The following is a 144179-nucleotide window of genomic DNA, read 5'->3' on the forward strand; positions in this document are numbered from 1 at the left end:
GCTCAAGCAATTCTCCTGCCTCAGCCTCCCCAGTAGCTGGGATTACAGGCACGACACCACATCGGCTAATTTTGTATTTTTAGTAGAGACGGGGTTTCTCCATGTTGGTCAGGCTGGTCTCGAACTCCCAACCTCAGGTGATCCTCCCGCCTTGGCCTCCCAAAGTGCTGGGATTATGGGTGTGAGCCACTGCGCCCAGCCAGATGTGACTTTTTTTTCCTTAAAAGGTTGAGAACTTTCACTTTTCCCTTAAAGGAAGCAGTTTATGGCCTCTCTTAGGCATACCTGACTTGCCACATCACTACTCTTGCGCTTTGGGGCCATTATTAAATAAGGGTTTCTTCAACACAAGCACTGCAATACCCCGACAGTTGGTCTGATAACTGAGATGACTACTAAGTGGTTAACTGGTGGGCAGCATATATAGCGTGGATTTGCTGGGCAAAGGATGATTCACAGCCCAGGTGGGATGGCGAATGATCTCATCATGCTTCTCAGAACGGCATCGAACTTAAAATGGTTTATTTCTGGAATTTTGTATTTAATATTTTCAGACCTGGGTTGACTGTGGGCAACTGAAACCTAGATGGCATAGCCTACTACACACCTATGTTACATGCATGGTACAGCCCATGGCTCCTACGCTGCAAACTTGTACAGCATGTGACTGTACTGAATACTGTAGGCAACTGTAACACAAGGATAAGTATATGTGTATCTAAACACAGAAAAGGTCGGGTAAAAATAGGGTTGTAATTCTATGGGGCCACTGTCATAAACGTGGTCCGTTGTTGACTGAAATATCACATGGTACATAACTCTATCTTCTCTCAGGTCTGTTTCTCTGGAGAACCCTGACTATACAGGCTGGAAACAGGTAGATAACAGTTTTCTTTTTTCTCTGTGTCAGACAGGTAATATGCCGACATTGTAGCAATGTTTCAGGATGGCCCATCTCACACCTGTGTGTGAACACCTAATCCTTATGCTTAAGAAGTACAAAAGGATCTGATAACAGTTTTGTCGGTTCTGTTTTTTTGCCTCATCCCGTTTCACCAGTATGGCACTCTGCAAAAGTGCAACTCATTCAAAAGTCCCTATTTCTACAAATTAAATAAAAACACAATTAAATTTTAGTAGGTGCTAAAACTTGGTTTTGAAATTTTATTAAAAAAATATATTTGCAAACATATAAAATTTAGGATGAAAAACGCTCATTTTAAAACATGTAATAACTTAATATTTGCAAACATACACAGATGCTATAAAATCCATACCATTAAAAATGTTAATGATACAGTATTGCGCTCATGGAACAAAAATCTTGCTGTAATTCCAGAGCTTCTCATCCCCACGTTTCAGGGAGCTGAGAATCTGGTACAATGAAAGTCATGAGAGCCACATGGCCAAAGCAGTAATACAGAATAAAAAACCATTTAGAACACATATTTTAAAAACATGTTTCCTAAGGAATCACACAGATAAAAAGGAAACACAATTCTGCATTTTCCCCACTTTGAAGTGAATGATATTGCATCTTAGCATTTTAAATGAAGGTGTCAAATACAAAACGGAGGGAATCACTGCACATATCTGTTGAATTTGCTGAAAAACAGGCTCCTCAAGGCCCTGGTCCACTCGGAAATGTTCTCAAGCACAGCTGTAAAAAAGCCTAGTGTAAGCTGCTTGACTTTGCTCAGATCTTAGCATTTTAGAGACTTGAGAACACAGGGCACTATTGGTTCCAGAAGATACACTGAACGCAACTGAAGAAAACTGAAGGGAGGCAAGAAAGAAACACATGCTCTGCAGCAAACGTGCAGCCAGGATGCAGGATGCGCACCCTAGGATTCCTCAGTTCTCCTCACTCACACGGGCTGAGCCCACTCGTGCCTGTGCCACCTCTCATTCCTCTCAGAGTTACAGTATGATGGCTGATTTTGTTTTTTGAGCAGTTAGGCACCTTCAATTTCATGTTGCATTATTAGTAATACAATGGCAGTTAGGGCCTCTACTACGGAAATGAGAAAATTTCAAACTACATTCTTTGGGGGAGGAGAGTAATAAAGCTGCATGGTTTAAAAATTTACCTAGTAGTGGATTTGATAGGGTTTATATAATTTCTACAAGAAAACATAAGCCAGGAAAAGGACAAATGCTTGACATGCAAAATCTGGTTAGACATATACTAAACTAAGCCTGTGTGTCCCCCTGTAAAGAGGGGCCCAGCGTGACTTTTTTTTTTTTTTTTTGAGGTGGAGCCTCACTCTGTCACCCAGGCTAGAGTGCAGTGGTGTGATCTTGGCTCACTGCAACCTCTGCCTCCCGGGTTCAAGTGATTCTCCTGCCTCAGCCTCCTAAGTAGCTGGGAGTATAGGCGTGTGCCACCACGCCCGGCTAATTTTTGTATTTTTAGTAGAGATGGGGTTTCACCATGTTGGTCAGGCTGGGACTTGGGTTCTTAATAAAATACCACTCTCTGTGATGGCTACATCTAAGCCTTTGAAGGTGAGCTGTGGATATACCACATGTGGACAGCATGAAATGCTTCTTCTGACACTGAGAGTCACTTGAAAAACTTGAATTCAAAGTCAAGCAGGCCAAATCTCACACCTCACGAATCCCAGGAGGTACACAATGAAGAAGAGCTTCTGCCTTAAAGGAACAAGGCTGTCTGGGAGGCCTGAGAGTCCATTAAAAGACAACGCATTAACTACAACAAAAAGAAGAGCAGCACCACCCACCAGTGGTGCCCCAGACACACCTCTCCTCCAAGCTCTGGGCTGCTCCTCTTGGAGTCTACACTTAGACCCTGGGGGTGGGGGTGGGCACACAAATGGACAGAGTGGTCTAAATGCAGGTCTCCTGGGGTTCTGCGAAATCTAGCCAGAAGCATCTCCATCTCGGTGTCCATTTCGATCCAACTAAGCTTCCAGTAAAGACACTGCAGCAATGTAAACATGCAACCTAAGCTAGCATGAGGTTCTAGATAGTAAGCCTGAACTAGGAATAAGGCAACTGAACTGTGACTTTCGGGCCAGGGTCATCCAGCTGCAATTATCCAGGCTTGGCCTGGCTTCTCTAGGGATTCATTCTGGCCTGAACTTCCTGGTAATCATGACATGAACTTCTGGCTTCTGAATTTTAAGTAAATACTTTGAATATATAAATTTGGGAGGTGAAACAGGTTTACCCTTTTCAAGTCTCCATGACTTGGGCACTTAAGTTTACTTTCACACTAAGGAAGCCTTATCATAGATTCTCTTTACTGTCTATCATATCCATTCCTAGCATTAAAGGTGAAAATTAGTATGATCACAGACTCTCTTTAGGATATTCTCTCTTAACTCTCTCATAATATTACATACTCAAAAGCATAATTTCGATTCAAGAATCCCTTGATTCGTCTGTTCACCAAAGCCCACTGAGACCACACTTGAGGTGCAATCACACCTACTGGTGCGTCCACTTTATGGAAGTCACGTGGCTCCCTGGACACCATCTCCCGGTGTCAGCAACACTCTGTATACCACTATAGCTTTCTCGTTCCCAGATGATGCATAAGGAATTCATTTTTGGTTGCTTAATTTACATACTATCTGTGAAAACAAACTATTCACAATTGAGCATGAAAACTTATAAGCTTCCCTGAATTCTGCACAATTCACACATAATTAGGTAGACAGCAATAGAAGACACTAAAATGAGAAGCAGAAACCCTGTCCAGGAAGCATGTTTAGATCAACAAAAGCCAATCATTCTTTATGCTAAAAACCAAGACCAAACTAAAACAAGTATGTAATTCACAAGTAATTTTCTAAAATTTTAGCTAGAAAAAAATAATCTATGGACTTATGATTGAGTTACCATTAAAGCTTAAATGATTGTTCCTAAGGAACCATCATATCTGTCAGCATTATTCACAGCTAATCCTTATGCTAGCTGGTTGAGCCAATTGGGTTTTTACCCCATCATTAAATAGTGCTCAGAAAAGTAAGCAGTGCATCTTAATTGGTTAAATACTACAAAATGACCTGTATCATAGAAACGAAGACACTTTCATTCAAAGAATATCTTAAAATTACTATTGCTGAAATAAATCAAAATCTACATTAAAATATTACTAAACACCATTACATGCCATAAAAGAATAAATAGAAATCATGGCAGATCAATAGCAGCAAAACAAAGCTTCTTTACATATTTTCACACTTTGGGCCGGGAAAGTACTCACAGCCTAGGAATACATTGGTAGAGTTCAGAATCACATTTTCTTTTAACTCCATAATTCTACAACAAAATAAGGGCAGTGTGAATAACAGCTCCCTTTTCTGCATAGCTTTAAAACTATTCTCAGTACACTCAAGGAAAGGAACCAGAATGGCTTTGTCAGATTGGTCCACTGGTCCTTTTGTCAAAGTGTTAAGGAAAACAATCAACAATGACAGAAAAGGAAAATAAGGCTGTGCTTCACACACAAACTTAGCATTTTCAGAACCAATGGAGAGTTTAACCTAAAATGAAGATTTGATAGGATGTGGGCATTCCCAGCCCCAGCCTTTCCTTCAAAGGTATGACATGCCTGTGTCCATACCACCAGAGCCTGACAGTGCCCTATTCAAATGGTAATGCTGCACTGGGGGCCTGCTGCGGGGCAGGACTGGGGCACTTAAAAACAAAACGCTATTAAGAAATTTCACAACTTTTAAGGCCCAAATGGGGCATTCATATAAAATATACTTCACTTGAGGAAATAATTCCTAATTTGCCGGCTTAAATTCTGGTCCTAAAAACTCGAAGCTACTTTGCAAAGCTGCCTTCTACTCTGTTCAGAACTTGACTGTCAGCCCAAAGCCCGTTTCTATGGGGTAGGCTGGGGGAAGCGGTGGGGGCCGGGCTGAACTTCTGCTGTGAGGCTGGTGACTACTCCTCTGTAAGTCCTTGAAAGTGAAAGCAAGCTGAGAATCTGACTCCTTATTCCACAGCCTTGCTCCTAGCTGATGAAAACACCCACATAACTTAACACAATGATCGCTCTCTTTTTTTTTTTTTTTTTTTTTTTGTCAAAACAAGGGTCTGCTGGTGATGCTTCACAGTGAAACCTCCATTATCACTGAGAATGTCACTTGGAAAACATTCTTAAGAAATGAGTCTCTTTCTCATAGGCTCAATTTCAGGATTCTCAAACTCAATGTTCTGCTCAGAAGTTTCCATGATGAAGCCTATTTGTCTCTGAGGCTGGGGCTCTGCCTTTAGACTTATTCTGCTCCAGTCATAGGTTGTGGTTGTCTTTGTTCTTGGTCAGCACCTGCAAGTAGACTTCATGAAGTGTACTGAGGAAGCTGGAATCATTCTAGAAGAGATGGTAAAGGTTAAGGATACGAATGCCACATTTACCTCATCAGATTTTACTTCCTTGGTAACAGCTTAGGAAAAAAATTGTATAAATGATTTGTATAACTGATAATCCCACCACCCAGAGACAATCATGATTAATATTTTGAGTTCATGCAGATATTTCTCCACCAGGACTGTATGCTTAAAAAAAGAGAAACAGTACTCCCAGCTAGTCTGTTTTTGTTTTTTTTTTTTTGCCTGCCTCGGCCTCCCATAGTGCTGGGATTACAGGTGTGAGCCACTTTGCCTGGCCTCCAGCTAGTCTTTTGAATTTACTTTATGAACTGATTCTGTAAGAGGAATTTATAAAATTTCCTTCATTAAATAATGAAAAACCAAAGATAAAATTGGTATCCTACATACCTTTATTAGATGTATTAATGTATCCTGGAGCTGAGACTTGCTGAGAATAATGGAAGGCTTTCTCTGACTTTCTGGCGTTCCAATAGTTAGAGGAGAAGGGGAGCTGGCTTTCCTCTCAAGGTCCGAAGATCTTGTAACTGTCTGCTGGAAAACACTTGGGGCCAGCAGGACTGAAGACACTGCAGTGGTCGTTGCAGTAACCAGTGGGGCGCCTGCAACCTGGAGAGTGACAATGGTCATTTTGTACCAAAGTGCAGAAGCCAGTAGCCAGGCCCAGAATAGGGACCATGTGGAAACAGGCATAAGCAGCAGAAGAGTGGAGCACAGAGACAGACTATTTTGAGTTCAGGTAAACATTCAGTAGGAACATGTGAACATCTGACATCTGGTTATAAACTTCCATTAGCTAAAGGATGATGAGCCCATTTATATAAGAATGTCCTAGAATCATTACGGGAAGCCAAGTCCAACCACCACAGTAGGTAAGAGAAGTAACAGTATAGAATGCACAGTAAGAAAAATCCTATGATAAATTTAAAATGTAAAGGCTTTTTGGGAGGAGAGTTGGGGAAATGACTGAAGAGGACATGAGGGAACTTTCTGGAGTGACAAAATGTTACATATTGATTGGGTTGCCCAAGGGATATTACATACATGTGTCAAAAACTCATTTAAAAATCTGCATGTTCATCCTGGCTAACACGGTGAAACCCCGTCTCTACTAAAAATACAAAAAATTAGCCGGGCGTGGTAGCGGGCGCCTGTAGTCCCAGCTACTCGGGAGGCTGAGGCAGGAGAATGGCGTGAACCCGGGAGGCGGAGCTTGCAGTGAGCCGAGATCGCGCCACTGCACTCCAGCCTGGGCGACAGAGCGAGACTCCGTCTCAAAAAAAAAAAAAAAAAAAAAAAAAAAAATCTGCATGTTTTGGCTGGGCGCAGTGGTTCATGCCTATAATCCCAGCACTCTGGGAGGCCAAGGTGGGGTTCAAGACCAGCCTGGCCAACATGGTGAAACCCCGTCTGTACTAAAAATACAAAAATTAGCTGGGCATGGTGGCGTGTGCCTATAATCCCAGACTCAGGAGGCTAAGGCATGAGAATCGCTTGAACCCAGGAGGTGGAGGTTGCAGTGAGCCGAGACTGCACCATTGCACTCCAGCCTGGGTGACAGAGCAAGACCCCATCTCGTCTTTTTTTTTTTAAGGCAGGGTCTCATTCTGTCACCCAGGTGGGAGTGCAGTGGTGCAGTCACCACTCACTGCAGCTTTAACTTCCTGGGCTCAAGCAATCCTCCCCCCATTTTTGATTTTTTTGTAAAGACGAGGTCTCACTAATGTTGCCCAGGCTGGTCTTGAACTCCTGGGCTTAAGTGATCCTCCCACCTAGGCCTCCCAAAGTGCTGGGGTTACAGGCATGAGCCACCACACCTGGCCTCTAAAAATCTGCATTTCAGTTTACGTAAATCACATTGCAATAAAGAAGAATTTAAAAATCCAATTATGGCTGGGAGTGGTGGCTCATGCCTGTAATCCTAGCACTTTGGGAGGCCTAGGTGGGAGGATCACTTGAGGTCAGGAGTTCAAGACCAGCCTGATCAACATGGTGAAACCCCATCTCTACTAAAAATACAAAAACGTAGTGGAGTGTGGTGATGGGTGCCTGTAATCCCAGCTACTTGGGACGCTGAAGCAGGAGAATCATTTGAACCCAGAAGGTGGGGGTTGCAGCGAGCTGAGATAGTGCCACTGCACTCCAGCCTGGGCAACAAAGCAAGACTCTGCTTCCAAAAAAAAAAAAAAAAAAATCCAGTTATGTTCAATCTATTTTTTTATACTATTATAGACAGCAATGAGAAAATTTCTTAAAATAAAGCTAACATCTACCTCTCTCCTCCATTTAGATGTGCTTCTAGGCTAATTCCAGCTAATTATCTGAATACATTAAACCAGTAATAATCAGTATTTTCAGTATTTCTCAGATTTGATACAATCAACAGAGATCTGCATTTCTTTCTCTTATATGTCACCTCCTCATTTACAAAGAGCACAGAGCGGGCCACAGTTTCAACAGTATGGTTTTTGGCATCTGAGCTATTTACCTTTTATTTATTTATTTTTGGTGCAAAAGCAGGCTGAGATAGATCACCATGCAGAAGGACAAGACACATAGAAAAGAGGCTCGTTTCCAAGACCAGTCAGGAGCTGGCTCCCATTTAAACTCCAAGATGTAAGACCAGTCAGAAGCTGGTTCCCATTTAAACTCCAAGACTCAAGGAGGGTACAAAGGCTCAAAGGAAAACAGAAATGACTTTAGGGAGCTAAAAAAAACCTGTGTGCATTGCAAGGTTAGTGGGTGATGGAGAGTAGGGACAACAAAAAATGAAGCAAGGGAGGACAAATGGGACAGAAGACACAGGCCTGGGAGGCTTTGTTCTCAGAGCAATGGGAAATGAGAGGACTATAGCAGGATAGTGGCTCTGCCACCTGGGACATCACAGCTCTTCCAGGGCAATATTTCCTACTTATAGAAGCCAGGCTACCACACTCTTAGCAGTCACCCATTCACAAATACTGAGTAAGGGCCCACCGTGCCCTCTACACACACAGTCAGGGAAGATATCCATGCAGACGCCTCGAGATCCACAGAAGCCACAGCAATGGACTCTGCCAGGACGGGGTGGGAGAGGACCTGGCCTAGGAAAGGCATCTAAGATGTGCTGGGCTCCATAGCTAACTCTTTTCACTAAGCTGACAACCTTTTACTTCACATCCAGCAGAACTTAAAAATAATGTGTTCTTCAGAAAGAGGGAGTCCTGGCTCATCCAAAGGGAGTGAATTATCTCACCTGACTGTTCACAGCCAGTTACAGATCAAATTCCTTGTTCTACTCTTTCTACTTTCTCACTATGGCACCCGACTAGTCTTAAAAAAAAAAAAAAAAGCGAGTCCTTACCGGGATGGCACTGGATAACACCTTAGGCTGCACAAATACTTCAGGATCCTGGTTCTGCTGCATAGACTGAAATGTTTATGAAGAAAAGACAGACGGATATAAGAAGTTTCAATTAAGAAGACTTCCTAGTCTTAATTGAAAAAGACTTTCCCAGTGGAAAATCTAGGTTAGTAACAGAAAATGGTTCAGATATTAACTAGTTCCTAGATTCCCAAGGGAAGAGTCTGATAGGAACTTGTAACCATGCAGCCAACAATTCAACTGCACTAGAGCTCTGCGACAGCCTCTCCTCTTTAGCTCCCGAGGGAAGGGGTGTGTGCAGAGCCTTTCAGGTATCTTTAAAGAAAAACCTGAAACCTGTATCTCTTATAAAAGCCAGAGACAGCCCAGGAATATATATAATTTTTAATTTTTGTGGGTATATAGGTGTATGTATTTATGAGGTATATGAAATGTTTTGATACAGGCATGCGATGCATAATAATCACATCATGGAAAACGGGGCATCCATCCCCTCACGAATTTTTCCTTTGTGTTACAATCTAATTATACCCTTTTCATTATTTTAAAATATATACTTAAATTATTATGGACTATAATCACCCTGTTGTGTTATTAAATACAGGTCTTATTCATTCTATTTTTTTTTTTTTTGTATGCATTCACCATCCCTACCTCCCCCCACCTTCCCACTACCCTTCCCAGCCTCTGGTAACCATCCTTCTATTCTCTATCTCCATGAGTTCAAATAAAGTAAGAACATGTGATATCTGTCCTTCAGCCTGGGCATATTTTTGCTGCTGAGTCTGTAGAGATAAGAGATCTAGGCAGCATGGCACCTCTTTATAAGGTGATGTAAATATGGGCAGTTGAAAAAATCAGCTTTATTTGACCTCATACCTTCGAGTCTAGGATGCTCTTACGGCACCTCTAGGGTACTTGGCACAAGGTAGGCACTCTAGGAGACTGCCGTGGGAGATAGGGAGTTAAGCTTTGGAATAATTTGGTCCTGAGTCAAATGAGGACTCCTGGAACTGCTGGGCAAAAGCAAAACAAACATACAACCCCCACTAAAGTGAATATCCAGATAGGAAAATATAAATCACTTGGTTGTTCATGATAGGGCTTCTTACCTCACCTGTCTCCGAGCCTCTGACATACTTTAAAGGGACAACTCTAAAAATTGTCATGTCATGACAGTTAAAACCAAGGTCTCTGTAGTTTCATCCCATCCAGTTACAGTTACCCACTCTGCCCACCCCCACCCTCCTGCCATTACCTGAAGGGGAGCAAGCACCATGTTGCTCAGGGAGGCTGAGGCCGCCACTCTTGCTGCTGCTGTCTTAGAGGGAGGCTCTATGAAGCTCTCAGGTGTGGCTAGCTGACCAGCTGCCGGAGAAAAGCTGGCTACCATTGCACCTTTCCCAAGTGGTTGTGTCTGTATTTGGTCATGCTGTGGGGTCAACCTGAGTTTCTGGAGAAGATCAACGCTTGGGAGGGATGTGCCAGCTGTGTTCGTCACGTTCAATGGGGCCCTGAAGGGGCTCTGGTTGGCAATCAGACTGGCATGGCTTAGCTCAGGGACTGGCTGGTTCAGGAGTGGAGACCTCTGTCTAGGCGTGGTCTTCACTGCCTGCATCATGGTGCTGTTTCGAGGTAAGCTGGGGGGAACCTGTGCAGTAGGAGCTTCAGCTGGCAGAGTGGGACTGAGAACAGGGCTCAACGGGATTGTGTAGGTTGGAGCATGCTTTTCATTGGACTGTGTGATGGAGGCTGGAGTGATTAGCACCGGGGTGGTGATTTCAGGCTGGACTGAGTGGTGGGCAGCAGAAGGGACACCCAGGGTTTCTGATTGAGGGGCTCCTCCTGACTGCTCAAAGGGAAATGGTAGGAATGAATTGGGCTCTTTCTGGGAGGCATCTCCTGGCAATCTCTCCATTTCTTCTGAATCCAGACCCACAATTGCTGGTTGTTCCTTTGGCAAAGAGGTTCCAAATAACTCTTCTACCGTCAGATGCTTGTGTCCAGATGGAGCAGACTGAAAAACAAATGAAACCACCCAGTCAAAGAGGTCTCTTATAAATCAGCATAACCAAACTTCTTTTCCAGAAGCCAAAGATTTTGCAGAATCAAGGATGGATGGAGTATCAAAATAAGGAACGGAAAAAACTGAAGATATACTAAGGATTAAGGCCCAGGTTCATCTAGTGTCCCCAGGTTGGTGGATGGAAATTTGCATTGGTAATATAATTCAAATTTTTAGGGTCTCTGGGTAGCAGGATCAGAATTCACCATTCTTTTTCTTGGCAAAGCTGACTGTGCCCAATTGCCTCATGTCAACAACACATAGGGAAATGACACTAGAGGAGACACAGGGACCAAATGCTAATCAGGTGATTCTACCTTTACTTTCACTGTTCTCAATGAAACGCTAGGCACTGGACCTCAGAGACTGGGTCTCAAATATCAGAAAATAAATCTAGCCATTTAATAGTGGGCCATCCCCAACTCCCACTGCCTTAGTCCCTAGTCACAGAATTCTTCAGAAAAAGCATGTAAGCCTGACAATTTAAAATTTATATATATTTTAGTAAGTTGGCTTATTGATACCATAATCATTCAAAGGAAAAACATTCGTGTTTTCCTGTACTTTTAAGCAGTATTTTCCATAGTCAATAACCTTTATTTCCTGAGTACTCACAGGGTGCCAGGTCTTGCTCTAACCTGGGCCCACGGGATGCAGCAAGGGAGTAACAACAGTTCTCACAGAGCTTACATTTTAGTGGGAGACACACCTAAGCACTTTGAAAACACAGACAGCCTCAACTTTTTATTCCTAAAATGAGTGAATTAGTTGTTTAGATCTGTTTATACTGAAAAAATTAGTTCACTGAAACACATGATTCTCAAGGCTTCAGAAAGTCTGTAAGGCCCCAAAGTACACTGCAAATTAGTATAATATCAATATTATAAGACTATGGTATGATCACATTTCTACAGGAAAACAAACCCAGTTTTGTCCAGGCAAATGTTTCATCCATTTGATAAAAATTCTTGAATTTATCAGGTGCCAGGCATTGTGCTGTGACTGTGATGTGAAAAAAGAGGCCAGGACAACTGGTAAGGGCCCCCCCACCGGACCCCCGCACACACACACACAAGGCAGAGTTGCAGAGCTCAGTGGGAAGGAAGGCACTAGGAAGAGGAGTGAAACTGGGGAGGGATGAGGCGAGCTGGCTGGGGAGCACAGCCACTGAGAGCCACACGTGCTTCAGCACAGCTGGGTCAGAGGCTGGGTAGGAGGGTGACAGGGAAAGAGAGAAGAAGCGGGCAGACTGCAGAGTATCTGAGACACGTTAGAGGATCTGGACTTTATCCACAGGGCAATGGCAACATGTCCAGGGGATGAGCCATCAGGCTTTATATTTTAGAATGTGCACTTGGTCGGCCACATAAAGGACAAATTGTAGGGGTGAGATTGAGGAGAGTCTGGACTAAGATACTGGCAGAGAAGAGGATGAGAACTGGAGTTGGAATGGAAGGAGTTGGTGGCTGGTCAGGTAGGAGCAGGGAGCCTAGAGGACACCCTGGTATCTGGGTATTGGGTGGTGGTATCACTGCCTGGGCAGGCCAGCCCAGCCCAGGAAGAGCACCTAGGGTTAGGGAGAGGGGGAAGCTGAAGTTAGTTGTGAACATGTCTGGAGGTCTCTGTGGGACATCTAGAACCTGGAGGTACTGACTTAGAACACAAAACGGTAATTTCATTTTGTGTTATTAAAACACAAAGATGGTAATACAAGTCAAGGGAGCAAAGGCATCCCCTCAGGAGGCTGCAGCGACACAGCTGTGATGTCCTATCAACCACCCACAGGCAGGGCCTGGAGCTGACCGCCGCTGCCTGGCTCTGCTCCTTTCCAGCTGTGTGGCCTGAGGAGTGCTGTCCACTTCTCTGAGTCTCAGGCCTCTATAAAGTAGGGAGGTCTGGTGGGAGGCTGAAATGTATGGAACCCAGCGCACAGGAAGTGTGTGTTTAATGTCAGCACTCCTAACAACATGGAAAGCAAGTTTGCCAAGGCAGGGGCTCTCTTTCTCATGTATTCCTCAATCCTTGCCTTTCTTGCTCTTGGACTTGCCTACCCAAGTAATGGCACCACCACCCAGGACCACAGATCCCATCAGTACATGGCAGACACTCAACAGTGCTCTCTTCCAAAGTTCTTTCAGGGAGTAGGGGGAAGTCAGTACGAGGAGAGGGAGTTTAAGGCAAGAGATCCCATGTCAGGAGGGGCTCCTGTCAGACAACAGAGAAAGAGGGCCAGCAGCGATGAGCATGCAGGCAAGTCTGCATGTGAAGGACAGAAAGTTAAGGGAGTGCCATTCTGTCTTCTCTCCCTGGTATGAGGACAGCATCATCTGCTAGGTGAGAGGGACAGGGCAGGTCTGAAAAAATGTAGTCAGTAAAAAGTAACTGTTGTGGAGGAAGAGGCAAGAACCTCCCACAGTTGTAAAAAAGTTGTAGCTTCATACCAAACCATTTCACCTTTAAAAATATTCAATAAAGAGATTCTACTAATGTTAGACTCTCACTTCAAATATAAGGCAGCATCAGTATCTAATTTTAGACCATGGATACAAAAAAATACTAAAGATCTTATATGGTTCAATTTCTTCATATTTTTACTTCTGAAAAAAACTGTAGAGTTTAGGGTCTGAAATAAAAGATACCTCAGCTGTTAACTGGGAAAATTACATAATCTTTCTTTTTCTTTCTCTTTTTTTTGAGACAGGGTCTCATTCAGTCAGACTGGAGTGCAGTGGTGTGATCACAGCTCATGCAGCCTTGACCTTCCAGACTCAAACAATCCTTTCATGTAGCTGGGACCACAGGTGCATGCCACCATGCTGAGTTTATTTTTAAATTTTTTGTAGTGAGCCATTGAGCCCAGCATAATCTTTCTAATTTAGTTCCTTATCTGAAGAGCGAGGACATTGTGACAATGATCTCAGAACACTGTTGTGAAAATTAAATTCTCAATATAATGTCTGGTGCCCAAAAAGCATTAAATTGAAGTTGGCTTAAACTATAATCACATAAACACCATGTGGTCTTTTTTTTTTTTTTTTTGAGACACAGTCTAGCCCTATCGCCCAGGCTCGAGTGCGGTGGCGTGACCTCGGCTCACTGTAACCTCCTCCTCCCAGGTTCAAGCGATTCTTATGCCTCAGCCTCCTGAGTAGCTGGGATTATAGGCGTGCGCCACCACATCCAGCTAATTTTTGTATTTTTAGTAGAGACAGGATTCACCATGTTGCCCGGGCTGGTCTCAAACTTCTTCTGACCTCAGGTGATCTGCGTGCCGCGGCCTCCCAAAGTGCTGGGATTACAGGCATGAGCCACCGTGCCCGGCCCACCATGTGGTCTTAATAGCAAGCACGGAGTACCAAACAAAAATTCATTAAATGCTCCTGGAATATCATATCCCACAATGCAAGACAACAACAAAACACCTGGTAAGATAACCAAGGCTAGGCTATTATAAACCTCCTGGTCACTCCCGATGCAAAGAATCATCAAGGACACAGCTGTCTGGTAATATTTCAAACCCATTCCATCTAGGTCAAAATAGACAACAAATTCTCCCTTGGGACAGACTTCTCTGTCCAGGCCGCATAGCTGCAGACATGTGCACAGGTTCCATTTACTACACTGAACACTGTGACTTAGTCATTTGTGAATTCATGGCATCATAAATGTCTACTGACAGCACAATAGACATTTATCTCCCTATTTTAAAAAACTGTAGTAAAATATACATAAAGCTTACCATTTTAACCATATTTAAGTGTAAAATTCAGTGGCCTTTAGTATATTCATGTTGTTGTTTTTAAGGTTCATCCGTGTTCTAACATGTATCAGAATTTCACTTATTTTTATGGCTGAATAATGTTCCAATGCATGTATATATGACATTTATTTATCCATTCATCCATTAATGGACACTGGAGTTCTTGAGATGTTTCCACCTTCTAGCTAGTGCAAATACTGCTGCTATAAACACTGGTGTGGAAGTATCTGTTTGAATGTCTATTTTCAATTCTTTTGGGTATATACCCAGGAGCAGAATTGCTGGGTCATATAGTAATTCCAAGTTTAACTTTTTGAGGAATCACCAAACTGTTTTTTTCCATAGTGCCTGAACCATTTTACATTATCACCAGCAATCCAACACGGTTGCCAGTATACAGCAGCATATGAGGTAACAGAGTATATGGAGTATTTTCCATATACTCTCCAACACTTGTGATGTTCCATTTTAATGATATTAGCCATCCTAATGAGTATGAAGTGATACCTCAGTGTGGTTTGAATTTGCATGTCCCTAATGACTAATGATGTGGAGCATCTTTTCATGTGCTTATTGGCCATTTGTATACCTTATATGGAGATTCCTATTAAAATCTTTTACCCAGTTTTGAATTGGGTTAATTCCTTTTTATACACATTATATGTTTAGAAAACAAATGGGTCAGGTTTCTTAGCAAAAAAAAGTATTGGAAAACAACACTAATTTTTTTTTTCTTTTAATTTTTGAGATGGAGTCTTGCTGTCACCCAGGCTGGAGTGCAGTGGTGTGATCATGGCTCACTGCAACCTCCACCTCCTGGGTTCAAGTGATAGTCCTGCCTCAACGTCCCAAGTAGCTGGGAATGCAGACACGCACCACCACGCTCGGTTAATTTTTGTATTTTTAGTAGAGATGGCATTTCACCATGTTGGCCAGGCTGTTCTTGAACTTCTGACCTCAGGTGATCTGTCTGCCTCGGCTCCCAAAGTGCTGGGATTACAGCCACCGTGCCTGGCCAACAAGACTAATTCTTATTAATGCAAATTAAACGGCTCATAACCACCCCATTCTATTACAGACATATGTATACAAACACACAAACCAATATTTAGATATAAACTACTTTGAAAAACAGAGATCAGATTGGGTCTATGTTGCAGAAATTTAAGAAAAGGAACAATCAAATGGCAGGACATGGAGAAACCTCATCACAAAATACACCTGAGGCATAATCCAGACAGCAATTTTTCCTTGTCCAGTGAAACATAAATTAACTTTGAACAGCCAAAAATCTACTTTAAGTCAGGCAGAGTGCCTCATGCTTATAATCTCAGCACTTTGGCAGGCCTAGGCGGAAGCATTGCTTGAAGCCAGGAGTTTAAGATCAGCCTGGTCAACATATTGAGACCCTGCCTCTACAAAAAATTTAAAAATTAGCTGCACAAGGTGGTGTGCACCTGTGGTCCTGGCTGCTTGGAGGCTGAGGCAGGAGGATTGTTTAAGCCCAAGAGTTTGAGGTTACAGTGAGCTATGATCAGGCCACTGCATTCTAGCCTGGGCAACAGAGTGAGACGTTGTCTCTACAAACACACATACCTACTTTAAATTAAAATATGAAACCACCATATGGTAGAACCCTGACCCCTGACTTTAAAAGCAGTAGAAAGTTTCTAGATTCTCTATGCTGCCTCCCTATAACTACTGCGAGGCCAGACAGATTCTCTAACTTTCTCTAGAATGGGGAGTATGGTAAAGCATTACAGTTTTGGAGGTTTTCTCATATAAGAGGGAATAAACGAATTTGTGATGGCAATAATGAATCATCATACACAGAATGCTTACTATGTGGGAGGCCCTATGCTAAGCACTTTACATATATTACTCTATTCATCTGCTAGAGTAGGTAAATTATTATTGCTACTTTATAGATGATGCCCAAATACAACAAAAGAACCAGACTCCAACTCAGTTCTAACAATACAGTCTACATTCTTAAGCAGTGTGCCACCATATGGAGATGTCAATTCAGCAAAGTATAGGTTACCTAATCACCTGGATGGTGATACTTACCTCCGGAAAACAGGCACAGCTAAGGTTTGAATAACTGAGGTGGCTACAGATCAAAATGCATCAACGTTTGGAAATACTATCATTTGGCACAAACCATGTTTTGGTCAATGATGGACTGCATATACAACAGTGGTCCCATAAGAATATAATACTGTGTTTTTACTAAACCTTTTCTATGGTTAAATATACAAAACCAGTGTGTTACAAGTGCCTATAATACACGGTGCAGTAATGTGCTGCACAGGTCTGTAGCCTAGAAGCCATAGGCTATCCCATCGAGCCTAGGTGTTAGTAGGCAATGCCATCTTGGTTTCTTGGTTTGTGAAAGTATTAATACACTCTATGATGTTCGGAGAATGAAATCGCCTAATGACACATTTCTCAGAAAGTATTCCCATTGTTAAATGACACATGATTGTACCTAACTGGTTGAATTTGTCATAGGAGCCTGGGTGAGCAGAATATTTCTCTTCACACAAATTCCCAAAAGTTTCACAGTCTCTGCATTCTTTTCTGTTTCTGATAAGAAAAACTGGTTGCCCTCCTCTAGTAGCTGGGCTTATTTATTCATGAATTAACCTTCCATCATCCACAGAAAAGGTAAAATGTTATTCTTTCCTCATGCTTGAACATGCTTCAAGTTAGGATTCTGAGTTTTTTAATACTTCATGTGGATCAAGTGTTAGTCTGACCGTTTAGCTCAGGAAATGGCATTCAGCGAGCAACAGCATGTACAGCACAGGACAAAATTATCATATTCAGCATCAGGTTTAATATGGTTCACTCCTCATCCCACGGAGAACTGATGTTTAGAGAATTTTACATGTCTGTTTGGAGCTACTGGTCACTGCAGTGGGCACACTATAAGATAGGCACTATTCTTGAACATAGGAAACAAACAATAACAAAATACACTACAGAAACAATCCCAAGAAAAGTTTAAACAAGTGAATTATGCAACTGAAATGGAATGTAATACTATTAAGGCTTGACAGCAGTACTTGCTCCTCAGCACTAGATGGCAGTGTTACTAAACAAATGTAGTATCTGCCTGTGGCGGCTGATAATAAATTTAAACTAACTTTAGTCAATCACATGACTTCTGACAATATCGAGATCTCAGTATTTCATAAAATTTTGTCACTATAACCTAAATAATGGAGTCTTCCCCCCACCCCGAGATGGAGTCTTGCTCTGTCGCCCAGGCTGGAGTGTGGTGGCACGATCTTGGCTCACTGCAACCTCCCCCTCCTGGGTTCAAGCAATTCTCCTGCCTCTGCCTCCTGAGTAGCTGGGATTACAGGCGCATGCCACCACGCCCAGCTAATTTTTGTGTTTTTAGTAGAGACAGGGTTTCACCATGTTGGTCAGGCTGGTCTCAAACTCCTGACCTCATGATCTGCCTGTCTCGGCCTCCCAAAGTGCAAAGTGCTGGGATTACAGGTGTGAGCCTCCATGCCAGACCAAACGTGAAGTTTTAAAAGTATATGAAAAATGACGGAATAACACATCAGCACTGTCTGTACCACTTGAGTTCTGTATGTCTACAGACGCAGTGCTATTGTTGAAAGGCTTAGCATCTATGGCTTGTCACACTCATTTTTCATCTTTCAATGGACAGTGCTTTATGACTTTTTTTTTTTTTTTTGAGATGGAGTTTCACTCTTGTTGGCCAGGCTGGAGTGCAATGGCACAATCTCAGCTTACTGCAACCTCCGCCTCCCGGGTTCAAGCGATTCTCCTGCCTCAGCCTCTCAAGTAGCTGGGATTACAGGCATGTGCCACCACCCCTGGCTAATTTCTTTTCTATTTAGTAGAGATGGGGTTTCACCATGTTGGTCAGGCTGGTCTTGAACTCCTGACCTCAGGTGATCCACTTGCCTTGGCCTCCCAAAGTGCTAGGATTACAGGCGTGAGCCACTGTGCCTGGCTGATTCTTTTTTTTGTTGTTGGATTTTTGAAACAGGGTCTCCCTTGGTCGCCCAGGCTGGAGTGCAGTGGTGGGATCTTGGCTCACTATAACCTCCACCTCCTGGTTTCAAGTGATCCTCCCACTTTAGCCTCCTGAGTAGCTGTGATTACAGGCGTGCACCACCACACCCGGCTAATTTTTGTATTTTTATTAGAGACAGGGTTTCACCATGTTGGCCAGGCTGTTCTCAAACTCCTGGACTCAAGGGATCCGCCTGCCTCCACTTCCCAAAGTCCCAGGATTACAGGTGTGAGTCACCATGCCTGACCTTATAATTCTTAAGTCATTTTTTTCTGGTCCATTTCTTCCTTAGGGTCTCACAACAAATCTGCATTAGGTGGTACAATAATCCTTAACCTCATGATTCACAAAAGGAAGATGAAGTGATTCATGATTTAGAAAGGGGAAGTAGTAAGCCCACTGCACACTCCTGGATGATGATCCTAAATCCAGATACAGTAAAAATGGGGTATGGGAAGGTAGAATACAAAATTTGGTTTAAATTAATTATCTAAATATCTAAAAACATTTTGGATACATTGTTGATGTGAATGTAAGACTGTACAGACTTCCTAGAAAACAGTTTGGTGGTTTCTTTCTTTTTTTTTTTTGAGACAGGGTTTTGCTCTTGTTGCCCAGGCTGGAGTGCAATGGCATGACCTCAGCTCACTGCAACCTTTGCCTCCCAGGTTCAAGTGATTCTCGTGCCTCAGCCTCCCGAGTAGCTGGGATTCAGGTACCACCACCACCATGCCCGTCCAATTTTTGTATTTTTAGTAGAGACGGGGTTTCACCATGTTGGTCAGGCTGGTCTTGAACTCCAGACCTCAAGTGATCCACCCGCCTTGGCTTCCCAAGGCAGTTTCTTATTAAACTAAAACATGCAATACCAAATGACCTGACATTTGCACTCCTGGGCATTTATCTCAGAGAAATGAAGATTTATGTTCACATAAAAACCTGTACATAAATGTTCATGGGAGCTTTATTTGTAATAACCCAAAACTGAAAACAATCTAGATGTTCTTCAGTAAGTGAGTTGCCAAAAACAGTTAAACAAATTTTAGTACTTGCATATCATGTAATACTCTCAGTAATAAAAGGAAACAAACTTGATACATGTAACAACTTCAGTGAAATGTTCAGGAATTATGCTGAGTGAAGAAAGACAATCTCAAGAGGTTATATATATGATTCCATTTATATAATATTCTTGAAATGACATTATAGAACTGGAAAATGGATTAATAGTTGCCAGGGCTAAACGATGGCGGGATCGGGGAGGCAGAGGTAGACGCAGAGGCAGAATAGGGTATGACAGGGAAGTCAGTGTGTTTATGAAAGGGCAAAACATCCTGGGGGTGATGAAAATATTTAGCATCTTGACTGTGGTAGTGGATATACAAAAAGCTATACATGAGATAAAATTACATAGAACTGAATATACACACAACAAAGGAAATCTGAACAACATGTGTGGATTGTGTTAATATCCTGGTTGTCATATCATACTATATTTTGCAAAATGTTATCAATGGGCAAATGGGTAATGGGTACATAGGATCTTTCTGCATTATTTCTTACAACTGCATATAAATCTGTAATTATCTCAAAACAAAAAGTCTACTTAAAAAACTACGGATTTTATTTGATATCTGTTCTTTTATCAGACTATCAGTTATAAAGAGAACTAATTCAACAAATATTTACAGTGCTACATGCTAAGGATACAGCAATGAACAAGGCTCATAAAACTGCCCTTCTTTCCTGTAAGAGACAGCTTAAAAACAAAAAAACAAAACTGTTTTACATGGTGCTTATATTTTGGTGGGCAGGAGACAGACAAAAAACAAAAACAGAAACCATCTTAGCTGGTTAGAAACCTTAGTGAGAAAATAAAGTACAGTAAGAGGATGGAGGTGAGGAAGGGTTGTTTTATTTTATTTATTTACTTATTTATTTTGAGCCAGAGCCTTGCTCTGTCGCCTAGGCTGGAGTGCAGTGGCGCAATCACGGCTCACTGCAACCTCCACCTCCCGGGTTCAAGCAATTTCTCCTACCTCAGCTTCCCGAATAGCTGGGATTACTGGTGTCTATTACCACACCCGGCTAATTTTGTATTTTTAGTAGAAACGGGGTTTTGCCATGTTGGCCAGGCTGGTCTCGAACTCCTGACCTCAGGTGATCTGCCTGCCTTGGCCTCCTGAAGTGCTGGGATTACAGGCATGAGCCACTGCACCTGGGAGTTTTATTTTATTTTTAAATTAAATTAAATTAAATTAAATTTTTGAGACAGGGCCTTGCTCTGCTACCCAGGCTGGAGTGCAGTGGTGTGATCATGGCTCACTGCAATCTCAAACCTCCTGAGCTCAAGCGAGGCTCCTACCTCAGCCTCCCAATTAGCTGGGACCACAGGTGCATGACATCACGTCTGGCTAATTTTAAAATTTGTTTCTAGAGAAGGGGTCTCACTATGCTGCCCAGGCTGGTCTCTAACTCCTGGGCTCAAGTGATCCTCCTGCCTTGGCCTCCCAAAGAGCTGAGATTACAGACGAGAGCCACTGTGCCTGTCCAAGGGGTGTTACTGTTATTATTTTTTTCTTCCTTGAGACAGAGTCTTACTCTGTTGCTCAGACTGGAGTGCACTGGTGCAATCTCGGCTCACTGCAACCTCTGCCTCCAGGGTTCAAGCCATTCTGGTGCTGCAGCCTCCTGAGTAGCTGGGATTACAGGCACGTGCCACCACACCCAGCTAATTTTTGTATTTTTAGTAGAGACAGGGTTTCGTCAATTGGCCAGGCTGGTTTCAAACTCCTGGGCTCAAGCGATCTGCCTGCCTCAACCTTCCAAAGTGCTGGCGTTATAGGTGTGAGCCACTGTGCCTAGCCAAGGGTTATTTTAAATAGGGTAGTCAGAGAAGGCCTGACTTATGGAGGACATATGAGGCTTGAGGGAGTAAAGGGAGCAAGCCCTATCTGGGAGGAAAGTATTACAGGCCAAGGGAACAAGTGCAAAGGCCTGTCCCGAGGCAGGAACATATCTGGCACATTTGGGGAAAGACAAGAGAGCCAATGGGACTGGAGCCAGGTGAGCAATGCAGAGTGACAGATGAGGCCTGGGGTAGAGGGGCCAGATAAGGTAGGGCCTCGTGGGCCACTGTCACGATCCTGGCTATGATTTGAGTGAGCTGGGACACTGCTGGAGGGTTTTAAGCAGAGGAGTGCCATGATCTGACTTATGTTTTGCAAGGATTACTCTGGCTGTTGGGTTAAGAATAGGTAAGAAGCAACCAGGGGGCAAAAGATGGGAAACCAGGTAGCAGGCTACTGCAAAATCCAGATTAAACAGTTACTCGGATCATGACCTAGGAGGATGTCATTATGTTGCTGCACATTTGAACCTTGACACAACTGACAAATCAAACTTGCACTCATTAGAATCCTTACTGAATGTTACTCTTTGTTACTTAGGACAAAGCTAGAGCTTTAGCTGTACAAACCTTATCTTGTGACCCGGAGGGCATTTCTTCTAGAGTCTCGGTGCTTCCCAGATTGGAGAGCTGAGTGCTTGGCTGTAACCCAGGGCTGGAGATATTTGAGTCACCCATCTGATTCTTTAAAAAGTTAAAAGAAAAAAATATATCTTGTGAAAAAAATTTGCTATTATTTGGCTCACAAAACAGCATCTGAGGTTATCAAAAATGTTATTTTTTAAAAAGAAGAAGAAAAACCAACCTCAAAATGTTTGCTCTGTACTCCAATGTAAATAACATGCAATAAAATTTCTAGAACATTGAGCACCTAATTTTAGACAACAGTGTTGGCCACAACTGTTATTTTTATCACCTTTTTAAGAAAAAGATAATGGTATTACTTTATCACATATTCTTTTAATCTTATTTATTTGTTTTTCCAAGATGGAGTCTTGCTCTGTTGCCCAGGCTGGACTGCAGTGGCGCAATCTTGGCTCACTACAACCTCTGCCTCCTGGGTTCAAGCAATTTTCCTGCCTCAGCCTCCCGAGTAGCTGGGATTACAGGTGCAAGCCACCATGCCCAGCTGGTTTTTCTTTTTCTTTTTGTATTTTTAGTAGAGACAGGGTTTCAGCATGTTGGCCAGGCTGGTCTCAAACTCCTGACCTTGTGATCCATCCACCTCGGCCTCCCAAAGTGCTGGGATTATGGGTGTGAGCCACTGTGCCCAGCCTGATTTTATTTTTAAATAAAAGCTAACATATGGTGAAATTAATTTTTAAGGAGGTGTACAGTTCTATTTATGTCCCTATCAGCATAATCAGGATACAAAACAGTTCCATCATCCAAAAAAAAAATTCCCTTGTGCTGTCCTGTTGCAGTCATGCCCTCCCTCCACTCCCAGCAACTAGGTCTATTCTCTCTCACTCTAGTTTTGTCTTTTCAAAGATGTCATATAAATGAAATATAAGTAGAATGCCAGCTTCTTGCACTTAGCATAATGCCTTTAAGGTACATCCAAGCTGTTGTATGGTATTAATAGTTCACTCCTTTTTATTGCTGAGTAGTATTACATTATATAAATACGTGAGTGTTTAACCATTCACTCACAGAAGCACATCTGTGTTGTTTCCGTTTTTTGGTGATTATGAATACAACATCTATAAACACTGATATAGGTTTTTAAGTGGACAAAAATTTCTTTTTTTCTTTTTTTTTTTGAGACGGAGTCTCACTCTGTTGCCCAGCCTGGATTTTAGTGGCTTGATCTCGGCTTACTGTGCTCTCTGCCTCCCAGATTCAAGCAATTCTCTTGCCTCAGCCTCCTGAGTAGCTGGGATTACAGGCGCGCGCCACCACACCCAGCTAATTTTTATATTTTTAGTAGAGACGGGGTTTCACCATGTTGGCCAGGCTGGTCTCGAACTCCTGACTTCAGGTGACTCACCCTCCTTGGCCTCCCAAAGTGCTGGGGTTACAAGCGTGAGCCACACCGTGCCTGGCAAAATTTGTTTCTCTAGGGTAAATACCTAGGAGTGGTACTTCTTGGGTCATATGATAAATACATTTTTCTTCTAAAAGTTTTATAGTTTTATATTTTACATTTACATCTATGACACATTTTGAGTTGATTATTCTCTAAGATGTTATTAGGTTAGGTTTTTTTTTGTCGCATATGGACATCCAATTGTACTAATATTATTAAGTTACCATTAATGTGCTCATGACATTAAAAATGAAAATAATCTTGTTCTTAAAAAGAATCCTCAAAAAATGATCAGACCAATAGATGGACATGGAATTATGGGTTATGAATTCTTGAATATTTGTGCTATCTGATCCGGCATCTGATGAACATCATCCATGCCAAAACCGACACCAAAAACAGTTCAGAAAATGCAAGATATGAGATTTTTTTAAAAAGCAGCCCTAAACTCAGTTCAGAGACAGATTTTCTTGATACCATGCTACAGACAATTCATGCTTATCACAGGAGTAGGTACTCAAATATTAAATGGATGGCATGTGTTTTTTCCCACCCAAATGACTTAATCCTTATATTATTTCAGAACATCATTTACTCAGTGTTATCAATTTGAATAGCGGCGGAACATTTTGTGAAAGCCTATGAAATATCTCAATCTTTTAACATGCCTCTGTTTGCAACATCACTATCAACCATATCAACCCCATTATGTGGAATGCTTGGAACTGAATTATATTACAGAAAATATAAAGTTAAAATATTGTTCATAACAAGTTCTTAAAACAGAAGGTATAAATGTTCAGAAACACTAAAAAGTTGGGGCTGGGAGCAGTGGCTCCCAGCACTTCAGGAAGCTGAGGCAGGAAGATCACTTGAGACCAAGAGTTCAAGACCAGCCTGGGCAACATAGTGAGACCCCATCTCTACAAAAAATAAAAATAGAGACCATCCTGGCTAACACCGTGAAACCCTGTCTATACTAAAAGTACAAAAAATTAGCCAGGCGTGGTGGTGGGCGCCTGTAGTCCCAGCTACTCGGGAGGCTGAGGCAGGAGAATGGTGTGAACCCAAGAGGCAGAGCTTGCAGTGAGCTGAGATTGGGCACTGTACTCCAGCCTGGGCAACAGTGCAAGACTCCATCTCAAAAAAAAAAAAAAAAAAGCCAGCCTGACCAACATGGTGGAGGCTGAGACAGGTGGATCACTTGAGCCCAAGAGTTTAAGGCTGCAGCAAGCTATGATTTTCTTTTGCTATTTTTTTGTAGAGATGGGACTTCACCAACCATGTTGCCCAGGCTGTTCTTTTTTTTTTTTTTTTTTTTTTTGTGGACTGAGTCCTGCTCTGTCACCCAGGCTGGAGTGCAGTGGCGCAATCTTGGCTCACTGTAACCTCCGCCTCTTGGGTTCAAGTGATTCTCATGAACCTCAGCCTCCCTCAACCTCCCAAGTAGCTGGGACTATAGGCACATACCACCACACCCAGCTAATTTTTCTATTTTTAGTAGAGATGGGATTTCACCATGTTGGCCAGGCTGGTCTTGAACTCCTGACCTCAAGCAATCCGCCTGCCTCAGCCTTCCAAAGTGTTGGGATTACAGGCGTGAGCCACCACACCCGGCCCCAGGCTGGTCTTAAACTCCTGGACTCAAGCAATCTATCTGCTTCAGCCTTCCAAAGTGCTGGAAGCCATATGCCACTGCCCCAAGCCCCAGATTTGTAATTTTTAGAGACAGGCTGGATAAGGTTGCAAAACTAGGTCACTTGGCAATAACTGAGAGCTGGGCTGTAAATGACCCTTTACATACGAACTAGCTCTCAACCTGCTTCAGTTCCACCCGGCCTGCTTTACTCACTACCATGGCTTCCCTGGCTCTTGGGGCATTTGATTTGCAATTCTTAAGTATAAGCAATAAAACTGGCTTATATTGTTAGGTTGTACTTTAATGAAAGTTCTCAAGAATTTAATGTATTTCTGATACTTGTGCAGGGCCTTTCTTGGAGATTTTGTGTTTGTTAATAACAGCATCCAGTGTTTGTAAAAATGAGGGAAAATGGGCAATCAGACAAACCTGCTGGAGGGTGATTTTATAATATTTGGTAAAAATCTTAAAAACACAAAAATGCTTTGATCTACCAATTCCATTTAAAGTAATTTATCCTAATAAAAAGTTAATGCTGTACATGAGGATTTTACAAGGATTTAGCTATAAGGATATATCGCCAAGTTCTTAATAGAATTAGAGAAGCCTAGGGCATCATTTATATAATGCACATAAGGAAAAATGCACAGCTATAAATATCAGTTCTTTTTTCAAAAACTTCATTCTACCAAAGGAAATCTCATAGGGATTCTCTGTGAGATGAATAGTTACTGTCAATAAAAAAGATTTGGAACAAAACAGGTTACCAAAGAACATTAATAAATCTAATGTACACAAACATACCACTTACACTTGGACATATTTTTGCAAGGATACGTAACAAAGTATTAGCAGTGATTATTTCTAGGTGGTAGAACTATGATATTTTCTTCTTTTTGTTTACTGTAATTTTTGAATATAAAACGTTCTCCGTAAGCTGTTTTAAAAAAAGAAAAAACTTTTCTATAGTTTATACTGCTTACATAATAAGAAAAATAATGGTGTTCATGTTTATTTAGGTATTTATTTATTTTTATTGTTTTTTGAGACAGGGTCATGCTCTGTTGCCCAGGCTGGAGTGCAGTGGCAGAATAATAGCTCACTGCAACTTGGAGCTGTTGGGCTCGTGATCTTCCCACCTCAGCCTCCAAACAGCCAGGACCACAGGTGCACACCACCACACCTGGCTGATTTTTAAATTTTTTATAGAGATGGGATCTCATTATATGTTGACCAGGCCTGTCCTCAATCAATTCTCCTGCTCCAGCCTTCCAAAGCGCTGGGATTATAGACATAGCCACAGCGCCTGGCCTATCCTATTTTTTTCTTTTCTTTTTTCTTTTTAAGAAACAGAGTCTTGCTGTCACCTGAGCTGGAATGCAGCAGTTCAATCATGGCTCACTGCAGCCTCGAACTGCTGGGCTCAAGTGCTCCTCCCGCCTCAGCCTCTGGAGTAGCTGGGACTACAGGTGTGTGCCACCATGCCTAACTAATTAAAAAAAAATTTTTTTTTGGTAGAGACAAGGTCTTGCTATGTTGCCCAGGGTGGTCCGAAACTCGTGGATTCAAGCAATCCTCCCACCTCGGCATCCCAAGGTGCTGGAATTATGGGCGTGAGTCACTGTGTCTGGCCTCTATTTTTTAAGAACAAAAATACCCTGGACTTTAAAAAATTGTTTTGCAATTAAACTAAAACCAAACAAACAACCATCCGCACCCCCCTGACCAAAATCCAGGATTACATCCTATGGCTAGAAGCAACTCATAATGGGCCAAGTGTGGTTTCAACTATCTTTCTTTACATAAAAAATAGGAAAGTTGAGGCCAGGTACAGTGGCTCACGCCTGTAATCCCAGGACTTTGGGAGGCTGAGGCGGGCCAATCACGAGGTCAAGAGATTGAGACTATCCTGGCCAACATGGTGAAACCCTGTCTCTACTAAAAATACAAAAAATTAGCCGGTCGTAGTGGTGCACGCCTGTAGTCCCAGCTACCCAGGAGGCTGAGGCAGGAGGATCACTTGAATCTGGGAGGTGGAGGTTGCAGTGAGTCGAGATCGCACCACTGCACTGTAGCCTGGCAACAGAGCGAGACTCCATCTCAAAAAAAAAAAAAAAAGGAAAGTTAATTAAAAGATATTATAGAAGTGCAATATCTTTCTTTTGAAGAAAATGCTTATTATACAGATTTTTACTTTTCAAAAAGTCTCTAGGCTGGCCACAGTGTCTCACACCTATAATTCCAGCACTTTGGGAGGCCAAGGCGGGAGGACAGCTTGAGCCCAGGAGCTTGTCAAGATCAGCCAGGGCAACATAGTGAGACTCTATCTCTACAAAAAATAAACAAAATTATCCAAGCATGGTGATGCATGGCCTATAGTCATGGCTAATTGGGAGGCTAAGATGGGAGAATGTCTTGAGCCTGGGAGGTAGAGGCTGCAGTGGGCCAAGACTGTGCCCCTGCACTCCAGCCTGGGCAACAGAGAGACCCTGTCTGAAAAAAGAAAAGAGTCTCATTATTACAAGTGCTCATTCAAAAGTCTGAAATTTCGTTCATTATATCATACTCAGCAGATAGCGGAGACTCAGAATCAGGATTAAATCCCAACACTGAGGCCTAGCTTGCACCCCTGCCCTTGACTGCCAATCTTCTGAGTCTTCACCTAAAGATAAACAAAGGGGCCATCTGAAAAAATGTGGCAGCTGAAGGGAGCCCATCCAAACACCAAGACCCATGAATTCATGGGTCACTGCTTATACCAGCTCCATCTGATGAGATGATAGACAAATGCAGATAAGAGAACAAAACTCTAATTCAAAGAAGCTCCACCTATTGCAGACAGTTTTCAAAATCAGAAAGAACACATGATAAAGTAAATATCAAAGATTTAACCAAATCCCAAAAGGTTTCATTTTAATCTACCCATAGACAATATTTTATTCCATAGTGTGAAAGAAGTTTATTTAAAACAGAAACTATCATGCTATCTATATTCCTTTTGTAATACTGATATAATTCGAAATAATGTCAGATGTTTAGATTGCCCAACTGACCCTAGAGTTCCTTTAAAGTTTTGTGTTCAAAGCTAATGCCTTATTTCCTACTTTCTCGTTGTGGCTACTTACCTCTCAGCCTGAGTAAGCCAGGCCATTTACTGGAGTATCTGCTTTAGTGCGCAGCACCTACAGTTTCTGTCCCGTGTGGTACCTTGATACAGTTATTACTCAGGATGAGTGACAGAGCCCTGGACTTACTAGGTACCTATGAGAACACTGAAAGGGCTCTACAAACAGAACAAAGTATGTACGTAGAAAATCCGCTTGTCATCAAGGGTAGAAGAGGGGAATGTAAGGTAACTTCTAAATCAGAAAGCCATTCTTGAAGTTAGTTCTCATTTGGTTTCCTAAGAATCGATTAATTTATTAGAGAGGTGACTGCTCCTCCAAATTTAACTTCCATAGATCCATTCATTCCTCTTAATTCTCTGTGAGACATTGAAGAATTTGGTACAAACTTGAAACTTCTCATGGGCTCTCATGTACATTTCTCCACCCTGGAGGTGGGACTTCCTTTGTTATCAGAATGTAGAAGGTCTATGTAGTTTATGGTGAACATGCCTATTTTTAGTCAGAAGAAACTATCTTTCAGAACACTTTTTTCAAACTTTTTCCTGAACTCCAAATTCTTGAGTTGTTAAAGGGCAGTATGCAAAAAATGGTCCTGCAGTCAAGTCAATCTGGGAATTGGTGTTATTGTTTTACTTATTGCAGGACCTCTCAGTTTTGAGCTCTGTAAAGTCCCAAGAGGATGGGAGGAGGAAGAGTCATGCTAACAACAGTACCTTAACTCGTTTTGCCAATTTGAAGCTTTTTTCAGGATCACTGATTAATAACTTAGTAGCTGGTATTATAGCAGAACTGTATGGGAAACAGGGTCTTTTGGACAGTGCTTTTTCACATTTTGTTCCTTGAAGTTCTGGTGAGGTGAAATAGGCATGAAAGGAAAGCACTTAATTCAATATTTAATGAAGAGTAAGGTGACAGTATAATTCTGCTAAAACAAAGTTCAGCAGTAGAGAGCTTGTCTCACTCCAGTGAAGTGTGGGGGCTTTGAGGTGCCAAGTAAAATTCCAGGAGAGTTTCATAACCATGAAATGCCCACTGCTTGCTTGCACATAGTAGATGGTTCATAAGCAGGTATTGAATAAATTAACGAAAGTACCACAATTGCCATTTTATTCAACTTTTGGGAGAAAATTTTATCAGCTAATTTATAAACTAAAATGCACAACAGAAGAGAAAGAAAACAGTGAATTTCAGAAAAGCCTCTCATTTGGGTAAAATTCCAAATGAAGCTTAATGAAGGTTGTGCATCTACCACCAATTACAGACCATGAGTGTATTTTTTAGTATTATGTGGTACAAACTATCAGAATACTTTTCAAAGCCTAAACAAATTCCTAGGACCACTGAGGATCCTAACAGAAACTGCAGTGGTGAAGAGGAGGCACGAAGCTTTACCAGAACTAGCTGCTGCGAGCTAACTTCTGCACTCCAAGACCATCTTCTCCTATAGTAATCTTATAGGAATAGAAAAAAGCATTGTAAATTTTCCTGCCAAAAACAAGTAATCTGGGGTAAGCAAGTTCTTTCCTTATGTTTTAGGTTTAAAATTGTAAGACACATCTGTTTTTTTAAAAAAAAAAAGAGACACAGGGTCTCACTGTTGCCCAGACTAGAGTGGAGTGGTACAATCATAGCCCACTGCAGCCTCCAACTCCTGGGGTCAAGTGATCTTCCTTCCTCAGCCTGCCAAGTAGCTGGGACTGATTACAGGAGTGTGCTAACACGCTTTCTTTTTGAACTTATATTTCTGCTGGCCCTGGAGGCCAGCTTCCCTAGTAAAATAGTCTCCTGCAGACCTCCTCCTCCCGTTTTGGTCTTCCCTGGTCAGCACCCAAGTACCCAGAGAGCCTCACCCTCTCATACTCATCCTTGGCTCTGCTCAGCATCTCCAGGATGTCGATGGGCCTGTGGTCGCTGCAGCCATTGGCCTGGCTGGGACTCTGTTTGTCCCGAGCAGCTTGCTGGGATCGCCGTGTCTCCTCTTCTACCACACTAGAGGAGAAGAACAAGGTTTTAGAAAGGCCCCTTGAAACAAAATCTGACCCAAGATTTCTTTTGGTGTTCATCTTCCAAGGATACACTAAGAGTGTCACATGATGACATTCTTCTTTTTTTTTTTTTTTTGAGACGGAGTCTCGCACTGTCGCCCAAGCTGGAGTGCAGTGGTGTGATCTCGGCTCACTGCAAACTCCACCTCCTGGGTTCACACCATCCTCCTGCCTCAGCCTCCGGAGTAGCTGGGACTACAGCACCCACCACCACACCCGGCTAATGTTTTGTATTTTTAGTAGAGATGGGGTTTCACCGTGTTAGCCAGGATGGTCTCAATCTCCTGACCTCGTGATCTGCCCTAGGCCTCCCCAAGTGCTGGGATTACAGGCCTGAGCCACCGTGCCCAGCCGATTACATTATTCTTGCAATATATAACACAGAACTTCAGTTACCTCATTTCAGAAATAAATGACTTACCATTTCACCGTCTCATTAACAGTGCCAATATTTACCCTTCAGAAGGATAAAAATACAGAATTCCTTCCTAGAGTTGGCAGAGATGCATTACAAACTCCACTAAGGTTTCTCCCTTTTTCCCTTGAAGTATTTCAAAATCAGTCAAACTAATTGCTAAAGTAAATATGAAAACTGACAGTTCCACCAAGACACAGGAAGGCTGCATAGTTGAACAAATCCTCTGTGGAAAGTTTGGATTGACACTGGGCTAGCAAGGACAAAGTCAGTTCTTGAAAATAGAGGTCTTGGTGAATCCTTAAAAGTTAGTAACACTATAAGCAAATAAAAGGTTTCCCTTATCCTCCCTTTTAAAAACCACCAACTTAGCCTGGGCAACTTGGCAAAACCCCGTCTCTACAAAAAATACAAAAATTAGCTGGGCGTAGTGGTACACGCCTGTAGTCCCAGCTATTTGGAAGGCTGAGGTGGGAGGACTGCTTGAGTCTGGGAGGTAGAGGCTGCAGTGAACTGAGATCACACTACTGCACTCCAGCCTGGGTAAGAGTGAGACCTTGACTCCAAAAAAAAAAAAAAAAATCACTAAGTGGGCTTTCAGTTTTTAAGAACACCCCCTTCTCCCTTGTAAAGAAAGATCTGAAACAATTACAGCAAAATATTAGGAACTGAAAGCTGGGTGGTAAGCACATACATATTTTATTATTTCCTATATTTTTCTTCAAGCTTTCAAGCTTGAATAATAAATTTTAATAAAGCAACTTTTTTTGTTTTTTTTTAAGATTCATTCAGGCCAGGCACAGTGCTCATGCCTATAATCCTAGCACTTTGTGAGGCTGAGGCAGGACGATCACTTGAGCCCAGGAGTTTGAGACCAGCCCAGGCAACATAGTGAAACCCTGTTTTAAAAAACAAAAAACCCAGCCTGCACAGGAGCTCTCATTAGAGTGTGGGGAAGAGGTGAACAGAGATGGCTTTTTTATTTAAAAATACTGGGTTAAACAATATTAAACCGACTTAAAAAAAAAGAAAAAACAGAATCCTTGAGTTTTATTATTATTTTTGTAGAGATGGAGTTTGATATGTTGCCCTGGCTGGTCCCAAAACTCCTAGTTTCAAGTGATCCTCCTGCCTCAGCCTCCCAAAATACTGGGATTAAAGGCATGAATTACCACAACCCACCCATTGAATTTTTGTTTGTTTGTTTTATTTATTTATTTTTTTATTGTACAGACAAGGTCTCACCATGTTGCCCAGGCTGGTCTCAAACTCCTGGCCTCAAGCAATCCTCCCACCTCAGCCTCCCAAAGTGCCGGGATTATAGACATGAGCCACCACACCTGGCCAGTTGATTTTTAAGCATGCTAAAATTTATTGTGATTCTCCAAGAAGGGCAGGCCTATAGATTTTCTCAAATTTTATTTGACTATAGAATTTTACTCTGAGGTAGAATTCCTGTTTGGAAAATGTGGCTTTAAGGTAACATGTAGTTTTTCTATCTAGATTCTTATAGCTCTTAATAAGACTATTACTTCTAAAACAAATGTAGCATCATGAGCTTCATGGTAGACTGAAAGACTGGTATGGGATATGAGAATAAGACCAAACATGAATTGTTTATTTAATGCTCAAATATAGGCCACATCAGCCTGAATCCATCTTCATAAAGGATCTGTCACACGGCCTGTTTTCCACCTACCTCCTGACATGTTGCCTGACTTGGCCATGCTAGTATTTAACTCTTCCCTGACCCAGACTAGGATCTGTGATTCTGTGATTATTTTGGTTTAAGAGAAGAATATTTCTTTTCTTTTTCTTTTTTTTTTTTTTTTTTTTTGAGACAGAGCCTTACTCTGTCACCCGGGCTAGAGTGCAGTGGTGCGATCTCGGCTTACTGCAACCTTCGACTCCCGGGTTCAAGCGATTCTCGTGCCTCAGCCTCCCTAGTAGCTGGGATTACAGGTATGCACTACCATGCCCGGCTAATTTTTGTATTTTTAATAAAGACAGGGTTTCACCATGTTGACTAGGCTGGTCTTGAACTCCTGACCTCAAGTGATCTGACCACCTCAGCCTCCCAAAGTGCTGGGATTACAGGCATGAGCCACTGCGCCCAGCCAGAACAGGTAATTTTATAAAGCTCACCACTGCTGAAAGCAGAAGCTGTCGGGGGTGGTATGGAAGGGACTCTCACATAAACGAGGCTTGGACTCTAAGGCCTCTTCTAATCCAAACTTTATGGATAGCACTCATGCCATTCTCCTTTCCTTTCAAACACCAAAACCTACCCCTAAGATGTCTGTAAGATCAGGAATAAAGCTTACTTCCATGAGTTCTCCAAAGTTTACATAGTCTATGTGGCCAAACCGTCAAACAACTTTTTATTGTTAAAAAGAGTTTCTGAGGCCGGGTGTGGTGGCTCACGCCTGTAATCCCAGCACTTTGGGAGGCCAAGGTGGGTAGATCATGAGGTCAGGAGTTCAAGGTCAGCCAGGTCAAGATGGTGAAACCCTGTCTCTACTAAAAATACAAAAATTAGCTGGGCGCAGTGGCAGGCACTTGTAATCCCAGCTACTCGGGAGGCTGAGGCAGGAGAACTGCTTGAACCCAGGGGGGCGGAGGTTGCAGTGAACCCAGATCACGCCACCACATTCCTGGGTGACAGAGCGAGACTCTGTCTCAAAAAAAAAAAAAAAGAGTTTCTGGCAGACTGGATTTCCTCCTTAGGAGAGTCAACAGCTTCTAAGTTTAGTGGGTTTTCAACTCTGCCACCACTGACCAGAGAATATACAAATTTAGATGACATAGGGTCTAGAAGCTCACTCATTTTCCTACATAGTTTCTCGTTTTTATAAACATTGTTTGGAGTAAATCAGTTTTTTTTTTTTTTTTTGAGACGGAGTCTCGCTCTGTCGCCCAGGCTGGAGTGCAGTGGCACGATCTTGGCTCACTGAAAGCTCCGCTTCCCGGGTTCACGCCATTCTTCTGCCTCAGCCTCCCGAGTAGCTGGGACTACAGGTGCCCGCCATCATGCCCCACTAATTTTTTTGTATTTTTACTAGAGACGAGGTTTCACCATATTGGCCAGGATGGTCTCGATCTCCTGACCTCGTGATACGCCCGTTTTGGCCTCCCAAAGCGCTGGGATTACAGGCGTGAGCCACCGCGCCCAGCCTGGAGTAAATCAGTTTTTTTACTTGGAGGATCTTTATTATATTGTGGCTGTCAAATAGTGATAGGAAGAACTGTATTTAAAAGAATGGGCACTGATGGACACATTTATTTATATGTATAATATACTAACAAGAACTGTGCTAGTATTTTTGGATAGTAGAAGTGATATTCTCAAATATGTAGCAAACAACAACAACAAAAAGTAACAAACAGGCTTATGCAGGCAGATTTAGAACAAAGACAGATAGTCTTCTTTAGTTTTGGTGACCAGAGAGGCATTTATCACAAAGTTAATGGTAACATACAATATTCTCTTCAGCTATAAATAGGCCAGACACTTAAAACTCATTATCAACAGTTTCACCAGGGTATTCTCTAATCACTTTTTTTTTTTTTGAGATGGGATCTCACTATGTTGCCCAGATTGATCTTGAACTCCTGGGGCCCAACTGATCTGCCCACCTGGGCCTCACAAGTATTATAGCTGAAATGACAGGTACACACCACTGTGCCTGGCTTCTCTAATCACTTTCTTTTCTTCTTCCCTTTTTTTTTTTTTTTTTTTAAATTAAACAGAGATGAGTCTTGCTATATCAGGCCAGGATGGTCTTGAACTCCTGGCCTTAAGCAATCCTCCCCGCCTTGACCTCCCAAAGTGCTGGGACTACAGGCATGAGCCACTGTGCCCAGGCTCAAATCACTTTTAATAACACATCTGTTTCTAGTCAAACAAGCTGAAAATTTAAGCAATTGTCCCTTTTCGGGCATTTCTGGTGAAAGAAGCCCCAATGCTCTTCTTTTCCCTTCCAGCTTTCCATTTCTACTCCTAATCCTATTTCTGGGTTCAATAAAATATTTTTAGATAGGCCTTCAGTCTTCAGCTTCATTTATCATTTGAAATCTTGCATTAGGGGTAACACTTGCCCTGATAGATAAATGGTTTTCTTTCAATAGTTGTTAGAGCTAAAAGAGCCAGATCATTTCACTCAAAGCCCACGTCCTCATTCTGCAGGAGAAAGTGTTTATATATTAATACATTCCAAAGTTTAGAAAAAATCTGGATTTCTGGATAACCATGAATCAACAACCCTGTGCCTTTTTGTTGTTGTTGTTGTTGTTGTTTTTGTTTTTTTGAGACAAAGTTTCACTCTTGTTGCCCAGGCTGGAATGCAATGGCGCGATCTTGGCTCACCGCAACCTCCAGCTTCCGGGTTCAAGTGATTCTCTCGCCTCAGCCTCCCGAGTAGCTGGGATTACAGGCATGCACCACCATACCTGGCTAATTTTGTGTTTTAGTACAGACAGGGTTTCTCCATGTTGGTCAGGCTGGTCTCGCACTTCCAATCTCAGGTGATCTGCCCGCCTTGGCCCACCAAAGTGCTAGGATTACAGGCGTGAGCCACCGCGCCCAGCCAACCCTGTGTCTTCTAGGTAACCACAAGTAAGCTGCCTTTGCTGTCACTTTCAAAGCTAAAACAAGTGATCATCTAATAAATGGCTATGTTGAAAAATGGTTTTAGCTGGGTATGGTGGCTTGTGCCTATAGTCCCAATTACTTGGGAGGCTGAGGCAGGAGGATCCCTTAAGCCCAGGAGTTTGAGACTAGCCTGGGCAATACGGCAACATCCTATCTCAAAAGAAAAAAAATTAAATTAAAAAATGAAAGATAGTTTTATCTTTTTTAAGAGAAAAAGTGTTCTAAAAACAAAGCATGGTTCTTTTTTCAAGCCAACATTTTTTCAAGTATAAGTGACTACAAGTTCATACAGAACGATGCCCTTGGGGTGTACACAAGTAATAAACATGGCCCTGCCCTGCAAGCTCACAGCCAGAACAGGCAACAAAGCAGGGGGCCGATAACTTCCGATCAGGACATGTTAGTAGTCTTAGATCACAACCTGGCCTTAGCCATGAACTGAGATTCTGGGTTAATTACTTATATATACTTTCATGAGTTTAAAATTAGGCTGTTGGCCTGGCATGGTGGCTCATGCCTATAATCCCAGCACTTTGGGAGGCCAAGATGGGAGGAACGCTTGAGCCTAGGACTTCAAGACCAGTTTGGGAAACATAGTGAGACCCTATCTCTACCCACCCCCCAAAAAATTAGCTGATAGTGGTGGTGCATGCCTGTAGTCCCAGCTACTTGAGAGGCTGAGATGGGAGGATCACTTAAGCCCAGAAGTTTGAGGCTGGACTGAGCTGTGACTGCGCCACTGTACTCCAGACTGCGTGACAGAGCGAGACTCTGTCTAAAAAAAACCAAACAAAGTAAAATAAAATAAAAATAAAATAAGATTAGACTGTTAAAAAATTTAAGATTATTTTCTTTTAAACATGTGATTGAAAACTGCAAGAGAGCAAAAGGAATTTTGATTTGACAGATGGGGATGGTGGAGGAGGGAGAGAGGTCCACATTTCTGAGAAGATTCAGGCAAAAACTGAAAAAAAGCAGAGGTGCACCAGAATATACCGTCTACCTATTATAGCATTTTGCCCAGAGCTCTGTAGTCCCTCAGGCCCCCTGAAGCCCCGTGTAGTGGGCTTCCAGAATCCAGAATGGCAGTCCAGCAATACGGATAGGTCACACAAGGGCTGGCTTCTACAGGCTAGCTTGAGAGAGGACAATGAGCTGCCCTTTAGAACATTAATTCAAGGAAAATAATTTTCTAAATTTCAAGGTTCTGAGTCACAAAAAATCTTCTGGAACACAACCCATGAGTGGATTGGGGCCTGTTAAGCCTAGAGTCTGTGTCAAAAACAAGTTCACTTAAAAGAACTAAATACAGATGTGTGTATGAGTTCTCTATCAGGCTATCACATATGGTATCACTTGTTACAATGGAAATCTGCACAGAACCTAAATCAGAGTCGCTGTATATGGTCAGGCTGTACACCTGATGCAGATATCCTCTGGAGCCGGGCAGTTTGGCAGCCTTAACCTACAGGTCCAACAGTAAAGTTCTGGTTAAATCATGATCTGTCTATAGAGCTGGATACAATGCAGCTGTCATAAATACTACAGAGAAAGATTTAATGCCCTGGAAAAATGCTGTTGATATGAAAAGCAGTATACATACAGTAGGATCCTATTTTTGTAAAAAAACAATCACACACATCTACTTAATATATACACAAAGAAGGAAGACTGGAAGGAAACTGAAATGCACACTGGGAGGAGTTAAGATAATAATTATATATATTTTAAAGCTTTTCAGCTTTTTCCAAGTTTTTGGCAGTAAAAAGAAATTGGGGAAATACATGAGTTGGTAGACTTTAGTAACAAAGAGAAGTGGGAGGGGATTATTTTTCATTTCTCACATATCATCAGTTAAATTTATGGAGTAATATACTTACTCAGCCATGAGTTTTGCTATGCGGTGACAGTCATTCTTGTCATAAAACCAGATACTATATATCGACACTTGAAAAACAAAGGGAAAAAAAGATAAGAAGAAATGAGGTTTCAACATTTGGGTGTATGTAAATAATATATTATCATCATGGAATTCACTAAATGTACCATCAGACCCTCAAATTGTTAATACTCTATCTAAAGAAAACAAGTATCTCCTCCCCAAATTCTGTTTAATAAAATCAGGACAGGTAAAACATTCAGATAAAGATTACACAAAATAGTTTTAGACATTATCACCAGATCTCAGTGAACCTAAGATGTTACTAAGTGTAACATGCAACCATTATTTATGTACTATCAAGCTTTTAAGCAAAAGGCTCCCAATTAAACTAAGAATCATATTGATTCTAAGATGCATTCTAAATTGATATTAAAATTGTTGCCGGGCATGGTGGCTCACACCTGTAATCCCAGCACGTTGGGAGGCTGAGGTGGGCGGATCACTTGAGGTCAGGAGTTTAAGACCAGCCTGGCCAACATAGATGAAACCCATCTCTACTAAAAATACAAAAATTAGCCAGCTGTGGTGGCGTAACTGTAATCCCAGCTACTTGGGAGGCTGAGGCAGGAGAATCGCTTGGGCCCGGGAGGCAGAGGTTGCAGTGAGCCGAGATCACGCCACTGCACTCCAGCCTAGGCAACAGAGTGAGACTCCATCTAAAAAAAAAAAAAAGATATTAAAATTGTTACAATACAAAGCTTTCAAAACAAACCCCAGCTCTATATCCATCCTATGACTGACTGTTTACATGTGAAATGGACTGAGCTCAGTCTATGGCATTTCTTATCCCATTCTTTTTATTCCCAATATGGTGCTCAGTTCAAAGAAAGCCCTAAACAAACTTGCTGCAAGATAAATGAACTTTATTAAAGATTATAATATATAAAAGCTACTATAACTGCTTTTTGGATAAGGTAGAGTAGAAATACTGAACATACAAGCTGGAACAGACACACGGATGGATAAGACCCATTGCTACCATGTGGGCCCATATGATGACACAGCTCAGCATACCTTGTACCTCCTTAAATACTTACAATGATTCCCTAGCACAGAAATGGCAGGTATCATTATGCTTTTTTAAAGAAAACATTAAAACTTTTTATTTTGAAATAATTGTACCTTCAAATGCAACTGTAAAGAACAGACAGATCTTGGTGCCCTATAAATTGTTTCCTCCAATGGTAACATTTTACAAAATTATGGTATACTATCACAGCCAGGACACTGACATCAGTCGAGATACAGAAATTTCCATGGCCACCAGGATACCTGGTGCCCTTTTATAGCCCAAATCCACCTTGCTCTGGCCCCTCCCCTGTCCCTGACTCTTGGCAAATAGGAACCTGTTCTCTATTTCTACAATGTTGTAATTTCGAGAGTATTATATTACATAAATGAAACCACAGAAGTCATAGAAGACTGCTGTCCATTCCAAGCTGGTTGTAATGAGATCCTCTTTGCTATTCCTGCTCCACTGACTTCATGGAAGGGAGACGCAGAAGTCCCCTGGCGGCCAATTATTATTAGTGGGGCTTCCAATCCTTGCCAGTTTTGCTGGGCTGGCCTAGTATTGCCGGCAGGACTCTCGTTCAGTCTAGGAGAGGAATGAGCCTACCCGGGCCACCTTCTGTTGCTAGGTTGAAGGTCAAGAAACATCAGGCCCAGGCCCCCTTCTTATGTTGGGTGGGGGTTTGTAAGACACTTTGCTGCTGCTGTTCTGCCAGTTCTGGGTTCCTGACCAGATCATCCTCTTTCTATCTTTCAGAGTTCTCCAGATTGTCTGTTGTGTCATTTCCAGGATTTATAGTTGCAAGTGGCAGGGAGAGACAAGTCTATGCTACTCGGTTTAATTGGAACTTTCATTTTGCATTTTTATGGATGGGAATAGGGGTTAACGGAGAGACTAAGTAACTTATTAACAAATTAGAGAAAAAAATCAGTCTCAGAGCTATAAGTAAAACTTGGGTCAGGCTGGGCATGGTGGCTCACGCCTGTAATCCCAACACTTTGGGAGGCCAAGATGGGCGGAGCACCTGAGGTCAGGAGTTTGAGACCAGCCTGGCCAACATGGTGAAACTCCGTCTCTACTAAAAATATAAAATTAGCCGGGCATGGTAGCGCATGCCCGTAATCCCAGCTACTCAGGAAGCGGAGACAGGAGAATTGCTTGAATCCAGGAGGTGGAGGTTGCAGTGAGTCGAGATTGCACCACTGCACTCCAGCCTGGGCAACAAGAGCGAAACTCCGTCTCAAAACAAACAAAAAAACCCAAAAAACAAACTTGGGTCTTCTCACTCCTAGACCAGTTATCTTGTCACTACATTTTCATTGCTTACATCTCATTACATTGAAATAACATTACAATTTTTTATAGAAACAAAAAGTTAGTGAGCTTCAGTTATGCTCGATGATTAAAGTGACACATAAAAGAAGAAAGCCTATACATAATTAAGTTAAAAGGCACATTAAGAGGGTGCCATACAATATAGGAAATAGAAGTGCTAGCACAAGAGATTTTAAGTAAATCAAAAAATCATTTTTATAACTATTATTTGAATTCTATAATTATCAATATATACCAATTTAGAAAACCACCACTTTAAAAGTTATTTTAATGCTCAATTATTTGTTTCACCCTGAATTAAGGCCATTATTCCACAAAAGACTTCATGGCAAATCATAACTTTAAAAGTTTCCTTCTCGGCTGGGCACGGTGGCTCATGCCTGTAATCCTAGCACCCTGGAAGGCCAAGGCGGGTGGATCACCTGAGGTCAGGAGTTTGAGACCACCCTGGCCAACACGATGAAACCCGTCTCTACTAAAAATACAAAAAGTAGCCAGGCGTGGTGGTGGATGCCTGTAATTCCAGCTACTCGGGAGGCTGAGGCAGGAGACTCTCTTGAACTGGGAGGTGGAGGTTGCAGTGAGCCGAGATCACGCCACTGCACTCCAGCCTGGGCAACAAGAGTGAAACTCTGTCTCAGAAAAAAAAAAAATTATATATATATATATGTATGTTCCCTTCTCAACAGAAATATAATTTTGAGTCTTTCTATTGTTATTGCAGAGTTAATGAAAATATTATTGATACACACAGCAAGTGAACGGCTTCATTTTAATGAATGAAGATCATGAACAAGAATTTTTTTTCCTACCCTGTTTACAAAGGGCTTCTCAGGCAGGGAAAAACCTCTAATTACACTAAAACTGCTCTAAATCTATGGAGCCCGTGTATGGCCATGTGTCCCACAAGTGGTGCACTACCTGAAGGAAGTCCAGGCTCACTAGTCTCTGAGCCTTCAACCAGCTGGGAAGAGTTTCCCATGTTTGTTTGTTTGTTTGCTTTTTTTTTTTTTTTTTTTGAGAGATGGAGTCTCACTGTCACCCAGGCTGGAGTGCAGTGGCACGATCTTGGCTCATTGCAAGCTCTGCCTCCCGTGTTCACGCCATTCTCCTCAGCCGCCCGAGTAGCTGGGATTACAGGCGCCCGTCACCACACCCGGCTAATTTTTTGTATTTTTAGTAGAGATGGGGTTTAACCATGTTAGCCAGTATGGTCTCGATCTCCTGACCTCGTGATCCGCCCACCTCGGCCTCCCAAAGTGCTGGGATTACAGGCATGAGCCACCGCGCCCGGCCGAGTTTCCCATGTTTGGAATCCATTTTCACAGTGCCTCTTTTCTTCACAGAATTTCAAAGCACTATGAGTGCTCCAAACAGAATCAAACTCCAATGAATAACAAGTAATTTTGGAATGTTTTACATCATGGTAAGTCAACAAATTCACTCAGCTTTAACATCTCAATGGAAGGAGCACAGAAGCAGCCTTGTTACAGAGATAATTATTAAGCATTATCTACTGCAGGTTCTTAGTTAACGCTCTTAGCAGCTAAGGCTTGCTTTAACTACAGTAAATCAGATCAGGGCTTTAAAAAGACTCCATATATGGCAATTACATATGACTACCTTTCTTGAAATATGCTTCTTCCAAGCTTGGCTAATGAACACCCCAAACACTGAAGTCCAAATACAAAAATTTGTTTTCCTTCAATAAGCTATATTAATCTGGACATACCAAAACAATACACAGTGATAAGAAAAGTTTATGATATGCGGCCGGGTGCAGTGGCTCATGCCTGTAATCCCAGAATTTTGGGAGGCTGAGGTGGGTGGATCACCTGAGGTGAGGAGTTTGAGACCAGCCTGGCCAACATGGCGAAATCCCGTCTCTATTAAAAATACAAAAATTAGCTGGGCGTGGTGATGCATGTTTATAATCCCAGCTACTCGGGGGGCTAAGGAAGGGGAATTGCTTAAACCCGGGAGGCAGAGGTTGCAGTGAGCCGAGATGGCGCCACTGCACTCCAGTCTGGGTGACAGAACAAGACTCTGTCTCAAAAAAAAAAAAAAAAAAAAGAAAGAAAGAAAAAAAAGTTTATGATATGCAACACATCAGGCTTAGAGAGGAACACACAATTTTTTCTGTGCTAAACAGAAGCAATTAAGTGTATTTTCACAGGGACTTCTAAACCGAACTCTTAGGAAAGAACTACTTATCAATAATCAAAGTAAGTCCATCAAAGCTGTCAACTTATTTTGAAAAACCTTCATTTAAGATGTCCTCTTTTCCTTTGAAAAAATACAATATAATTTAGAAATAAGACACATGCCTTCTGCTTTTGTATATTATCAAACTGCCTAAAAAGAGCCAAACACTTTCAAAGGCATGTTTGCAGAAGAAATAAAGATAAGAAAGCCATAATGATAGCTTAATGGGTAAGGGATAAGAGTCACACTCGATTCTGCCAAAAGCAGACCTGTAGAGGTTCAGACACGCATCCAAGAATCAGCTCTGTCTGCCAACATATCAAACGGTCAGTGCGTGCAACTGGCAAGAAAGCCCAGGGAGCTGCCACGGAGCCTGTCACTGTCACTCATGAGGAAAGACAGACAAGTTCACCAGATAGCTAAAACTGCAGAGGACCTCCCCTTTAAACCAAAGCTAAGCATTCTTCCCTCTAGAGAACTTACACTCTAAGGCCCAACACATTCTGCCAACAATTCACTTGCTGAAATAAATTTCTCTGATTAACTATCCCACAGAGAATTCAGGCTTTTGGCAATACAGTATTGCCTTGCTATGGCAAATGATGGCACACTGTTTTACAAATGGCCTTTCTCAAGATGAAAGAAACTACTTACTTAATGGATACCTACCACACATTGTGACTGCTAACAGCTATCCTAAGTCAGTCATGTTGCATAGGATAGACAAGTCATTGAAAAGTTGGCTGGGTGTGGTGGCTCATGCCTCTAATCCCAACACTTTGGGAGGCTGAGGCAGGAGGTTCACTTGAGCCCAGGAGTTCAAGACCAGCCTGGGCAACACAGTGGGACCTTGTTTATTTTTTAAAAATTTGTTAACTAAAAAAAAAAAGAAAAAAGTTAGGAGGTGTGATAGGACATTTCATTGCCTTCCACAAAAAATATCCAGATCCATCTAAGAATATCAAACATTAAATGTTTCCTTTGCTTTTCAAATGAAGGCCCCTTTCTTTTGAAAATGTAAAAAAAAAATACTAATTACAAAAATTAAAGGTATTTGAACTATTTTGTATTGAGAAATTTTAAGAAGTGGAGTTTTGAGTATGAGTTTTCTATTTCCTTAGACCCGTTTAAAGATACAGCAACCTATTATGATTTCATATAAAATATTTCACTGTTTCTCATCCTGAGAGAGGTACATGGCTCACACAAGATCAAGAAAAGCCAAATTAATTTGGTATCTTCGTAAAATCCCTTGAGACTTCTAGAGATGCTGTGAAATGTCACAGAAACAGAGCTGGGAATCACTCTCATACATATGTTGTCTTTGTGATTCATTTATTATTTAGATCTAACCTACTTTCTAGAAGGATCTGAGGAGGCTGGAGATTTTCTCAGTATGGTGCCAAGCAAAAAGGTGGTTTAATAAAAAGCTTTTTGGTGGTGATGTTAAGAGTTATAAAATTTCTTTTTCCTGAAACTCTGTGCTTGAGAAAATAAATAAAGAGAAAAAAAGTTATGCAATTTCTAAAGATAATACTGACAAAGATCTCTTACACCAGGAAACAAAAACAAGAAAACAGGCTTTGGGTATAGACAAATACATTTTTTATATATAAAAATGGAATAGGTATATAAACATAAGTCAGCCCTGGCAAGTGAAAAGGCAAATACCTCTGCCTCGGCAGATCATTTCCTTTAAGACAAGAATAAGCATGGAGGCTCTCCAAGAACATCAAAGGGTTAGGAAAGAGTGAGAAGACAAGAAAGGCTCTAGGATAGAGGGGCAGAAAACACACACACAGGAAAAAGGATATGGAGCCTAAGACTGACTGACGTGGGATCATAACAGATTTTGGCATGTTACAAACACTTAGGTAGATGAGATGTTGTATATCCGCAAGAAACTCTGGAAAATGTGATTCAATTATCTTTGCAGCTTAACCCTTTTGGCCAAAACCCCACTCATTTCAGACCACCACTGAACACTAATATGGTAGAGAAAGAGTCCAACTTCTAAAATTTAAATTGTAATATCTACTTATTGAATATTGAACAATGATTAAAAGACTTAGGACAGGTAATTTTAAAATGCTACTCTTCAAGGTCTTCAGTTTATCATTTAAAAATTTGGTGCCTCTGTCTAAATTAAATCAAATCTGAATATATTAACCCGAAATACTCCTTCCACAATCCCATTAACATTATAATCTCAGTACAGAATTTAGACACATGAAATGACCATTGAACTTCTTTAGGAATTAGGAAAATAAACCCAACAATATCACAACTGATTACTCCCACTTGCAAAAGTTTTATTCTTAAACAATGGGCAACCCTAAGTAAAACAGTGAATTGCACTAGGGTTTTGCCTTTGCTGTTAGGATTTATATCTGCTACTGCCACACAGTACCCATAGCTCCTTAAAGTACAGCTTCCAAAGTGTGGTGTAAATCAGGGGTCCCCAACCTCAGGGTCACGGATTGGTACTGGTCTGTGGCCTGTTAGGAACCAGGCTGCACAGCAGGAGGTTAGTGGCAGACAACAGAGCATTACTGCCTGAGCTCTGCTTCTTGTCAGATCAGCTGTGGCAATAGATTCTCATAGGAGCTCCAGCCCTACTGTGAACTGCACATGCGAGGGATCTAGATTGTGGCTCCTTATGAGAATCTAATGCCTGATGATCTGTCATTGTCTTCTATCACCTCCAGATGGAACCGCTGTTTAGATGCAGGAAAACAAGCTCCAGGCTCCCACTGATTCTACATGATGGTGAGTTGCATAATTATTTCATTATTTATTACAACACCTATAGAAATAAAGTACACAATAAATGTAATGTGTTTGAATCATCCTGAAACAATCCCCCAATCCCCGTCCATTGAAAAATGGTCTTCCACAAAGCCGGTCCCTGGTGCCAAAAAGGTTGGGGAATGCTGGTGTAAATGATTACGGTTCTGCCAAATGTTAGACATGTCCAACCCCCCTCCCCAACTGGTATTCTAGTCGCTCTAGTATCCCACACAAATATCATCTTTATGTATCATAAGGGAGAGACAAAGGCAGGGGGAAGCATGGCCCCTGACCTCCATGGATTTGAATTCCCATTTCCTAGGCTTCCAAAAATCTATAGTTAGGGATCTGGGAAATAGGTCAGATGGGGTGTAAAAAAGGGGGGGAACTTCTTTTCTCTACTTTCCCTAACTTCTACTCTCCTACACATTTTTCTACCAATTTACTAATCGATCATCCACAGCAGGGTTGTAAGCACAAATACCTCACGGACTATAAGAGACCTCAGGGTGTGGTGAGATCAGTGATGAAAATGTCTTACCTACAATTCTGGCTGACTGCAGTACTTGCAGGAATCCAAGTGCTGTGTGGTCACACACGTCATTTTATCACAAGAAAAATCAGAAATCCAGGTTAAGGATGTATAAAATATGGTAATTTTTAAATGTTGGTAGCAAATGCTTAGCCTGTGCTTTCCTTTTATTAAAAAGAAAAAGCTGGCCGGGTGCGGTGGCTCACGCTTGTAATCCCAGCACTTTGGGAGGCCAAGGTGGGTGGATCACTTGAGGCCAGGAGTTCAAGACCAGCCTGGCCAACATAGTAAAACCCCATCTCTACTAAAAATACAAAAAATTAGCCAGGCATGGTGGCATGTGCCTGTAATCCCAGCTACTGGTGAGGCCGAGGCAGAAGAATTGCTTGAGCCTGGGAGGCAGAGGTTGCGGTGAGCTGAAATTGTGCCAGTGCACTCCAGTCTGGGCAACAGAGCAAGATTCCACCTCAACAAAACAAAACAAAACAAAACAACAACAAAAAACAACAACAACAACAAAAACAAAGGCCGGGCGTGGTGGCTCACGTCTGTAATCCCAGCACTTTGGGAGGCCGAGGCAGGTGGATCACCTGAAGTCAGGAGTTCAAGACCAGCCTGGCCAACATGGTGAAATCCCATTTCTACTAACAATACAAAACTTAGCCGGGCATGGTGGCGTGTGCCTGTAATCCCAGCTCAGGAGGCTGAGGCAGAAGAATCACTTGAACCTGGGTGGTGGAGGTTGCAGTGAGCCGAGATTGCGCCACTGTACTCCAGCCTGGGTGACAAGAGCGAAACTCCGTCTCAGAAAAAAAAAAAAAAAAAAAAGAAAAGAAAAAGCAGAAGCTGAGCATGCCTGGAAGCAGTGACTTTGTAAGTGACTCAGACCTGCCTGGATCCTCCAGCGCACTGAACCTGAAGGGCCCAGTCTGGAGGTTTATTCTGCACACTCCAGAGGAGCTTCGCTTAGACTAGTGGTTACTCTGTTTCAATTTTTACCTACACAGATAACTTCATTGTGTAAAAAGAAGGTGAAAACCTACATATTACATGTTAACATATTTCTGTCACTTAAGTACAAATAATGATTTCCTTTGTGAGTTCTCAAAAGAAAAAACATTCGAAGTATTGAATACTTAACATAATTATCTAAAAGATAAATGATACAGACATGGTTAACTTTACAAATCTTTACAATTTAGATAACACCACAATAAAAAAAAAAAGATAAAAAGTGCTTTTATCTGACAACACTACCTGAGGAGGAAAAAGCCAGTAATTAGTGAATCATAATGAAAAGAATCTGCTTTGGAAATTCTGAAATGTTCATGGATTTACAAAGTTACCAAGAAGGCACTTGGTAAAGGCTCTACCAGAATACTAAGCAGCGCCTACAATGAGCCAGAAAGCAATATATGTATTTTTAAAACATTTGAACTAACAGTGTCACTGAGTCAGACTCAGCCACTGAGCCTTAAGTCCCTCTATGTTTTCGTGGTGATTTTACCTCTTCAATCTACAAATGTGGCAACAGCAAGGCTCTTTCCTTATCTTGGTCCAGAAGGCCAGACTAATGCAGTTGCCACAGACCCTTTCTCCTTCACTGATTACAGAATCATACCAAGCACAGCGGTGCCGCAACTGATGGTGGAAGACTGCCTTTCTTCAGGCTAAGAAAGAAGTACTGCACTGAATTCAAAGATATCAAAGAATGAATCACGGAAATTTTCTTGTTGTTTATGAATTCCTCTTTCAGTGTGGAGGGAGAACTCACATTTTTGGATTGGACAAATCGTAAACTTATCTTGTAAGGAAATTTCTTGCGCTGTGCTTTAAAAGTCTGAAGATTTGCTCCAAATGCCAACAGCCACCTACCATCTCTACTGTTCTGAGACTTGCCCTTGAACTGAGAAAGGACAAGCAGAGAGACAAAAAAAGCACACACTACAGCATTTCTTCTACTAAAACTTTCCATTTGGCAGCGGCATTTTCAACACTATGGAAATGAACCTCCCTACTTTTTCTAGTGATCTAATTTTCATTAAAAACACTATGTATCAAGAGATCGATGCCCGATATAAAGGAAAAGTGATAAGTGAAGCAGAAACGAAGGGGTACTTCTCTCTGGCTTTTGGAGGTAAGTTCTTAAAAATATTAAATAGCAATAATATTTAACATTTTAAATTATACTTAAGAGGTAATTGTCTTTTTCGGTTAAGCAAGCTAAAGAGCAACATATTAGACTAGTAGATATATGACATTAACTCCTTTTTAAGAAAATTTCAGATCAGATTTTACTCACATAGGATCACTTTGAAAGTGTTTCATACAAACCACAAACTTGTAATTGTTTAAACCTGTCAAGGTAAAATAAAATTTGGGAAATGTCTGTGTTCTTTTGAAAAACTCAAAAGGGCTTTGTCCATTTTCCCAAAACTGCTTTTGGTTTTACAGAAAACATTAAAAAATACAAAAAGTGGCATTAAGTGGGAGATACATGCCTTTGGGTGTTACATGGAGGAAACATGAAAAAGTTGTCCTTATAAATGATAACCTTCCAGTAAAAAGATGCCGTATCTAACATACACATAAAGTAAAACAATCATTGTTTTTGGTTAAAACTACCATTACACACTGGTCTATGGTGAGAATAAGGTTAGGTCTGAGAAGAGAAAATCAAGACCATATACTCTTTCCAAACAATGGGTGAGTACTGCTGCTGAAAATGACCAAGAAAAAATATGTACATACCCTTACTGTCTCTCTGGTAGATCAGACTGTCACTGTTACTAGCCCAGTCATTCAAATTTACAACCAATAACTCTCAAATCACAGACCTTAAATCATTAATTTTTATCATTAATCTAGAGGGAGTTGTTTTAAGAATAAACATGCATAGCTTTGGGCTTACTGTAATAGCACATTTCATTAAGAATCCTGACCCAGCGGGGTGCAGTGGCTATAGTGTAATCCTAGCACTTTGGGAGGCTGAGGTGGGAAGATCGCTTGAGGCCAGGAGTTGGAGACCAGGTTGGTCAACACAGCAAGACCCTATCACTACAAAAAATTTGCAGAGACCCTATCTCTATTTAAAAGAAAAAAATTTAGCTGGTGTGGTAGCTCACACCTATAGTCCTAGCTACTCAGGGCAGTGGCTGAGGATGGAGGATCATTTGGACACTATAGCCTGGGCAACAGAGTGAGACCTTGTCTCAGAAAAAAAAAAAAAAGAATCTTCACCCTTACCAAGGCTGCAGAGTTTTGACATAGAAAGTTCTAACGCAGTTTAGTAACTTCAGCTTATAATTTTCTAAGAAAATATAATAGAACCTAAGGACTAAAAATATAAACAAAATTCTTTATAAGCACACAGTAGTTTTAATCTATATGGTATAGCAGCTGGTAAAGTGCTTGGCAAATGACATATTCAATAAATGTCACTGAATTAAGGTATGTATCCGAGTTAAATAATCACGTTGGTTAAAAACAAGGTAAAACACAATATATACACATATATATATATATATATTTTTTGAGATGGAGTATATGTAATTTTTTTTTTTTTTTTTTTGAGATGGAGTCTCGCTCTGTTGCCCAGGCTGGAGTGCAATGGTGCGATCTTGGCTAACTGCAACCTCTGCCTCCCAGGTTCAAGTGATTCTCCTGCCTCAGCCTCCTAAGTAGCTGGGACTGCAGGTGCGTGCCACCATGCCCGGCTAATTTTTGTATTTTTAGTAGCAATGGGGTTTTACCATGTTGGTCAGGCTGGTCTCAAACTCCTGACCTCGTGATCCACCTGGCTTGGCCTCCCAAAGTGCTGGGATTATAGGCATGAGTCACTGCGCCTGGCCCAAAATGCAATATTGAAATAGTTTTTGCCAAAGAAAATCATTAAATGCCAGAATCAATTTTATGGAGCCTGATGGTACCACAAACCTATATTATTAATACTTTCAATTAACCAGGTTATACTGTAGACTGTCTAGCTGTAAGAAAGAGAAAAATCAGTTCTGTTTGCTTTTGCAAGTCACGTGCCACAAATGCTGCTTTGGTCAGTGACAGACTGCATACCTAACAGTGGTCTCTTAAGATTATAATACCACATTTTCACTGTACATTTTCTCTTAAGATGTATTTAGATGTACAAATTCTTACCAATGTGCTGTAACTGCCTCTCACATTTAGTACAGTAACATGCTGTAGAGGTTTGTAGCCTCAAAGCAATACCATATATTCTAGGTGTGTAGGCTATGTCATTTAGGTTTGTGTAAGTACACTCAATGATGTGCATACAACAAAACTGCCTAATGGCGTCTTTTAGGACATATCCCTGTTGTTAAGTGACATTAAGTGACTCATGACTGTACTTTATTATTGATTCACATGCCGGGTTTAGATTCTTAAAAAATTCCTCAGAACACACTTCGCAGAATATTCTTGGGGCATTTTGTAATTAAGTGATAGGTAAGCACATAGATATTAAAAAAAGATTCCCCATTACTACTTTTATTCCTAAGAGGTGTCCACAGTGAAAATCAAAAGACCTCTGACACTGGTCTTGAGGAAAAATATCTTCTAAGAGAAGTATTACTCAGTGAGGTGTGCTGCTTGTAGCAGGTATGTACTGGGTTGGTGCAAAATATTTGTGTTTCTTGACATTAATTGCAAAAACCACAATTACTTTTGCACCAACCTAATAGTGAGGTATGTTGCTTGTAGCAGGTATGTATAATAGGGAGGTATGCTGCTCACCACCTTGCTGAGGGAATAGTGAATCACAGAAGCATGATTTCCTCATCACAGAAGAGTGGCCTTTGGAGACAAGTTTCCCTTGAAGATTAGACCAGAAGTGTATGAACCCCATAGCTACCTTTACAGAGGCTGGTCTCCACATGGAGAACTAACAGTCCTAGTGCCATTTACTGAATAGAACATTCCTCTCAGCATTTTCTTTAGAAGTGATGGGAGAGATTTTTAGTCTATTGGCCCAATTATTTTATTTATGAGTCCATTCAAATCTATTTATTCCTAAGTAATTTTTGTTAAACTATGTTTTCCTAGGAAACTGTCTTTATCATCCAAGTTTTAAATTTACAGGCAAAAGTTCTTCACAGTGGCTTCTTGTTTTTAAAAATGCATGTTCTCTTCCTTTAGTTGGAACATATTTATATTTTTATTCCTAATACTGCATATTGTACCTCCCCTTGTTCTTTTTATGGTTGTTGTTATAGTGGAGTTTTTTTGTTTTGTTGATCTGCTCTATTCTATTGAAATTTCTAGGCCGGGCGCGGTGGCTCATGCCTGTAATCCCAGCACTTTGGGAGGCCAAGGCGGGTGGATCATGAGGTCAGGAGATCGAGACCATCCTGGCTAACACAGTGAAACTCCATCTTTACTAAAAATACCAAAAAATTAGCCGGGTGTGGTGGCGGGTGCCTGTAGTCCCAGCCACTCGGGAGGCTGAGGCAGGAGAATGGCGTGAACCCGGGACGTGGAGCTTGCCTAGATCGCCCCACTGCACTCCAGCCTGGGTGACAAAGCAAGACTCCATTTCAAAAAAAAAAAAAAAAGAAATTTCTACTTTTTGCAATTAATTTCTACTCTTTATTTTCCTTCAACTTTACTCAGATTTCCCTATTTTCCTCCCTAATTTCTTTGGCTGAATGGCCTATATGTGGCAATTTTTATAAACCTCTAATATATACTTGAAAAAAATGTAAATTCTCTAATTGCTAAAAGTAGGATTTTTTCTTCTTTTTTCTCCTCAGACAGACTTTATCATCACTTAATGTCAGTAGCAGAACTAGACAAAATTTTCATCACTGACAGCAGCAGGGTTTTGGTTTTTTTTTTTTTTTGAGATGGAGTCTCGCTCTGTTGCCCAGGCTGGAGTGCAGTAGTGTGATCTTGGCTCACTGCAACCTCTGCCTCCCGAATTTAGGCAATTCTCTGCCTCAGCCTCCTGAGTAGCTGGGATTACAGGCGCCTGCCACCATGCCTGGCTAATTTTTTTTTTGTATTTTTATTAGAGACAAGTTTTCACCATCTTGGGCAGGCTGGTCTTGAACTCCTGACCTCGTGATCCACCCTCCTCAGCCTCCCAAAGTACTGGGATTATAGGCATGAGCCACTGCGCCTGGCCAGCAGGGTTTTTTATATGTCCATCATATCAGGTTTGTTAACTGTATTGTTCAACTGTCCAATAACTTTTATTGTCTGTGGCCAGATGTGGTGGGTCACACCTGTAATCCTAGCACTTTGGGAGGCCAAGGTGGGAGGATCACTTGTGGCCAGGAGGTCGAGACAGCCTGGGCAATAAAGCAAAACCCCAACTCTTAAAAAAAAAAATTTGTCTGCTTTATCTGTCAATTACTAAAGTGGCTTATTAAAATCTGTCACTATAATTAGGGATTTTTAACATTCAGTTTGCAATTCTGACATATACTAAGTATATATCATTCAAAATTATTTTATCTTCTAGGTCACTTATTCCTTTCATCATTATGTGGTAACTTTTATCCCTAATGATGCTTTTTGCTTTACAGTTTACCGTGTATGACTCACACAGAGACACCAGCCTTTTTTGCTTGATAGCTGCCTGATAAATCTCATTCTATTGCTTACTTTCAACCTTTCCACGATCTTAAGAGTTTTAAAAGTTTCTTGAAACCAGCATACAGGGCCAGTGCAGTGGCTCACACCTATAATCCAGCACTTTGGGAGGCCAAGACAGGAGGATTGCTTGAGCCCAGGAGTTTGAGACCAGCCTGGACAATATAGAGAGACCTTGTCTCTACAAAAAATAAAAACTTATTAGCTGGGAGTGGTGGCGTGCACTTGTGGTCCCAGCTACTTGGGAGGCTGAAATGGAAGGATCACTCAAGCCTCAGAGGTTGAGGCTGCAGAGAGCCATGATGGTGTGTTACTGCACTCCAGCCTGGGTGTCACAGCGAGACCTGTCTCTAAAAAATAAATAGATAAAAATAATTAAAAATATTAAAACAGTATGTAGGCAAATTCTATATGTTTATCCAATCTGAGTCTTTTAACTGGCAAGTTTAGTTCACTTAACATTTGTTCTAAATTGATTGATTTCTGCCATTTTATTTTGGGCTTTCTTTTTCCCATGGTTTCTATTTACTTTTTTCCCACTTCCTGGTTTTTATTGGTTTGAAAGTTAAGATATCCTATTTATGTTCTGCGGTGGAATCTTTTGAATACACAAAACCTTATTAATCAATTTATCTGCCGTCATCACAATCTTGGAATGCTTAGGTTTGAACAGCTTCTAGTTTGTTACTGCTTTTTACAAAATAAAATCATTAAAAGCCAGAACCAATTTCATAGAGCTTGATGGTACCACAAGCCTGCATCTTAATATTTTCAATTAATCATGTTATACTGTGGAGCGTTTGGCTGTAAGAAAGAGAAAAACCAGTTCTCTGCTTTTACCCGTCACGCGCTGCAAATGCTCAATAGACACATGTGGCTACTGCACTGACAGCACTGCTGTGGGAGCTCCTACAGCAAGAATCTGGGGAGACAACTGCTGTTGTTTTTGTTGAAAAGTATCTTTATTTTGTTCTCTTCGATTACTGAATTATTGGTTGTTTTTTTTCTTCAGTCCTCTCAATATATTATTCTTTTGTCTTCTAAACTCAGTAGCTGCAACTATGGAATATGCTGTCAGTCTAACTGGTGTTCCTTTGTAAACACCCAATCTTGAGCAACCTTTGGTTGCTTCTGTCTCTGCCTTTGATATCTCATCAGAATGTGTCTGGGGGGGGTGTGTGTGTGTGTGTGTGTGCGCGCGCGCATGTGTGTGTGTATATATATATTTTTATTTTTATTTATTTATTTTTTGAGACAGAGTCTCACTCTGTCACCTAGGCTGGAGTGCAGTGGCATGATCCCGGCTCGCTGCAACCTCCACCTCCCGGGTTCAAGCGATTTTCCTGCCTCAGCCTCCTGAGTAGCTGGAATTACAGGTGCCCGCCACCAGGCCCAGCTAATTTTTGTATTTTTAGTAGCGGTGGGGTTTCACCATGTTGGCCAGACTGGTCTCAAACTCCTGACCTCAAGTGATCTGCCTGCCTAGGCCTCCCAAAGTGCTGGGATTACAGGCGTGAGCCATAGCGTCCGGCTAATATTTCTATGTTTTATGCTTGGAGCTCATCCTATTGTTTAAATCTGAGATTTATGTCTTTTATGGATTCTGGAAAATTCCCAGTCATCAACGCTTCAAATATTGCCTCTCTACAAATCTGCTTTATCATTCTGAAATTCTTATCCATCAAATGTTAGAGTTTATAATTCTAATCACTCTGTCATATTTCCATTTTGTCCTTTTTTTGGATACATTCTGGATTTCCTCAGATATATCTTCTAGCTCACCAATTCTCTTTTCAGCTATTACCAATTAACTGTTGAATCCAAGTAGAGAGTATCTTTCAATTAAAATTTTAATTTCTATTAGTTCTACTCAGCAATTTTTCAAATCTTCCTTTTTTTTTTAATAGCATTTAATGCTTTTTTATTCTTTTATTTTTTGAGACAGGGTCTCACTCTATCACCCAGGCTGGAGCGCGGTGGCGTGATCATGGCTCACTGCAGCCTCAACCTCACGGGCTCAGGTGATTCTCTCACCTCAGCCTCCCAGGTCCACCTGGCTAATTTTTTGTATTTTTTATAGAGACAGGGTTTCGCCATGTTGCTCATGTTGGTCTTGAACTCCTGGGCTCAAGTGATCTGTTCGCCTTGGCCTCCCAAAGTGCTGAGATTACAAGTGTGAGCCACTGTGCCTGGCAGCATTTTATTCTTTTCTTTTTGAGATGGAGTTTAGCTCTTGTTGCCCAGGCTGGAGTGCAGTGGCGTGATCTTGGCTCACTGCAACCTCTGCCTCCCGGGTTCAAACGATTCTTCTGACTCGGTCTCTCCTGAGTAGCTGGGATTACAGGCGTCTGCCACCACGCCAGGCTAATTTTTTCTATTTTTAGTAGAGATGGGGTTTCACCATGTTGGGCAGGCTGGTCTCGAACTCTTGACCTCAGGTGATCCACCTGCCTCGGCCTCCCGAAGTGTTGGGATTTCAGGCGTGAGCCACCCGCAGGGCCTTTATTCTTTTTTCACATTTGCTGTTCTTTCTTTTTACTTTATTTTATAATCTGTATCTGGTATTTACATCCATTAGAGTCTCTAGTTTCCATGAACTAAAGTCTTTGGGAAGGGTTGTATAATCCTGCTGTTTGTTGTATGCTACCTTTCATTCACTGCAAAGTATTTCCTTGTATATTTAGTAATTTTAGACCATGAGACATGCCTGATATTCCTGGGCAACCTCGCTGGGCTAAGAATGTATCTTGCCAGAAGGGATCTACATTTGCTTCTGCCAGATGCCGTAGAGTAATCACCAGCTGATGATTAATTTTATGTTAATTTCTTGACCTGGGTAAGAAATGATACTAAATGAATGGTACAACTTGAACCTTAAATTTGTATGAGGGAAGGCCCATGGTTATTTTTTAGGAAGACATCTTCCTTCTAACCCAAAGCCCAGATTTATTTATTTATTTATTTATTTATTGAGATGGAGTCTTGCTCTGTCTCCCAGGCTGGAGTGCCAAGGGGCCATCTAGGCTCACTGCAACCTTCACTGCCTGGGTTCAAGTGATTCTCCTGCCTAGCCTCCCAAGTAGCTGGGACTACAGGCGTGCACCACCATGTCCGGCTAATTTTTTTGTATTTTTAGTAGAGATGGGGTTTCGCCGTGTTGGCCAGGCTGGTCTTGAACTCCTGACCGCAGGTGATCCACCCGCCTTGGCCTCCCAAAGTGCTGGGATACAGGCGTGAGCCACCATACCTGGCCAAGACTTCTCATTTTTAATATATATATTTTTCCAATGTATACCTCAGGCTTTCTAGTAATGGCCCCTACAACATTTGAAAATAATACTTGTAAAGAGACACAAAGAGCCTGCAGCTCATGCATGGTACTATCAGAAGGGATAGGAAGAAGCATATCACAGGCCTGTGTTATAAGAGAATCTGGATAGGCCAGGTGTGGATAACACTGATGTCCCTAGGATTCTTTCACTAATGAGATCATTTGTTGAGTCTAGAATGGAGACACAGTCTATGATATTTTGTATTTGTAAATGCCTAACAAAATACCTTACTTTCATGATGGCCTTTTAAGATAAATAGGTCAAATCAGTGGTTTAAATGATTTAGCCAAGGTTGTAGTCAGTAAGGCAAAGCCCAGAATAGAATTCTTATCTGCAAACTAAATTCCATGCCAAAAGAATGTTACCATGGCAAAGCCACCCTCAGGGATATATTCTGCAGCTTTTCTATCTAGAAATCATTTGTAAGTTTCAAAAAGGAATGACTAAATAGGACGCATAAAAATCTAAGCCAAAGCTTCCCAAGTAGTTGTTTGATTCAGGTATGGCACAACAAAGAGCATGTTAGCACATGAGCTCATGCTGAGACTTCCACTGCCCAGTATGGCAGCTGCCAGCACATACAGCCATGTAAATTCTAATATACTAAATTAAATAAACTAAAAAGAAGTGTTCTTCATTTGCCCTAGCCAAATTTCAGGCTACTATATGGGACAGTGCTGACACGGAACTATCATTTTCCCTGATTGCAAAGTTTTAGTGGATAGCACTACTCTAGAATATGCATTGATGAAGTAATTTTATTGTTACAGTAGAGTGGAAAGAACATTGGCCTTGAAGCCCGAAAGACCTACTCCTAAATTCTCCATCTGTCACTTATTACCTTTGCGAATCTCGAGCAGGTTCCTAAACAACTCTGAGCCTCTTGTTTTCTCAACCTGTAAGTTGAGGATCAGAAATAAGGTGCTAGAAATACCACTGCTACTCAATAACTCTAGAATTTATAACCTCCCCATAATTCACTGCAATCCCACTGGGGTCTTGTGACTGCCAAAAGGCCCTTGCACAGAATAAAAATACACTGTTCCCAAAACATTCAAGAGGCTGGACATGGTGGCCCATGCTACCACTTCGGGAGGCTGAGGCGGGAGAATTGCTTGAGCCCAGGAATTCAAGACCAGCCTGGGCAACACAGTGAGACCTTGTCTTTTGAAAACAACCACCACCACCACCACCACTACCCCACAAAGATTTAAGAGAATCACCAAGCCTAAGCCCTTAGTCAGTGTAAGAATTTTCTCCTTAAGATTTTATCTTTTTCTTGAGGGGTGGGGTGGGTGTAGATGGGCATGTTTTATAAAGAAAAACTCTTGGCTGGGCGCGGTGGCTCACTCCTGTAATCCCAGCACTTTGGAAGGCCAAGGCGGGTGGATCACGAGGTCAGGAGATCGAGACCATCCTAGCTAACACGGTGAAACCCCGTCTCTACTAAAAATAGAAAAAATTAGCCAGGCGTGGTGGCAGGCGCCTGTAGTCCCAGCTACTCGGGAGGCTGAGGCAGGAGAATGGCGTGAACCTGGGAGGCAGAGCTTGCAGTGAGCCAAGATCATGCCACTGCACTCCAGCCTGGGTGACAGAGCAAGACTCCGTCTCAAAAAAAAAAAAAAGAAAAACTCTTAAAAATAAATAAAACAAATAACTTAGAACTGAAAAAAAGTTATGGTTCACTGTTCTAGTACATTAACTCCAAAAATTAATTTGAATGAAAGAAGTTGGATATGAAGGTGTCACTTGAGTTAAATGGGTCAGGTGTCTTGATGGTATTTCCCACAAGAGAATGGCAGAAGTGCAGCTATAGAATCAGGTATAATTACCTGTATGCATAGTCAGATACTAACTTTTTATTTAAAGAACAAATCCCTAAACAACTTAATAGCTCGCTGACCTGACAAGACTATTTTCCACTTTTAAGACTATGTAGACAAAACACACACTCAAGAGAGGCCTTAACACTCACAAAATCATTTTCTGTTGTCTTATCACTTCTCCCCAATACAGCTATTCCTTTAAATACTTTCCCTAATGAAATGACCTGGTTAAGTGAGTTTTCTGTTCAACTAAGAAAACTTTTGTTTCAATCAGTTGAAAATTTTCTAAAGTAAAATGCATTAATTCACTTTCTCCCCAAGAATGTTCTAGTTAACATAATAAATAGATGATTTTAGGTCTCACTATAACAATTTAACCTATGATACTACAGTGGAGTTAAAGTTATAAAATATTGACATTTTAATGCCGACCCCAGGTTATTCTCTGGATATCTGCTTGATTTTCAGAAAATAAAACCTAGTATTAGCTTGTTTTCTTATAATTGGCCTTCATTTCTTCCACACACGAACTATAAAAATATTTCCAGACAACTGAAGCTCTGATTAGTTAGCTTCTGGTTACTCATGGTTCAATTACATTTGTGTTATGTCACACTTTCAATTTCACAGGACTTTTGCCTTGTGAAAAAAATATAATACAATTCATCTCAGGTTTATGCTAAATGGTAACTGGGTCCGGATAACTTTCCCTACTGACTACTTTAATAATCAAACCACTTAGGAGTGATGGCTAGATTAAGTTTCCAGGCAGTAAAGAACAGAATTAAGCCTATTTCACTTAAAAAAAAAATTGGATCCATATTCATTTGCAGAATTTCTCCCACCCTCTTTTCATTTTTTGAGACAGGGTCTCGCTTGTTGCCCAGGCTGGAGTGCAGTGGCGCAATCATGGCTCACTGCAGCCTGGACAGCCTCCTGGGTTCAAGCGACTTTCCCACCTCAGCCTCCTGGGTAGCTGGGACTACAAGTGTGTGCCACCACACCTGGCTAATTTTTCTATTTTTTTGTGGAGAGGGGGTTTTGACATGTTGCCCAGGCTGGTCTCAAACTCCTGGGCTCAAGCAATCTGCTTGCCTCGGTCTCCCAAAATCGTGGGATTGCAGGTGTTGAGCCACTTTGCCCAGCCGAATTTTCCCTTTAATGGAATATTCAGTACAAAGAAAAGAGCAATCTGAAATAATTACATTGTTAACATTAGTTTAAATAAATCCATCTGAACTTACAGCTATTACAAAGCATGTCTAATATGTCCACAGAATTTAAAATCTGAGAGGTAATTACCTGGACAAATAGTTTACTGAGAAGTCAAAAGATAGAACCTGTTTCACTTATACTTAAAAGTGTGCTACGGAAAAGAACTTGGGGGTTTCTAGCTTTAAAATAGGCCTTGTTACTTCTCATTCAGGGAATTAAGAGGTATATAATCTTTAGTAACTTTTTCTATTTTATACTGAAGACATCCCCCAAGACCAATTACCCCCCCGCCAAGTGAAATTCAAACACATTAACTTTTACTTTTTAAGTTAGAAGCAACATTTCTCCAACTATATCCTTAGATGCTAATTAGAGCACAATCATTGTTACCATAACCAGTTTTCATATCCCTATAGTCAATGTCCAACAAACTGTCCTCAAACACCCATACCTTCAATATCCATACTAATACACTGGAATCAAGTATATTTTTTAGTACTGTAGTTTCTTGGAAGGGCCACTCTAGCTTTGCTGACTACATCCAATCGTTATTAGAGACTGTAAAAATGCCTGAAAGAACCCTGGACTAAAAAGCAGAAGAGTCATAATCCTAACTCTCCAACAGGGTAATAGTTATGCATCTCTGAGTCTCAGTTGACTTAACTGCCTGCTTACACCACATAGGTAACTGTATCGTTAACATTAAAGCACCACAGCTCTTGGCTCAGTGCTGGTAACCAGTAGACACTCAATTAAATAAACAGATAGAAAAACCTTACTTAGAAACATATTCAGACAAAATAAAGTAGAAAAAGTAATAAATATCTTAAAAAAAAAAAACCCACCACCACTATTCTGGGCAAAAATAATATTTTCTGGCCGGGCGTGGTGGCTCATGCCTATAATCCCAGCACTTTGGGAGGCCGAGGCAGGCAGATCACAAGGTCAGGAGATCAAGACCATCCTGGCTAACACGGTGAAACCCCTTTTCTACCAAAAATACAAAAAAATTAGCCAGGCGTGGTGGCGGGTGCCTGTAGTCGCAGCTACTTGGGAGGCCGAGCCAGGAGAAGGGCATGAACCCGGGAGGCAGAGCTTGCAGTGAGCCTAGATCACACCACTGCACTCCAGCCTGGGCAACAGAGCAAGACTCTGTCTCAAAAAAAAGAAAATAATAATAGTAATAATAATACTTTCTTTGTGGAAAGAATTATCTGTATCTGTTCCCATCCTGTGTGTCCCAAACTAAGTTCTGTTGCTTAGGGACATGGGCAGCTGTTAGTCCACAGCTGCAAAAAAACAAAGGCATAAACCTTATTTTAATAAACCGACAACAGAAATGTAGTGCTATTAAATGAAATAGTAAACTAAATTATATACAAAAGAATGTTTCCAGTTTCAGAGCCCAGTTTATTTATTTATTTTTTTGAGACACAGTCTCATTCTGTTGCCCAGGCTGGAGTACAGTGGCGCGATCTCAGTTCACTGCAACCTCCACCTCCCAGGTTCAAGTGATTACAGGCACCTGCCACCAAGCCCGGCTAATTTTTTTCTGTATTTTTAGTAGAGACGGGGTTTCACCATGTTGGCCTGGCTGGTCTCGAACTCCTGACCTCAAGTGATCTGCCCTCCTCGGCCTCCCAAAGTGCTGGGATTACAAGCATGAGCCACCACCTCTGGCCTCAGAGCCCAGTTTAAAAGGTTTGATCTTTCCAACAGACTCATTTATAATCATTAAGTAGAGACCATATTTTGTTTTGTAATTTGAAACTTCCTAAATAATGGATTGATAGAAACTAAAGTCACTCAATTTTAAATGCAATAACTATAATAAAACAGATATACTCACAGCTTGCATTTCTATACAGAAGAAATGGTTCATGGAGCTGAAATTCCAAATCTTTATTCACTGGTTCAACTAGATTGTGCATATTTAGTCGATTCACAATGGTAAAACCATGGTAAGGGGAAGCTGACCTTAGATTTAATAGAAGAAAAAAAAATATGTAGTTACCATTTAATCTGTAGAAATGTTATCTACTATGTACTTTATTTTCATTTCAAAAAAGAATGCATTAGAACATTACACAATATTATCAGCACTTACATCTGTAAACAAAAAATTTAAGTCAGATCATACTCCTCTGACGAGAAGTCTCCAAAGACAGTCTCTCAGAGTAAAGGCCAAAGTCCTTACTGAGGCCACCAAGGCCCCACCTGATATACTCCCCACTCTGACTTCATTTCCTATGGCTCTTCTCCAGCTCCTACTCTCCAGCCACACCGGGCTCCTTGCCACTCTCTCTGCGTGTGTGCTTCTACCTAAAAACCTCTTCCTGGATAACTGCCCCAGAAGCTGCACAGCTATCTCATCTCCTCCAAGCCTTTGTTCAGATGCCACCTTTTTCATGAGGCCTACTTGAACTATCCTTTTTAATGCTCCCAAGCTCAATATCTCTAACCTTCCTCTTTTATCCATACCACTTATTTTTAGTATTTATTGTCCTCCCCCCACTAGGATGTAAGCCCCATGCAAATGGAGCTTTTGTCTTACTTTTTTCACACATATATCCCAAGATAGACACACAGTTGCTGAATGAAATATCATTCAATTGGATTGGCTATAATGGCTGCCCATCATTACAATAATGTTTTTCTTGCACCAAATAGATATTTACATAGCGCTCCTGAGTTAGACGGAAAATGCCTTGAATCCTACCATAGGAAACATCCTTGGTTCCCATATCAGAGGGATTCGGTACATGATCCTTTACTCTTCACATGTACCTAACACTTCACCGTTTTTCATTTGTTTCTCTACGATATACCCGGGGTGTTAACAGAACACTATTCTATAGATTAGGAGACAAGCTTTGAATGATAAGGCCTGTGCCTGAGGTCACACAAATAATGAGTTACAAATAATATAACTAGGATTCAGTTTCAGGTTTTTTGACTCCAAATCCAAGCTTCTACTATATGAAGTAATCGCTGCAAAGTGACAGTCTGACATCCTGGTATACCTTTATCCAAGGTACACAAAATAGTCTCACATTTTCCAAACACAGTTTCTTGCGTCTCCTTTAATTAGAATCAGTACCATATAAGCCTCCGTGAATTGTATTAAATCCAGCCACCCACTACACTAAATCTCCTACTTTCTACAATCAGTGCCTCTGTATGATAACAATAAAGCCAGTAAAGTACTTTTACCAAATATCATAGAAACTAAGGTTCTAATAACAGAGTTTCTAGAGATTTATATTGCTAATGAAGAGTAATGAAGGGAGTGAGGGTAAAGACCCCTTCCTATTAATTTATTTATTTTTTATGAGAGGGAGTCTCGCTCTGTCACCCAGGCTGGAGTGCAGTGGCACGACCTCGGCTCACTGCAAGCTCCGCCTCCTGGGTTCACGCTATTCTCCTGCCTCAGCCTCTCAAGTAGCTGGGACTACAGGTGCCTGCCACCATGCCTAGCTAATTTTTTGTATTTTTAGTAGAGACAGGGTTTCACCGTGTTAGCCAGGATGGTCTTGATCTCCTGACCTCGTGATCCGCCCACCTCGGCCTCCCAAAGTGCTGGGATTACAGGCGTGAGCCACTGCACCCGGCCAATCCCTTCCTTTTTAAAAGCAGAAAGATGAATAGCAGGGAACAAAGAAAATGTCTAAGAAAAAAGAGCTTGGTGTACAAATATCAAAGAATTACACTTAAAAGAAGAAAAAAATGAGTGCATTTAGACGAGATCTCAAAGCTTTGTATCAAAATTTAGAAGAGTATTTGACAAATTCTTTTAAATTGGCATCAACGGAGAAAGGCAATCCTTATGAGGCAACTCAATACAAAAAAAAAAAAAGGGAAAAGACCAGATATCAGTAATAACTCCTGCTGACTCCCTAAGCTTTAGAAAACAAGGGAAGGAACCTGCCCTTGTAAGAGTTAAGACCTTAGAGGAATCCAGGAAAACAAGTACCCCATGACTATCATATACTGTCAGTTGTCTTTAGGCCCCAAAAGCTGCCTAACAAAAAAGTTGCAATTTGCAAACCAATCTTAAAGATAATGAATTTTTGAATAAGTCAAAAATAAAAAATACGCCATCATGAATAATCCAAGCTTTCTAAAGAACTCTCAAATAAGACACTGTACATAATCCAGAACTTCTGTGGGTTGGGAAAGAGGACAGAACCAGTCATAAAAGACAACCACTCATGTAGTAATGAAAGAACAGAGGGATCGACCTCTCAATAACATTATTTTACAGAGCCAGTCTATGTATTGTCTTTTCCCCAAATATATATCTTTCTTTTTCTTTCTAATATGGGGGTAGGAAGAGAGACGCAGGCATCCATTTTAGACTCAATCATTATTATTTTGAAATTGCTTTGCTAGGCTGGTAATATAAATTCTAGTTCAGTTTACTCTGAATCACAGAAAGGCTCAGAGAAAAGAAAGAACCTGGTTAAGATTTCACAGCTAGGGAAAGATGAAAACTTGAAGGGTACTAGCAGGACGGTTCCAAAGACAAATGTACAAGAGAATTGAACCGTTTCACATTGTTCACCACTAGACTGTTAAAAACAAATATACATATTTTAAAAACTTACCTTCGATATACGAATAAGGTCCCTTCTATATCAGTCTTCTCCTATGAAAGACAATGACTCAATTAGTTTTTTTTCCCCATAATCAGACCCCAAATAGTCCCCATGGAGAAGTAATGCTTCACATTTAAGATCAACTTGTTTCATTTCATCTATTATAAAATTAACCACTTTTGAACAGGTAAAGTCTCCCTCTCATTCCACAAATTGTGGTTACCATTTCTAATATATCCTTTCAGTGCATAAGCATATGCAATATTTAATCCAGCAACATATCTGTATCTGCAGTATTTTTCTTTTTTAATTAGTAAAGGAGAAAATCATAGAATAAACCTTCACTTTTTATAGCTAAAATATTTTAGCCAGATTTCTTAACTTTAAAGCTAAGGTCCTGTATACTGCAATTTCTTGTCTTTTAAGTTTATCCAAGTTAATTTTAAAAAAGGAAAGGAATGAAACTTTCTTATAGAATACTTTGTTTCATCACTGGGGAGTTTTCGTACATTTTCACAACTAGCAAATTTTGTGGTTAAGAATTACTACCAAACAAAATCAGCTTGTTATTTTTAGAACTTGAAGAATCATGAATACTGAAAGTATACCCTGCCTCAGTGTAATTATTGGAGGCCTTTACCATAGTTCATTTTCTGTGACAAGAGTGTATTTAGGTTTTAAACACAGTTCAGTGTTTTTTAAAAAATAAATAAGCTTATTAGTCTGCAATTTACAGCCTACAATGGACCTAAATATTTTACTGTAATCAACACATTATTAACATTTTAAATGTTAGTCATATATTGAATGTGTTGGGATTAAAAAATTTAGAAAATTGATCATCTTGATTTCTTCCAGAAGTACTACCCTAGCTTAAATATCATTATTTTCCTTCCTAAGGATTCAGAGGCTTTTTCTTACCTTTAAAATGTTAGGTTATTACTATAAGAAACTGGTAATCAACTGTCTTACAGTAAAAGAAAATTTGCCCACCAAAAAACATCATGCAAAGTTACAACTCACTGTAAAATAATAAAGAGGGAAAAGATTTTTGTCATGCTCTATGTGCCAGGATCCAAATAAACAGTAGCAGCTTATTTTTCAATTCAGGTTATTATAGCTTGTATTTCATATTTAAAACAGAACTCCACAATGTAAAATTTTAAAATATTGAAAGCCTTTGTGAAAAACTAGGAAAACTCTTTAGTAAAAAGTCCTAGCCCCAAGTCTTCACCATTTGTCGGCAATCCATATTTCAAAATTTATATATAGGCCAAGAAAAGAAAAAAGATTCATAAAATTTCAAACTAAGGCAATGTCTAAAATAGCTACATTTAAAAAACAATCTACAATTTTATTCCTTGTGGCTTCCCATATCTCCTTCTCTTCCAGGAGGCAAAGATAAACAACGTGATTATAAAAACTCTTCATCTGAATTAACTGTTCATAAATGCCAAATGATTTTCGATAAATTACTGATAAATATAATCTATGCATCTGTATTATAGGGTAAACGACATACTACGGTCATCTTCCAGAGTTCTGTCAGTTTAAGGATTTCGTATCTTATTGAAATGTGAACTCCAGTCATTGGTGAATTCAATCCAACAAGCATTTACGTATTACTTTCTAAGTGTAAAGCCTGTAGCTGAATGAGTTAATTAGGAAGGGTCAATTACAAGAAAGTGGGAAATTATGCTTTTTAAACAACTAACAAAGCTTCAAGCAGGGGCTAACAAGAATCAGTGAACACACTGAATGTGACTTTTCGGACCCTCCCCAGTGCACGAAAGCCAGAAAGTACTGAGTCCGAGGGGAGCATTCAGAGATGACATCACCAGCATTATAGATGGAACAAAACACATTTACAGGGTCTCTCTTGTTTGTACAAAGGTCTTCGGGGATCCAGTGAACACGGAAGCCCTTTCCCTAAGTGCCTTGGAATCTTTTCCGAAACTCTGTGTAGTTCGATTAAAGCCGGACCCACCCACCCCCTCCTTCCAAGAATCGAAACTAATTGGATTTTAAACTTTAAACCCAAATGACCTCTGCGACAGGGGCTCTCATTTACGTTTGCCAGGGGGAGAGGAGTGTTTATTTTATAGATAATGTACATATAATTTATCTAATAATCCGCAAAGCCTCAAATACAAGCTTTCAGGCACCCTTTTGACCCCACCGGTCTTATAACTCCCAATGTATCTGCAAAGAAGGCAGGTCGCCCACGTCCCCAGACCCGACGCCAAGGGACTGATCCTGCTCCAATCCTCCCCTCCACTGGCTTTTCCTTGGGATGTCTCGAGCCACTTCTCTCAGTCCTATCCCCCAATCCCAAGCGGACCCGACACCCCTCAGGCTCTGGCTAGGCTCTTCGCCAGACCCTGGCCTCGTCTCCACCGCCCTGGCCTCTTAGTGTGCCCCCCCACCCCACAGTAACCCGCGCGGCCCCTTTAAGAGACGGCAGCGGCCGGGTGGCCGTCCTCAGGGCCAGGCGGCACTCACCCACTGGTTGGCCTTGGGGCAGAAGGTGTACAGAGCGACCTGGCCCGTGAGGTCTGCGATGCTGGTGATATAGGGGTCGTGTTGCTTCAGGGCCGCTAGGCTCATCTCCTGCCCAGCTCGACTCAGCGCCTCCATCTTGAATCCCGGAGCCTAGCCTCTCTGGTGGGGGCGGAGTCGCGGACAGGAAAGTGCCATCGAGGCAAAATTCCCCCATCTGCGTCAGTCCCCTCAACTTCCGCCTCTACGCGGGCCTCGCGGCAGGGCGGTACGTCAGCCATTCTGGTCCGCCGCGCGCACGCTTCGGGCGCCGGGTTCCGGCGTTGTCAGGGTCCGCGGCCCTACGATGTGGGGCGGTGTCCAAGGCTGCGTAGTGGAGCTTGCAGGCTGGAGCTCCGGCGCTTCCTTTCCCTGAGCTAAAACGACTGGGTCCTGGGATCTGGCCTCTAGCTCGCCTGCCGTGCTCTTTTCAGGCAAAGGTTGGAGACCGCCGAAGTGCCGGCCTCGCGGTGCGCTGTCTGGCAGGGCCCGGGGCCACAGAAGGAAAACATGTCTGTGGAATGTGGAAATGCGGGACTCTACCGGGCCCGTTTAGAGAGCACAGAAAAACATGGGGGAAAGGGAGAGGCGAGAAGCCCAGAAAATTACCCTAGGTCTCAGATATGGATGTGTCGACCTAAAAGGAAGAAGACTCTGGGGCAAAATAAATGCAAGCAGAGAGTTTATTTGGGCCAAGCTTGAGGATTGCACCCCAGGAGCATAGATTCAAGTTGCCTTGAATATATACACTGATTAGCAGAAGGTACCAGTGGATTTTTTTTCTTTTTTTTTGAGACGGAGTTTCACTCTTGTCGCCCAGGCTGAAGTGCAGTGGCGCGATCTCGACTCACTGCAACCTCCGCCTCCAAGGTTCAAGCGATTCTCCTGTCTCAGCGTCCCCAGTAGCTGGGATTACATGGGCGCGCCACCATGCCCTGATAATTTTTGTGTTTATAGTAGAGACGGGGTTTCGCCATGTTGGCCAGGCTAGTCTCGAACTCCTGACCTCAGGTGATTCACCCGCCTCTGCCTCCCAAAGTGCTGAGATTACAGGCTTGAGCCACCGCGCCCGGCCCTTTTCTTTTTTTCTTTTTGAAACGGAGTCTCGCTCTTTTGCCCAGGCAGGAGTGCAGTGGCACAATCTCAAGCTCACTGCAACCTCTGCCTCCAGGGTTCAAGCGATTCTCCTGCCTCAGCCTCCTAATTAGGTGGGATTACAGGCGCCCGCCACCACACCTGGCTAATTTTTTCTTTTTCTTTTTCTTTTTTTTGAAATGGAGTTTCGCTCTGTCGCCCAGACTGGAGTGCCGTGGCGCGATCTCAGCTCACTGCAACTTCTGCCTCCCGGGTTCAAGCGATTCTCCTGCGTCAGCCTCCAGAGTAGCCGGGATTACGGGCGCCCGCCACCACGCCCAGCTAATTTTTGTATTTTTTTTTAGTAGTGACGAGGTTTCACCACATTGGCCAGGCTGGTTTTGAACTCCTGACCTCAGGTGATCTGCCCTCCTTGGCCTCCCAAAGTGCTGGGATTACAGGCGTGAGCCACTGCGTCTGACCCACATAAATATTTTTGTCCAGCCCTGGGTAGAGTCCATGAAGGGTTTAATTTGTCTTGCTTCATTTAAAGCATTAAGCAGATCACTCATTTCATTGGTAAGTGTCTGTTGAGCATTTTAAAGCGTTTGAAAGAGTTAGGCACTAGCTAACAAGTAAAACAAATCATGGAGACTATAGGGAGTTCTATCCCCACCAGGCTTCTTAAAAAGCAACATTTCTTTCATTAAAAAGGTCATGGAGGCTGGGCGTGGTGGCTCATGCCTGTAATCCCAGCACTTTGGGAGGCTAAGGTGGGAAGACCGCCTGAGGTCAGGAGTTTGAGACCAGCCTGGACAATATGGTGAAACCCCGTCTCTACTAAAAATACAAAAATGAGCCGGGCGTGGTGGCGCATGCCTATAGTCCCAGCTGCTTGGGAGGCTGAGACAGGAGAATCACTTGAACCCGGGAGGCGGAGGTTGCAGTGAGCCAAGATGGTGCCATTGCACTCCAGCCTGGGCGACAGAGCAAGACTCAAAAAAAAAAAAAAAAAAAAAGGGTATGGTAGCTAGATGTGTGGGCTCACGCCTGTAATCCTAACACTCTGGAAGGCTGAGGAAGGTGGACCACTTGAGGTCAGGAGTTGGAGACCAGCCTGGCCAACATGGTGAAACCCCATCTATACTAAAAATACAAAAATTAGCTGGGCGTGGTGGCACATGCCTGTAATCTCAGCTACTCAAGAGGCTGAGGCATGAGAATAGCTTGAACCCAGGAGACGGAGGTTGCAGTGACACAAGATTGCACCACTACACTCCAGAGCTTGGGCAACAGAGGGAGAAATTCCATCAAAAAAAAAAAGGGGGGGGGGCATGGTGGCATGTAACTGTAGTCCCAGCTATTTGGTAGGCTGAGGTGGGGATCACTTGAGGTCAGGAGTTCAAGACCAGCCTGAGCAACATAGCAAGACTACATCTGGAAAGAAAAAAAAATTGACATCCCCAACAGAATTGAAAATTTTTGTAAGATAAAACCATATTTTCAAGAAAATAACACTAAATATTTGTATTGCCTATGATTTTATATCCCAGGACCACTGTTTTTTTGTCATTGTGTTGATGAGAAGAGTCAAACTCTGTAAAATAGTTGAAGAAATTTATTCTGATCCAACTATGAGTGACCATAGCCCTTGACATAGCTCTCAGGAGATCCTGAGAACATGTGCCCAAGGTGATTGGGGCACAGCTTGGTTTTATACATTTTTGGGAGAGATGAGACATCAAATACATTTCAGGTGTATATTGGTTCTGTCCAGAAAGGTGAAACAACTTGAATTGTGTGCCAGCACACCTGGCTAATTAAAACTTTTTTTTTTTTTTTGTAGAAATGGGGTCTGGCTCTATTGCCCAGGCTGGTCTCAAACTCCTGGCCTCAACCAATCCTCTGGCCTGGGTCTCCCAAAGTGTCCCTGATAAAATGAGTTTTTTCCCCACTGTGTATCAGTCACAAACAAAGAATATCCCATTGAAAAAGGCAATCAGGTTTTATTCATTTGCCAGGGAATGGAGAAGGTGAGCTCTTCCTCTGAAAGCATCTTTTCTTGAAGAATAAAAGGCAAGGGGTTTATTGCCTTTATTCCTATGGGGCAGGAAAGGAATGTTAGTATGTGCAGGGTGGGACTCCAGACACGCAGGCCCAATTCATAAACATACATCTTCATATATCATATGTACACAAAATGGCAGAGATTTTCTTTTAGGGAAGTGAAATTAGCATTATAATGATATGTTCATGATCTAAAGGCACCCAGGGTTTGCCAGTTCCCATTTGCGCTGGTTTTATGGCGTCTTATCTTCCTCTGGCATCTGGTCAGGGGTCAAGAAGCTCTGGCGCCATCTGGTTTCTTTAAGCAGCAGTGTCTATAGATAAAGGGACCAAAGAAAAACAATAAGAAAAAGGAACTTTCCCAGTTATTTCGTCAGGGCTGTCCTGGTTAACAAAAATGCTGAGATTACAGGCTTGAGCCACCGTGCCCAGCCCCCCTGTTTGTTAATGTAAAGAGAAATTTAGATTCTTTGCAGAATCATGTAAACATGTACAAATGTGGACAAAGACACAGGTATCATTCATTCACTCTTAAGTCAGTATTTATTGAACTCCTAATTGTGAGCTGGTGGCCCCTTGGGAGCATCTCACTCTGTTTAAGACATTCCTGGCTCTGAGGGAAAAAAGAAAGTAGGACAGTGCAAGGAAACAGGGATGATGCTAGAGACATTTCTCTTTGAAATCCAGAGGACAGAGCCGCTAACTTAACTGGCTGGGAAAGTCTAGGAGGGCTTCCTGAAGGAGATGATGTTCAAATTGGTGTTCTAGGGATGACTGGGAGTTCAGGGGAAAAAAGTAAGGCCTCTGGTTCATTTCACAGCTCAGCGGTGAGGTAGAGAAGATGTCGTCACCCTCATTTGACAGATGATTTAATTGAGACCTGTGGGGAGAATTCACTGGCTCAAAATTCCACACTAGTCACAGAGGATCCAGTATTAGAATCTAGGGACTCCTATCTTCTACCCTGGGATCCTTTCCTACACGCCCCAGATGGCTTTCTTCCTTCCAGTGGCTGGAAGTAAGAGCCCTATTCCTCTCTACTTACCTTCAATCTGTTTTAAAAATCCGCACCCTAATTTTTAAAAATCTGCACTTTAATGTTTAAAAAACATACATTCATCTGGTACAAAATTCAAAAGGCACACCTGAAACTGAATTTAGTTTTTTTTCTTACATAGATTTCCTAAAATAATCGAAGACATTTCATTTTAATTTACTATTTTTGATTGAGCAGGGCTAGCCTATTAAAGAACACCAAGTTATTTTAGGGAATTTTCATATTTGGAATAGAAAATTACTCTGGGCCGGGTGCGGTGGCTCATGCCTGTAATCCCAGAACTTTGGGAGGCTGAGGTGGGCGGATCACGAAGTCAGGAGATCGAGACCATCCTGGCTAACACAGTGAAACCCCGTCTCTACTAAAAATACAAAAAATTAGCCAGGCATGGTGGCGGGTGCTTGTAGTCCCAGCTACTCGGGAGGCTAAGGCAGGAGAATGGCGTGAACCTGGGAGGTGGAGCTTGCAGCAAGCTGAGATCGTGCCACTACACTCCAGCCTGGGCGACAGTGAGACTCTGTCTCAAAACAAACAAACAAACAAACAAAAAAAGAAAATCACTCCGAAATACATATTTGCCTGCCTCTAAACATGCTCTGATGCCCCATATAGCTCTTAGGACATATTAAAGATAATATGAATATTTTGGACTTGAAATTCATCTTCATTTATCGTGAGGCCTAATTTTGCCTTATATTTGTGAGTCAAACCTTAAGACCTTTCTTGTGTCTTTAGACAATAGACTCTGAGAGGGCAGAGATGGCATCTTAGTCTTATTAGGTCCCCAGTACCTAGCTAGCCCAGCTCCTAGCATAGAGTAGACTCTCAATAAATATTGGTGATTGAATGTCCTCTTGAAACCCAACTACTTCCAGGCCACACAAAACACTACTAGGAAGGAGGGGAGGAAGCTGAGTGACAGAGTTGGGAAGGAGGCTCTATTCTAGACACAATAACCTACAGTCACTTTGTAATCGCCCGACGTGTTCTTCCTGCCTGCTGCACAAACAAAACCAATTTACTGAGACCATGGTATTACAGTAGAGAAAGAGTTGTTGTTTTTTTTTTTTTTGGAGATGGAGTCTCGCTCTGTTGCCCAGGCTGGAGTGCAGTGGCATGATCTCGGCTCACTGTAACCTCTGTCTCCAGGGTTCAGGCAATTCTTTTGCCTCAGCCTCCCAGGTAGCTGGGACTACAGGCATGTGCCACCACACCCAACTAATTTTTGTATTTTTAGTAGAGACAGGGTTTCACCATATTGGCCAGGCTGGTCTGAAACTCCTGACCTCGTGATCCACCCACCTGGGCCTCCCAAAGTGCTGGGATTACAGGCATGAGCCACCACACCCAGCTGAGAAAGAATTTTATAAATGCAGAGCTAGCCAAATGGAAGGATTAGAGTTATTATTCAAATCAGTCTTCCTGAGAACTCAGAGGTTAGGGTTCTTATGGATAATTTGGTGGGTAGTGGGCTAGGGAATGGGTGCTACTGATTGGTTGGTGATGAAATCATAGGGGTGTGGAAAACTGTCCTAATGCACTGAGTCTGCCTCTGAGTGGGGGCCACAGGACTAGTTAAGTCATGAGTCAGGGTCCAGGTGGGGTCACTCAGTTGCCAGAATGCAAAGTCTGAAAAAATATCTCAAAAGACCAATCTTAGGGTCTACGATAGTGATGTTATTTATAGGAGCAATGGAGGAAGTTACAAATTTTGTGACCTCTGGCCACATGACTCCTGAGCAGTAAGGGATTATAGAAACTATGCCTTCATCTTAGCAGAATTCAGGCCCCTCCCCTAATCCTAATCTCATGGCCTTTAGTTAGTTTTACAAAGGCGGTTTCAGTCCCTCATCAAGGAGGGGGTTGGTTTTAGGGAGAGATTATTATCATGTCTGCTTCCAAGTTAAACTGTAAACTAAATTCCTCTCATTGTTATCTTGGTCTGTGCCCAGAAATGAGCAAGAACAGCCAGCCTGTGAGGCCAGAAGGAAGATAGGGTCAGCCATGCTAGACTTTTCAAAGTGTCAGAAACTTTGCAACGGTGGTTTCGACTTTTTTTTTTTTTAGAGACGGAGTCTCGCTGTGTCGCCCAGGCTGGAGTGTAGTGGCATGATCTCCACTCACTGCAAGCTCCGCCTCCCGGGTTCACGCCATTCTCCTGCCTCAGCCTCCTGAGTAGCTGGGACTACAGGCGCCCGCCACCACGCCTGGCTAATTTTTTGTATTTTTAGAAGAGACGGGGTTTCACCGTGTTAGACAGGATGGTCTCGATCTCCTGACCTCGTGCTCCGTGCGCCTCGGCCTCCCAAAGTGTTGGGATTACAGGTGTGAGCCACCGCGCCCGGCCAGTTTCAACTTTTGAGGTGTGTTCCATGTATGTCAACTTGTGTGTGTGTGAAATTGGGTCTTGCTATATTTCCCAGGCTGGCCTCAAACTTCTGGGCTCAAGCATTCCTCCCACCTCAGCCTCCCGAGTAGCTGGGGGTACAGGTGCATACCACCATGCCTGGCCCATTTTTTTTTTTTTTTTTTGAGATGGAGTTTCACTCTTATTGCCCAGGCTGGAGTGCAATGGCATGATCTCAGCTAACAGCAACCTCTGCCTCCCAGGTTCAAGTGATTCTCCTGCCTCAGCCTCCCGAGTAGCTGGGATTACAGGCATGCACCACCATGCCTAGCTAATTTTGTATTTTTAGTGGAGATGGGGTTTCTCTATGTTGGTCAGGCTGGTCTCGAACTCCCGACCTCAGGTGATCTGCCTGCCTTGGCCTCCCAAAGTGCTGGGATTACAGGCGTGAGCCACCATGTCCGACTTGGCCTATTTTTTAAAAAATTAAAAATAATTTTAAAAAATGAAAACCTAAAACCCAATCAATCCAATCCCTCCTCTCCCCCAGTTGGAGTGACTTTGTGGTAAAAAATCAAACTTGCCACTTTACATCGTGGGACCTAAGGGAAAGGGCACTGGAATTCAAGTCGGGAAATCAGTCCTTTAGTTCCTAACCTACCAGCTGTGTAACTTTTTCAGTCGCAGGCTTTCCATTTCTCCAGTGTAAAATCCAAAGCCTTTAACGGGTCCAGGAGATACTGTTTGGTCTGCCCTCCTGCTGTCTTTCCATTTCCGTTTTCTATGAATTGTCCTCTTAATTATTTCACACTAGCCCACTGGCCACCTTGCTGTTCTGTATATTACAAAAGAAAAAAATTACAACAAATTTAAAGATCAAATTGGCTTTCATTTGTCATTCTTGAATTGGGTATATAAAATAGAATGAGTATTCCAATGAGCTGATCAGAGGAGGTTGGCTTTACAGGCAGAGAAGGGCTGAAGAAAGCTGAAACAGGAAACAAAAAGCAGATTGGTCACTTCAAAGTTAATTTCCTTATAGTGTTAGAACAGAGAAACTTCCTTATGCCAGCTCAGGTAAACTAGGGCCCTTCTGATTGGTTGCTGTAAATCTCCTGTTTTTGGAAAATGGGCCCTTTTCCGAGTTCAGTTGGATTATGTCACTTAGCACAAGTGACTCCATTATGGTTTTGTCTGGTCTGCTGGGGCCTAGTGCAGGAGGCTAGTCCAAAATAATGGCCTCCCATACACTTTGCTTAACAATGCCAAAGCAGTCTTATCTCAGGTCCTTTGTACTTGCTGTTCCCCTTTTCTGAAACATTCTTCTTTCTGTTATTTCTTAGATATCCTCATGACTCATTTCCTTCACTTTCTTCATAGCACTTACCTGCAAGTTGTAGTTATTTATGTGTGGTCTGTCTCATTCATTTGATGAAGGTAGGAATCATGTCTGTCTCTTCGACCATCACATTCCCAGTACCTGGCAAAATCAAGGCCTAACATACGTATCTCTTGAATTAATTGGAATGTTAGGATGCTCTCTCTTCTTCTATTGCATAAATCTTACAGAAGGGATGGTGATTTCAACTCCACCTCTAACAAACCATTTGTTTTTCATGAGTGCTAATTAAATAATAATGCCTGATTTACTTGTATTAATATATTCTCATTCTGAGGCTTTATGCTTCCTGAAGCAAACATATTGTTTTTAGTGTAGCCCAGAACAATCTTCAGCACCTTTTCAATCTTACAAGTTTCTCCATTTCCATTCTCTTCTTCTCTCCCCACATTTCCCCTCTTCCCTGCCCTCCTTTACCTCTCCCCCTCCCCACTCTTTCCCTTTCCTCTCTCCCTCTCTCTGATTTTTTTTTTTTTTTTTTTTTTTTTTTTTTTTTTTTTGAGACAGAGTCTTGCTCTGTCACCCAGGCTGGAGTGCAGTGGCCCGATCTCAGCTCACTGCAACCTCCACCTCCCTGGTTCATGCCATTCTCCTGCCTCAGCCTCCCAAGTAGCTGGGACTACAGGTGCCCGCCACCACGCCTGGGAATTTTTTTGTATTTTTAGTAGAGACAGGGTTTCACTGTATTAGCCAGGATGGTCTCGATTGCCTGACCTCGTGATCCTCCCGCCTCAGCTTCCCAAAGTTTTGGGATTACAGGCGTGAGCCACCGTGCCCGGCCTCTCTCTCTGATTTTTAAAATTTATTCTGGAAGTATCCACTTATTCCTGTTCGCCTTTTTGGGCCAGGAAACCAAAGCTAACTAATTTTCTCAGGGTCATATAATGATTCATCTGCTGAGTTAAGATTAGCATCTTCTAGCCTTGGCTTCCAGGTAGATCACGTATCTTGCTACCATGCTGCCTGGCAGGCTCTTAAATTACACTGGCTACACGTGAGTGAAACTTGTTATCCTTGTGCTGCTGTTTCACCACTGATATTTATTTTTCATGATTGATCCAAAAGATTGTGGACTTACTGTAAAATTCATTCCAGGTCCTTACCAGATATTTGGGACAGTAATGCTTTCTTTCGGTTTCTCAGAAAGGTCTCAGAACTTTGTATTTTAAAATGATACTTTATATTTTTAAAGGTGCTTGATGTTCTCTAGAATTATACTTCTGAAATGTGAACTAGTTTAGTCTGTCAGTTCTGGAGCAGAAATGCTTTCAATCAGAAAGGAAGAAATAGCTGTTCCATTTGGAGTAATGCACCTAGAATATAAGAAGGTAGGACTAGACAGCCTTTAGATCATCCCTTTATTACCAGGCAAGACTATGTAACATAGTGTTCTTATGATGTTCTTAGGTAGAAAGTATTATGTTTTTTACTGTTACTTAACCCAGTGTAATGTTTCAAATAGCAATAGCACAGCAGGGGCATAAACAATAGCAATATAGTCAACGGATACACTGCTTATCCATGGAGCTCAAAGTACTTCCTAGGTATACCTATTCACAAGCTCTCAAAATAGATATTGGATGTACATAAATTGTTGCCCATTTGCAGATGAAGGAGTTCAGAGGTAAGAGGAGATTAGCTGACTTGACTGTGGCAGAGCTCTTTTGGGTTCACAACAATCCTTTGATCCTTCCCCATTGCAGTGGGCACACAGCTAGGCTTCATTTCCCAAGCTCCTTTGCATTAGGCATGGCTCTATGACCCAATTCTGGTCAGCAGAATATTAGTGGAAAAGCTGTGTGCCATCTCCAGTCCCAGGTTTGAAGGAGCATGTTGTCTTTCCACACTTTCTTATCCCTTTTCTGTTGACTGGGTGCCGCAATGGTGAGACCATAAGGAATGGCAGAGCCAGGATTGGAAAGAGCTTGGACATTGAATCACCATACTGAGGAGTGTTGCCTGATGACCAGACTATCCTTCTCAGACTGTTATGTGAATGAGAAACATAGCCTGTTGACTTTAAGAGATGATGAACTTTGGGGTCTCTTTGTTACCTCAGTGAAGCCTATCTCAGTTAATTACACCGCTCCAGATTGTTTAGAAAGTCAGCAATAAAACTTCAGCCTTCAGAAATAGAATTAAAATTAAGCACATGATTTACCAGAACACACTGCTTAGTGCTTTGACAATAAGTCAAGATTTTAAAAGAACTCCAGGCATAGCTCTGCATTTACCATCAGTTAGAGGCACAAATTTGCAGAGTCACAAAGTGGCTAAAGACCAAAAATGTTTTTGTCTATACCATTAGGCAATTGATTTTGCAATTGCATCATGAAGTAATCTGCTAAGCCAAAATGGGAGGTTGTCGTTTAAAATGCACTTTTCCATGAGAGTTCCACAAATATGCTCAGAGTTCCTTTAATCCTGCCTTTCTTTTCCCCTCAGGCATACGAAAATACAAATATTTCTTAGACCAACAAAATAAGAAGAGTTTGATTAAAGGCATCTGTCCACTTTTTCAATTCTGAACACTGCAAGCTTCTTTGTTGTTTCTGCAGAAGTACCAACAGAACCTATAGACTCTTTCTGTTCCTGATGCTTTCTGTATCTTCCCAGTTTCAGTTCTAGGGTGCCTCCAATCTTATATTACTATTATTCATTCACAAATATTTATTTATCTGGCAAAATTAACGTAGTAATAATAATAATAATTCTTTTTAGAGATGGGGGTCTTGCTATGTTGCCCAGGCTGGAGTGCAGTGGCGATTCGCAGGTGTGATCATAGTGCACTGCAGCCTCCAACTCCTGGGCTCAAGTGATCCTCCTGCCTCAGACTCCCAAGTAGCTAGAAATACAGGTGTGTGCCACCATGCCTGGTTCATAATGATTTTTACATATGCATTTAATTCATTTCATAAGTTGTTTTTCTTTTTCTTTTTTTTTTTTTTTTGGAGATGGAGTCTCACTCTGTTGCTGAGGCTGGAGTGCAGTGGCACCGTGTTGGCTCACTGCAACCTCCGTCTCCTGGGTTCAAGCAATTCTCCTGCCTCAGCCTCCCGAGTAGGTGGGATTACAGGCACCCACCATCATGTCTGGCTAGTTTTTATATTTTTAGTAGAGACAGGGTTTCACCATTTTGGCCAGGCTGATCTTGAACTCCTGACCTCAGGTGATCCACCCACCTCGGCCTCCCAAAGTGCTGGGATTACAGGCATGACTACTGCGCCCGGCCTCATTTAATAAGTTTTAGTTCCCTTGGATCTGCAATTTGATTGTTCAATGACCAGGGCATACTGATAAGCTGTTGAACTCCTATGGATCAAAATTGCACAGAAACACCCAGAGGAATGAATTATTTATCTTCATTGTATCCTCCCACTTTGAGGTAAAACCACAGTGTTACATAGTTAAAGGGTTCAGTTGCTTCCTATTTTTTCAATTGCATGCTATCTTAATTTAGGTCTCCAACATGTGGTCTACTTGGGGCAAAACCAATACAGGATTCATTAGGAGTCTTTCTTGTGTAAACCACTCATTATATGATTTGTGGAATAATGAACACAGTCCAGATAGTGGACTATATTTATGTTATTTTTGGTAAACTTAAATTCATTTATCCTGAGGGCTCAAGTGTTGAAAACATTGTGTCTTTTCCCACTCAATTGCACTTATAGAAATTAGTGTTAAACAAGATATATTGAAAATCACTCCGAATTACTGAAATGCTATAATTTAATGAAGATTAACTGTCACAATATGAAAAACCATTCACTCATCTGTATGTTGCCTGCAGCCTTGAATTTAAGGAATATTACCTGTAGCGGGCCTTGAAGGAGATCTTAATGTTCATTATCTAAAGAGAAGGGCATAAATTATGCTTTGCTATTAAATAAGCATCAAGATAATAGAATAACCAATTTTTCTTGCATAATAAAATTGTTGCAACTACTGTGATAAAAGAGGTTGAACTGGGTGAGGAGTGGTCCTTTTTACATTGCTCAAGAACACTAGAAGAATTAAAAATTTATGAATTACCTCCTAGAAACAATGATCTGGGACAGAAATGTAATAAAACACCCACTCTCCTGGGACCTCCTAAGCTGCTCCATGCTGCTTCATTTTGTGACTGTATTAGTGTGACAACTTTCTGAACCTCTAGAAACTGTCTTTTGGCAAAGACGAAGATTTACAAACCAAAAGATGTCTTATTGAAAATCCAGAGGCAGATGGTGTAGAAAGGTAATGTTAAAATGTGAACCAAATAGAATCTCATTATATATGTTCCATATATTTGTAATTTTATTTTCTTTGCATCACTGATAAGTAGAAGAAAAAAAGTGAAATAAGAAGATATGGCATCAAAATCTCATAAAATTAAATGTCTTCCTGGGTAAAATTGCATGAGAAATACGATATGGTTATTTTTGTTTGAAATCTTCTAGTAGCATAAGCTGCCAACATTACTTCTTAAAAGAGCTACCTCTAGTTTTGAAAAGTCATTTGTTAATGTTTTTTTGACCTCTCAGATACTTCTTTGTTTTTGTTCTCTTCACATGTATTTGTGTAATATTTAATACTGGAAAATAGTCTAATGTAATATTTAATACTGGAAAATAGTCTAAGTGAGACTGTTTGGTGATAGATGTAACTTAGTTTTAAGGGATGTTGGGAGGAAATTGGGGCTTTTAAATTGTAAATACCTACAAATTGTGTGTTTCTTAAGTATTGGTGACTTAAATGGATGTTTTCATATAGAAAGGTTTTTGTTTTCTTATCTAGTGACCCCTTTCCTATTATTGTTTTCCACGGATGGCCTCTCATTCTTCAATAATGAAACACAGGAGAACGTACACAATTTCAAACTTTCCATTTATCTGTTTTTGAGCTAGATTGATGTCTAGTTTAGCAAAGGTAATGCAAGTACGATTGCTCAGGTGAAACATTACCATATCGGCATTTTCTGCTTGCTACAAATTCCTGCATTTAAAGTAATTTACTGAAAACTAAGCTTGGGAGGAAAAAATGCCCAACCACAGTTTATACTAATAGAATATATGTGAATAGGATTTCTAACTTTTTAGTCAGTGAATCCCTGAGTATTGACATACATCATCTATAGAAAGCAGCCAACAGATCTGTTGAAAGGCACACGAAGGAAACAGTGCCTTGTAGCTTGTAATTGTTAGAAATATGTCAGCTGCATCAAACTGACAGGTAATCTTAATTTTTTTTTTTTTTTTTGAGACGAAGTCTTGCTCTGTCTCCCAGGCTGCAGTGCAGTGGTACGATCTCAGCTTACTGAAACCTCCACCTCCCGGGTTCAAGCGATTCTCTTGCCTTAGCCTCCAGAGTAGCTGGGACTGCAGGTGTGCACTACCACGCCCAGCTAATTTTTGTATTTTTAGTAGAGACGGGGTTTCACCATGTTGGCCAGGATGTTCTTGATCTCTTGACCTCGTGATCCACCCTCCTTGGCCTCCCAAAGTGCTGGGATTACAGGGGTGAGCCACTGCACCCGGCCAAACTGACGGGTAATCTTAATGTCATATTTTGCTGTGCCTTCTCAGAATGAGCAAGGAGTCTTTTCTTCCCCTAAAAGAAATCAACTGATTTTTAATTAATTCATTAATTAATTTATTTTTATGCAATCCTCTTCCAGGTAAGCAACTGATTTTGAAAGTTACAATAGTATAGATCTTTTCTGATGTGGGTCAAATGATCTTTTTAAAAGGTATCCATAAAGGGTATCACTGACCATAAAAAAAGAGCAGTCTTTGGATTTTGTCCTTTCAGACCAGAGACTGGTCATGCAAAATAGGTTTCAGAGGCAAAACCAATGAGTTTACATTATTCTTAAGTCTGGCGGAGGGTCAACATGTTAACATTGTGAAACAAAAGAGGACTGACCTTTTCTAAAAATATGAGTTAGGCCCTGTCTTAGTCCATCTGAGTTGCTGTAACAAAATACCTTAGACTATTATAAAGAACATAAATGAATAGTTCACAGTTCTGAAGGCTGGCACCAGGATCATGGTGACAGTAGAGTCAGTGTCTGGTGAGGGCTCTCTGCTTTACAGATAGCACCTTCTTGCCGCATCCTCACATAACAGAAAGGCAAACAGGCTCCCCCAAGTCTCTTTTATTTTACTTATTCATTTATTTTTTCTGAGATGGAATTTCTCTCTTGTCGCTCAGGCTGGAATACAATGGCACTATCTCAGCTCACTGCAACCTCCACCTCCCGGGTTCAAGCAATTCTCCTGCCTCAGCCTCCTGAATAGATGGGATTACAGGCACCCACCACAACACCCAGCTAATTTTTGTATTTTTAGTAGAGATGGGGTTTCACTGTGTTGGCCAGGCTGGTCTCAAACTCCTGACCTCAGGTGATCCACCAGCCTCGGCCTCCCAAAGTGTTGGGATTACAGGCATGAGCCACCGCGCCCGGCCCAAGTATCTTTTAGAAGGGCATTAATCCCATTCATCAAGGTGGAACCCTCATGACCTAATCACCTCCCAGATGTCCACCCTCCCAACACCACTGCACTAGGGATTAAGTTTCAACATATGAATTTGGTGGGGACACAAATCTGCAGGCCATAGCAGGCCCACATCCATTAGACTTACTCACTTTGTAGGACTGAGTGAGCAAAGCGAACTGCTGACTGTGTGACCTCAAGATGTGGCCATGGTGACTGGCTCTTCATCACTTCTGCTTTGCGGTCATCTGTCCTCCAAGATGCAGATAAGGAGAAAATGAAACGTTAAAAGCTAAGGGAGAAAACACAGACTTGGCTTCCCTATCAATTTCTACTCAATTTTTAAATCTTGTTTTATTTATTTATTTATTTATTTATTTATTTATTTATTTTTAAAGACAGGGTCTCGCTCTGTCACTTAGGCTGGAGTGCAGTGGTGTGATCATGGTTCACTGCAGCCTCAACCTCCTGGGCTCCAGTGATCCTCTCACCCCAGCCTCCCAAGTAGCTGGGACCACAGGCATGCATCACCATGCCTGACTTATTTTTTAACTTTTGTTGTAGAGTCGGGGGTCTCACTCTGTTGCCCGGGCTGGTCTCAAACTCCTGGCCTCAAGTGATCCTCCCGCCTTGGCCTCCCAAAGTGATTACAGGCATGAGACACCACTGCCCTGACTGAATCAGTTTTATTTAAAGCCATCACCATCAGATATTTGTATGGTGTGCTAAAATACTTTTTTTTTTTTTTTTTTTGAGACCAGGTCTTGCTCTGTTGCCCAGGCTGGAGTACAGTGGCGCGATCTCAGCTCACTGCAGCCTCTGCCTTCCTGGTTCAAGCAATTCTCCCACCTCGGCTGGGATTACAGGAGCACGCCACCATGCCCAGCTAATTTTTACATTTTTAGTAGAGTTGGGGTTTCACCATGTTGGCCAGGCTGGTCTCGAACTCCCGACCTTAGGTGATCCATCTGCCTTGGCCTCCCAAAGTGCTGGGATTACAGGTATGAGCCACCATCCCTGGCCAATATTTTTAACTTTAAACCAAAAACATAGTCAATATGCTTTGGAGGACTCAGTAGTGTTTCTTCCAATAAACATTTATGCATTTCAATTTTTGATCACATCCATGGTAGATTTATTAGAAATTATTGTGATTCTTTGGAAAAGCATTTATAGAAGTATGGAAGTATGGAAGTGTAGAAGTATAAAGAGGCCAAAGTTTACATGATGAACACATTAGGTAGTTCAATTTTGAATAGACAAAACAATCTTGGGCCTACAGTTCCAGGATAATAATACTGATAAACTATATCAGAGCTCTGCCACAATGAACAAAGCACCATGCTTTTGGTACTTTGATCTTCAATATATTCCCTGCCATATTAACCCATTATGTAGAATGTCCATATATATTATCTCCTTTAACTCAATCCGGGACAGGGCAAGGATGATTACCCTTGTTTTATTTAGGGAAAAATGGGCAGTTCAATATATGAAATGACAGAGCCTGTGTGCATAGAGGTGGAGCCAGAATTTACCACCACAGCATTCATCCCACAAGCTTGTTCTTCCTCACGACTCATCTGGGATCTTAACCCTTTGGCTTCCAAGAAATCACTTAGCAAAAGCCATAAACAAATGCTAATGGACTCATGGTGGTCTAGAGGGCCATTGCCAGGTATTATGTATTTTACCTGATCTATCCTACTACTGGCTTTTATAGTGGATGTTTCACCAAAGCATGAAAGATAGTTTTTTGCTAGCAAGATAATAAAACTGAGCTGTGAAGCAAGAAAGGAGAAATCCATAAAAATTCTAGTGTCCATAAAATTTTATTAGATAGCATAAGAACTCTGGGAACTATTTTTGAAAGATCCTTGTGATTGACCTAACTCTTAATTTTGTGACTGGAGCTGGCGTTGCTTTGGAGCTAGCCACAGGTTTCCTTGTCTCCTGCCTCCTCAGTGCTGAGTAACTCAGTGCATTCACTCCCACAGAACTGGACTTTGGAAGGTCTGTTTTTGGCTTTGCCTCCTCTGCAGATGGGGTGCAACCAAGTCAAGATGCTTCCTCTGGAATGGAGTTAATTCTGGATATCTTAGGAACATATCTGGATTCCAATCTGTGGAATGTCCATGATTTTTCTTTTTTTTCTTCCTGTTACCATTTATCTTCTCATTAAAATTTCCATGGTGGCATATGCCTGTAATCCCGGCAGTTGGGGATGCTAATGTGGGAGGATTGCTTGGGACTAGGAGTTTGAGGCTGCAGTGAGCCATGATTGTGCCACTGCACTCCAGCCCAGGCAACAGAGCGAGACCCTATCTCAAACAACAAACGAACAAAAAATTTTCATCAGGTAATTAGGAGTTAGAAAAAGAAGTTAGAAGGGGGGGAACTAGCAATATAAAGTAGTATATGGTCCTGATATCTAGGGCTGGGTGTCCGGATGAAGAGCACTCAGAGAAGCTATTACAGAAAAGGCAGTAACGCAGCTGAGCCTTGGTGAATGGATAGGGTTAGGATAGCCTGAGAGGACAGGAGAAGATGCCACATCCAGTTGTTTTTCTTTCTTTCTTTTTTTTTTTTTTTTCTTTTTGAGACAGAGTGTCACTCTGTTGGCCAGGCTGGAGTGCAATGGCACGACCTCGGCTCACTGCAACCTCCGTCTCCCTGGCTCAAGCAATTCTCCTGCCTCAGTCTCCCGAGTAGCTGGGATTACCGCCATGTGCCACCACGCCTGGCTAATTTTTGCAGTTTTAGTAGATATGGGGTTTCACCATGTTGGCCAGGCTGGTCTCGAACTCCTGACCTCAGGTGATCCGCCGCCTCGGCCTCCCAAAGTGCTGGGATTACAGGCGTGAGCCACCGCGCCTGGCTTCTTTCTTTTTTTAAGAGACAGGGTCTCACTCTGTCACCCAAGCTTTTGTGTTCAGTGGTGTGATCATGGCTCACTGTAACTTCCAACTGCTGGGCTCAAGTGATCATCCTGTCTCAGCTCCCCAAGTAGCTGGAACTACAGGCACACATCACAACACCTGGCTGATTTTTGATTTTTTTTTCCAGAGATGGGGGTCTTGCCATGTTGCCCAGGCTGGTCTTGAACTCCTGGGCTCAAGTGATCCTCTCACCTCAGCCTTCTGATTAGCTGGGATTACAGGTGTGAACCACTGCACCTGGCCAATTCTTTTTTGTTGTTTTTGTTTCAGAGAAAATCATATGAATTCTCTTTGAGGTTACACTCTTTTGGACTATGTCTTGGGCAGAACTTCTTCTTTTTTCCTATTTGCTGTGATATGTTTGATATGTTAAAGCAGTGTCCCACTGAAAGCTGTAAGACACCTAGCATCTGAGCATTCTAAATCAGAAAGTCAAATAATCTTGGCTTTTCCATCTGATGGCTGGCCCCTTGGAAGAAGTCATTTAACTTGTCTGGATCTGTTTTCTCATCTGAAAAAATAGGGTTGATATTACCTTCTTCCCAGGCTTACAGAAATTGAGAAATTGGCCACGTTGTGAAAAACGTGGGCCTTCCACTTAGTAAAGAGCTCAGTCAAGAACAAGATTCTCTTTCCTCTTCACAGCCCATAAATGATAGATTCGTTTTATAAGTACGGGACAGCCAGCACAACTCCTGGCAGCATGCATTAAGAATGTGGTAACTCTGCTGAAATGCTTGGCTCTGGAATTTGGGTCAGCCTTCCTGGAAACTCAAGCCTGACCTTTCACTGGTGGCCGCCCGGAGACCCCTCATCCTTGTCTGGGAAATGGATAGTGGCACCACAGTTCACATTTCCCAGTACATTGCCATCCACAACCCTCTGGATCCCTTAAACACATGCTAGCTGTCAAGAGAAGTGAAGGACAACAGAGTTTAGGACTGAAAAGTGCTGAGTCCAGGCATCTATGTTAACAAGTGAGGACATTTGTTAGCCAAGGACAAGTGCATATTGCTAGGCAATCAGAAGTTTTCCACTGAGCTGGTCCAGCACAGAGCTATAGCAATTTTTCTTATGTATATTTTCCTGAATGACTTTCAAAAGGCCTACAGCAGTGCAATCAGATGAAGGAGACTCACTAGTTAAGCCCACTGTCTCCCTATAATTAAGGCCACTATGAGGGGGAGAACCCAAATCTGATTTTGGAGCTTGTGCTAAGCCTAGAAAGCAAAGAAAAAGCCCTCTAGCAAGCAAAATAACACCTCTTTAAAAGCTAAATGTAATTTCAGAGTGCATCAGGTACACACCTATAAGTTCTGTGTCCCTATGCTCCAGGGTTTCTGTTGAAAGAATAACAAAAACAAGTGACAAGTAATTCTAGTCAGAGAAACAGAACGAAGGCAAAAAAAGAAAAGAAAAAAACAAACAGCAACAACAACAACAACAACAACAACAACAAAAACCAAACAAACCCCCCAAAACAAAACCTCCCAAACAAAGAAACCCTCCCCTTGGCTGGGCGTGGTGGCTCACACCTATAATCCCAGCACTTTGAGAGGCCCAGGTGGATGGATCACGAGGTGGAGATCGAGACCATCCCGGCCAACATGATGAAACTCTGTCTGTACTAAAAATACAAAAATTAGCCGGGTGTGTGGGCGCGCGCCTGTAATCCCAGCTACTCGGGAGGCTGAGGCAGGAGAATCGCTTGAACTCGGGAGGCAGAGTTTGCAGTGAACTGAGATCGCACCACTGCACTCCAGCCTGGCGACAGAGCACGACTCCGTCTCAAAAAACAAAAAACAAAGGAAAAAACCCCCTCCCTTAAACTTCCTAACATCTCCTCCTAACACTGGAAGGCGGGAACTTCTGTGAATTTGCTTCAGCTGCATAACCAGGCTCTTAATGCGCAGCAGGGTCGCCATCTTGCCAGTCTGCAAGGGCTTCGGTTCTCTGCTTCTTGCTCTAACATTCAGTGACTCAGCAGAGAGGGGGGCTGAAGAAGGTGTTTATTCTCTGAGTGATGAGGTTAGCGATGGTGTGGGGTACAGGGAAGAGAAGGTCTTAGAGGTGAGAAAATGTTACGGTTACTATCTTCTGTCCCTCTTTTCTTCGCCTTGTCATTAAATAGTGCAGAAAAAGAGTCAGCTTTTGGAAGTGTTTGAAAATAGCCTTTTAATGTTTTAGGCAGCTGACTAAACTCTTGTTCAGAGCGGACTTTGGACCAGAAAATGGAATCATCACCTGGGGAAAAGGGAAATTAAAGGCTGTTTTAATTATGTGAAGAAAAACATTGATACAGTACTTTGCTGTTACTTAACGGTAATGCTATTTGCAGACTCCCTTACAATGAGGAAATCAGCCTTCTTAGGAAGGAAGAGGCTTTTTTTTTTGAGACGGAGTCTCACTCTTGAAGCCCAGGCTGGAGTGCAGTGGTGCCATCTCGGCTCACTGCAACCTCCACCTCCTGAGTTCAAGTGAACCTCCCACCTCAGCCTCCCAAGTAGCTGGGATTACAGATGCCCACCACCACGCCTGGCTAATTTTTGTATTTTTAGTTGAGATGGGATTTTGCCATGTTGGCCAGGTGGGTCTTGAACTCCTGGCCTCAAGTGATCTGCCTGTGTTGACCTCCCAAAGTGCTGGGATTATAGGCGTGAGCCACTGTATCTGGCCAGAAGATCATTCTTAAGGCACCTCAGAAAAGGATACCCTAATTAGAATGGAAGATTTGAAAGATGGTAGAATAAAGGATTTTCTATATGGAGTGTTTTTTGCCCACCCCAAAGCCACAGAGTAAATTTTGTCTGCTCCTAAGGTTAATTATATTTCTGAAAGAAGTGATTAGTTGATGAGATGAATCCTGTACCCCCTCCACCACTCTTCACCGTATCCAAGTCTGGACTTCCCTTTGGTTTGGTTTTGTTTTCAGTGTAAGATGAGTGTCAAGTATCATTGTATAATATAAGTCAAATCTTAATTTAAATGTCTTTTTGTTGATCAGCCTTGTCAATGGAAAAGTTAATTCTCTAAAAAAACTGAAAGAAAATATTTCAGGGTTTTCAGATTTTCTGTGCTAATTGAACTTATACTGATATACCCACAAATAGCCAACTTAGCTGAGATTTGGCATATATGTTAAACGTAAGAATGAATTAAAAGCATGTTGTGACACTGCTGGTAATGTAGATATACTTGGTATAGCAAAATCGGGGGACTAAATCATTATTGCAATGCTTTTTTTTTTTTTTTTTTTGAGATGGAGTCTTGCTCTGTCTCCCAGGCTGGAGTGCAGTGGTGCAATCTACGCTCACTGCAAGCTCTGCCTCCCGGGTTCACGCCATTCTCCTGCCTCAGCCTCCCCAGTAGTTGGGACTACAGGCGCCCACCACCACGCCCGGCTAATTTTTTTTGTATTTTTAGTAGAGATGGGGTTTCACCATGTTGGCCAAGATGGTCTCGATCTCCTGACCTTGTGATCCGCCCGCCTCAGCCTCCCAAAGTGCTGGGATTACAGGCTTGAGCCACCGCGCCCGGCCCTATTGCAATGCTTTTTTACCTGGGGCCTGTGGATGGTCCTTAGAAGTTCTAATGAATGCCTTGGTATTGAAGGCAAGATTTTAGGTGTCTGTGCTTTTGTCACCGGAGAGGATTGGTAGCTTTCATCAGATTCTCAACAAAAGGGTCCATGTCTCACAAAAAAGTTAAGAACCACAGACATTTGAACATACTCTGTACATTGGACTTAAAAAAATTGATCAAAAGTAACTTACCCTAGCATCCATATCTTCTCTTTCCACTCTGAAAGGCTTAGAATATTAGATATTATAAGATGTACAACTTAACTTTCTATTTAGAATTTTAAATCCCAATGCAATGGCTATAAAAATTATTTCATGAATAAAGAAAGTCTGTAAAAATGAGACACAGTGGGGCCCGGCGCGGTGGCTCATGCCTGTAATCCTAACACTTTGGGAGGCCAGTGCAGGCTGACCACTTGAGGTCAGGAGTTTGAGACCAGCCTGGCCAACATGGTGAAATCCCATCTCTACTAAAAATACAAAAATTAACTGGGAGTGGTGGCATGTGCCCGTAGTCCCAGCTACTCGGGAGGCTGAGGCAGGAGAATTGCTTGAACCCAGGAGACAGAGGTTGCATTGAGCTGGAATCACGCCACTGCACTCCAGCCCGGCCGACAGAGTGAGACTCCATCTAAAAAAAAAAAAAAGAGACATATTGCTTTTGACTATGGGATGGTCTTAATAATGCGGATGAAAATTTTCCTGAGATCTGGTGGACTATGTGGAGGAAGAGGGTGTGTTGGATGGCCCCAGTAGTGCTGTGGGTGAAAAATGTCACCTGGACGCCACTGGGAGGCGCTGTGGTACAAGGAGTGACAGGAACCCAGTGTCTACTATTGCCTCAGCTTCCAACTCCCGGGAGACCTTGGACAGGTCACTTAATGTCACTCTGGGTCAATTTTGTTATCTGCAAAATAAAGTATTCTTTTCTCAATGTGTTTCGATGAGACTAAGATATGATAAATGGCAAAGCGCTTTTTTTTTTCTTTGAGACGGAGTTTTGCTCTGTCGCCCAGGCTGGAGTACAGTGGCGCGATCTTGGCTCACCACAACCTCTGCCTCCCAGGTTCAAGCGATTCTCTTGCCTCAGCCTCCGGAGTAGCTGGGATTACAGGCGCACACCACCACACCTGGCTAATTTTTGTATTTTTAGTAGAGATGGGGTTTCACCATGTTGGTCAGGCTGGTTTCAAACTCCTGACCTCAGGTAATCTGCCCGCCTCGGCCTCCCAAAGTGCTGGGATTACAGGCATGAGCCACCTGCACGGCCTGGCAAAGCACTTTTTAAAACGTGCACTGTGACCGTTAAAATAAATATGTAGATAAAAATTGCCAAGATATATTAAGACTAAGGTGCAGAGTAGTAATTTATAGCATGATGGGTTTTGTGTATGAATTTTTACTCAAACATATAGGTGATATATGCAATTTTTTTCTAGAAAAATAAAGAGCTGTGATTATCTTTACTGAATAGACTAGGACAGGGGAGGGAGGCTTTACTCTTCATTTTATTATTTCTATTAAAAATATTAACAGGGGGCCACTGCTGTGGTTCCTGCCTGTAGTCCCAGCCACTTGGGAGGCTGAGGTGGGAGGAGCTCGGGAGGCTGAGGTGGGAGGAGCTCAGGAGTTTGAGGCTGCAGTGAGCTGTGATGGTGACACTGCACTCCAGCCTGGGCAACACAGTAAGATCCTGTCTTAAAATATATATATATATAAGCCGGGTGCAGTGGCTCATACCTGTAATCTCAGCACTTTGGGAGGCTGAGGCGGGCAGATCTCCTGAGTCCAGGAGTTAGAGACCAGCCTGGCCAACATGGTGAAACCCTGTCTCTACAAAAAATACAAAAATTAGCCAGTTGTGGTGGTGTGAGCCTGTAATTCCAGCTACTCAGGAGGCTGAGACACGAGAATTGCTTAGCCCAGGAGGTGGAGGTTGCAGTGAGCCAAGACTGTGTCACTGCACTCCAGCCTGGGCGACAGAGTGAGACCCTACCACAAACACACACAAAAAATTTTTAAAAAATCATATATATGAAGTATATAAAACTATATACTATATAAAAATATAACTATAAAAATGTACTTATGTATAATATATATTTTGTGTAATATATTATATATTGAAATATATATTAATATTATATATTATTTATATATTAATATATATCTGTACAGCGGGATTATGTTTTGTTTTCTATGTCATTTCCTCTTGAAAAACTAAAAATAATTTTAAAAATTGAAAGACTCTTGGGAAGAGGGTGCTGTGTAGTTGTTAGGTGGGACTGTTATTAATGAAGAATAATCACAGCTGATTTAAGGCCTGATCATAGGAGAGTGTTTACAGGAAGATGCTGCCCAAGGATGAGGACGCATCACAGATTCATTCTCTGGGTCCCTTAAATAGAACAAACCCAGTGACAGTTTTCCTCTCCTAAGAAATCTGTGTCCCTGGCATGCTGTCCTGTGAGACCATGCTGCTGGATTTATTTGCAGCTAACTGCTTCATGCCAGCACCGCTGGAGAGCATTGCCCCAGCAACTGTCCCCTCTCCCAGTTTTCTCCCCTTTCCACTGGATCATTCTCTCCTCACATGCAGGCCTTCCCTAATTCTTGCCTTTCTCGCAGAAGTCTTTGCTTCTGCCTTTGTAAGTTGGGGTAATAATGATGTCTAGGGAGCCTGGTGCATAGTAAGTGACTCTAAAAATAAAAGCACTTATTAGTGTTGTGCACTTGAAGTTAAAGGAGAAGTTTCTGGGTTCAGCCCCACAGTAGTACCCTCGGAGGGGTGACTGAGGCCTCTGATCCTTGGTAGGACAGGCACTGCTGGTGAGCTTGGGTGCCTAGCTCCTGCAAACACAGGGTTCCGCAGAGGCCTCATTTTCAGAAAACCCTGTGTTGACCCTACCTTCTTTGTCTCTTTGCTTTCTTTCATTCATTGGGTTCTCTAAAGAGGATTCTGTACTGTACTGTCTCTCTCCAGGTCCTCTCCTCCCATTCTCTCTTTCAGCTTTGTTTTTTTATTGAGACAGAGTGTTGCTCTGTCACCCAGGCTGGAGTGATTGGCATGATCTCGGCTCACTGCAACCTCCACCTCCTGGGTTCAAGTGATTCTCCTGCCTCAGCCTCCCGAGTAGTGGGATTGCAGATGTGTGCCACCACACCCAGCTAATTTTTTTGTATTTTTAGTAGAGACGGGGTATTGCCACGTTGGCCAGGCTGGTCTTGAACTCCTGGCCTCAAGTGATCCACCCACCTCAGCCTCCCAAGTGCTGGGATTACAGGCGAGGGCCCCTGCGCCTGGCCCTTCCTGCTGTCTTAAGGCCCCAGGGCTGGGGCATCTCTGCTCTTCTTCATACTCACTCTCCAGGGGCCCTCTTCCAGTCTCAGGGACTTAAACCCCATACACATATATGGCATCAACTCCTAAATTTGGACCTTTCCTCTGATTCCAGAGCTAATCTATTCATCTACTCTTGGATGTCTAATATGCAATACAAAATCAACACGACCAAAACAGGACTCCCGAGTCACCACACCTTCCTGTCCTTCAACTTGCTCATCCCATAGCCTTCCCTCTAGTGGCTCAGACCAAACATTTTGTCGTCATGCTTTACTTCTCTGTTTTTCTCACCCCCTGTATTGCATATATCAGCAAATCCTCTTGGTCCTCCCTTCAAAATATATCCAGAATCTGACCCCTTCTCATGATCACAGCTACCCCCTTGTCTAAGCCCCTTTAGCTCTTGTCTGGGTAATTGCAATAAACTCCTCATTGGTGTCCATGCTACCATCCCGTAACAGAGTATTCTGAGCAGCTCAAGAGATCACTTTATTTTTATTTTTGATTTGTAGTCATTCCATTTAACTTTAATTTATTTATTTTTTTTTTAGATATGAGGTCTCACTTGTTGTCCAGATGGGGCTGGAACTCCTGGCCTCAAGTGATCTTCCTGTCTTGGCCTCCCAAAGTACTGGGATTACAGGTGTGAGCTACTGTGTAATTTTTATTTTAGATTTGAGGGTACATATGCAGGTTTCTTTTCTTTTCTTTTCTTTTTGAGTCTTGCTCTGTCACCCAGGCTGGAGTGCAGTGGTGTGATCTCAGCTCACTGCAAGCTTGGCCTCCCAGGTTCTCGCCATCCTCCTGCCTTAGCTTCCCGAGTAGCTGGGACTACAGGCACCCGCCACCAAGCCTGGCTAATTTTTTTGTAGTTTTATAGAGACGGGGTTTCACCGGGTTAGCCGGATTGGTGTCAATCTCCTGACCTCGTGATCTGCCTGCCTTGGCCTCCCGAAGTGCTGGGATTACATGTCTGCATGTACCCAGGGCTTAGCTCCCACTTACATGTAAGAACATGTAATATTTTGTTTTGTGTTTCTGGGTTGGTTTGCATAGAAAAATGGTCCCCAGCTGCATTCACGTTGCTGGAAAGGACATACTTTTGTTCTTTTTAATGGCTGCATAGTATTCTATAGAGTATACGCACCACATTTTCTTTATCCAGTCCACTGTTGATGGGCACCTGGGTTGATTCCCTGTTTTTGCTATTGTGAATAGCATGGCAGTGAACATACAAGTGCATGTCTTTTAAAAAATATTCCCTAAAACTAAGCAGAACATGTGTCTTTTTTGTAGAACAATCTATTTTCCTTTGGATATATACCCAGTAGTGGGATTGCAAGGTGGAGTGGTAGTTCTATTGTTAGTTCTTTGAAAAATCTCCAAACTACTTTCCACAGGGGCTGAATTAATTTACATTCCCACTAACCGTGTGTGAGCACTCCCTTCAAAGAGATCATTTTGAAACATAAGTCAGATCATGTCTCTCTTCTGCTTGAAATCCTTCAATGGATCCCCATTTGTTGAGAATAAAAGCCCAAGTCCTAAAGCCCTACACGATGTACCCTCTTCTCGCTCTGTCACACTCACCTCCTCTGCTCTCTGCCTTGATGTCTCTGATTTGGCCACGCTGGCCTCTTTGCTATTCCTTATAGATGACACACGTGTTCTCAGCCCAAGGCCATTGCACTTACTGTTCTTTCTGCCTAGAATGCTCTTCCTCCAGGTCTCACCTTCTTGTCTTCCAGTTTTGTGTTTATATGCCACCTAATCCATGAAGCCTGCTCTGACAACCCCATTTACAATAGCAATGAACACCCAACTTTTTCCCCCGCATTTCCTATGCCACTTTCTCTGTTTGCCTTTTCCTAAAGTGCTTACCATCTGACACATACATACATAAGTATATGCATGCACATATGCATACATGTATGCACACATGTATACACACATGTATGTAGAGCTACTCGCTTGTCTGTTGTCTGTCTTCCTCATGAGCGTGTCAGCTTCATGATTATGGGAGCTTTATTTTGTTCCCTGCTGTATTCCTGGTGCCTAGAATAGTGGCACATTATAGGCTGTCAATATATATTCACTGAATGAGTGAATGAGTGAATTAACTGTCTAAATACTTCTTTCCCCCCCAAGGCAAGTGGCAGGAGCGGAAATTTTAAAGCATTATTTTGTTTGCCTTCTGCTTGATGTTAGCTGGCCAGCTGGTTACCCTGTGAATCGGGAGGAGCCTTCTGATTCCTTTCCAAAACTTAGGCTGGTCAGGGACCACACAGTTCCTCCAAGTTATGGGCTCACAGGGATTCTCATGGGACATTTAGTCAGCACATCTTCCCCTTTGATCTCCCACAGCATACCTGGGGAGTCAACATTTATGCCTATCTGTGAGCCTGGCCCACAGCCTGCCTTCCCTTCAGATGTATCAATGTTTGGCTTTTGGGTAGAGATGCCAAACAAGGAAAAGAAGATTGTTATTTGGGCTAGGAATTACTTCCAAAAGCCAAATGTGAGAGAAGTGCTACCACAAAGGTTAGCACACACAAATAGCCTGAAAACTGGCTGGAACAATTCTGCTTGCTACAAATAGAGATGAAAAGACATTTCTAAATGTAGTCCCAAACAATCAGACTGCCAGAATTGGAAGGGCATTCCTTTCCCTCCCTCCTTTTTTCCCTCCCTTCTTTCCTTTCTTCCTCTCTGAAAGAGGACACCAAGGGCCAGTGAAACGAGACAAATCTCCAGGGTCACACAGTTAGTGGCAGAGTCAGAGCCAAAACACAGGTTTCCTAATTCTTACTCTTTACAGTATACTATTGTGGTGCCTTCCCAGTAAGCAGGGAAATAGTAAGAAAAAATTTCAATTAAATATACTGGAGAAGTTAATTGCTTAGTTCTCAAAAAGCTCAGTGCTAGTGAACAACTAGCCAGAGTGTCACCCAAGAGATGGAAAAATGGACATTTCCAGCTGGCACGGTGGCTCATACCTGTAATCCCAGCACTTTGGGAGGCTGAGGTGGGCGGATCGCTTGAGCTCAGGAGCTCAAGACCAGCTTGGGCAACATGGTGAAACCCTGTCTCTACAAAAAATACAAAAATTATCTACAAAAATTACAAAAATTAGCCGGGCGTGGTGGCATATGCCTATAGTCCCAGCTACTTGGGAGGCTGAGTTGGAAGGATGGCTTGAGCCTGGGAGGCAGAGGTTACAGTGAGCTGAGATGGCGCCACTCCACTCCAGCCTGGGTGACAGAGCCAGACCCTGTCTCAAAAAAAAAAATTTTTTTTTAATGGTATAACAATATATCTATATTTATATATATCTTTGTAATAGATAAATATATAGAATGCACATAAAATTTGGAATACTCATTCTCAGTCAGGATACACAGATTCTCCAAGGAAGCTACTTAGACATGGTGCCTAGAAGTCCTGGAAGTCAAATCCATGATTTGACTCCAATGACTACATCCTATACCATCATGTGATAGAAGATAAGACTAAAATATATTTTTTGTATTTTCTTTATATTTTTGTGACCTTTGTAACCAGGGAGCTTTGGCATGATAGTCATCTTAAATAAAACATGATTTAATAAAAATGCCATTTTACAAAACTATAAAACTCTTAGCAGGAAACATAGGTGTAAATCTTCATGACGTTGGAGTAGGCAACAGTTCCTTAAACATGACACCAAAGGCATAAGCAACAAAGGAAAAACAGGTCAATTAAACTTTATCAAAATAAAAAACTTCTGTGCAGGAAAGGACTATCAAGAAAGCAAGAAGCCTGGGCATGGTGGCTCATCCCTATAATCCCAGCACTTTGGGATCCTGAGGTGAGAGGATCACGTGAAGCCAGGAGTTTGAAACCAGTGTGGGTAACTTAGTGAGACCTCATCTCTGCAAAACATTGTTTTTAAATTTAAAAATTAGCCGGGCATGGTGGTGTGCCTGTAGTCCCAGCTATTCAGGAGGCTGAGGTGGGAGGATCACTTGAGCCCGGGAGGTTGAGGCTGCAGTGAGTCGTGATCACACCACCTCTGCACTGCAGCCTGGGGACCCTGTCTCAAAAAAAAAAAAAAAAAAAAAAAAAAAAAAAAGAGACAACTCACAGAATGGGAGAAAACATTTGTAAATAAAATATTTGTAAATCTTATCTCTGATTAGGATCTAGTATCCAAAATATATTTAAACAACTCATAGAAGAATAAAAAGACAACTGCATTTAAAAATGGGCAAAGAATCTGAACAGACATTTCTCCAAAGCAGATATACAGATGGCCAATAAGAACATAAAATGATGCTCAACATCATTAGTCATTAGGGAAATAAATCAAAACCACAGTGAGATACTACTTCACACCCACTGGGATGGCTGTGATTTAAAAAAAAAGAAACACCAGAAAATAAGTGTTAGCAAGGATGTCGAGAAATTAGAACACTCATAACATTGCTGGTGGGAAGGCAAAATCCTCAGCCACTTCAGGAAACAGTCTGGGAGTTCCTTATAAGGTTAAACAGTTACCTTATAACCCAGAAATTCCATTCGTAAGTACATACCCAAGACAACCGAAAACATACATTCACACAAGAACTTGTGCATGAATGCTCATAACAGCATTACTCATAACAGCATTACTCATGAATGCTCATAACAGCATTACTCACAATAGTCACAAGAAGGAAACAACCCAAATGGCCACCAGCTGATGAATGGAGAAACAAAATGTGGCACACAGTGGAATATTATTTAGCCATAAAAAGAAACGAAGTACCGATGCATGCTAGAACGTGAATGAACCTTGAAAACATTATGCTAAGCTAGAGAAGCCAGACAGAAAGGGCCACATACTGTATGATTAAATTTATAGGAAATATCCAGAATAGGCAAATCCAGAGAGACAAAGTAGATTAGTGATTGGCGGGGGATGGGTGGAGGGAGGAATTGGGAGCACCTGCTAACAGGTATAGGGTTTATTCTTGGTGTGATAGAAATGTTCTGCAGTTAGATGGTGGTGATGGTTGTATAACTCCATGAATTTGCCACTGAATTATACATTTCAAAATGTTTAAAATGGTGAAAATTTTATCTCAATAAAAATAGTATTCTACAAGCTTTAAGTGATACATACATTTGAGTCATCTAATTTAAATTAACTTTCTGTGTTCTGTTTTTTTTTAAAGAGATGGGGTCTTGCTCTGTTGCCCAGGCTGCAGTGCAGTGGCACAATCATAGCTCACTGCAGCCTCAAACTCCTGGACTTAAGCAATCTTCCTGCCTCAGCCTCACAAGTAGCTCAGACTACAGGCATGTGCCACCACACCTGACTAATTTTGAAAAATTTTTTGTAGTGATAGGGTCTCACTGTGTTCCCTAGGCTTGTTTCGAAATCCTGGGCTCAAGCTATCCTCCTGCTTCGACCTCCCAAAGTGTTGGGATCACAGGCGCAAGCCACCGCACACAGCCTTCTGTGTTCTTTATTGCAAGCAAGCTTTGTTTCTTTTTTATATTCTGTCAGGGTTTGATTTTGAGGCAACTCCAGGTTGGGGTTTGGGCATATGCTTGTTGAATTTTATGTGGTTGTTATACCTCACCTCCTGCCCAGCTAGTTTATAGTCTCACTTTCAGAAGATAGTAAGGAAATCTGGCCATCACTAAAATCATGTCTACCTAATGGCAAAACATTTGGTGAATTTCATTTAAAAAATCAAGCTGCAAAAACTAGACTCTTAGAAGTCAAGATTGTGGTTGCCCTTGGTTGGGGGATGCAGATGATAATAATTTGTAAGGAAACATGAGGGAGGTTTCTGCAGTGCTAGGGATATTCTATTTTTGGATCTGGATGCTGGTTACAGGGGTGTGTTTGATTTGTGAAAATTCATCTTGTGGTACACTTACACAATGTGCACTGTTCTGCATGTTTGTTATACTTCAATACCAAGTCCATAATTCAATTCAACCTCCAGATAGGTATGTATGATATCAACAAATTGGTGTAATTAACTGGGTACCAGAGTTCACTAATTTGGCCTGCTGCCTTAGAGATGACACCCAGCCATGGCCATGGATTCCAAAAGGTTTTGTTTCCATGGACAGCTGCATAGGTCAGAGCTCTGCACCAGGGCCCTGTCATCCTCACCATCTCCTAACAATAGATTTCAACAGCAAGGCCGTGGCTCAGCTGTGCCTCCTATGTATTGGGGCTGCTGGAATGTAAACCCCCTGGAGGAGGCGATGCTCTGAGTCAGGAGTAGCACTACCAGGCAGGTGTGCCCCACTCCCTGCTCTGCCACTGGTGCCAGACCCCCAGAAGCTACCATGGAGCTTGCCCTTTCCACCTGGACCCAGAGATGCCATGGTGGGTACCCATGACAAACTGACCCAACTGGTATTCTAGTGGCCTTAGGCCCACAATACTAGATCTAAAGTATTCCATGCTAAATGTATTTCAGCATTAAGGTATTTTTGAATTTTAGAAAGGTAATACATTGCATTTAGTATATGTTATACCATACTGCCAACATGGTCTGGGGTAGCTTTCTGTAATCAGACAGTGATGAATTTTTCCACTAAAGGGAATGAAGACTACAAATAGTCTCATTTCAATTCAGTCCAATGTGTGCTACCAAATGAGTTTGTGTCAAACTTCAAAAAGTTTTTTAGGCTGGGTGCAGTGGGTCATGCCTGTAATCCCAGCACTTTGGGAGGTTGAGGTGGGAGGATCGCTTGAGTCCAGGAGTTCAAGACCAGCCTGGGCAACATGGTGAAACCCGATCTCTACAAAAAAAATTAGCCAGATGTGATGGCATGTGCTCGTAGTCCTAGCTACTTGGGAGGCTGAGGTGGGAGGATCACCTGAGCCCAGGAGGTCAAGTCTGCAGTAAATTGTGATTGTACCACTGCACTCCAGCCTGAGTGACAGGGCAAAACTTTGTCTCAAAAAAAAGTTTTTTGGTATTCAGAGTTTGGGGATTTTGGAATTGCTCATGAGAGAGAACATGAGTCTGTCTCAGTCAATTTCACCACTAAATAAATGAGTTTCAGTTCTTTCTCGACAGAGGTTCATGGGCAGAGGTGCTGAGTGGCACCTCTGGGGAAAGGTTTACTATGGGGAGGAATTTCACAATTAGCTCAGGTTCCGGCTATGCCTCTAGGTCGGTTAACGTAGGTGGATGAGTGGCAAGATGATAACCTTGAAGGGACAGAGATGCCTGGGTGGCACAATCCTTTTTTGGATTCTACTCTCCTCTGTAGCACCTGCTAAGCTGTCAATACTTGTTAACATTTCATTGATTTCTGTAGCACATTAGGGCCTTCCTGGAGTGTTCAACCATAGCCAAGTTTATAATGTAAAATTTCTGGAGGCTAATATTTATCTAAATTAAGTTAATTATAGGGATGATAAAGCTCACTGAGACATGTGTTTTGAAGAGATTAGAGTTGAATTTCCTAAACAAGAAGCAAGGGAAACCTTTCCTAGAAAATCGATTTGCCATCCTTCATGCTGATCATTTATGGGACATAAGTTCACTGTGGGAATGGCTTCTAAATGCCTCTGTTCAGAACCCTCTATTGGAGTGAGAGGGGAATAAAGAGACAAATCTCAGTTCACACTGGGAAAGTGTTCCCCTGCAGTCCCAAGCATAAATCTTGGTGTAAACTCTTTAAAAGGAGCAGTAAAGAAGGTGATGGTAAGAGCTCATATATGTGTGTCTAGGGATGAAAGATGGTAGCCAAAGGGTGGGAGTACTTTGTAAGCTGATTCCAGTTGTAGTTGATAATTACATTTTACTGTGTTGTCATTTTTTTGTTTTTGTTTTTGAGACAGAGTCTTGCTCTGTCGCCCAGGCTGGAGTGCAGTGGTGCGATCTCAGCTCACTGCAACCTCTGCCTCCTGGGTTCAAGCTATTCTCTTGCTTCAGCCTGCCGAGTAGCTGGGAGTACAGGCACCCACTACCACACCTGGCTAATTTTTGTATTTTTAGTAGGGACAGAGTTTCACCATGTTGGCCAGGTTGGTCTTGAATTCCTGACCTCAAGTGATCCGCCTGCCTCAGCCTCCCAAAGTGCTGGGATTACAGGCATGAGCCACCACGCCCAGCCTGTGTTGTCATTTTTATGGGTTGTGACAACCTCAGAAATCTTCCTGCCTTCCCCTTGTCACCACCACCATCTTCTTCCTATCATTAAATTTCATTTTGATTCATTTAATAGATGTTTACTGCATAATTTTCATGGTGCTGAAGGTGCCACAAAAATGGTAGGTGTTAGAGAAATGAAACTATTAAGACCTGGTCTTTGCTCTTTGTATCAGTCCGTTCTTGCACCACTATAAGGAAATACCTGAGACTGGGTAATTTGTAAAGAAAAGAGGTTTAATTGGCTCATGGTTCTGCAGGCTGTATAGGAAGCATGATGCTGGCATCTGCTTGGTTTTTGGGGAGATCTCAGGAAACTTACAATCATGGCAGAAGGCAAAGGAGAAGACAACACTTCACATGGCTAGAACGGGAGAAAAAGAAAGCGGGAAGAGGAGGTGCTGCACACTTTTAAATGACCAGATCTCATGAGAACTCACTCTCACGAGAACAGCACCAAGAGGAAAATCCACCTAATCCAATCACCTCCAACACTGGGAATTACAATTGACATGAGATTTGGGCAGGGACACCCATCCAAACCATTTCCTCTCTGAAGTTTATAGTCTGGTGAAGTAGACAAATAAATTCAGTAGTTGTGTATGTACAGTGAGGTAAGTTTCTAAATCTTGAGATAGAAGTATTCATAAAGTGTTATGGGAGCAGAGAGGGGATATCCAAATCAGCCCGAGTTAGAAGTAGGGAGAGCTTCTAATGAAAAATAATGCTGCTGCTTTCTTTTTTTGAGATGGAGTCTCACTCTGTTGCCCAGACTGGAGTGCAATGGTGCGATCTTGGCTCACAGCAACCTCTGCTTCCTGGGTTCAAGCACTTCTCCTGCCTCAACCTCCTGAGTGGCTGGGATTATAGGCACCTGCCACTATGCCCATCTAATTTTTGTATTTTTACAAGACATGGGGTTTTGCCATGTTGACCAGGCTGGTCTTGAACTCCTGACCTCAGGTGATCCGCTGCCTTGGCCTCCCAAATTGCTGGGATTACAGGTGTGAGTCATTGCACCCAGCGAAAATGATGCTTTTGAATTGACTTTTATCTTGTTGCCTAACATTTTAAAAAATTTAAATAAAATGCACAGATTGTGATATAGCTCAATGAATTTTGACAAATGTATACATCCATATTGACACCACCTGAATGGAGATATAAATCATAATCATTTTCATCAATACAGAAAGTTCCTTTGTGCTTCTTTCCAGCCAGTATCGCACCCCCAGCCACCTCCTCAGCGGCCACCAGATGAATTGCCTTTGGCCCGGGCATTTACAATTGGAAGGAGTGGTGGAAGGGCAGGTCCATGGAGGGAGCAGTGTACAAAGGCATGGATGTGTGAGAGATTGTGGCACATGTGAGAGACCTCCAGCCCTCTGGTCTCATCTTGTTGGGCTGGGGGCAAGTCGTCTTTGTTAAATGAATGTTTGACAGAGATGAGGCTAAGTGCCAGGTCACCAAGGGATGGGACACCAAGCAACTTGACTTTCATCCTGTAAGACAAAGCGGGCCATGGAAGGGTTTCAGGCAGGGTAGTGGTCTTCATGGTATACTAAGACATTGATTTAATTAATTAATTAATTATTTTAGAGACAGGATCTTGCTCTGTCACCCAATCTGGAGTGCAGTGGTGCAATCATAGCTCACTGAAGTCTTTAACTCCTAAGGCTCAAGTGATTCTCCCACCTTAGCCTCCCAAGTAGCTCGGACTACAGGTGTGCACCATCATGCTCAGCTTAAATGACCTTTTAAGCAGAGAAAACTTAAATGTCTCACTTGTTCTATGAACTATATAAAATTATCAGAAAGGTGCTTAAATTGTGATAAATTTTTTTCTGGTTAAGCTGTGACTCCAGACAGGATCTACAGAGGAGTTTTACAATCTCGTCTCTGGGTTTTATGGAGAATTACTTTAGCTTTCTGTGTTAGTCTCTTAAAGATCTATGAACTTGCATTTTAAAGTTCAAATGGTTAAAACATTTTGAGGGCAAAGTTCTATTTTATTGGTAGGAAACTGTTAAATTCATTCTTCTGTAAAAGATAGTAATCAGTCCTTTTATGTGAGGAGGGACAAATATTTAATTTAAAAATACTGCTTGACATCAAACAATTGATCAAATATTTCAATGAAGACAGAGTTTTATGCTCAGTGATAGTGTTGGATGACGTCTGCATTTAAAATGCTCTTTCATATTAATTCAATATGTCATTGATCTCTGTCTTTGATTTACACAAAGGAGTCAGAGATGATTCTTTTCTGTAGGGAGAATCTCAAAAGCAGAATCTGAACTGACACTACAGAAGAAATGAAATAAGACTCATTAGGACTTTTTGAGAGAGTGTTGTTTGGTGCAGTGTCTTCTGACTGAATTGATAGTTCATTTGCTTTTGAGATATAAAAGGGAAAAACAGTTACCTGAAAGAAACTTCCAGTCTCTGGAGCAAGGTGGCCTACCTTTGGAAGTTCGTAGTCTAATGTTGACTGGTTGGTTTTGGGAATTGCTTCTGCCACCTTTCACCAAAGGAAACATTAGAATGCAAATTTGTTTTTAAAATTACATTGTTTTTCATACTTTGAAAAGTGAACTTGGATGAGTAACACTGGGTCTCAGTATTTTTATGCAAAAATTAAGGGGGTATAGACAATGAAAGCAACCCAGAAAGACATATTGAAAAAGAACAGTTAAATACAGTGACATACTATCTGAAAAGAACTAAAAGACGTTAAGAAAACAGTAAAAGACATGAAAGAGCATTATTCATCAGAATTAGAAAATCTTACAAATAGGGTGACAGAATTCAAGAAATAACTAGAAATGAAAAGAAAAAAATCATTTAAAAAATGACAATCAAACCAGAAGAAACTCTAGAGCAAATAGACACAAGAGAAGGCAAAAAGAAATATAAGTTCAAAGAAATGAAGAAACAAAAAACATTGAAGAAAAGTGACAAATATAGATCAGAAAGATCTGAAATATGGATAGTTAGAGTCCCTGAAGCGAAAGAAGACCAAAGAAAGGGAACAAAATGAGTACTACAACTGAAAGTCAAGAAAACTTGCCTGGCTGGGGCAGTGGCTCACATCTGTAATCCCAGCACTTTTGGAGGCTGAGGCACGAGACAAGTGCATCACTTGAGCCCAGGAGTTTGAGACCAGCTTGGGCAACATAGTGAGACCCTGTCTCTACAAAAAATTTAAAAATTAAAAAAAAAATTACCCGGGCGTGGTGGTGTGTGCCTGTAGCCCCATCTACTCAGGAGGCTGAGGTGGGAGGATGGCTTGAGCCTGGGAGGTCGAGGCTGCAGTGAGCGAAGATTGCACCACTGCACTCCAGCCTGAGCAACAGAGCCAGACCCTGTCTCAAAAAGGAAAAAAAAAAAGAAAGAAAGAAAAAGAAAAAAATACTTTCCTGAAATATTTCCGGAGGTATTTTGAAATACAGATTGAAAAAGCACACCATGTACCTAAACATATTGACCCAGGGCTATTCTAGAAAATATTCTAGGACATGTTCTAGAAAAATTATTGGATTTAAAGGAAAATAAACATTTCTTTTCTTTAGCAATATTATTTGGCTTTCAAAAAATTTCTATAAGCATTTAGACACAAATAGCATGTGACTTATGAAGAAAAGAAGATTAGATTATTATCAGACTTTTTGACAGAATAGCTTTGTGCCAAAATAAAATGAGGTAACATACTTAAGATACCCAAGGATATCAAGTGTGAGAGAAAGACCCTCTATCCAGTGAGATTGACACAAACTGATCAACATGCAAGAACTCAGGAACTCTTGTTCTCATGGGCTTTTATTAAAGCATCTACTCGAGATCAAGGCCACCAAAACAATTAGAGAAGCATTGACACAAGAACTGGTGGTGAGCATGAAATACATGGATGCTTATAGAACTAAGACTAAATGAGAGTTAAAAGAGGAAATTATTATATGTAAAGGTTTTACAGCCTGTCCAGATAGATCTACCATGACCATTAAAAAGGGGAAGAGAATGAAGTTAGCCTGAGAAAAATATTTTTAAACTTTAGTCACAATATATGGTGGTAATATTGTTATTGTTATTCTGAAATTGCCATACAATCCTTATAGGTTAGCACAAATGATGGGATATTCCAATCCTGTCATCCTCTGGGTCCTTGAGAACCAGGATTCTTGGTATGAAAGTGCCTAGTAACAACGGGCAAGCAGCCATAGTGCCTAGATTATAGTCTTGAAATACCATGTTCTGCTAAAGCAAACCTGGGCTGCTTGGAGAGATGGCTAATTCCAAATCTGGAATAGGAAATGTAGGAGATGAACTGGAATATCTTGACCTACCACACAGCAGAGAAGTTATCAAAGACTACTAGAGTCATGGGCAGAAGATTCTTAAAATTATTTTGAAGAGAGAGGGTCTCCCTATGTTGCCCAGGCTGATCTCAAACTCTTGGGCTCAAGTGATGTTCCCACCTTGGCCTCCCAAAGTGCTGGGACTACAGGTGTGAGCTCTGCATCTGGCATTTCAGGGGCCATTTTGAAGAGCCTCCGACAGGTTAAAAAGGAAACAATTTCTGCCTTAATGAGGATAATGTTTAAATATTTGTGAATCCATGAGTTCATAATAATCTTTATTTTATTATATTATTATTTTTATTTTTTATTTATTTATTTTTTTTGAGATGGAGTTTGCTCTTGTTTCCCCAGCTGGAGTGCAATGGCATGACCTTGGCTCATTGCAACCTCTGCTTCCTGGGTTCAAGTGATTCTCCTGCCTCAGCTTCCCGAGTAGCTGGGATAACAGGCATAAGCCACCACACATGGCTAATTTTATATTTTTAGTAGAGATGGAGTTTCACCATGTTGTCCAGGCTGGTCTTGAACTCCTGACCTCAGGTGATCCACCCACCTTGGCCTCCTAAAGTGCTGGGATTACAGGCATGAGCCAGCGTGCCTGGCCTATTTTTTATTTTTCTATTGCCCAGGCTGGAGTGCAACCTCTGCCTCCCAGGTCCAAGTGATTCTCCTGCCTCAACCACCTAAGTAGCTGGGATTACAGGCGTATGCCACCATGCTTGGCTAATTTTTGTATTATTAATACAAAATTGTATTAATTTTGTATTATTAGTAGAGACTTAAGTTTCACCATGTTGGCCAGGCTGGCCTCGAACTCCTAGCCTCAAGTGATCTGCCCGTCTTGTCCTTCCAAAGTGTTGGGATTACAGGCGTGAGCCACCTTGTCCAGCCAGTAATAATCTTTAAAAAGAAAATGAATTGGATCGTTCCAAGATGGCCGAATAGGAACAACTCCAGTCTGCAGCTCCCAGCGTGATCCACACAGAAGTCTTATGATTTCTGCATTTCCAACTGAGGTACCTGGTTCATCTCACCGGGACTGGTTGCACAGTGGGTGCAGCCCACAGAGGGTGAGCTGAAACAGGGTGGGATGTTGCCTCACCCAGGAAGAGCAAGGGGTCGGGGGATTTCCTTTTCTTAGGCAAGGAAGCTGTGACAGACCTGGAAAATCAGGACACTCTCTCCTTAATACGGCGCTTTTCCAATGGTCTTAGGAAACGGCACACCAGGAGATTATATCCCTCACCTGGCTCGGCAGGTCCCACACCCACAGAGCCTTGCTCACTGCTAGTTCAGCAGTCCAAGATTGAACTGCCAGGTGGCAGCCTGGTCTGGGGGAGGGGCATCCGCCATTGCTGAGACTTGAGTAGGTAAACAAAGCCGCCTGGAAGCTCGAACTGGGTGGAGCCCACCACAGCTCAAGAAGGCCTGCCTGCCTCTGTAGACTCCACCTCTGGGGGCAGGGCATAGCTGAACAAAAGGCAGCAGAAACTTCTGCAGACTTAAACGTCTCTGTCTGACAGCTCTGAAGAGAGCAGTGGTTCTCCCAGCATGGAGTTTGAGCTCTGAGAATGGACAGACTGCCTCCTCAAGTGGGTCCCTGACCCTCGTGTAGCCTAACTGGGAGACACCAGCCAGTAGGGACTGACTGATACCTCATACAGCCAGGTACCTCTCTGAGACAAAGCTTCCAGAGGAAGGATCAGGCAGCAATATTTGCTGTTCTGCATCCTCCGCTGGTGATACCCAGGCAAACAGGGCCTGGAGTGGACCTCCAGCAGACTCCAACAGACCTGCAGCTGAGGGTCCTGACTGTTAGATGGGAAACTAACAGACAGAAAAGAATAGCATCAACATCAACAAAAAGGACATCCATCTGTAGTTCGCTATCATCAAAGACCAAAGGTAGATAAAACCACAAAGATGGGGAGAAACCAGAGCAGAAAAGCTGAAAATTCTAAAAGCCAGAGCACCTCTTCTCCTCCAAAGGATTGCAGTTCCTCACCAGCAATGGAACAAAGCTGGATGGACTATGACTTTGACGAGTTGACAGAAGTAGGCTTCAGAAGGTCAGTAATAACAAACTTCTCCGATCTAAAGGAGGATGTTCGAACCCATCACAAGGAAGCTAAAAACCTTGAAAAAAGATTAGATGAATGGCTAACTAGAATAAACAGTGTAGAGAGACCTTAAAGGACCTGATGGAGCTGAAAAACATGGCATAAGAACTACATGACGCATGCACAAGCTTCGTAGCTAATTTGATCAAGTGGAAGAAAGGGTATCAGTGATTGAAGATCAAATGAATAAAATGAAGCAAGAAGAGAAGTTTAGAGAAAAAAAGAGTAAAAAGAAATGAACAAAGCCTCCAAGAAATATGGGGTTATGTGAAAAGACCAAATCTGCGTCTGATTGGTGTACCTGAAAGTGATGGGGAGAATGGAGCCAAGTTGGAAAACACTCTTCAGGATACTATCCAGGAGAACTTCCCCAACCTAGCAAGGCAGGCCAACATTCAAATTCAGGAAATACAGAGAACAACACAAAGATACTCCTTGAGAAGAGCAACCCCAAGACACATAATTGTCAGATATACCAAGGTTGAAATGAAGGAAAAAATGCTAAGGGAAGCCAGAGAGAAAGGTCGGGTTACCCACAAAGGGAAGCCCATCAAACTAACAGCTGATATCTTGGCAGAAACTCTATAAGCCAGAAGAGAGTGGGGGCTAATATTCAACATTCTTAAAAGAAATTTCAACCCAGAATTTCATATCCAGCCAAAGTAAGCTTCATAAGTGAAGCAGAAATAAAATCCGTTACAGACAAGCAAATGCCGAGAGATTTTGTCACCACCAGGCCTGCCTTACAAGAGCTCCTGAAAGAAGCACTAAACATGGAAAGGAACAACCAGTACCAGCCACTGCAAAAACATGCCAAATTGTAAAGACCTCTGATGCTAGGAAGAAACTGCATCAACTAATGCACAAAATAACCAGCTAACATCATAATGACAGGATCAAATTCACGCATAACAATATTAACCTTAAATGTAAGTGGGCTAAATGCACCAATTAAAAGACACAGACTGGCAAATTGGATAAAGAGTCAAGACCCATCAGTGTGCTGTATTCAGGAGACCCATCTCATGTGCAGAGACACACATAGGTTCAAAATAAAGGGATGGAGGAAGATCTACCAAGCAAATGGAAAACAAAACAAAAAAAAAAGCAGGGGTTGCAATCCTAGTCTCTGATAAAACAGACTTTAAGCCAACAAAGATCAAAACAGACAAAGAAGGCCATTACATAATGGTAAAGGGATCAATTCAACAAGAAGAGCTAACTATCCTAAATATATATGCACCCAATACAGGAGCACCGAGATTCATAAGGCAAGTCCTTAGAGACCTACAAAGAGACTTAGACTCTCACACAATAATAATGGGAGACTTTAACACCCCACTATCAATATTAGACAGATCAGTGAGACAGAAGGTTAACAAGGATATCCAGAACTTGAGCTCAGCTCTGCACCAAGCAGACCTAATAGACATCTATAGAACTCTGCACCCCAAATCAATAGAATATACATTCTTCTCAGCACCACATCACACTTATTCCAAAATTGACCACATAGTTGGAAGTAAAGCACTCCTCAGCAAATGTAAAAGAACAGAAATCACAACAAACTGTCTCTCAGACCACAGTGCAATCAAATTAGAACTCAGGATTAAGAAACTCACTCAAAACCTCACAACTACGTGGAAACTGAACAACTTGCTCCTGAATGACTACTGGGTAAAGAACGAAATGAAGGCAGAGATAAAGATGTTCTTTGAAACCAATGAGAAGAAAGACACAACATATGAGAATCTCTGGGACACATTTAAAGCAGTGTGTAGAGGGAAATTTATAGCACTAAATGCTCACAAGAGAAAGCAGGAAAGATCTAAAATTGACACCCTAACATCACAATTAAAATAACTAGAGAAGCAAGAGCAAATGAATTTGAAAGCTAGCAGAAGGCAAGAAATAACTAAGATCAGAACAGAACTGAAGGAGATAGAGACACAAAAAACCCTTCAAAAAATCAATTAATCCAGGAGTTGGTTTTTTGAAGAGATCAACAAAACAGATCGACCACTAGCAAAACTAATAAAGAAGAAAAGACAGAAAAATCAAATAGGCACAATAAAAAATGATAAAGGGGGTATCACCACCGATCCCACAGAAATACAAATTACCATCAGAGAATACCATAAATACCTCTATGCAAATAAACTAGAAACTCTAGAAGAAATGGATAAATTCCTGGACACATACACCCTCCCAAGACTAAACCAGGTAGAAACTGAATCCCTGAATAGACCAATAACAGACTCTGAAATTGAGGCAATAATTAATAGCCTACCAACCGCAAAAAGTCCAGGACCAGACGAATTCACAGCCAAATTCTGCCAGATGTACAAAAAGGAGCTGGTACTGTTCCTTCTGAAACTATTCCAATCAACAGAAAAAGAGGGAATCCTCCCTAACTCATTTTATGAGGCCAGTATCATCTTGAAACCAAAGCCTGGCAGAGACACAACAAAAAAAGAGAATTTTAGACCAATATCCCTGATGAACATTGATGCAAAAATCCTCAATAAAATACTGGCACGCCAAATCCAGCAGCACATCAGAAAGCTTATCCACCACGATCAAGTTGGCTTCATCCCTGGGATGCAAGGCTGGTTCAACATACGCAGATCAATAAACATAATCCATCACATAAACAGAACCAGAGACAAAAACTACATGATTATCTCAATAGATGCAGAAAAGGCCTTTGACAAAATTCAACAGCCCTTCATGCTAAAAACTCTCAATAAACTAGGTATTGATGGGACGTATCTCAAACTAATAAGAGCTATTTATGACAAACTCACAGCCAATATCATACTGAATGGGCAAAAACTGGAAGCATTCCCTTTGAAAATCGGCACAAGACAGGGATGCCCTCTCTCACCACTCCTATTCAACATAGTGTTGGAAGTTCTGGTCAGGACAGTCAGGCAGGAGAAAGAAATAAAGGGTATTCAATTAGGAAAAGAGGAAGTCAAATTGTCCCTGCTTGCCGATGACATGATTACATATTTAGAAAACCCCATTGTCTCAGCCCAAAATCTCCTTAAGCTGATAAGCAACTTCAGCAAAATCTCAGGATACAAAATCAATGTGCAAAAATCACAAGCATTCCTATACCCCAATAACAGACAAGCAGCCAAATCATGAGTGAACTCCCATTCACAATTGCTTCAAAGAGAATAAAACACCTAGGAATCCAACTTACAAGAGATGTGAAGGACCTCTTCAAGGAGAACTACAAACCAGTGCTCAACGAAATAAGAGGACACAACAAATGGAAGAACATTCCGTGCTCATGGATAGGAAGAATCAATATCGTGAAAATGGCCATACTACCCAAGGTAATTTATAGATTCAATGCAATCCCCTTCAAGCTACCAATGACTTTCTTCACAGAATTGGAAAAAACTACTTTAAAGTCTATATGGAACCAAGAAAGAGCCCACATTGCCAAGACAATTCTAAGCAAAAAGAACAAAGCTGGAGGCATCAGCTACCTGACTTCAAACGATACTACAAGGCTACAGTAACCAAAGCAGCATGGTACTGGTACAAAAACAGAGATATAGACAGATGGAGCAGAACAGAGGCCTCAGAAATAACACCACACATCTACAACCATCTGATCTTTACAAACCTGACGGAAGCAAGAAATGGGGAAAGGATTCCCTATTTAATAAATGGTGCTGGGAAAACTGGCTAGCTATATGTAGAAAGCTGAAACCCTATCCCTTCCTTACATCTTATATGAAAATTAATTCAAGATGGATTAAAGACTCAAATGTTAGACCTAAAACCACAAAAACCCTCGAAGAAAACCTAGGCAACACCATTCAGGACACAGGCATGGTCAAGGACTTCATGTCTGAAACACCAAAAGCAATGGCAACAAAAGCCAAAATAGACAAATGGGATCTAACTAAACTAACAAGCTCCTGCACAGCAAAAGAAACTACCATCAGAGTGAATAGGCAACCTACAGCATGGGAGAACATTTTTGCAATCTACCCATCTGACAAAGAGCTAATATCCAGAATCAACAAAGAAACAAATTTACAAGAAAAAATCAGACAACCCCATCAAAAAGTGGGCAAAGGATATGAACAGACACTTCTCAAAAGAAGACATTTATGCAGCCAATAGACACATGAAAAAATGCTCATCATCACTGGTCGTCAGAGAAATGCAAATCAAAACCACAATGAGATACTATCTCACACCAGTTAGAATGGTGATCACTAAAAAGTCAGGAAACAACAGGTGCTGGAGAGGATGTGGAGAAATATAAATGCTTTTACACTATTGATGGGAGTGTAAACTAGTTCAACCACTGTGGAAGACAGTGTGGCAATTCCTCAAGGATCTAGAACTAGAAATACCATTTGACCCAGCCATCCTATTACTAGGTATATACCCAAAGGATTATAAATCATGCTACTATAAAGACACATGCACACGTATGTTTATTGTGGCACTATTCACAATAGCAAAGACTTGGAACCAAGCCAAATGTCCATCAATGATAGACTGGATGAAGAAAATGTGGCACATATACACCATGGAATACTATGCAGCCATGAAAAGGATGAGTTCATATCCTTTGTAGGGACATGGGTGAAGCTGGAAACCATCATTCTGAGCAAACTATCGCAAGGACAAAAAATCAAACACCGCATGTTCTCACTCATAGGTGGGAATTGAACAATGAGAACACTTGGACACAGGGCGGGGAACATCACACACCAGGGCCTGTCCTGAGGTGGGTAGGAGGGGGAAGATAGCATTAGGAGAAATCACTAATGTAGATGGCGAGTTAATGGGTGCAGCACACCAACATGGCACATGTGTACATATGTAACAAACCTGCACGTTGTGCATATGTACCGTAGAACTTAAAGTATAATAATAAAAAAAAGTGAAAATAAAGATCAAATAAAAAAGAAAGTGAATTGATTGCATTCTGAAGGTGACAGATAAATGATTCATTATTGTGGAAATGGTGTAAATAAAAACAAACAACCAATGATTTACCTTGCCTTTTTTCTTTCTTTTTTTTTTTATACTTTAAGTTCTAGGGTATATGTGCACAATGTGCAGGTTTGTTACATATGTATACATGTGCCATGTTGGTGTGCTGCACCCATTAACTCGTCATTTACATTAGGGATTTCTCCTAATGCTATCCCTCCTCCCTCCCCCCAGCCCAGGACAGGCCCTGGTGTGTGATGTTCCCCACCCTGTGTCCAAGTGTTCTCATTGTTCAATTCCCACCTATGAGTGAGAACATGTGGTGTTTGATTTTCTGTCCTTGCGAAGTTTGCTCAGAATGATGGTTTCCAGCTTCACCCATGTCCCTACAAAGGATATGAACTCATCCTTTTTTATGGCTGCATAGTATTCCATGGTGTATATATGCCACATTTTCTTCATCCAGTCTATCATTGATGGGCATTTGGGTTGGTTCCGAGTCTTTGCTATTGTGAATAGTGCCACAATAAACATACGTGTGCATGTGTCTTTATAGTAGCATGATTTATAATCCTTTGGGTATATACCCAGTAATGGGATGGCTGGGTCAAACAGTATTTCTAGTTCTAAATCCTGGAGGAATCGCTAGACTGTCTTCCACAATGGTTGAACTAGTTTACATTCCCACCAACAGTGTAAAAGTGTTCCTATTTCTCCACGTCGTCTCCAGCACCTGTTGTTTCCTGACTTTTTAATGATAGCCATTCTAACTGGTGTAAGATGGTATCTCATTGTGGTTTTGATTTGCATTTCTCAGATGGCCAGTGATGATGAGCATTTTTTCATGTGTCTGTTGGCTGTATAAATGTCTTCTTTTAAGAAGTGTCTGTTCATATCCTTTGCCCACTTTTTGATGGGGTTGTTTGCTTTTTCTTGTAAATTTGTTTAAGGTCTTTGTAGATTCTGGATATTAGCCCTTTGTCAGATGGGTAGATTGCAAAAATTTTCTCCCATTCTGTAGGTTGCCTGTTCACTCTGATGGTAGTTTCTTTTGCCATGCAGAAGCTCTTTAGTTTAATTAGATCCTAAACTGTAAAAACCCTAGAAGAAAACCTAGGCAATACCATTCAGGACATAGGCATGGGCAAGGACTTCATGACTAAAACACCAAAAGCAATGGTAACAAAAGTCAAAATACCTTGCCTTTTCTTTATGAACTGTACAACTGGGTAATCAAATAGTAGGTGAGGGGAAGCATCTCTTTGTAAAATTATTCCAGATAAAAAATAAAAACTGTAGGATAGAATTAGAATGACACCACCCTAACTATCCCAAATGGATCAGTGAACCTAGGCATTGAGCTGACATAAAAAAAAAAGTAAGTGAAAAGCTGGTATGATATACCTCCTGATGAAAGAACACACTACCACTTAATTTTGCCAAAGGAATTGAATCTAAGACTCATCAATCCTTTGGATTTAGCTGCCAATTTTCAGGAAATACAGAGGATAGAGGAACATGCCGAACTGTGCCATGCGTATGTAGTCACTGAAGCCCAGATTGCAGGAAACTCTGTATATAATACAGCCTCCATCCTTCAATACATAATTGTAAGGGAAAGAAAGAGACTGACGGGGATATACCCAGTTAAAAAAAGGGAGCAAATGAAATGCACACTTGGGTGATAAAACAATAAAGTAGCATAAGAAAAGTGATTAATGTGCTGTTGGAGGGCTGGGAAAGGCTGTGGTTAGTACGGGGTACGTGGCAGAGTTTCTTGAGTTGCTGGCTAAACTCTATTTCTTGACCTGGGTAATGATTGTAGAAATGTTTACCAAGACTTTTATCATTAATATATTACTACATTTGCTTTTCTCCATATCCCATATGTAGCCATCTATCCATCCCTCCATCAATCTATTAATCCATTTTATTTTTGGATGCATTTAAAAGTAAATGACAGACATTTGTATACCTCCCCCTCAGTACTTCTGTACTCTAATACCATTAACTGGAGTTCAATATTGAGTTTTTCTTTTCTTTTCTTTTCTTTTCTTTCTTTTGACAGGGTTTTGCTTTTGCCCAGGCTGAAGTGCAGTGGAGCTATCATGGCTCACTGCAGCATCTACCTCCTGGGCTCAAGTGATCCACCCACCTCAGTCTACCAAGTAGCTGGGACCACAGGTGTGCACCACCACAGCTGGGCAATTTTTGTATATTTTGTAGAGATGTGGTTTTGCTATGTTGCCCAGGCTAGTCTCAAACTCCTGAGCTCAAGCGATCCTCCTGCCTTGGCCTCCCGAAGTGCTAGGATTACAGGTGTGAACCACCTTGTCTGGCCTGTTGTTTTCTTTTGATGTAAAACTTAACATAAAATGAAATAAACATATTTGAAATGTATACTCACTGAGTTTTGACAATGCATACACCCATGTAACTCAAACTCCTATCAAGATATACATTACCATCGATCGCCCCCAAAATTTCCTCTTTTTTTTTTTTTTTTGAGACAGAGTCTTGCTCTGTCGCCAGGCTGGAGTATAGTGGTGTGATCTCAGTTCACTGCAACCTCCGCCTCCTGGGTTCAAACTATTCTCCTGCCTCAGCCTTCTGAGTAAGCTGGGGCTACAGGTGTGCGCCACCACACCTAGCTAATTTTTGTATTTTTAATAGAGATGGGGTTTCACCATATTGGCCAGGATGGTCTTGATCTCTTGACCTCATGATCTACCTGCCTCGGCCTCCCAAAGTGCTGGGATTACAGGTGTGAGCCACCGTGCCTGGCCTCCCCTCATTTTTTTAAGTCTCTAAAATCTGAATGTATTTTTCCTCAAATTCAAACATGAAATCAATTGTCTTTCAAGTAAAATTTAAAAAATGGCATGTTTTACTTCTCTTGCTTCTCTTTCTCTCTCTCTCTCTTTCTCTCTCTCCCTCTCTCTCTTACTCTCTTTCTTTCTTGACAGGGTCTAGCTCTGTTGCCCAGGGTGGAGTGCAATATGGCCTGATCACAGCTCACTGCAACCTTGAACTCTTGGGCTCAAGCAATCCTTCCACTTCAGCCTCCCAAGCAGCTAGGACTACAGGCATGTGCCACAACACCAGCTAATTTGGTATATTTTTTGTAGAGATGAGGTCTCGCTATGTTGCCCAGGCTGGTCTCACACTCCTGGCCTCAAGTGATCCTCCTGCTTTGGCCTCCCAAAGTGCTGGGATTACAGGTGTAAGCCACCACACCTAAGCCCTGGCATTCTCAATTTTGTAGATACACTCCAGGAATCTCACTTTGGATTATTATTAGTAATAGTACTGAGAGGCAGTGTAGAGTGGTGGTTAAGATTCTGGCGGCAGACTGCCCAGGTTTGAATCTTGGCTCCTTCCCTTATCAACAGGGTGACCTTGGTAATTAACTTCTCTGCCTCAGTTTTGTCCTTTGAAGGATGGAGTTAATAATAATACCTTCATCAAAGGGTGTTTGTGAGGATTAAGTGAGGAAATATATGTAAAGCACTTAGAGTAGTGCCTGGCATTTAGTGAACAATATAGAAGTGCTCAATTTTTTATCATTATTCAATTACCATTTTACATTGCATATTATTTCTTTCAAAACTATTTTGACATTTGCCTTCAGATATAAAATTGTATTAGCAAAAATTAAATTAACAGTAATTATTTAGAATTCATTAGATTTGCATGTCGATTAGAAACATCCAGTGACTTAACTATGGATCATCCATGTAATCTGGAACCATAGTTCTAGCATTCTCCAGAACCCATCTCTTTGGTATAAGTCCCATGTGGTCGCCAGGAAGCCATGTCCCTTCTCTCTTCAGTTTCCTCTTCTATGAAATGTAAGGGATACCACAGATTCATACAGGAGATTTCCTCAGACTCATCATAGGAACTGCTTGGTTATAAATGAGATTATTCATATGAGAACCTGCAGAAGTCTCAAGGAAATCAATTCTCTGCAAATGCCTGTGATTGTTGCTATTTATTATTCTCCTGATGAGTCAGTCCTTTTCATCACCCAGGCATACTAACTTTAGCAGATGGGGTCAGCCTGCAGAAGATCAATTACTGGTCTCCTTATTTCTTCTTCCTTGCCATCTTCCCCAAGGATCACCCCCCGAATCTCCACCACCACCTCCCAGTCATATCTTTTGTATAACATGGTCAGCAGTCATTATGACAGCTCCAGGCCATCCAGGACTTCTTAGGGGTTGGATATACACTTTCTCTGTGAGAGAGCAGGAAGACTTCTGCCATTTCTTTGAAATAGCCTTCCTTGCAGCTTTGGAATTTAGGGCAAGTCATTTGGAATTCTGTTTGATTTTTACCTTGTGTATCTTTACTTCTATGTGGTCAGACCTCTGGGGTTTACTGACAGAAGGTACAGCAGATACTTTATTTCATCAAGATGAATTTTTTAATATGTTAAACTAACTTGTTTCTGTTTTCTGTCTTTCGAGGCTTTCCATAATGTCTCCTTTCTTTCAGACAAGAGAACCTACCTTTAAAGTTAAAAAACACATAAAATCTGTCAATATCTATTGTCTTATTAATGAGTAAGGTTGAATTTTAAGTTTTATTTTACATTTTATATGTTCTCTACATATATGATAAAACCCTGTCAAAGTCATATGAAAATTTCAAAGATTTACTCGACTCTTCTGTATATGGTTACATTAAAATTTTAAGCTGGGCGCGTTGCCCAGGCTGGTCTTGTACTCCTGGGCTCAAGTGATCTTCCTGTTTGGGCCTCCCAAAGTGCTGGGATTACAGGTGTGAGCCACCACACTTGGCTCTATAAGTTCTTTACATAATTGAGAGGTGATATCTTGATTTGATAATACTAATTTATTAACATTGATTTGTGCTGCTGGTTCTGAAACAAGATGGAATAGACTTACTTTTCACTACTTTTCCCCTCTAAATACAACAAAACCCCTTGGAAATATTGGAACAGACAATGATAAAAGGTCTCTGAAAGCTAGAAAGATGACAGAGTAGTAGGAAACCCCAGGATATGAGGAACGACAACATGCTGAGTTTTCTGAGTTTTCTTTTTGTCTCGCATATGCCCCTGGCCTGGATGCCAGAGAGGCCTGTAGTCTGAAACTACCCACAGGCATAGACATAAGAACCTAAGGAAAGCCTGCTCTCTCTGGCCAAAGAACCAGGAAAGGGGAAGCCCAGCAGAGACCTAGTGAGGAACTAAAACCCCTGTTTCACACCACAGGCCAGTAGACAGTACAATCTGTTGGCAGCGGTGGTGGCAGCAAAATCCCAAGCTATCCAAGACAGTGCTCCACAACCAGGGCATTGGCAGGCAGTCCGATATGTCCACAGTGGCAGAGAGGGTGAATCCTTGTGTCCCCTGCTCTCTACCCACTGGCATAAGGAGACCCAAGCCTAGTGGCTTTTGCTACAACCCCTACTCCCAGAAAATCACCAAGCACTAGCAGGTGGCTAAAAGAAGCACCTTCCGCCCCTGCAGATGGCATTAGCAGGAATGAGCAGGAATCCTATCAGCACCAGAAGAACAAAACAGACCAGAATAACATTGCAAGGGCTTTCAAAACTGGACTGTCATTGGAACAAAAAAGCCCACAAAGTAGGCCAGAACTTATAGGCTAAGTCTAAGCAGAGTGACAGTCTGCTAAAATAGAATATTTAAATATAATCAAGAGTCTTCTAGCATAATAATCAAAATGTCCAGTGATAAAAACAAATCATTAATTCTACCAGGAACCAGGAAAACCACAGTTTGAATGAGGAAAGACAATTAACTGATGCCGATGACAAGATGAATCAGATGTTGGAATTATTTGTCAAGGATTTTAAAGTAGCCATCATAAAAATGCTTCAACAATCAATTTCAAATTCTCTTGAAACAAGTGCAAAATAGAAAATATCAGTAAAGAAATAAAAGTTATAAAAAGACAAATGGAAATTATGAAACTGAAAATCCAATAATTGAAATAAAAAACTTGCTGGATAAACTCAGTAGTGAAGTGGAGATAACTGAGGACAGAATCAGTAAATCTGAAGATAGATCAATAGAATTTACTCTGTCCGAGCAACGGAAAGAAAATAGACTGAAAAAAAATGGGCCGGGTGCAGTGGCTCACACCTGTAATCCCAGCACTTTGGGAGGCTGAAGTGGGAAGATCACCTGAAGTTAGGAGTTCGAGACCAGCCTGGCCAACATGGTGAAACCCCATCTCTACTAAAGTACAAAAATTAGCCGAGTGTGGTGGTGGGCGCTTGTAATCCTAGCTACTTGGGAGGCTGAGGCAGGAGAATTGCTTGAACCCGGGAGGCGGAGGTTGTAGTGAGTTGAGATGGCGCCACTGCACTCCAGACTGGGCGACAGAGCAAGACTCCATCTCCAAAAACAAACAAACAAACAAACAAACAAAAAGCAGAGCCTTAGAGATCTGTGGGACAGTAACAAAAGAATAAACATGTGTATCACCAGAGTTCCATAAGGAGAGGAGAAAGAGAATAGTGCTGAAAGAGTATTTGGGAGGAATAATGGCTGCAAACGTCCCAAATTTGATGAGTAAACCCCAAATAAGATAAGCACAAAGAAACCTACACCAAGACACATAATTAACCTTCTAAAAAATAAAAAATAAAAAACACATTAAAAACAGCCAAAAAGAAATGACATATTTCCAATGGAGAACACGGGTTTATTTATTTAATTTTTTTGTTTTACTTTAAGTTCCAGGATACATGTGCAGAATGTGCAGGTTTGTTAATAGGTATACATGTGCCATGGTGGTTTGCTGCGGCTATCAACCTGTCATCTAGGTTTTAAGCCCCGCATGCATTGGGTATTTGTCCTAATGCTCTCCCTCTCCTTGCTCCCCAGCCCCCGACAGGCCCTGGTGTGTGTGAGAACACTGATTTAAATGACGGCAGTTTTCTCACCTGAAACCATGGGGATTATGAGGAAGTGGCACAACAGTTTTCAAGTGCTGAAAGAAAACAATCATTAACCCCAAATTCCATATTTGAAGAGATTATCCTTCAGGAATAAAGACATTCTCAAACAAGGGAAAACTAAGAGAATTTGTTGCTAGCGGACCTACCCTTAAAGAGTGGCTAAAGGAAGCTCTACAATAAAAGTAACAAACCTGCACGTTGTGCACATGTACCCTAGAACTTAAAGTATAATAAAAAAATAAATTGAGAGCATTTAAGTTTCAAAAAAAATAATAACAGAAGGCTGGGACATCAGAAAGGATAGAAGAACAACAAAATGAGTAGAAATAGATGTAAACATAATAGAGCAAGTTTAACACCATATGATATGGCACTCAGTGTATGTAGAGGAAATAATTTATATTTTAAAACACTGAGGGGAAGGAGACCTAAATGGAAGTAAGTTTTCTATATTTCACTTGACTCGAAAATGTCAACACCAGAAAGAAGACTCTGATAAATGACACACTCACCAATAAGAAGGTTTACAAAGCAATGTACTAAAAACATTATAAATAAATAAAAATGAAACTCTAAAAATTGTTCATGTGATCCACAAGAAGCAAGAGTAAAGAAACAGAGTAATAGGAAACAGAGGAAGCCAGGCACAGTGGCTCATGCCTGTATTTTGGGAGGCCGAGGCAGGAGGACCACTTGAGCCCAGAAGTTTGAGACCAGCCTGGGCAACATAGTGAGACCCTGTCTCTACAAATAATTTGAAAGTTAGCTGGGCACAGTGGCACACGCCTGTAATCCCAGCTACTCAGGAGGCTGAGGTGGGAGGAGGGAGGATTGCTTGAGCCCAGGAGGTCAAGACTGCAGTGAACTATGATTACACCATTGAGCTCCAACCTGGATGACAGAATGAAACCCTGTCTCAAGAAAAAGAAAGAAAGAAAGGAAGAAAGAAAGAGAGATAGAGAGAAAGAAAGAAAGAAAGAAAACAAAGAGAAGGAAGAAACAGAAAACAAATAATAAAATGACAGACTTAAGCCTCAAAATATCAATAATTATTTTAAATGTAAGTGGTCCAAGTACAACAATTAAAAGGCAGAGATTGACGGAGTGTAGTTTATAAATGATCTAACTGTATTCTGTGTAAAGAAGCTAACTTCAAACGTAACATAGGTTGAAAGCAGGTTGAAAGTAAAAGGATTAAAAAAGATGTATCATGCAAGGATTAACAACAACTACAACAAAAAGCAAGAATGGCTATATCAGTATCTGATAACATAACCTTCAGAGCAAAGAAAGTTACTAGGGACAAAGAGGGACATCGCATAATGATAAAAGCCTCTATCCCCAACTATACATAGCAATTCTAAATGTGCATGAAACAAACAACATAGCTTCAAAACACATAAAGTAAAACTTGATAGATCTGGTGCTGGGCCAAATGGGCCAAATGCAAGAAAGTGAAGTTGAACCCTTACTTAACACCATATACTAAAAATAACTCGAAATGGATCAAAGACCTAAATTTCAGAAATGAACTATAAAACTCTTAGAAGAAAACGTAGGGATAAATCTTCATGACCTTAGATTTGGCAACAGTTTCTTAAATATGACATCAAAAGCACATGTGACAGAAGAAAAAAAGATAACTTGGACTTTATTAAATTTAAAAACGTTTATCCTTCAAAGGACAAAGGACAAGCTGGGCATGGTGGTATGCACTTGTAATCCCAACTAGTCAGGAGGCTGAGGCAGGAGGATTGCTTGAACCCAGGACTTAAAGTCCAACCTGAGAAATATAGTGCCCATATCTAAAACAAACAAACAAACAAAAAAACTAAAAAATGACAAAGGATGAAGGGTACCATCAAGAGAGTGAAAACATGACCCACAAAATGGAATAAAATGTTTGCAAATCATATCTCTGATTGATAAGGGGTTAATATCCAGAATATATATAAGGAACTCCTACAACACATTAAAAAGCTCAGTTAAAAATAGGCAAAGTACTTGAATAGACATTTCTCCAAAGAAGTTATACAAATGCCCAATAAACTCATGAAAACATGCTCAACATCATAGTCATTTGGGAAATGCAAATCAAAACCTAATGAGGGAAAATAGTATGGCAATTTCTCAATAAATTAAACATAGAATTACCAAATGATCTAGCAATTCCACTTCTGGGTATATATCCAAAATAATTAAGACTAGAGACTTGAATAGATATTTTTACACTAATGTTCACAGCATTATTCATAATAGCCAAAAGGTAGAAAACCTGTTATTAGTAATGGATGAATGGATAAATAAAATCTGTTACATACATACCATAGAATATCATTGAGCCTTAAAAAGGAGGGAACTGCTGACATATGCTACAACGTGGATGAACCTTGAAGATATGCTAAGTGAAATAAGCCATTCACAAAAGCATAAATATGTGATTCCACTTTTTTTTTTTTTTGAGGCAGGGTCTCACTCTGTCATCCAGGCTGGAGTGCGGTGGCACAATCATGGCTCACTGCAGCTTTGACCTCCCGGGCTCAAGTGATTTTCCCACCTCAGCCTCCTGAGTAGCTGGGACTACAGGTGTGCACCACCATACACACCTCTAAAAGTAGAGATGGTTTCTCACCATGTTGCCCAGGCTGATCTTGAACTCCTGAGCTCAAGTGATCTACCCACCTTGGCCTCCCAAAGTGCTGGGATTACAGGCATGAGCCACTGTGCCCAGCCTTAATTCCACTTATATGAGTCCCTAAAGTAGTCAAATTCATAGAGACAGACAGTGGAGCAGTGGTTAGAACACAGAGAAGGGAGTATGGGCTGTTATTGCTTAATGGTTACAGAGTTTCAGTTTCAGATGATGAAAGATTTTGGAAATACATAGTGGTGATGATTATACCACATTGTGACTGCAATTGATGCCACCAAGTGATGTAATTAACATGATAAAATGGTAAATTTTATGTTATATGTATTTTACCACAATGAAAACAATGTATTTGAAATGTGCAGCCCATCTAGCCCACTGGCAGGGACTGGTAAGGGGGAAGAAACAGATAATTGACTAGAGTCCTCTACTGGTCTGTAGTAGAGGAAATGTGCACCAGGCAGGTCTCTTGAGCAGCCTGTGTTTGTGGTACCTTAACAATTAAGACAAGGCATGTAAAGGAGAGCTACTTTCTCAACTGTCAGATTTGAGGATCTTTAAGTAGAACTTCAGTTCTCAGCCATGAAATCTAACTTTATGTAACAGGTGAATGAGGAGAAATTTGCATCACTTATTTTCCCTCTCGTGTTTTTCAACTACAAATGATATTGTCAGCTGTGGAGTGACAAAGTAGATGTGCTGATCTAGAGAAGAGAGAAAGAGCTCAGTGTTTCCCCAGGGCTACTGGAAATCCTCATGCGACATTATATCAGAATCCCTTCTGCTCTTGCATTTGTTAAGTCTAAGTCCTTTAGCCATCTGCCATCTCAGGAAAGTGAAATGCTCAGGCTTGACTTCACCATGGGGTCAGAGTGTCACATCCTAAGCAACTGGTAACATCAGAGAAGTGGCCCAATGCATGAGGTGCATTCCTTCACTAAGACCCAGGTTTCTAAGGTCCCTTAAGTCTCACAAAGAAGGCTGTTTCGATGAAATTTTCACTGAGTTATCACTGAAATTTGGCTGTTGAAAGATTAATTTGACCTTCACCTAATTAAAAAAAAACACAGAAAGAGAACGTTAATATTACTCATGAGACATTAAATACATTGTTTTCAAGAACAAGGTACTTTTTTTTTTTTCTTTTTTTGAGACCGAGTCTCACTCTGACACCCAGGCTGGAGTGCAGTGGCTCAATCTCGGCTCCCTGCAACCTCTGCTTCCCGGGCTCAAGCGATTTTCCTGCCTCAGCCTCCCAAGTAGCTGGGATTACAGGTGCGTGCCGCCATGCTCAGCTAATTTTTGTATTTTTAGTAGAGACGGGGTTTCACCATATTGGCCACGCTGGTCTCGAACTCTTGACCTCAAGTGATCCACTCACCTCAGCCTCCCAAAGTGTTGGGATTACAGGCATGAGCCACCATGCCCGGCCCAAGATACTTTATATAAACATTTGCTGTACATTTTGCATATGTTTATGTTGAGCTATTAAATATCTCAATTAAGTTCTTAGATATTACTTATGGTTTTAATATATCTGGGTGTGTTGCACTCCCATGCAATTTGTATTAAAGGATGCACCGAACACTATATTGCTGGCTGGAGATCATTCATCCATTCGTTAAGCATTTAATCAGTCAGTATGTGCAAGGTACTCTGTTATACCTTGAATCCCGATCTAAAAGCACTCTCCCTGTCATCCCTACTGCCATCAACATGCCAGGGACAGGGACTAACCTGGGAGCCTTGCACAAAAGCTGCACAAAAGCTGCTCTAGCAAAGCCTAGGGTTGCTTTGCTGATTCCCAGGAATTTAGAGAACAAGGTGACAAGATGTTGGTGTTTGGTGTGTCTCCTTTAAAAAATCGTATCAATAAAGGGTTTTATTAATTTTCCATGTCACCAATCATTTTTCTCCCAAACATCCCTTGAAAGCAGATGGACTTTATCTCTCTCTACAGAGTGGAACCTCAAGTATAGATATGCATTGGTCTGCTCAGGATCATCCAGCGAGTTACTGACAGATTTGGGGATGCCAAGCACCAGTAAAGAAAGGAATTTCCTCTCCTTTTATGACACCTTCCTTCACCTTCCCAGTCAGTCCTGATCTCTCCCACCACCTCTGTCTTACAGAACTCACTCTCCAGGCTCTCATGGCACGTAGTTTTGTACCTTGTCATTTCCACTGCTAGATTGCAGGCTCTTTTAGTCTCTCTAGCAGAGGATAGTACATGGTGGCCGTCCATGGCAATACTTTTGTCTCATTCCATCTTTTGTCTCTTTCAGTCTTCTCTTCTGCTTCCACAGTGTATCTGTGCCTTTCTATGTATCATCTCCTAAGGGAGAGTGATTTTCTCAAAACGGATTTTGCCTGTGTTATATTTATGACTGGGACCAGCCTGAGGTTGTTGTGGTAATGAGGGTCTCCTTGGGATAAAGTTTTCTGTTTGTGTTTTCCAATTTAAAGGAGCAATTCTCCTTTTCAGGGACTTGAAATACCTAAGGGAAAGACAGAAATAAGCTCTAGCTAGGAAACATGGTTCTCTCTTCTTTTAAAATAATTATTGGCCGGATGGGGTGGCTCATACCTGTAATCCTAACACTTTGGGAGGCCAAGGCAGGAGGATGGCTTGAGCCCAGGAGTTTGGGACCAGCCTGGGCAACATAGTGAGAACCCACCTCTACCAAAAATAAAAAATAAAAAATTAGCTGGGCATTGTGGCATGTGCCTATAGTCCCAGCTACTCAGGAGCTGAGGTGAGAGGATTGCTTGAGCCCAGGAGTTCGAGGCTACAGTGAGCCGTGTTCAAGCTATTGCACTCCAGTCTGAGTGACAGAGCAAGACCCTATCTCAAATTTAAAAACAGAGAAACATAAATAAAACAATTATTATAAAACATTTGGTACATACATATATTACTAACCCGTATAACACATATATTTATGTGTAAATATATAAACATATGTAAGTTATAAAAGTTAATAATAAAATGAATACCAGAGAAGCAAAATCCAACTTAAAAATAAAACATCACCAATACTGTTGAAGCTACCTTTACATTTCTCCTTAATTTCATCTCTCTGCTTTCTCTCTACCCACTCCACTGAGACACTATTGTGAATTTTGTATTTGTCATTTTCTTACTTTTTAAATATATATTTTTTCTTTTTTCTCAGACCTCTCAGGGATAAATTTTCTTTATAGATTTAATACATAGGTATTGATCACAAAACAATGTATTATTTAGTTTTGCATTTTTGAACTTCAGATAAATATCATACAATACATTTTTGGTATTTTGCTTTTTTATACAGCATTATATTAGAGTCAAATGTTATTTTATGTATAGTTATAGTCCATTTATTCTCACTGCTATGTAGTACTCTATTATGTGAATATTCCACAGTATTTTTTTTTTTTTTGAGATGGAGTTTTGCTATTGTTGCCCAGGCTGGAGTGCAATGGCGTGATCTTGGCTCACTGCAACCTCTGCGTTCCGGGTTCAGGTGATTCTCCTGTCTCAGCCTCCCAAGTAGCTGGGATTACAGGCATGTGCCACCATGTCCGGCTAATTTTGTATTTTTAGTAGAGACAGGGTTTCTCCATGTTGGTCAGGCTGCTCTTGAACTTCTGACCTCGGGTAATCCGCCTGCCTCAGCCTCCCAAAGTGCTGGGATTACAGGCATGAGCCATGCCTGGCCATTCCACAGTATTTTTAATCATTCTCCTGTTGCTGGAAACTTCGGTTGTTTCTGCTTTTTTTTTTTTTTTTTTTTGAGACAGGGTCTCATTGTGTCACTCAGGCTGGAGTGCAGTAGCGTGATCTTGGTTCACTGCAACCTCGACCTCCTGGGCTCAGGTGATCTTCTCATCTTAGCCTCCCCGGTAGCTGGGACTACAGGGACATGCCACCATGCCTGGCTACTTTTAAAAATTTTTTATAGAGACAGGGTCTCACTATGTTGCCCAGGCTGGTCTCGAACTCCTGGACTCAGGCAATCCTCCTGCCTTGGCCTCCCACAGTGCTGGGATTATAGGCATGAGCCACCACACCTGGCTGGTTGTTTCTGTTTTTTTGTTTTTGTTTTTGTTTTTCTGTTACTAACAATGCTGCTAGAAGATTTTTTCTATGTCTCCTAGTCCAGACATGTGAGGGTTTCTGTAAGGTATTTGGCAGTTCTTGGTTTGGTTTACTCTCAGATCCAGTTCTCGTCCTTCTGCTGCTCTGCTTTGTATACAGAAGGTGGACCCCCAAAGCTGTGTGTTTCAGGGTTTTGTGTCAGCTGGGTTGGTGTGTGGGAGGCACCCGAGAGGGAGATTGGAGGGCACAAAGAAGAAAGAAGCCAGGTATTTGTCCCCCTGTCTCTGTCTTGAACGGTCTTTCTGTGAGTAGCAGTGGCTGAGTGTCTTCCTGGCTCTCGGTTCGGGACAGGTCCACTGTGGTTCTAGCTTCTGCCAGGTGATTATTGTCCATGCATTTCTTTAACATTGTTTCCTTTGTCTTGCTAGCCTAGGGGTCATCAAACTTTTCTTGTAAAGGAGCAGAGAGTAAAATATTTTAGTCTTTATAGGTCATACAGTCTCTGTCGCACTCAACTCTGTGAGTGGGTGTGTCTGTGTTCCAATAAAACTTTATTTCCAAAAACTAGCAGTGAGCTGGATTTGGGTTGCAGGCTATTGTTGGCTGCCTCCTGCCTAGCCTAAGGGTTGTAGTAGCTGCCTGCTGTTGCTAATGTTTCCATTGCTTCATTAACCTGTTTGGTTTCTCAGGTGTTTCATCACATCACAGTTTCCTTCATTCATTAACCTATGTCACAAATACTTAGGTGTTTGCAGATTTTCTGGTAGGACTCTGGCTGATTCAAGGTTATACTAAGGATTAGAATTGCTGGGTTGTAAGTTATGTACGTTTTCAGCCCTAACAAGATGTCAGATTATTTTCTAAAATTCATTGTACCAATTTCCAGTTCTTCCAGGCATATGAAAGAGCTCTCTTTGATTCCTATCTTTGCTAACACTTGGTGTTGTCAGACCTCTTAATTTTGGCTAACCTGGTGGGTTTAAAATGGCATATTAAACCATTGGCATATTATCATGGTATTAAATTTCATTTACTGGCCCTGCGTGTTGGCTCATGCCTATAATCTCAGCACTTTGGGAGGCCGAGGCAAGAGGATTTCTTGAGACCAGCCTAGGCAACATCATAAGTGAGACCCCATCTCTACAGAAAATTAAAAAATTAGCTGGGCATAGTGGCATGTGCCTGTGGTCTCAGCTACTCCTAGGAGGCTGAGGGGGGTGCTCACTTGAGCTGGGGAGATCAAGGCTGCGCTGAACCATGTTCTTATCACTGCTCTACAGCCTGAGCAACACAGTCAGACCCTGTCTCAAAAAAAAAAAAAATCATTCACCCACTTGCTATATTTATTTGCTGTTCATGTTTCTTTTTCTGTGAAATCTCTGTTCCCGGGGATAAAACTCAAAATATTTTAAAAACATGTTAAACAATATGGCAGGTTTTTCACACTCAGTATTTTAAAGTTGTGCTACTGGATGAGTATCAACCCCATCTATTCCATTCTTTGTTCATTTGGTTGTCTTATTTCTCCCCTTTCAGTGATAATTCTTTCTATTATTTATTTTCATGGTTGTTCCAGGACTAACACTATAAATTCTTAGCCTATCAAAATATTAATAGTGAATATTGTACCACTTCACACTTCAGGTGTCCCACCTGATACTTTCCACATCCAATAACCTTAAAATGGCACAATTCCATTAACCTGCCACCCCATTCTTTGTGCTATTATTGTGATATCTTTTATTTCTATATACATGATAAATGCCACCTTACAATATTATTTTTTTCTTTAAGCAGTCAGTTGTCATTGAAAGGAATTAGAAGATAAAAAAGTTTTTAAAATTTACCCTCTTATTTACCAATTCTGGCACTCTTCATTTTTTTTTTCTGTAGTTCCAGATTTACTGGTATTATTTTTCTTTATCCTGAAGAATATCCTTTAGCATTTCTTGTAAAGCAGGTCTGCTGGTGCCAGATTCTCCTGGCTTTTGTTTATCTGCAAATGTCTTCATTCATCCCTGTTTTGGAAGGATACTTTTGTTAGATACAGAATTATGGGATGTCAGCTTGTTTTTTTCTTTCAGCACTCTAAATATATCATTCCAATGTCTTATAGCCCTCATTGTTTGTAATGAGAAGTCAGCTGTTATTCATATCATTGTTTCCTGTATGTAATGTGTCTCTTTCTCTCTTTTTTTTCACTGTGGGCTTTCAAGATTTTTCTCTTTATCTTTAGTTAAAGATATACCAATGGTGTGCCCAAGTGTGTGTGGGTTTTTTTTTTTAATTTAGCCTATCTTCATTTATCTGTAAGTCAAGTTTTACATTTAAATTTGGAAAACTTTTGGCCATTCCTTCCTTGTATAACTATCTGTTCCACTTTCACCCTCCCTCTGGGACTCATTTTAATGTATGTGAGACTGGTAATTTTTATAAATTCCTGAGGCCCAGTTCACTTTCTTTTTGCTTCCTTCCTTCCTTCCTTCCTTCCTTCTTCTCTCTCTGTCTTTCTTTTTTTTGAGATGCAGTCTCATTCTGTTGCTCAAGAGGTCTCAAACTTTTCTTGAATTTTGTTCTTTCTCTTTTTAAGATTGGATACTTTTTATTGCCCTGTCTTCAAGTTCGCTAACCCTTTCTTTTGTCAAGCTCATACAGTAAATTTTTCATTTCAGTTATTGTTCTTTTCAATTCTACAATTTCCACTTGGATATTTAAAAAATTTTTGGGGGGATGCTGAGCATGGTGGCTTATGCTTGTAATTCCAGCACTTTGGGAGGCTGAGGCAGGAGGATCACTTGAGGCTAGGAGTTTGGGACCAGCCTGGGAAACACAGCAAGACAAATGTCTACAAAAAAATAAAAGAATTAGCCAGGCATGATGACATGAGCACGTAGTCCCAGCTATTAGGGAGGCTGAGGTGGGAGGATTGCTTGAGCCTAGGAGTTTGAAGTTGCAGTGGGCTGTGATCATACCACTACCTCCAGTCCGGGTGACAGAGTGAGACCCTGTCTCAAAAAATAAAAAATAAAATAAAACAAATTTTCTTTTCACTGCTGATCATCCCTATCTTTTTGCTTATTAATGCCATATGCTTCTTTAAGTCTTGACCATATTTATAGCTGCTTAAAGTTGTTTGCTAAATCATATATACCTGTGCCATCTCAAGGTCACATTTTTCTGGGTTTTTTTTTTTCATGTATAATAGTCTTAAATTGCATGCTGGAAATTGGTGCTGATATTTAATACATTGTAGAGACCTTGAGTTTTATTTTCTTCCTCCAAAGGGTGATGATTTTTGTTCTAGCAGGCAGTTCAATTACTGGCTGATCACTTTGAATTTGCATAGAATTACTTTTAGGCTTTGCTAGGCTAGATCTGGGGAAGGCCCATATTTGTGGCAAGCCCCTCCCGACAACCCCTGTAAATTGGCAGGACTCAAAACTCCAAAACTGTCTCTCCCCTGCAGATCTTGTCAAGGCTGTTGAGCCGTCTTTTTCTTATTATTGTTTATATATCCTGGATACAAATTCTTTGTTACTTAGATGCGTTGAAAATACTTTCAGTTTATGGCTTGCCTTTTCACTTTCTTTATGATATCTTGATGAACAGAGGTTATTTATTTTAACGTAGTAAAAATTTTCAGGCTTTTTAATTTTTTTTGAGACAGGATCTTTGTAACCCAGGCTGGAGTGCAGTGGTGCAATCATGGCTTACTGCAGCCTTGACATTCTGGGCTCAAGCGATCCTCCCACCTCAGCCTCCTGAGTATCTGGGATTACAGGCACCCACCACCACACCTGGCTAATTTTTGTATTTTTTCTAGGGACAGGGTTTCATCATGTTGCCCAGGCTGGTCTCAAACTCCTGGACTCAAGTGATCTGCCCATCTTGGCCTCCCAAAGTGCTGGGATTACAGGCATGAGCCACCACGCCAGGCAGAGATGCCTTATATTTCTACATATGCATGCTACTCCTTCAGATTGTCTTTATTCTCTTCCACTGGTCACTTTGTCTATCTATGTGTCAATAAACATTACCTTAATTGCTACAACTTTCTAAGTCTTGGTATCTGGTGAGCAAGCCTACTCAACTTATTATTCTCTTTCAGGAATATCTTGGCTATCCTTTGGCCTTTGCTCTTCCATATATATTTTATTTTATTAATTTATTTTTTGAGACGGAATCTTGCTCAGTCACCCAGGCTGGAGTGCAGTGGTGCCATCTTGGCTCACTTCAACCTCTGCCTCCCGAGTTCCAGTGATTCTTCTGCCTCAGCCTCCCGAGTAGCTGGGATTACAGGCACATGCCACCACACCTGGCTAATTTTTGTATTTTTAGTAGAGATGGGGTTTCACATGTTGCCCAGGCTGGCCTCGAACTCCTGACCTCAAGTAATCTGCCCACCTCGGCCCCCTAAAGTGCTGGGATTACAGATGTGAGCCACTGTGCCTGGCCCCTTCCATGTATATTTTAGAATCAGCTTGTCAAGTTCCTATTTATTGGGAACCTATCATGTATCCAGTGAAAGAAGAGAAGTTTTAGAATATAATATGGTCTTTGTTTATAATGCGCCTGTATTCAAATTGCAGAGAAGACTAATATATATGAAACAGTGAATAGAGTAAGATGTTTTGTAAAGTGCAGAAATGTGTGGAATATGTTAGACAGGTAGGAGAAACCCACAGGGAAGCTGGAGAAAGAGGACTTTAAGGGATAAAGGGATTAGAGAAATCTCAAAGAGGGTGGTAAGCCTTGAAAGGTGAGATGAAGAGGGGAAGGAGAGGTACACTCAGAGGTGATTAAAATAAAACTTACCTGAGTATGAATGCATCCCAGTTTACAAAGTACTTTCACATATATTATCTCACTTGGTCCTCAAAGAATATGACTGGGTAAGACAGGTAGTAGTCCCACTTTAGGGGAAGTATAGGTAAAGTGGTTTGCCTGAGAATCCATTTTGTAAATGTTAGGCTGAGACTTCAAAGCAGATCTACTTCTGGTTCAGAATTCTTTACATTGCATCACTTTTTCTCTCCATATATGGGAATAGGGGCTGAAGGAAGCTAGGAGTCCTGGAACTGAGTTGTGTGTGATGCATGTGCCTTCTTCCTTAGGCAGAGCATGCCAGGAATTTGGAGAGGCCCCCTGACCAGAGACACTGAGTAATGCTTTTAGCATCCAGGCCCATTCAGCTAGGGGCCCTGAAGAGGAGATCACTGGGAGCAAATAAAATAAGAGCGACAGATAACAATCACATGGCCTCAAAAAGATCTTGCACACTTCTTAGGAAATTAAATTTAATATAGAATCAGTTATGTTAATATGGTGGCTCTGTCGTAATGGGCTTGTTGTTTTTCCTTAAAAATAATATCATAAATTGTGTATTTCTATCAGGCAAAATTTGGGGTTACTATCATTTGCTGGGAACTTTTATTTGGCACAACATTGTTTTGGGCACAGAGCTGGTCTTCCAATGCAAAATAGTGGAAGCTGGTAACATTTAAATGCATTTCCAGCAAGTTCCCTTTTCTTCATCTATCCCCAATCCATTAAGTGCTGAGTTCCATCTGGTATCCAGTGCCCCATTGATGATTCTCCCTCATTTCTAAGTAACACCACCGTCCAAGATTGAATGTCAACCAATCATGCCACAGGAAACTGATGTATGGTAAGTTATTCTGATATCTTTCAGGAGTATCTTCATTCAAAAGCCCTGGCTCGGTGGTTCATGCCTGTAATCCCAGCACTTTGGGAGGCAGAGGCTGGCAGATCACCTGAGGTCAGGAGTTCGAGACCAGCCTGGCCAACATGGTGAAACCCGGTCTCTATTAAAAATAAAAAAAGATTATCTGGGCATGGTGGCGCGTGCCTGTAGTCCCAGCTACTCAGGAGGCTGAGGCAGGAGAATCACTTGAACCCGGGAGGCAGAGGTTGCAGTGAGCCGAGATTGCGTCACTGCACTCCAGCCTGGGTGACAGAGTGAGACTCCGTCTCAAAAAAAAAAAAAAAAAAAAAAAAAAGAGGAAGGTTAGTGGGATGAACCACAGCCTTTGTTGCTGCGGCTGCAGCTGGTTCTGGGGTTTTAAGTGACACTCATCGTCTTCCCCTACTCTTCCCCATCCAGACTCCCCTTACCTTCAGCCAACATCTTTGCCAGGGGGATGACCTAGCCATGCCCACAATCTTTGAGGAGTCTGAGCTTCTGTCAACCATGCCCTTCTCAGGCTATGGCTGCCGCACCTCTGCATTCACCACCAAAATAGAACAAGACAACACCAAGAGGTGCCTAAGTGAATCTCCTGGGTGTCCAAAGTTCCCCACCCCAACACTCCCTCTGCCAGCAACTGTAGCTTACAGTTCAGTGGGACTCTCACTGCATCCCCTAGAGTGAGCATTCCCCTTTGGGAATCAGGACCTCTAACTGACAGAGCACAGAATTGTGGAGATGGAAAGTACAAATTCTCCTAGTGGGTCAGTGGAAGTGATGGTAAGTGGGGTCATTTTTGTCTAAATGAATTGTTACCTATGTTAGGTGGAAGGTAGCCAATGTGACTTGCCACCAAGTACTGCCATCACACTTGTCACCAAGTGGCCAGTGGGTCTACTTAAGGGATAAAACTATATTCTGCACTCAAAGTTGGTCTTTGTCACTGGCAGTGGCAGTAGCTAGATCAGCCTTAGTAAATGGGACCCTATGTTGTTCCCAGGTGTAACCAACATTGTTGTCATTATGGTACTCTGTTCATATGTACCCATGTGCCAGCACTGGGGTGACTGATGTCAACTGGCTGTCAACTAAACTATACCCTGAGACTTAGTTCCTCTTCCTGGTGGATGCTCTGTGGTGGGCATGAACATGCAGCACAACTGTCTATATACTTTGTGTCCACTCCCATAAGTTATAGACTCAGATTTCTTGTCCCTGATATACCATTATTTCTCCTTCTTGTTCCCTGACAACCTGGCCAAGCCATTTTACACTGCCATGAATTGGTGTATATTCTAACCTCAGGTCATTTCTCTTTCCATATCACTATTTCAAATCCACCTCTGAGTCAGGTGGAAATAGAGTCCCTTTCTGATTTGCATTCATATCTTAAATTGACCCATCCAAAAACCAAGCTTGGCCCATTCATCAGTTCACCATAACATACTTCCCCTGTCCCCCATATGAAACCATAGAGCACAGGGACAGGTACTGGTGCAATGGTGTCGTATGACATGGGGGTCTGTTATACCTGCTCATGCAGCTTGCTTGTAACCTCTGGTCCTGCTTGTGCTCGTTCTTGGATGTACCACTTCTATCTTTCAGCAGATTGCTGCTGGGCCTGCCAACCTTATAATTTGGTGGGCCTTATAGGACCCAGTTCATGATGGGTTGTTCTAGATGCATGGTGTCCCATTATTGGGCACTCCATTTCCACCACACCAGGTGCTGATTTTTGAAAGGTGTATGCTTCTCTGCTGCAGATCATATGGCCTTGTTTCAGAACTCTAGGGTTTTTGTTGTTGTTGGTTTGTTGTTGTTGTTGGTTTTTGGGATAAGGTCTTGCTCCCTCACCCAGGCTGGAGTGCTGTGGCTCAATTATGGCTCACGGCAGCCTTGACCTCCCACTTCAGCCTCCCAAATAGCTGGGACTACAGGAGTGCACCACGTTGTCTGGCTAATTTTTGTATTTTTTGTAGAGACAGAGTTTTGCTATGTTGCCCAAGCTGGTCTGGAACTTCTGGGCTTCAGTGATCTGCCCGCCTCAACCTCTCAAAGTGTTAGGATTACAGGTGTGAACCACCATGACTGGCGAACTTTAGGGTTTTCTAGTGTAATTTTCCCACTACGGCTTTCAAGAAAATCCTCATGTCTTTTCTCAACATTGATACCGCTAATACCCTGGGGGCTGCTGTGATGTATGGACTAAGTGGAAGGGTCACTTCCATTGTGACCTGGACTCACTGCAGAGTCCTTTCCTGCTCTGAATCCCACTCAAAGCAGGCAGCTTTTCATGTAACTCAGTACATGGGTTAGAGCAGTGTTTCCTGGTGTGAAATATACTGCCTTTAGAATCTGAAGAGGCCTATCAGGCACTGTGTTTCCTTCTTTTTAGTGGGATGCAATAATTTGTCCTAACTTTGGAGGGGATTTCCTGGCATGCACCAGATCACTGATTTTATTGATGTGGAAGACCCCAACTGTTTGCAGGGTTTATTTCCCACTCTCTGGAAAGTATACTTGCCTTAACAAGTCCCTTAATGTGCTAGCTACTTGCTGTCCATCTAGATGGCATAGTCATCATCTATATAGAAAATCAGTATGATATTCTGTGGGATTTTCAGCCAGACCAGATCTCTCCAAAGAGTAGGAGAGTTACTATAGCTCTGGGACAAGACTATAAATGTATACTGTTGTTTTTTCTAAGTGAATGTAAACTGTACCTAATAATCTTTTCCGAAAGAGATAGAATACAATTATCAGATCATACCACATACCTGAGGCCATCCAGGTCTGTTCTACCAAAGATAGCATATCTGACACAGCAGCTGCAACTGTGGTTACTACTTGGTTAAATTTGCAGTAGTCTACTTTCATTGCCCAGAATTTGTCTCATTTTCTCCAGGCGCCAGACTGATGAATTAAATGAAGACATGATGGAAACCACTATCTCTGCATCCTTTCAATCAGGATGCACTAATTTTTCCATTTCCCCTGAATGCAATATTGCTTTGCATTTCCTATCTTGGCTTGCTTGTAAGCCAAGGAGTGGGGGGCAGTTTCATAGGTTTTCACTTGGCCTTTCCACTATGAAACCTTTTACCCTATAGGCCAAGGTACCAGTGTGGTGGTTCCAAATAGTAAGTATGTCCTTCCAGTTACACATTAGAAAATCAGAGAGATGACTACTTTATGGGTTGCAGACCTACCTGACATTTCTGTGACCAGGACTTGGGCCAGGACTCCAGTTTTTACCTAAACTCCATATATCCACTGGGGGGACTTCGTGCTTATTTAGGACTCTGGGAATTAACGTCGACTTGGACCCTGTGTCCACTAGGGTCCTTTTATGCAGTCTCCTTTCCTTAGTGTATGGTTATGCAAATAAATAACGGTAGGCCCATTTGTGGAGGAAACATAGGGAAACACTACCATGTACACTTGCCATGGCGTTACAGGATCCTTCCATCTGGGAGTCTGGCATCTCCTTTAGGCAATTATTTGGGTCTAAAACCTGGCCCAGGTTCAGAAGGTGCTGCATTATCTTCAAGCAAGAGGGCAATACTAGCCCCCAGCTGGCAGGAGTGGGCCACTCCTGCGCAATCACAAGGTTCAGGGAAATATAGTCAACATTTTCAAGTGGGTCAGCTCAAATGTCTCACAGCTAAGCTAACAAGAGGGCTTAGGCTTTAAACCCTGTGTCAATGAGTCATTGGATAAAGGCTGCCCTGGAAAAAGGCCATGACCTTGACATTTTCTTAGGGACAATGGCCCTCAACCTCCTCAGTATCCATCCTTGATTTATTTTGGTTTTACAATTTGAGTAATATCCTTGTTGGCATCCCACTTATTTTGTTTCTAGAGATCCTGTATTCTTTTTTTTCCTTCCTCTTCTTTTTTTTTTTTTTCCTGAGACAGGGTCTCACTCTGTTGCCCAGGCAAGAGTGCAGTGGTACAATCTTAGCTCACTGTAATCTTGAATTCCTGGGCTCAAATGATCCTCCCAAAGTGCTGGACTGTGTTCTATTAATCTTCTCCATAACTCTGTGTCTCAGCCCCCCTGGCTGCCCCTCCAACCTTGCCTCTCACTGTGATAATGACATCCATCTGCCATCTGACAGTTAAGCATTACCGTAGGGTGCAGGAGGGAGGGTCCTGTCATCCTCATCGTAGTTGCTATCAATGAGTCCATTCCTATAATGGCATCTCTACCATCAGCCCTGGCCCGTAGAAGACAGCCACCGTTAAACCTCTTCATAAAGCTGGTGTATGTTATTACTTTGGTAAGTGGTGTATCCTCTGATGGGTTTTCCGACCTTTTATAATATCCACCTAGCACCCTACCTCCCATCTTTTTAATCCTTTCCTCCATCATTTGCCAGGAACACTTCTTGTATTTCTACTTCACGTAGCATGGCCCACTGCCTTTTCTGTTTCTAGGAGCCATCCTAGTAACGTGTTCACACCGTCTCCTGGGATTCTTGCCAGATTATATTATGGATCCCAGGAGAGCATTCCCAAAGCTATAAACTCTTCGTTATTCAACCTTACATTTGCCCTCCTTGCTCCAGCACCCTGAGAGTCCAGTCCTATGTGTCCTCTCCTCACTCCTGCTGCTATGTGCTGGCCAGGCCCTGGGGTGTAGTCTCCTTCCTCCCTGGCAGGCTGCAAGTCAGGTCCTACTTTTCTCACTTCCCTACCAGGTTTCCTGGACTTAAGGAGCATGTAGTCTTTATTATTTGCTATTGCATTGCTTGATTATGTTGTGCCTCAAACCTCATTGTTGTCCTAGTGACCAGGAGGAAGATGAGGGCGAGCCCTGGGGGCACATGTTATTTTCCTGGGAAGAAGCTTTTGCATCATCTTTGAGCAAGAGGGGAGTGCCAGCCCCTAATCAGCAGGAGTGGCCTGCTTCTTCATGATTAGAAGGTTCAGGGAAGTATAGAGATTCAACATTTTCAAGTGGATCAACCCAGATGTCTTCATCCCATGGGTAATGGTCCAGTTCTTTCCCAAGCAGGGCCCTGTCCTTGGCATAGCAAACCTACCTTGGTTGACAAACTCAACTGCTCTTAAGTCCTCAGCCTAACCCTTGGCTTTTTCTGTCCTATCATCACAGGTGATCAGAGCCTCTTCAAATGCTATGAAAGGGGCCATCTGGCTTTCACACTTAGCTTTTAATTGATGATTAATCACTATCAGCTTTCCATTATCTTTTTCCACAGTGTTGATTGTGTATTAGCAATAGCTACCCATTTTCATTGTTTTTATTGTTACTATTTTGCCTGTATTTCTCCAATGCATGATATGTCATGCCAGCCAATGCCTTACTTTCCATCAGCATACCATCCCAATGGTAACCTTCCTAATGGTTCCATCCCAATGTGTCCCACCGTAGGTAAAAGTTTAAACTATTGCCCTGCTACCTTGGGCCACCTACCACCAGTGGTGGGATCCTCATTGCCAGCTGGGTGATCCCCTTTCAAAATTCTAACCTAGTGTCTGCTTTTCAGACTACTGGAATTGTCTAAGAGTCAGTTGAAGATCAGCATGCAGGAGATTTATTAGGAATTGCTCTTGGGATCAAAAACTGTGGAGGAGAAGGGAAGAAGTTGAGCTGTAATGCAGTCTCAGCGGAGGCCTCAGCTGACCCTATGGGGAGTTCAGAATCTGGGATAAGGTGGCCCTTGGTGCTTGTCCCTAGTTGGGGTAAGAGGACTTAGCCTTTAAACCCCCATGGCAATGAGTCATTGGATGCAGGCTGCCCTGGTAAAGGATCATGACCTTGGCAATGTGGTTGTCTTTCCAAGATGATTCCTGTAAAGGCTGACAGCTAAGGGCCTTCTGTTGGCAGCACTGCTAATAGCTGGGAGTGACTCTTCCATTCCTGAAGGGAGGTCAGGGTGGGGCATCACAGCATCCAATACAATCACTAGTCATGATTTTTAAACCAATACAATCACTAGTCATGATCTTTAAAAATCTTGAATGTGACATCTCCTGACCTCATCCACCTTGGTTGATGAAATAGATGTGATTGTCTTGGTAGTCAAGAGTACTAGTTAACCAAAAGACTATATGCTCTTTAAGTTTAGGCAAGCTAGTAAGGAAGTGAGAAAAGCAAGACCTGAACTTTGATCTGGAGCAAATCACTTTACCTTTGAACCTTTTTCCCTCTCTGTACAATGAAATGGCAATCCCTGCCCTGCTTGCCTTCTGTTGTTTTGGATGACCTTATTAGCCATTAGACAACATATTTGAAAGTAATCTCTGATTTTATTTTTTATTTATTTTTATTATTTTTTTTCAACTAGGGGCATACCCAGATATCTCTGATTTTAAATCTTCCGCCAACCTAATACTGTTTCAGGTGGACAGTAGGTGCCTGTTAACAAGTCATAGGTGGTGGGAGGATCCCTGCACTTAAAAATTTCATTTCACTGGAAATCTTCTCAGAGTGCTAAACACTTGAGGGATTCACCATATTAAGTTGCTATCACTGATTCACATATATGGAGACGCCTCTAGATGTGAACGGAACAGTCCCAGGAAGGAGATATGTGAGAGTGTTAAAAATATGCTGCCCAGCCATGGCTCTCCCATCAACGCTTGCTTCATTGGCTAGTTTAGCAAGAATGAGAGGGTGTTGCTCACTGGTTTGCTCTGAGGGGAAGCTTGGCATTCTCCTGCAGCAATAAGGGGGCCTGTCTATTTTTCTAGTTAGGTCCCAAATCACCAATGTGTCATTCAAGTCTACTGAATCCCACAAAACCAGGAGTCCCTCAGTGGTCTCCAAATCCCAGCACTCCTGACAGCGTGTGTAAGGAACTGTGCAGGTTTTGGCACTTCTCATGTCTATTCAGTAGAAATTGAGTAGATAAAGAGAATTGATAAAACGCAGTTTCAAAATTTACCTCATTCATCATTTTTAGTGTTTTAGATGATAGCGAGTACATTCCACTCAATCACTCCTCAACTCCTGGCAGGAGGTAATAAAGACACCTATTTGGGGCAGAGCGGGTAATGATAAAAATTCTATGCACCCAAAAGCACCTTGTTCATAGAACTATCACAGAGCCCAACTAAAATGCAGCCTCTGCTATATCAAGTTCACCAAGAAACAGACTTCTATATAGGATAAAACATGAGGGGATTTCTTGAGGGAGGGAGCCGGAGAAGGCAAAGACCATGATGCAGGTCCGACATCTGTGCAGGGAGGAAGGGAAGGAAGCAGGATTGGGTAAGAAGAGTCTTGGACTGAAGCATGGCTCCAAAAGAGGTTCAGCCAGGTCAGTGGGAAGTCCTCAAGCCAGTTTCACATTGGAGGAGTCCTGTGTCTTGCTGGAATGAGCCTACCTTAATACCCCACTGTGCCTAATCATTGGCTGGACTATCAGTCAATTGCATGCCCCCCAGGAGGAGATCTGAGCTGTCCATTTTCATGGCCACCACTGTCCACTGTTCATCCCTTGCACTTCTCTCCACAGGTTCAGGGAACAGCTTGTCCATAATTCCCATAAGCCTCTCTTCCTGAGGGGAAACTTAGAAGAGGTTAGTGGGATGAACTACAGGACTCATTGTTGCAGTTAGGTCAGGGTCACAACTGGTATTCATCGTCTCCCTCCTCCACTATCCACTCTAAATTTCCTTCATCTTCAGCCACCACCTTGGCAGGTTGTGCTAACTTACTGGTATTTTGACCCAAAGCTTCATCTCCAGGGATCTGAACCCTTGGCAATCATCCCCTCCCCCAGGTGTTGTTGCTATACACTTCTGTTTACAGTTACAATGAAGCAAGGAAGTCCCAGGAGGCACTACCACATATCTCCCTCCAGGCCCCTGAGTAGATGGCCAGGCCTTTGGCTGCAGCTCAGGAATCTTTTTTTTTTTTTTTTCTGAGACGGAGTCTTGCTCTGTCGCCCAGGCTGGAGTGCAGTGGCGCAATCTCAGCTCACTGCAAACTCCGCCTCCCGGGTTCACACCATTCTCCTGCCTCAGCCTCCCGAGTAGCTGGGACCACAGGCTCCTGCCACCACGCCTGGCTAATTTTTTTTGTATTTTTAGTAGAGACGGGGTTTCACCATGTTAGCCAGGATGGTCTCGATCTCCTGACCTCGTGATCCGCCCGTCTTGGCCTCCCAAAGTGCTGGGATTACAGGCGTGAGCCACCACGCCTGGCCAGGAATCTTTAAATAGTCTCACTTCATGCCACATCTCCATCTGTGCAAAGTGGATGACCAAGTGTGATCCCCATAACTCTACCCATTGGGTAAATATTCCCTCTCCACTGTCTTTCAAGGCCAATTCTGAACGTGGCTGTAATGCAGCCACTGTCCGCTTGTGTAATTCAGCTGGTATCCACATACAGCTTGTGCCCAACATTTAAAAAACTGATATATAATTCACATACCACACAGGTTTGTAGGCCAAACTTGGCCCTTTTCCTGCTCCTATAGTTGGTTGTGTAGCACCCCCCATATGGCCATAGGTGTAAGCTGGGAGAGAGGTACTGGTGCGCTGTGGTCGGTGATGTGGAGGCTGGGCTACCTGCTCATGCTAGCTCAATTGCAGATGTACCATTTCCATCTTATAATGATCTACTGCTGGGCCTGTCCCACTTTATAACTTGGCAGAGTCAACAGAATCCATCTCTGGATGAATAGTTGCAGATGTATGGTCACTTGATTACTCGAGGGTCAAGCATTCTGTCTATCAGGACCCAGTTAACATACCAGGAACTGTTTTTCTAAAGGCATAAAATTCTCCATTGCAGATGGCATGGCCTTGCTCCAGAATCCCAGGGGCCTGCATTGAGATTCTCACACTGGGGCTTGCCATAGTCTCCACAGTACATCTTTTTTTCCACCACTAACATCCCTAAGCCATAGGATCTGCTGGATTTCATGGCCCAAGTGGCACGACAGGTCCACTGGACCTGCTGGGTAGCCTTTTCCTGCTCTGGGTTCCATTCAAAGTTGCTGGCCTTCCATGTCACCTGGTATGGGCAGGAGGAGTATCCCTAGGTGTGGAATGTGTTGCCTCTAGAACCCAAGGAGGTCTATCAGGAACTGTGTTTCCTTCTTTGTGGTAGGGAATGCAAGATACAGCAATTTGTCTTTTACTTTGGAAAGGATATTCTGACATGTCACTGACCATTGGACCTTTAAAAGCTTCACTGAAGTGGCAGGTCTCTGAAGTTTCATAAGGATTATCTTCCACCCCTGCAGCACATGTATTTTACCATGGCTCCAGCTTATTACCCACCTTTTGTGTAAATGACTATTGTTGTTGCTGTCATGTGAATGCAGAATGGAAAAGAATGCACTAGCCAAATCATTGGCCGCATATCCTATACATGAGGCCTTATTAGTCTGCTGCAGTATTCATTCTGTGTCCAGCATAGCAGCTATAGTTGGGGCTGCTACTTGATTGAGCTTGTGGTTCCATCCAGTTTCTGCAAGGGACAGATTGGTGAAATGAGTGGAAATATGATAAGTCTTGGCATCCTTTAGATCTTTAATGATGGCACTAATCTCCACCCCCCACCTCCAAGTGATATCAGGTTGTTGTTGTTGTTGGGTTTTTTTGGTGTTTTTTTTTTTTTCACCATTGATCAGAAGGCAGTAATTTCATTTTTGATTTACTATCTCGGCTTGTAGGGTCTCAGTTTCAGAGTTCCTACTTGGCTATCACCACTATGATAGCTCTTACTCCACAAGCCAAGGACCCAATGTGGGGCTTACATCATTTACCAAGGACATCCATTCCAATTATACATGCAGTGGGGAAATGACCACTAGGTGAGCCCATGGACTGAGGCTCCCTGTGAACTGGACCATAACCAGGACTCAATTTATGGCCTCCACATAAGGTAATAATGGGAGACCTGTGATGAGGCTTTGGGTTTCTAGGTGTCCGTGTTAGCTCAGATTCTGTGTCTAATCGTTCTCAAAAAGTCTGGAAATTTCTCTATTTTTTTCTATATAATCACATGAGTAAATGGTTCTAGATCCTTGGAAGAAGAACTGGGGGAATCATTATAGTATAACTTGCTGTGTTGTTAAGGGACTTGGCCACCTCACCTCCTTTGGGCAGTGGGTTCCAGATCTAAAAGTTGCCTTGGGCTGGGAACAGAGTGAGGGAAAGGGAAAGCAAGTTTTTGGTTGGTTGGTTTGTTTGTTTGTTTGTGATCACCCTCAAGCTCCATTCTTCCTTTTAGTATGTGCGTGTGTGTGTGTGTATGTGTTGCTTGTAGATGTTAAGTAGCACCCTTGATGGCTGTCCATCTGTTTTGCCCCAGGAACATTATATGCTCTATTCACCATCTCTAAACTCTGTGTGTTAAGTCCCTTTCCCTGCCACAAGCCTCTAGGTCTTTGGGCTCCATAGTATACATGAATATTAAGGAGCCCAGCTCTGATTGCCTTTCCAATCATGAACTCTGGCCTGCAGAGAAGAACCATCACTAAACTTGTTGGTGGTGCCAGATAGATGGGGAGTCCTCAAGCTAAAGTTGCCTGTTGGAGGACTCTCTGTCTTGCTAGAATAAGCCTGCATTAGTACCCCTGCTGTGGCCAGCCATTGGTTGAGAGCAGCCCGTGGAAGCCTGGCACAAATGTGGTGGCAAATCCAGAGGAGTAGCAGCTGGAGCCATCAGTCAGTGATTCCCCTGCAGCAGGGGGCCTAAGCAGTGTGTTTTCATGGCTGCTACACATCCTCTCTCAGGTAAGAGTCCAGGAGTGGAGAAGGCCTCTAGCTCACAATGTGGTAACAGGAAGGAATGACTGTACCAAGGACAGGTAGGCATAGTTTCTGGGGTTTCTTTCCCTAAATTATCTTTGGAAACTTCACTTTCACTTATTTTTTGATATGCCCAACATTAAAAAAATTGAGATATAATTCACAAACCATAAAATTTTCATATTTCAAGTGTACGACCCAGTGGTTTTTTAGTATAGTCACAAAGTTGTACAAACATCACCACTATCTAATTTCAGAACATTTTTATATCCGCAAAAGAAATCCTGTACCCATTAGCGGTGACCCTCTGTTCCTCCACCTGCATTTCTGGTGACCAGTAATCGACTTTCAGTCTCTATGGATTTGCCCATTATGGACATTTTATGTAAATGGAATCATACGTATATGGCTTTTTATGTCTGGCTTCTTTCTTTTTTCTTTTTTTTGAGACACAGTCTCTCTCTGTCACCTAGGCTGGAGTACAGTGGCAAGATCTCAGCACACTGCAACCTCTGCCTCCTGGGTTCAAGCAATTTTCCTGCCTCTGCCTCCCAAGTAGCTGGGATTACAGGCGCCCACCATCACACCTGGCTAATTTTTTTGTATTTTTAGTAGAGATGGGGTTTCACCATGTTGGCCAGGCTGGTCTTGAACTTCTGACCTCAAGTGATCCATCCACCTCAGCCTCCCAAAGTGCTGGGATTACAGACGTGAGCCTCTGCGCATGACTGGCTTCTCTCATTGAGCATAATGTTTTCAAGGTTCATCCATGGTAGCATGTATCAGTACTTCATTCCTTTTGGGGTTGAATAATATTCCATTGTGTGAATATACCATATTTGGTTTATCTGTTCATCAGTTGATGGATATTTAGGCTGTTTCCACTTCTTGGCTATTATAAATAATGCTTTTCTGAACATCTGTATATAAGTTTTTCATATGTTTATGTATATTTTCACTTCTCTAGGGTATAAGATTAGACCACTGGGTCATATGGTCACTCTATGTTTAATTGTTTGTGGAACTGCTAAACTGTTTGCCAAAGCATGTACCCAGCATTCTTTTTTACTTATTACTTTTTTAGAGATGAGGTCTTACTATATTGTCCAGGCTGATCTCAAACTTCTGGGCTCAAGTAATCCTCCTGTGTTGGCCCAACATTTTTTATAGGCATTTTGGGAGACACAAAAGTGAAGCTAATCCCTCACCCCAAAGAGCATACAAGTTAGAGTAGATGGGAGATGAAATTAACATGTATACATTTGAAATATAAGCATGGTACAGCTAATAATGAAGGGCTAATCTGTGTATCTCCAAATTAAAAGTACATCTACACTCAAATACTCTGAGAGCTAGAAGGGAAGAGAAGAGGAGGGAATGACAAATATGCAGTAGTTAGGGGTGTGCCCCTCAAAACCTCCATTTCCACGATCTTCTTCAGCAAGACCAGGATGGGACTACTCAGGACAAGGGAAGAGCAACTGCTTGAGATTCTGGAAAGCCTGCCCAGTGGCAGGGAGGGGATGTTCTCTGACTGCTTTGTTTTACATGATATTTTTAGATAAAAATCTGATATGGTAGGCTGACCATCTGTAGAACCTATGTTTTAGATGTTTCTTCCAAAAGTGAACTTAAACATGAGTTAGAGCTACTTCTATTCTCTGAACTGGTGTCCTTGTGATAGATGGTACGAATTTGCTGACTAATTTGTTGAAGTTACAGTTAAAATATGTGACCAGGAGCAGACAGAAAGCAATGACTCTATAGAGGAAATGGACAATGAACTGTGCGTTCTAAGCTATAGGAAGAATATCTTGGAGTATCTTCTATTTTATGCCAAAATGACATTGTTGCATTAGTATTCTGCCTCTCTTCTTCCTTCAGTGGGCTTCTTAATGGATGGAGTCAAATAGTTTTCATTTTCTACCCATTTATCTTTCAGAGACCATATAAATGATAGGATAGACATTATTCCCACTGACTTATTCTGAAATACTTCTTAAATAAAACTAGCATCACCTTTGGTCCATGTCATTTTCATATTTGCAGGTGACTTGTTACTCTGGAAATTCCATAACTTCTCCTCTCAGTATCCAGACCTCATTGCCCTTCAGTCATCACTGATAACTGTGGAAGACTGCTCACCATACACTCTCACCTGACAATGCTCACCCAATCTGTCCTTCACAAGGAGATTTGTTCTGGGCTCTACACACCCTCTTTTCTGAGCTTCCTCACCTTCTTGCAAGGCTGACATTAATTCTGAATTTTAAGCAAGAAAATATGGGGAGTGAGGGAGAAGAAGCCTCTTCTGTTTGTGCACTAAAAAGCATGTTCTGTTTCCCTCTTTGAAGGAGGAGGGACTTGATAATGGACTGGTTCCCTCCACTTGTTAAAATTCTCATCTTTTAGTATAGAAAAAAACCAAATTGCATGGTAAAGCTGTCTTTATTTTCTCCATGACTAAACACTGCATTTCTCAGCACTTAACAAGTCATTGTTCTGAAAAATTGGTTTCAGATCAGACCCTGCTTCCTAATGAGGCAGTGACTTAGTTCGTAATACTTTTTTTTTTTTTTCTGGACTCTAAACAGTAGCAGGCAGGAAAAAGGGAACAAAAGATGGATGGGAAATAAAATTGCACCATCGCCCCTTTCCAGTGGGGTCTGTCTGTGAGTAATAAAGCATTGATCGAAGAGCCGGGTCTTTGATTGGAATTCTATAAATCAGCAAGTACTAATTAAACAGCTACTGCAAGACCAGCTTTGGGCATTGTTGGTTGAGGACCCAAGGAAAAGGAGGGTTGCTGCAATCTAATTTGGGAGGCAGGATTTTAATCTTTCTATTTCTGGGCTTCCTGTCTCTATCACATCAAGTCTGAATCTTTCCTTTTTCTTGGAGGATCTTCCAAAAGCTGTGATTCACCTGCTCTTACAACTTTACTTGCCATTTTATTCCCCAAAAGGAACTCTTCTTAAATCTGTCTGGTCTCATGTGCCATTTTCATTGGCTTCATTCACTGCTTTCCCATCTCCCTTATTCCAAACCCAAAACTTCCACCTTTCAGAGTCTAATTCAAGTTCCATTTTTTTTGAAGTTTCTCAATGGCTGTAGCATTTACTGATCATTTTACTTGATTTCTTCAACTTTAGAGCACAAATCTATGTTAAATAATTTGATTCTTGCTTATAAATTATTCTGTATTTTTCACTAACTTCAAGTGTTCCATGAAATTTTCCTTCAGAGTTGAGAAATATATTGTTTCTCTCAGAGTACTTTTTAAGCATCCTTCCATCAAATCAACAATATTTATTAAGTGCTTATTTTGCACCAGCACAGTTCCAAGGCACTGGAGAGATACAACAAGATGAGACAAAGCTCCTACTCACATGGAATTATACTCTAGAGAGAGAGGTAGACAATAAACAGACCAAACAAATAGATGATCTAATACCAGAGACTGGTAAGTGATGAGCACAGTCTTGAATACATGTACATTCTTATCTTAAGAAGTCACTGTTTGGAGAATAAGTGCAGACTAATTGGAGAATAATTAATTAACAACCTTGTGCAAATTATTTGTGCACTTTACAGTTGATCTATGGCATCATCTCGGGTGCTTAACTTTGCGATGCTTCAGTTTCTTCATTTCTAAATTGTCTATCATGTTACTGTCCCCCAAACCATCAACCCAGCTACTGGGAAGCTGCACCACATCATGGCTATAGGCAGTGCTGCTTCTTGAAGAGAATCTTCATGCTCATGTTCCCTGATGCATAAGTACAGAATCACATCAAAAACAATATTACCCCCTCCCACACTCCAATGATCACACTTAGTTACTTGCATAATTTTCTGGTCTTCCAATTGTTCGAAACCAAGCCTCTAATAATTATTCTCAGTTTTGATTCATATTGAATTAAAGGGACTTTAGAATCACCTAATCCACGACCTCACATTACAGGTGGAGAAATCAAGGCCAAAAATATAGAGGCCAATAAGTTACTGTAATCGTATTTGGGCATGACATACCTGATTGTAGCTCACTGCAGCCTAGACCTCCCAGGCTGCAGGTCAAGGCTGCAGTGAGCTACAGTTGGGAATGTCATGCCCGAATACAATATAGTAACTTGTTCGCAAAATCAGGGCTAAAGCCTAGACTGCTGATACTCCCCTCCACCCCCAGCTATAATTTCATTATTTCGTTCCATCTAATCTGGAATGGCTTTCTTTGACCCTTACAGGCTGCCAAGGTGGATATTAGAGCTTATTGTATTCTCTGCTGTGGGACTATTTCCCCAGCAAATACTAAGCTCTGAAAGCCCACCTGCTTATGGCCCTGTCCCTGCTGTATACTGTACTGCCTGGCACATTGGTGCACCCAGTAAATTTTGGTTGAATGATGGCATTATTAGTGAATAATTTAAGTGCATCTTACTTTTGCAAGAAATCCATTTCTAAAGAGTGATGTGTGAAATGAATGTTAGTAAATAGAATATGACTTTCTTCTTTTTTTTCCCATTCAGAAAAGATGACTATATTTATTTTGGATTTGCCTTTGATTGGCAGTAGTTCCTTGCATTTTATGCTCTATGTTTCTTCCCCCGTTCAGGGACTTTGTAAAGCAGTTCATAGTGTGTAAACCGACACTCGAGTATACTAAAGGAACAACTATTTAAGCTCACTGTGATTAACTTTTCGTATGTTGAAGAATAGTTTATTCTGTCTGTTTCCTCAACCTATTATAGATCTACTTACCACTCCTGGATTTCACATGTTGAT

General features: G+C 41.8%; 1 protein-coding gene and 3 non-coding genes across 7 annotated transcripts; all 4 read right to left on the reverse strand.

Annotated features, from left to right (window-relative positions):
• Positions 1 to 904: 904 nt before the first annotated feature.
• Positions 905 to 1008, reverse strand: LOC112208865 (small nucleolar RNA U13). Its single transcript, XR_002943416.1, has one exon. It is a non-coding gene; the product is annotated as a small nucleolar RNA U13 (small nucleolar RNA).
• Positions 1009 to 1137: 129 nt separating this feature from the next.
• Positions 1138 to 65890, reverse strand: DCP1A (decapping mRNA 1A). Of its 4 annotated transcripts, XM_001173059.7 has the most exons (10): positions 65339 to 65890; positions 62846 to 62886; positions 60088 to 60215; positions 37318 to 37384; positions 30177 to 30315; positions 22101 to 22214; positions 9993 to 10751; positions 8714 to 8779; positions 5761 to 5979; positions 1138 to 5353 (listed from the first exon to the last, which is right to left on the reverse strand). In XM_001173059.7, exons 1-10 carry the CDS (start codon positions 65471 to 65473, stop codon positions 5273 to 5275), a joined length of 1749 nt encoding a protein of 582 aa, XP_001173059.1. In that variant the 5' UTR covers positions 65474 to 65890; the 3' UTR covers positions 1138 to 5272. The 4 variants fall into 4 exon arrangements, with proteins under 4 accessions (XP_001173059.1, XP_001173036.1, XP_063662912.1 ...); XM_001173036.7 differs by lacking the exon at positions 22101 to 22214 and having other exon boundaries at positions 65339 to 65610; XM_063806842.1 differs by lacking the exon at positions 60088 to 60215 and having other exon boundaries at positions 65339 to 65499.
• LOC112208820 (small nucleolar RNA SNORD38) lies at positions 51013 to 51081 on the reverse strand. The gene has a single exon (XR_002943374.1). It is a non-coding gene; the product is annotated as a small nucleolar RNA SNORD38 (small nucleolar RNA).
• Positions 65891 to 99661: 33771 nt separating the features above from the next.
• On the reverse strand, positions 99662 to 99785 carry LOC112208832 (small nucleolar RNA SNORA26). The gene has a single exon (XR_002943386.2). It is a non-coding gene; the product is annotated as a small nucleolar RNA SNORA26 (small nucleolar RNA).
• Positions 99786 to 144179: the final 44394 nt, after the last annotated feature.

The sequence above is a fragment of the Pan troglodytes genome, chromosome 2, assembly GCF_028858775.2.
Source record: "Pan troglodytes isolate AG18354 chromosome 2, NHGRI_mPanTro3-v2.0_pri, whole genome shotgun sequence".
Taxonomy (NCBI): Eukaryota; Metazoa; Chordata; class Mammalia; order Primates; family Hominidae; genus Pan; species Pan troglodytes.

Coding starts and splice junctions, on each gene's coding strand:
- DCP1A (XM_001173059.7), bottom strand. CDS start 65,473: ATGGAGGCGCTGAGTCGAGCTGGGCAGGAGATGAGCCTAGCGGCCCTG. Junction 37,385..60,087: donor TCTGTATAGAAATGCAAGCT/GTGAGTATATCT, acceptor TTGTTTTTCAAG/TGTCGATATATAGTATCTGG. Junction 10,752..22,100: donor CCTCCGGGTCACAAGATAAG/GTTTGTACAGCT, acceptor TTTGTTTTTCAG/TCTGCTCCATCTGGACACAA.